This window comes from Zalophus californianus, chromosome X (assembly GCF_009762305.2).
Source record: "Zalophus californianus isolate mZalCal1 chromosome X, mZalCal1.pri.v2, whole genome shotgun sequence".
Taxonomy (NCBI): domain Eukaryota; kingdom Metazoa; phylum Chordata; class Mammalia; order Carnivora; family Otariidae; genus Zalophus; species Zalophus californianus.
The window spans coordinates 18,168,767-18,312,311 of NC_045612.1; the positions used below are offsets into that span (position 1 = coordinate 18,168,767).

Sequence of the window (143,545 nt, forward strand, 5' to 3'; positions counted from 1 at the left end):
TTTGTATTTAAATGAAAGGAGGCTTTGAAGTGGGAGCCGCCTCTGAGCAGGGCTTGGGGTTCCTGTCTTGTGTGGTAAAGTTCAGACTTGTCCAGATCCGTTTCTAGCCAGAGGTTACTGTTTCTGGTGGAAAAGGCTCAAATTTTGGTTAATAATACATGAACAGGAAAAGCAGGAGTAAATGGTGGGGGGGGGGGGCAAGGAATGAGTTCCCCCTGGACTTGTGAAAAGCAGCTTTCGGATTTGGGCTCCATGGTTTGGGAAGATCTTTTTTTCACTCATGGTCACTGGATTTCATTTTGTTATTACTGTTGGTTGCATCTCAGATCATATCATCTTTGGTAAAGAACATCTTTAAGTAAATGCAATCGATCAATGAAAGTTAAAAGTGCTGGGCTAAGCCCTAGCAAGAATTTGAATGGTATCAGTTTGAGAAAAAGGTGGACTATTTGAAAGTCTCTTGAAAATGGCAGAAAATTCACTGGGAGGGGAGTTTGCATATTTAGAAAAACTCCTCTGCTAGTGGCAGGGTTAAATGTTTTGCCAACCCACAGAAATTGTAAGTTTCACTAATAGGTCACAATCTGTTTACCTTGATGATCTCCAAGAGTTAATAAAATGTGGAAGAGTCTGCAGTGGGCTTTCAAAACAACAGCTGACCTAAGTTTCTACAACTCCACAAGCCAACACGTCAACATGGTTTACAAACAGCAGTGGACGAAGTCTCAACAAACCCTATGAGGGTGATAATTGTAATGATGGTTCATATCTTCATCCTATGTAATTTTATGGGAATTGAGAGTCTAGCCAAATAATAAGTTCCAGCCCCTTTTATCTGCCCAGTTCCCAGCACACTCCCGAGGTGTCTGAGGCACTGCTCACCCTAACCTCTTAAAAGCAGATTGTAACAATAACAAGGGTAATGACAAGTTCCCAATCTGCACAGTTCCCTTCATTAAAGGAGCCCTGGGAGCTTCAAAAACACTCATTAATGGAATCTGACAAAGCTAGGAAGGTGGGAAGACTCGCCCATTTCCAGTTTTCTGGTGGCTAAGTGGAGACTGGGTCCCAGAGAGGTGTGAGTCTCTCTCAAGAGGCTCGAGGGCAGAAGGGGATTGGGGGTCTTGGGCTACCTTTACTCCAGGTGACCTGGGAGTGTAGCCCAGCGTTCTGGACCCACACCTCAGCTGCATACTGTTAGCAAGTCGCTCCCCTTCTCTGGGCCTCAGTTTCCCCACATGCACGAGGAGGATTAGGGCCAGGTTTCCGAAGTCTCCGAGGTCATCCCTGACTGTCCCATCGCCTCGTTCTTGGGGTGGGGGGGGAGGGCTCTCTCACTTCAGGGTTTGGTTAGACTTGTAGCAGAACCGGGCGTGGCTGGGGGAAGGCGGGGGAGGAGAATGCCTGCCGGGGTTCCGAACAAGTCGGTGCTCATGGAGCACCGTTGGATGGGAAGCAGGGCAGAGAGGGCCAGGTGAGGGTCTAGGGCCAGCTGGGACTCCGAGGTGCCCTGGTGCCTGCAGCGGAACAGTGCGAGTCAAGTCAGCGCCTTCTCCTCCAGGCGCAGGAGCCAGGCGGTTAGGGGCATCCTCGGGGCTGCGGGGCGGCCGGGAGGGCAGGTATCGAGGCGGGAGGGCTCCGCCCGGCTTTGGCCCACAGTCAGCGAGTCAGGTGGCCGCGCGCGGAAGGCCTTTGACTCGGACGTGGGCTTCGGGACAAGTGCCCAGGCGCGTGGTCCCCCACGACTTGGGCCCTTCACCCCGGAGAAGTTAGCCCTCCCTCTCTGGGTGGGGGGCGGCGGGCATCTCCCGCCTCCCGGGCGGGGGAGAGGAGGGGAGGAGGGGAGGAGGGGAGGAGGGGAAGAGGGGAAGAGGGGAGGAGGGGAGGAGGGAGGAGCCCCGCGGGGCGTGTCGCGCGAGGGAGAGCCGCGCGCCCGGTGCGGCCCCCTAGGAAGTGGATTTGGCCGCTCCGGATCCCAACCCGCTTCCAGGTTTTCTCCCGTCCCGGCCCTGCGTGCTCCCGCCCGTCTCCGGCCCCCCCCCGCCCGCCCGCCGCCCGCCCCCTCCCCCTGAGTGCCGCCCGCTGGGCCAAGTTTGCCGAGCGTCGCCGCGCACGCCGGCCAGTCAATCAGCGGCGGAGCTGAGGAGGGCACAGCCGCGCGGCCGAGGGCAGAGTGAGCCGAGCCGAGCCACGAGAGCGGACCGGCGCCGGGCAGCCCGAGCAGCGAGCAGCGAGCAGCGCGCAGCGAGCGCCCGCCGCCGCCCACGCCCTCCGCGGCCCCGGCGGCGCCTGCCACCTTCCCCTCCTTCCCCGCGCCCCTGTCCCGCTGCCGGCCGGCGCGCCCCGTCCGCCGCCCCGCGCAGCCCGGAACCCACCGGCCAGTGCCTCCGCTCCCGTGGGCCGTAGACCGCTTCCACGCCCTCCTCCTCCTCCTCCCCCGGCTGGGCGCCTGGCACCGGGGACCGTTGCCTGACGCGCGAGGCCCAGCTCCACTTTTCGCCCCGCGTCTCCTCCTCCCGCTGCTCTCCCAACTCCTAACCCAGCTCCCTCGCCCTCTCGCTCCGCTCCGCCCGCGAGCCCCCGGCCCCGCGTCCCTCGGCCCGCGCCCGCCACTCCCCCGGTCCCAGAGGTGGGAGCGCGTCGGCCCCGGCCCGCACCATGGCCCGGTTCGGCTTGCCCGCGCTTCTCTGCACCCTGGCCGTGCTCTGCGCCGCTCTGCTGGCTGCCGAACCCAAGTCGAAAAGTTGTTCGGAAGTGCGACGGCTCTACGTGTCCAAAGGCTTCAACAAGAACGATGCCCCCACGCACGAGATCAACGGTAGGTGGGGGGGCCCCCGGGAGGCGTGCGCGGAGGCAGGCACCCCGGGGAAGGGGCCGCGCGGAGCCACCCCCCCCCCCCCCCGAGCGGCCGCAGGTAGCCCGGGGCAGGGGGAGAGCCATGGGCAGGCGGGAGAGAGCGCGAGAGTGAGCCCCGGCGCAGCGCGGCCCCTCGGGACTGCGAGTGGAGGGGCGCCGCCGACGGGCCGGGTGCCACCGCGCGTCTGCTCCCGCCCCGCCGCGTCTTCCCGGTCCCGGGGAGCCCCGAGGACTCTGGCCCGCAAAGTGCGTGTCACCGGCTCCCTCGCCTGTTCCGGGTTGAACTCCTTACTGGGTTCCCCGCTTTGTTGTGTAGGTGACGAGAGGCCGGGAGGTTGTGAGGGTCGCCGGTGGGGTGTGTGTGTGTGTGTGGGGGGGCAACCTACAGCTTGCCGGCTTCCCGGGGACGCCAAACGTGGAACTCGAATGGAGGTTTCATTGATATTCTTTAAAAACCCTCTCCCCGCCTCTCTTCCACCGCTGACGCGGATTAAGAGTTTTAGTAGCTACAGCGGCTTTAGAAGTCGCCTTTAAAAAAGCAAACGACTCTCCACCCCTCCAAACCCTGACTTTTGGGAACTCTCCTGCTTTCCGGAAGGTGCTGGACGGGAAGGGTACTTCCACTCCCCCCCCCCCCCCCGCTTTCTTTTTTCTCACCTCATTTTCAGGGTTAATTGCACATTCAATTACAAACCTTTCAAAGGACTGACTACAGGAAACCTGAATCGCAGTTTGGAGATGGTTATGCAAATGGAGAAGCCTTAGCCTGTGAAAAAGTTCACCGGATTTCGGCGCTGGGGGTTGCGTGGGGTGTTGGTGAGAGCTCTTCTTGGGGCGCTGGGGAGGCGGCTTTTCGGCGGGCGCCCTTCGCCCTTCCTCGCGAGGCCGGCGGCGGCGGTGGCCGGTCCCCTCCGGCTCGCGGTCTCTCATTCGCGGAGGGCAACTGTTGCGCGCAGCCCCGCGGGCCGCGCTTGGGCCAGCAGCGGCGCAGGTAGCCCGTTCGCCCTGAGGGTTCGGAAAGAACCACGGCTCTGGCTGGCTGCTGGCCAGCGTAACCTAACGGAGGAGAGAGAGCGGTTCGAGCCCCCGGGGGCCAAGCCTCCATTCCGAACCTTTCATGGAAGTGAGGAGAGCGCGCCTTTGCCTCGCGGGGCTGGTCACCCGGGTGGGGCGGGCAGGGGGCCGGCAGCCAGCAAAGGAAATACTGTAATTTTAACCAGGCGCTTCCAGAGGCTTAGGAAGACGCGGGGGTCATTTTTTGGAAGGTCTATTAATAACCTTGGAGATTAAGTGCAGTCATCAATTACATATAAATTACAAAGGTAATTGAGGGAAGTCGCTGGGCACTTTCCCAGTGTATTCGGCATCCGTCTAGAAATAGAACTCAAGAAATTGCTGGAGTAGCCGGGGAGCCCACTGCACCTTGGCAGTTATCAAGTAACTCGGCACACTACTGATTAGAGACTGTTTGCCCTTGAGCTGCCTGTCTTTTGGGGAACTCGAGTATGTCCTCACAGCGGCACGATTTTATTGGTTGTGGAGCCCTGAAAAGCCCTCTTTCTTTCCCCTCTCCCTCCCGCCCCGCCAGAAAAAGTGAAGTGAACCGGCAGCCACTGAAGCTTGGAGGCTCCACAGGTCAGACCCTGGGGTCTTTGTGCCCTGCACGGTTTGGGCCTGAGCCCAGCAGAGATGATTGGCGTGAAGGTTACAGTTGTCATTCCCACATTTTGAAGGCATAGATGCAGCGAAGCCCTTAATGGGAATGTGACAGGTTTTCATCTTCTCCTGCAAACATTATGTGCCTTTGAGAGGGACCAGCGGCATTCAGGGCGTAGTGGGGTGTGCAGTTGCCCGCCCCACTTTCTCCCGCTTGGCTCTGTGCAGGCTCCTCATGGCAGGAACTCTTCCCCAGCCAGCATCTCAGGAAAAAGGAAGTTTGAAGGGTGCTCAAGTACTGCGCTAGGTGTTGCCTTTGATTGCCCTGGTCGTCAGCCAACACCTGAGCGATATTTTTTGCATATATGTCTCTCTGGATATTTTGCCCCCAAAGATAGGAGAGTTATTAGTGACCGGCAGCAGGAAGTGGAAGCTAATGTGCTCACACCCAAAACATTTTATTCTTTTTGTCTTGTCCTTCGGCTCCCTCCCAGAGCTGCTGCTTTTATTTCCCCTTTTGAATGACCTACTGGACTGCATTCTCCTGAGGAACAAAGGAAGTGCCTTTTTAGCTGGAATCCTTGGAAGACCACCAAGGACTTTAGCTCATGCAGTGCAATTTCGCACCACTTTCAACAATAACAAAAATGCATGACTGAATGGCTCAAAAATGTGGAGTGTTAAAGGCATTCATTTGAGTCTAGGACACTGTCACAACACAGACAGACCCAAGTAAATACCTTTAGATGGCCAGTATAGAAACAGGGGGTAATCTTTACCATCACCCTGGCCTGTCCAGATGCATGCATTAGCCTTGTCTTCCCTGGGCTACACTCAGATAATTGTGGTCATTTGGGGGAGCATAGTCCATATAGTGACTGGTATACAGCCCATGTCTGAATGAATTGCCAGGTACTTTCCCTGGCCGGGGGTGGGGGTGGGGTGTGTGTGTGTGTGTGTTGCTGGTGGTGGGGGATGATCTATTTTATTTTATTTTTTATATGCAAAAAGTCCAGGATTGTTTTCCGGGCAAAGGGTCACAACGCCTGGGTGCCTAGCGCCAGGCTTAGCCCAAGTGTAAGGTTTTATTCCCCGACGGCCTTGTACTTGCCTTCTAGAGTTTTGAACAGGCTTTAAGAATACTGTGTTCTTAAGGAGGCTCAGTCTTTTTAGATCATAATTAAGATAATTTGATGTGCTCTCAAGGGTGTCAGGGAGTACATCTCGCTGACAGGGCTTCGGGACCCAGGCGAAGTCCCGCATTGCCTATCCACTTGACCGCCGAACTTACCAAGTAATGGGTCGATCAAAAGGGATCTTTAACACCAAGGATAAGGTTTTTGTTCAGCTTTCAATGGGCATATCTTTTTGGAGCACCTACTATGTGCAGCATTCAGTGCTGGGCATCGTGGAGGCAGCAAGAAGGTTTGGAGGGGCCTCTGCCGCCAGGACCTTTCCCAGGTAGTAGGGAGACAAGCCATGCGCACACGGAATCCGAATGCGACGTGGGATGGGAGAAGTACTGTCCAAGTGGTACAGATGAGGAGGGAGGAGCCACCCACAGGGTTCCAAAGGAGAAGGGATCTGGGACCAGATTATCAACTCAGTAATGCTAGTTCACTAGTAAATTTAAGGAAATTCATTTTTTATTCTTATATATTTTTAAAGGTTTTATTTATTTATTTGACAGAGAGTGACACAGCGAGAGGGAACACAAGCAGGGGGAGTGGGAGTGGGAGAGGGAGAAGCAGCTCCCCGCAGAGCAGGGACTCAATCCCAGGACCCTGGGATCATGACAGGGAGCAGAAGGCAGACGCTTAAGGACTCAGCCACCCAGGCGCCCCAGTTTAAGGAAATTTAACAATCTAACCATTTTCATTGTGCCTCCCTTCCATAAAGACAGGGTTAGAGAGATGCAACAATTGGCATTTAATTTTATTTTTAATTTTTTAAAAAGTGTTTTAAGTAATCTCGACATCCGACATGGGGCTCGAACTCATGACCCTGAGATCAAGAGTCGCGTGCTCTACTGACTAAGCCAGCCAGGAGCCTCAACCATCGGGAGTTTATTACTAATCTAACTTTTGCTGAAATTGTCTTTAAGAGTGAGGCAATTGGTTTAGGGATGTTCCTAAGCCTGCCCTTAGGTCTCTTTCATAGGGACATTGAAGGATACCAAGGAAAACTTTGTGTCATAGTTGTGATTTTGGAAGTTTTTTGTTTTGTTTTTTTTTCCCTGTTCCCATTCATGTTCATGAGCAATGCACTTTCAGGCACACATACACACATATGCACATATGTATGCTTCAAAGGATTCTGGGAATGACGAGCTATGTTAGGATTACGTGGCAAAAAGTATGTGTGTGTTGGAGAGGTAGGCATCCTTTCTGATACTGAGTTGATTATTGTATGTAAGACACAACATATGTCCTCAAGATTTACATTTCCTCTTTCCCACTCTAAGTAGGTGGGTTGGATTTTGCAGAGAACTTGTGATCTTGTATTCTGTTGGAATCCTCAGTTTGGCTCCCTGGGTTTTATATAAAAGGAGGGTCTGATTGAGCCACAGGGCCTGTCAGAATAGAGATTGTCCCAAGTAGTATTGGAACTACTTCCTGGACATGCTCAAAAAAGAACTTAATAAAAGTTCTGGCTTATGCAGCTCAATCTCCAGTTAGAACATACAAATATGAAATGTTTGATTCAGCATAATTACTATTTTCCTTTTTTATTTGACTCACATTGGGTTGCACGCAATTTCAGGATTAGCTGGAGACTAGACTGAGGAATGAAAAGGAAGTTTCTTGTTGTCTCGACAAGGGAAACAACATCAGTGTTAATCTAAATCAGTTGGAAGGGAGTCTCTGGCTCCCCAGTAACATTAACTGTTTTAGCACTGACATTGTTCCTGCATATGTTCACAACAAATGCATTTTGGCCTCAGGGAAAGAGCTTGTAGCTATTGGTTGCTTTCTCTGGACCTGGTCCTAAGCTAAGGGTTTTACATATTCTCTCAGTTAAAATCCACAACAGCCACACGAAGTCAGAAGTATTACTATCTTCATCGTCTTTCCCATTTTATGAGACAAGGAAACTGAGATTCAAAGGGATTTGGAAGTAGATTCACAGGCTCACAGCTAGTGAATGGTAGAAGTGGGACCTGAACCCAGGTCTTCCTTGACCCAGAAGAACAGTCTATGCATTGTTGTACAGGTCGTAAGACAGAGAGTACCTTCCCAACACCCATGGAGGGCTGGCTTTAGAAACAGAAGCTACGAGAGGACCATCAACCAGCAAAAGACCATCCCAGCCCTGTTCTGATGGTGTGGTAGAGAGAAGATCCAGTCCTGTCCTTTGCAGGCAGGGTGTTCATACCCAGACACAGACAACCTGGTGTTACCAGTAGACGGAATGTAAATTGTATTTCTTGGGCCCTGGGGAGCCGGTGATGGTTTCTGAGGAGGGGAGTGTCATTAGTCAAACTGTTTTAGGAAGAGAGCCAGTGTCCCTGGGAGTTAAGGGTCAGTGAGGGCTATCAGGAGGCTGTTTTAAGTATGCAGTTCTCTTTTAAAATTTTTTATTTTAATTCCAGTAGAGCGAACATGCAGTGTTCTGTTTGTTTAGGGTACACAATATAGTGACTCAACAGAAGTATGCAGTTCTTAACTGGTCTGCCTTCCGCTTGGCTTTTTACCCTCTCATTCCATGCTGACCGGCCCCAGCTTCATTTCCTTCGTGCCGTGCTTCGAATGGAGTCCTTCCTTGCTCTGCTTTGAGCTTCAGTGTCTTCACGTATCACAAATGATACTTTCATTAAGTCACCTCTGAACTCCCCAGAGTTATGTGCCAACTCTTCCTCCTAATTCTTTGCCTGAATCAGATCGATGGTCTTTGCACATAACTGTCTCGTGTTATAGTTAATTGTGCGTGCAGGCACCTATGTGCCTTCTCAACTGTAAGCAACTCGAGGACAGAGGTCCAGCTCCTGGTGTTTTGAGTGCTAAGTGGGATAGCTCAAGGCAATATTCGGTAAATGCGCACGGGGTGGGGGCTGGGGGATGACATAGACAATTCTTTCGCATTCTCTGTCAGGATCCCGGTGCCATAATGGGGTTTATGCTGCCTTGTTGATAGATTGTCATCCCATGGTCTCATGCTCTCCTGGGAATCTTTTGGAGCCGAAGTGAAATTAATTTAGAGTAAATCTCCGTGATACATCGATATAGCATATAATAAATGTTTTTATTCCATTTTTGGGGGGCGGTGGAGTACTCGTCTTAACCACTTCATTAATAACCAAGTGCTGTAGGAATTTTTCAGCATGATTCAGAATTGTTTTTCTTGCTCTGAGATTTATTTCTTTAAGGAATAGATAACTGAGACTTCCGTGTTAGACAATTTGGAGCAAATTTAGAAGAGTAATTTAGCACATCAGATTTGGCTGTTGTAGAGCTGTTCGATGCACATTGGTCACCTTTTACAAAATAAAACCTGAAGTTTATTGTCTTTACCAAGCAGAAGAACACAGGCTTAAGGATATCAGAATATTTTATACAAGCAGACCCACTAAAGCACACACAGGTAAGAACTAGCATTTTCAATTCCACTTGGCGAAGCATCTGTTGCTTACTACAGAGAACATGAAAGTGCAGAAAATTCATGAAGCGATTCCATCCTGGAGGTAATTTGAAATGTTATATTTAAGTTCTGATGCATTTAATTCAGCAATCTGGTGGAAGAGAAAAATCAAAGCGATCCATCAGCCAGGTATTCAACTTTTGAAAAAGAAACTCTAACAAATGTTAGAAATTAGGAAAAAAATTGAATGGAAGAGTTACCAAAAAAAAAAAAAAGTCAATAACCTCCAGAAAGCCTGGAAACTATGTAAAAACATCTTATTGGAAGCCCAGATAAATGTGTGCCAGACATCAAAAAGACCAGCTGCTTGGGGGAAGAAAAAAAGAAGCCGGCATGACTAACTGGTAGAGTAAAAGAGGCTGCTGCTTCAGGGGAAAAGGAATCTTTCACAAAATGGAAAGAGCTTCGGCCAGGAGGAGAGGGGGAAGGCCACGAGGGACGGCAGGGCAGGTACAGACTAGAAAGTGAGCGAGCCAAAGGGACTGGAGGTGCACCTTGCAAGTGATTTGAACGAAGGCCCATGTGAGGATAATGGGGAAAAGGGAAAAGGCTAAGTGAGTCCAGGAGGAAAAGCAGGATGGCTTCCTCAAGGGAAAACCGTGTCTGACGAACCTCTCTTGAGTTCTCAGAGAGAAGAGAAGTGGATGCAGGGCAACAGGCAGCCGTATAGGTTTGCGCGAATTATGCAGTGGGCTTCCAAGGCAAAGAATATTCAGAAAATGCATTTCCTTTGGGGTAGGTGGGGGATGTTGGTTTACTGAGGAGAGAAAATGGGAGAAACCCCACTGTCCCTGATGGAGTAGTTTTTGTTTTTAAGGATTTTATTTATTTATTTGACAGAGAGAGACACAGCGAGAGCGGGAACACAAGCAGGGGGAGGGGGAGAGGGAGAAGCAGGCTTCCCGCGGAGCGGGGAGCCCAATGTGGGGCTCGATCCCAGGACCCTGGGATCATGACCTGAGCCGAAGGCAGACGCTTAACGACTGAGCCACCCAGGCGTACCGGTCATGATGATGTTTAAAAGCTCCCCAGTGGTCCCAGTGAGCAGCCATGGTTGAGAACCACTGCCCTAGATTATGTCCCAGTCCCTTCCATCTCTGAGAGTCTACGATTTGAAATTTTCCAATGAAATTCATCAGAAAGTATTGTCTTAGAGGAGAGCTTTAATTTGCACGCAGCGCATGCTCATTGTAATTTTGGCTAACTTGGATTTAAGATTTAAGGTCTGCTGAACTTGGAGAAAAATATTTTTTCATCAGGATGCAAGTGACCCGTAGCCTGTGGTGCTTTGCTGCGGGTAGAGAAGCAAGCCTAGGCCATTGAGAGTACTTTGGAGAGAATTAGAAAGGAATCGTCTTGCTTGTCCTTTATTAAGTGTCAGTGTGCTAGGTGATATTTCTTCCCTTTCTCCTTATTGGTAAAATAAAAAAGATCTCTTTATCCCTTACTTTAATGTCCTCTTTGCCATGTGTTTATTCTCTTCAAGTATCTTATCAAGAAATAGAAGTACAGTAAATCCCTAGGCTTCTGGCCGGCACAGCCCTCCAGAACACAGCTGGGAATGTGGAAGTAAGCAGAAAAGCTGCATGATGGAAACAGCTGTCATAAAGCCCGTGCATTCTACTTGGAGACAAGGCCTTTGGGAATTTATCATCAGCAATCAATGACTGAATAGCTCTTCTATCAAGAGCAAAATGCTAGGTGCTCGGGATTCAAAGAGGTTTAAAATGAGTCAAGCTTTTGAGGTACTTGCGTTCAAATCCGGTGGGCCGTAAGAAGATAGAACGGTTATCCGGCTTCCCAGTCCCTGGCCGATGAGAAGTGGCCAGTAGTGCTGGTTGGGGAGTGGAGGGGTCCCAGGGGGGATAAAGGCAGGCAAGACCTGACATCTGGGAAAAGTGAGAGTGAAACAGGGTGGGGGTGAGGGTGGCCAGAAGCTGAGGCGGGGGACCCAGGACTTGCTGATCTTGGCAGCACCTTTCAGTTCCTTGAGCCCCTCTAGGATGGGGCGAATGCTCAGAGGCAGCTCCCTAACCCCTGAGGGCACTAGAATGTTTCAGGGCAGTATTAAATAATAGTGTTTGGTATCATTAAATAGATAGAGCGTAGAATGTTTCAGGGCAGTATTAAATAATAGTGTTTGGTATCATTAAATAGATAGAGCGTAGACTTTAGAAAGAGTATAATACCTGTTTGAAATGCAAACTTGCTTTTGAAAGGGAGGAAGGTTCAGTTCACTTACACATTCACCCTTGCAGGGTACCTCGTTTACCAGTGCTGGATCGATAAGGAGTCAAATTCTATGTGTCACTTTGTCCTTTTCTTAAAAAACAAAAAAACACAAAAACACAAAAACAAAAAACTAAACTAAGGGCTGTATATTATTAATTCAGTGGCTTATTCACCTCAGAGCTTTTGGTCGGTGATCTTGCTCCTGCACACCTTCTCTTCCAAGTCCTCTAGGACATCCAAGTTCCATTTGGTTCCTTAATGTTACTGCCTGCCATGCTCTGCTTGGGACACAGGCATTCTTACCTGAAGTCACAAGAGGCAGAAGAGCTGGGTTTTGGTTAGAGGGGACAGGTTTAAATATTTGAATATTGATTTCCCTCTTAAACATTTACCAAACTGAGTAAATGGATAATAATTAAAGAAGCATCAGAAGTTAAGGAGTACACACATTGCATGGTCCTTGTCTTTGACCATGTGCCTTATTTGAACCTTAAAAAAAAAAGAAGCCCCTCTTTTTTTTTTTTTTAGATTTTATTTATTTATTAGAGAGAGAATGAGAGATAGCACGAGAGGGAAGAGGGTCAGAGGGAGAAGCAGACTCCCTGCTGAGCAGGGAGCCCGATGCGGACTCGATCCCGGGACTCCAGGATCATGACCTGAGCCGAAGGCAGTCGCTTAACCAACTGAGCCACCCAGGCACCCCAAAGAAGCCCTTCTTTGCCCCATCATGCCTGATCTGAGGTCATGTGTATCCGGTTTCTGTCACACTGCAGGTGTTCGAGCCATGTTTGTGGTTCGAAGATAAGTTCAGGCGTGCTTTTTGACTCTTGTATATTTTGAATATTTCTGTTTGTCCCTTTTCAGTGAACTCATGTGAAGTTATTTGTTTTAAAATTTCTGCATTCAGTTCTCGACGCCTAAATAAGATAGGGCAAAAGGCAGAATCCTCTTTTCAAACCTACAACGGAGCATTACTTCTTGCTTGGAGGTGGGAGCGGAGTACCTCGTGTGGTTTGTTTTAATCTTGGTGGACTAATGGTTGCTTCTTGTGCCATCTATTTCAGACGTTAAGAGGAACTCTGCTGTACCTGCAAACGCGCTTTTAGAAAAGGGAGGCTGGTTTTGCTCCTGTTCCTCGCTTCCAGCTTTCTGCTGGGTGCTCCCTTCCCGCAGCTTCCTCAGGAGGCTGGGGGCAGGCCCCGGGCCGGCTCGGTGTTTTCGTCTAGTCTACCTCAAGGTCACCTGGCCTCACTTCATCCCAGCCATCCTTTCCATTCTAGTTCTTTCTTCTCCCAGCTGCTCTGTCCATTGGCTTTTGCAAGCCTCTTTAAGCCTGGCTTCTTTCTTCTGTGCGGGGCTTCTGGGCTAGACTGGAAAGTGGTGGCTTTTGGACTTCAGAACTTTCCTTCATTCTCCAAAGCCTTGACGTGGGCATCCCAGCGAGCCCTAAGCCTCAGGACTTTTTTTTTTTTCTTCTCTTCAGTTATTGTTTCTATCCTACCACAGAGTTTGTCTCCATTTGCGTTTTCAGCCTGGTGTTTGGTTAGAGACGAAAACAAAGCACCGAGTCCTTGCAGACTGCAGTGTAAAGCGTGTGGGTAACAGTTACTACTTGCAATGGTCCAGTCTGAGTGGGAGTATCATTTTTCTTGGCAGGCACTTCACAGAAAGTCCTGCTTCTTTGGTGCCAGAATAAGCAGTCATTACATTCCTTACAATTTATAGTCAAATTATTATCTGCTATTGTTAAAATTGCCTTAATTATAGAATATTTCCCCATGCTAAGATTCTAAATTGCAAAACAAGACAACTTTGGGTTGTGCTTTGGGAAACCATGCTGCAAAATCACTCCCTGGCCTAGGATGTTGGAGGCTCTGAGGAGGAATGGTGTTTTGTGTTGATGGGGAGAATTTTTTTTTTTTTTTTTTTTTTAAGGGGAGGAGTGTGGGGGGGGCTCGCTTTAGACTGAATTTGAACCGAAGGCCCCCGGTTGGCTGCTTGGTTGCTGTTCTGCCTCGTTTTTCCCCAGTTTGGAACTAATCTTTTCTTTTTCCTGCCCCTTCAGGTCCGATGGGCCTAGGCACTCTGGGAAGAAGGCTCTGCTGATTGATCATTAAGCAGTGTGGCAATCTTAGAAGATGGCCTTGTATCTCTCCAGTTGGAGGACAGATGAGGAAGTCACAGCCTTCCAAAATAAGGGACTGTGTTCTTGTGATGTGAACAGAGTCAGGAGACAGGGTGGAAAGTGGCTTCTGTGGAAACGCTCTTCCATAAGCTCTACGTTTGGGCACTGCTTTCAAGATGTCTCCAGAACCTGTCCTCCTCTGACTGCCTGGGCGGCTACTGTCCTGGCCTCCTTTCCCATCCCCTCTTCCCCTGCCCAGTCTGTCTCAGCATGTCAGCCAGTGCTATCCTTTTCTGTGAACCCTGACTCAGACCATGTCCTTTCTCTGCTCAGAACCCTCCAGGGGCTCCCCTTGCCACCCGGAGTGACAGCCAAAGCTTATGAGGCCTTATGGGGTCTGCCCACGGCCCCTCCCATGACAGCCCACACTCTCTTCTCTTCTGTCATTGCCCCCAGCCCCCCCAGTCCCCCCCCCCCCGCCCCTGCAACATGCTGGTCTCTCTGTTCCTTTGCCCTTATCCTCGGCACCTAGAACACTGCTCCCAGATGGCAGCATGGCTCACTCCCTCAAATGTTTTGGGGCTTTGCTTACCTATTCCCTCAACTGAGAAGCCTTTCCTGATCTCTGTATAAAGTTGAACCCCCCCCCAACACACTTTGTCCCTCTCCCTCTCTGCTTTATTCTTTGCAATTACAGTTATGATAACTATTTCCAAGGAGAAGCCCTTGGTCTTGGGAATGATGATCTCAGGGTGAAGCATAGTTTTCTTCAGTATTTATCCCTGTAGGGCTCTCCTCATCTCCCAGGAGGAGTGCTTTTGGACACCGTCACGAGGGCCCTGCTAGATATGGCCAGGGTCTTGTTTCTGTCATTGGGTCCCGAGGAGAATTCTGGAGTACTTGGTGGAGCAGTGCAGGGGAGATGGTCTAAGTTAGTGAGGCTTACCTGGAGCACTCTTCTCTGGTAATAAATCTCAGCCATCATTTTAGGGATTGGGATTACATGCACCCCAAAATGCAAAGTGAACTCTTACGTCCTTTTTTCCTGTTTTCGGAGTGGTCTGCAGAGGAACCCCCCAGTATTGGGAGTACTAAAGCCTTCAGGTTTCTGGGGGAAAGTTTGGCGTCCACTTTTACGTCCATAGAGACCACAGAAATAATAGGTTTTTTTGAATGATGAGTGGCTCCAAATGAAGCCCTCTGGTCCAGCAGTGATTGTTATAGAACTCTGGTTCAGCAAAGTATGGACCAGATGCGCTCTCCCCAAGCCTGTATTAATGGTGACCAAGTATGCAGAGGTTGTCCAGCGGGGAGGAAGGAGCTGGTTTGGGAAGTAAGTGTCCAGGGAGATAGGATTGTAAGCAAATACAGCCCCAGCAGTAAATTTGAAGAAGGAGCATCCCTGCCATGCACTTCAGCTCTGAGAACAGGGCTTTCTCCATTTCAAGAAAGATGGATTTTCAGATTACTTATTTTTTTTTTTTTTTAAGTAGGCTCCACACCCAGCATGGAGCCCAACGCGGGGCTTGAACTCACGACCCTGAGATCAGGACCTGAGCTGAGATCAAGAGTCGGATGCTTAACCAACTGAGCCAGCCAGGCGCCTCTCAGATTACTTGTTTTTAAAATCGAAATATGATGGATGTTTTTCAGAAGTTTCCGTTATAAGTAATCTCTGTGCCCAGCGTGGGGCTTGAACTCACAACCCTGAGATCAAGAAGCTCATGGTCAAAAAAAAAAAAAAAAAAGCCAAGGGTCTACCCACTGAGCCAGCCAGTTGCCCTGTGATATTTTTCAGAATTTTAGATTAAAACTGTAAATAGAACCCTATTTTTGCTTGTTCAGAAACTTAAAGCCCTAAGGAGGAACTGAGGCTTGGAGTGTATATGGGCTTGACCTGGCAGGTTTACCCAGAGAGCCATGAGGAGTCTTGAAATCCCAGTATTCTCAGTGTTTCCTGGTGACAAGCCAGTGTTTCTAGCCATCTTCTAATTCAGACCCGTCCAGTCCACTGGTGACAAGCCAGTGTTTCTAGCCAGTTTCTAATTCAGACCCGTCCGTTCAGACCCGCACTGTAGTAAATTGGGGGGCATATGTTTGGACATGGAGATTAAAGTTGCCCTATTTTACTTTATTTTTTATTTTTTCATTTTTTCAAGTAGGCTGTGTACGCCCAATGCAGGGCTTGAACTCATGATCCTATGATCGAGGGTTTGCATGCTCTACCAATTGAGCCAGCCAGGTGCCCCTGAAAGTTCTTATTTTTAATATTAATTAATTAATGGAAAGCACACAGGCTGAACAGCAAAGAGAGAAAATAATTTTTTTTTTATTTTTTAAAAGATTTTATTCCTTTGACGGAGCGCACAAGCCAGGGGAGTGGCAGGCAGAGGGAGAAGCAGGCTCCCCAATGACGTGGGGCTCGATCCCAGGTCCCTGGGATGATGACCCGAGCCGAAGGCAGACTCTTAACCGACTGAGCCACCCAGGCGCCCCAGGGAAAATACATTTTTATTTATTTTTTAATTTTTTAAATTAAATTTAATTTTTTTTAAAGATTTTATTTATTTATCTGACAGAGAGAGACAGCGAGAGAGGGAACACAAGCAGGGGGAGTGGGAGAGGGAGAAGCAGGCTCCCCGCGGAGCAGGGAGCCCGATGCAGGGCTCGATCCCAGGACCCTGGGACCATAGACCTGAGCTGAAGGCAGATGCTTAACGACTGAGCCACCCAGGTGCCCCAAGAAAATAGTTATCGAATCTATTTATTTTTATTTTTTAAAGATTTTATTTATTTATTTGACAGAAAATAATTCTTTAAAATGAGGATGGGGCATCTGGCTGGCTCAGTCAGTAGAGCATGTGACTCTTGATGTCCAGGTTGTGAGTTTGAGCCCCATGTTAGGCGTAGAGCTTACTTAAAAAAAAGATGTCAAAAAAATAAAGTTGCCTTATTTTAAATATGAATTTAAACATAAAGATTATGACATGTGCCCTATTTAAAATCCTGTGGAATGCTATCATTATAAGCATAAGTTGCCCGATTAAGGATAAAAATAAGCATTTTGTTTCTTGTGTAATCAATCGAATGGTCTATGTGCTGTGAAGTACTCCTGGTATGGGCTAAGATGTGTGAGTTCATGATAGGGCGAATCAGTCCTTAGCTGTCCAAACACAGCTTTAAGTTTGGGGAGGAGTGATTGTCTCTGCTTTTATTTTTAAAGCAGACACAGCATGCACTGTTTTCACCAATAACCTCTTAGTGTTTCCCTTGGAGCCCTGAGATTTTCTCGGTTGCTTCTAAGCTTAAGAATGAAGTAAACACACCATGAGATTCTGGGATAGTGGAGGCTGAGGCTGAGCTTGTTTATCTCAGCTGGGTCTATAATAAAAGGGTTTGCTAAAAGCACATGAATGGCCTAAATACAGTATTAGGGGATGCTTAACACCTAGAGAGGGGAAGAGAGTATTTCCAAACACCTTAGAAACAACTGGTTTTGATTGAAACCATTGTGTTAGTTATCAATATATCTCTACTTAGGAAAGTAGGTCTATCATATCTCTGCTTATGAAAGTAGGTCTCGTAAGTTGCTTCGGTTGCCCATACTTCTGGGGGAGGGGTCGCTTAGTGTTTGAAAGTGACAAGTGTGCATTTCTTTGCAGAGATATTGTATAGTTGTAGAGATACTGTAAAATATTGTATAATTCAGCCCATATTCCCTTTAGTTAGTCAAATCTATAGAAGGCATTTCTATAATTGACCATATTAACACGAGAGACTAGTGGTACCTCTGCTGTTAGGATAGAGTATTTGTTTTCCTTCTTGAAGTCCCAGCAGCTGTTATATTCTCGTATTTTGCGGAAAGGGAAAACAGCCCCCCAAATTGAGATGTGTTTTTAATGTGAGAGAAATGCAAGCTGATCACTAAGAATCAAGGGAAAGGATTGCATTTGGCACAGTTATTAATTTCAGAAATGTCTTTGAATCTGTGCTATATGCTTGAGCGTTATGCCAGTGCTTTGTGGCTTCCTGGGGTGACATTTAAGAAATGTAGATTTAGATCCTACCTTTCGCCAAATAGAAATTGCCTCAAGTTTTAAGTATTTTTCCTAACAGAAATTGGTCGTAAAGGCATTTTTCACCATTTGCAACAGTTACTTGATGTGTGATCAGGGAGTTATGTCAAACCTTAAATTTGGATAGTGCTGTGTATTTAGTAGTGCTCTTGTGGAAGGAAGTATAACTCCCAACTGCAGATAGTTTCCAGGGGACCATTAAAATGTACTTCAAGTATTTCGATTGTGATTATCATTCTTTGAAATGAAGGGGAATTTTGATCAATTTAAATAAGGAGGAATAGCAAGGCATTTTACTCCAGATAAATGTAAAACGTTGGAAATTTCTTCAATTTCCACATAAGTGTGTTTTTTAGTTGTATTGAATTTTGTCCACTGAGGCTTTGACTTGGTGCTAGTGTTCCTTTTTAAACAATTTATTGTAACCCCGACTGGGCCTTTCTCATCTCTTCTCTTTCTCTCCTCATATTTGTTTTGTTTAATCAGTCAATATTGATCATTTTTTCCCCATTTAACAAAAACGACCAAGAAGAGACTGGCCTGATTTCATCAGCCTTCGAATTGCTTTACTAATGGAAATCTGTTGGTCCTTAAACATCAAGGGTGCAGTTATTTTTTTATTTTTTTGAAGGTTTACTTAATTTAGAGAGAGAGTGCACAGGAACGGGGGCGGGGGGCAGGCGGAGGGAGAAGCAGGCTCCCCGCTGAGCAGGGAGCCTGATGTGGGGCTTGATCCCAGGACCCTGGGATCATGACCCGAGCTGAAGGCAGGTGCTTAACCCACTGAGCCACCCAGGTGCTCTCAAGGGTGCAGGTTTAAAAGGAACTAGTGACCCATTCTTCAACCATATGTCCTTAATATTTAAAAAATCTTGCAGGGCCTGCCACTTTAGGAAGTCATGTCATTTTCTTTCAAGGTTTTTAAATTTTTAATTGTAATATAAACCCTACCTCTTAAAATTATTTAGTCCATATTCAACAAGATTCCTACAATCATGGAGATAAGTGTTGTTAATTATTATCTTAGTAACCATAGATAGCATTCATTCACCGAGCACTCACTGTGGCTCTTTTTTGAATGCATTATGTAGATGAACCTATTTTATATAGACAAAAAATAAGACGCCGCATGGAAGGAAGGTGGAATAAAGAACTTGAAAAGCAAGGCTATCATTACAGTGAATGAGCCATCCGCACTTGACCAGTAGGCTTTGCACCTGGCTGAGGTAAAACAGGACACTAAGCTGGTTCTGCATTTTCTGTTTATCTGATCAAAAGAAACCTTAACAGCTCCTTAGGCGAGACATTTCCTCCTTTTTGCTAAATCTAGAAAGCATTTGTTGCAGAGATCCTTAGGTCCAACAGTAAACAGTGTAATAATCCATGTCATCAGGGATTTCGTTTCTTGTACCGATCTGCCATAAGAGTCCAAAGAAACAACACTTGAGAAGTCCGGTCAGGCTTTCGGGTCCACGGTATTGTCTTCAGTCTAAAGAATCAAACCCTTCTTATCTTTATTGGTAACTGCTTTCTTTTTGTGTATGAATTCATATCTCTTGGTCCCTAAGTCCAGGCTCTCTTGCTGAGTAGCTATTAACCCTACAGTAACCGCAAACACAGCCACCTGGAATGACCAGAAAACCAGAGTCGCACACTAGGGGAAAAGTGACCCCGCGGGCTAAGCCACTTGAGATCTAGGAATTCAAGCCGTTTGGGGGATGTGGACAGTACTTCCTCTGCTCCTTTGGCCATTTCTTCTTCTCCTTGCCCTAACTCTGCTCTCGGGACTTTGAACCTGGCACTGAGTTATTGTAGTTGTCATTTGGCCTCCAGAGATTATGGTTTATGGTAGGTTAAATTTTTTCCAGTTGAGAAGATGGTATGATAACAATAACAAGGAATAACTTCTAGATCCTTTGCATATCGTGGTCTGTTCCCTCCCTACACACGTGTATCTGTTTGCACTTGGTTTAAAGTGTAGTACATACTGCTTGGTAGATCTGTTCTTTTTAATGTAACATGAAAAATGCCTCGATTGTTACAGCTCTGTACAATTACAGTTCAAATGGCTGCATAATATTCCCCAAAGTCAATGTACCATCCTCTATTTTGGGCTCCCCCTACGGACGTTGAGATTATTTCTGGTGGTTTGTAGGTGTTCATGTTTGTGTGTATTTGGTTTTATATTGAACACAACAGTGATGATCTTCATTCCTCCTTGTTTGGCTTCTGTTGCAAACTTCCTTAAGTTCAATTTTATGATGAGTTTCTTGTTTATTTTTTTTAAACTTTCAGAAGGTGTAAGAGCACGCAGCTTTCTCTCGTGCCTAAAGCCTAGCTGAAGGGCAGTGCACGCCAGGCTGCTGCTTTCCAGGTCTGCACGGGGAGGGCAAGGGGAGGAAATCTGAGGCTTAACTCAGGTTGTTGGTCAGCTCTAAGATTTCACTTTTTCCCTAGCATTTCCCAGATGCACCCTCCCTGAGCTCTAGCCAGGAACCTGCACCTACTTTGGTTCCTAAACACTTCGTTCAGCAGTATTCCCAGAAACAGCTAAAATGTTGGCTGGTGGGAGGAGATTCAACCCTGAAGGTGAGTACAAATTAGTTGCTTGAAGGGCAGGGCCTTTATTCTGTGGTTCTTCTGCCCTTTGATTGGAGCAGAATTTCCCACATGTCTGTGTGTCTCACTTTAAACAACAAAACAAAGGGGAAGAAAACCCAAACAAAACCCTTCCTAAAACATTTGTCATCTAAACAGAACTTCCTAGAAAGCAGTGTCATTGTTTCTAAAAGGAGGAGCTCGTAATAACCCTCCATTCTCCCTCCTCTCCCACTTTTTTACAATGAAAAGATTTTATGACTATTAGTTGTGAAATGGCTTAATTCAGCTTCTTATTCTTTATGGAAAATAACTTTGCTATGCCTAATGTCTGCCTCTGGTCAAAGGGCGTTTCCTGTGTCATTGGCTTCCACGGTTTGTCTGCTTGGAGCTTTGTGATCGGGAGGGTACAGTCTCGCCTTTTAAATTGTCTGCTTCGTCTTTTATCTTTCAACAGGTCCTGGAAAGAAATCGTCCAACGGCTTCTTTCCAGTGTTAGTTTTTGAAAGATCCGTGGCTTGCTTTATTTTGACAGGTGGCTGGTGAAAGAGGTGCTTTTAAAGGGCAGGGTGGTGGAGGAGGGGCATGCGGGGGGCCGGCAGGGGGAGAGGACCGAGGGTAGCTGCTGCTTTGGGGGCTGTCTGACAAATGGCGGGTGATTATTGTGCGCTTTTCCCTCAATGGGGCCTTGAAAGAGGAGTTTGCCAATAAGGCCTGCAGTTGGAAGACAGCTGTACGCTTTTTAGGACCATTTCTGGCTTTTCTGCCTTTTATTGGGGTGCCCTCTATGGAAACAATGAGGACCCAGGAGAGGCGACTGGGTGAATGAATTTCCTGTAATGCACAGGAGCGATAAATCATTCACAACCTCGGTATCCTTATCAGGAGGAGCTGTCCCTTTGAGAGTCCAGGCCAGCACGGTGTCCCACTTGGTCCCAGGAACCCCAGTGTACAGGGCTATCTCCCAGTAGTCCTGACTTGGCTTTAGCTTGGCTTTCTTTAGTTGAGACTAGCTACCGGGGATAGCAGATTGGCAAATGAATGGCTCCTGGTTGAGTTACTGCTTCTTTGTCATAAGCGAAAGCACTCACCACCTCTTGTAACCTTTGGTTGTTGGTAGCCTCCTGAGATTGTCATGTCTAGGGTTTGTGGGACTTAATGATGTCGTGAGAATTATAACGATGTAGGTATCCCTTTAAATCTTCCCTCCTGTGCCAGACTCCCCCACCCCCATCCCCCGCCTTTCCTGAGCCATTTATGTTCAATTTATGTCTTGTTTCATGTGCACAGCACAGAATGATACAATAATATTCCAGGTCATTTGAAGAAAGGTGGAATTTTTCTGATTCCCATGTCCTTCCTCTGTACATGAACAATTTTTTTTTTTGGTATTGTCAACTACAGTACATTTAACAGATTAAAGCCTGTTAATAATTAAGAGCAAGACATAGGGTGCGAGCCGAGTTAAAGAGCTAACCAGTAGAAACCACCGAAGCTACACCAGTGTATAATCACTAACAGGATCTGGGATCCAGGCAGTTCTTTTCCAGACCCTCTTTTCTTGCTCCCTCCCAGTCCTGGCTTACCAGTGGCCTCTTGGGAAGAAACGGAATGATCAGTAGGGTAAATGCACTGAGCGAAAGCGGTCCACATTTGCCTTTTTGTGCTAGAACTCTGCTGTAACAATGAGTGGAAAGGGGGCCATCTGCTGAGGCCGAGAAAGCTTTCCGTCCTTGAAGGGAGGCTTGTTGCATGGTGTTGTAGGAATTCACTGTAACTTCTAGAGCCCTGATATTAAGATGTCTCCGTCTCATAAGTGAAAGCAATTGATAGCAGTAACAACAATAAAAATGTGATTGGGGAGGGGTGTCTGGGAACTTGACCACATATATAGAGCTTTTAATTCCTTTTACTGACCTTTGCAGAAGTTCTAAGCTACTGTCTTTGCAGTTTGATGATGAATTTCAGAATTCATTACACTCTAAGCAAGCTGATTTTTGTCTTGTCTTGTCTTGTTTTGCTGTTCTTTAAGTGGACACAAGCTATAACATAAGCACATAAGTGTATCCCTGCCAGGGAGGAGAAAGCCTTGGGCCTGGGGCCAGGAGACCTGGGTGCTGTTCCCTGCCCTGCCACCGACTGGCTGGGTGATGGGCATTCAGGAAGTCCGCGTGTCAGGGCCCCGTTCCTGGTGTTCAGAAAATGAGGGCTTTGAACTTAGCTGGTCACTAAGATCCTGGCCAGCCCTGATATTCTGGGTTTCACTGCAAAGGCGTTGAGAGCTGATGAGATGATCTGGAAAGATAAGAGAAATAGGAGGAAAAGCCCTTTCCTCATTGCATATGTATCCTCGAATACAATAAAACCCTGAAATGAGCAGTTCTGGGTAACTGAGCTTTCTGAATGGTTTTTGTCTCCTTCCTTGCCGTCAGCTGTGAGCAGCTTGCCTGCATTTAGCCACCTCTGTCCCTCCTTCTTGGCTGCTTCCCTTGTGGTCTTAGAAACCGGAGCATTAAGCTCATCAGAACTCTCTGCCAAGTAAGTGCACATAGGTTGTGAGGAAGGGCCTCTACTATGACTCCAGCCCTTGGACTTGGGCTGATCAGAGCCTTTGGGGGCTTATTTTTAGGCTCCAGATAGGCGATGTGTCACTATATCCCCATCTGTCTTAGGCTAGACTTTAGTGTGGTTAATAAGCACATTTCTCCTCTGTGCTAATTAATTAAGAAGGAAGAACAGGTGGATAAGAGGAGGCAAGGGAACAGACCAAGGAGATGGGGCTGGGGAGGGGCCGGGGAGGCAGTCTATCCCCGGGTCCAGCCCTATAGCTAAACCTGCATCAGAAGACATCTTGTTTCATAAAAGATAGAATTAAAAAAAAAAAAAGTTCGAGGTGAAGAGCTAGGCCAAGGAGCTGTTTGAGAAAGCTGGAGGCCCACTTTTGAAGCTTGGATTCTAAAGAGAAAGCTGGCTTGGGTGTGCCTCTCTGCTTAAAGTGGGGTGCTGGGTAGTACAAGCTGCCTCAGCCAGTGTGTTTATGGTTTGCTTATCTGGCTGGTGCCTGGCACTTGCACGCAAACTTCTGAGAGGCCACGGAGACCCCATTCCTCTTGTCTTGGGGCATAGGCCAGAGTGGGAATTTGAACCAAACTCTTCTTCCTTCAGAAAGGTATAAACCACAAGGCATCAACATCCAGATACGTATCCTTACTCTGGAGTTTCTTTAAATTGCTCCTGCACGAAACCTAACTCAAATGATCAACCATTGTGTTCGGAATAGTCTCTCCGGCCATCAGACCAGTAGCGGGATGGACCCACCATCTGTGGTGCTGGCCACGTGTGTATTTTCTGGTCGCAGCCGTCATCTGAGGTGGAGGCCCTTTACGGCTCTGCCCCCCACCCCCGACCTTTCTACCTCCTCAGTTTTATGCCCCCCTCTTCCCACACCTCATACTCTGTCTACGTGTGGCCAAGTCAGACTCCTCATTCCCAGGGAGTAGCTGGGACTGTTGCCTCTTCCTACTTCTGCCAGGGAACCATTTTGCGCATCTCACATAGACCTTTGCATCCCTTTTCTCTGATACCCACGGGTGGACATCTCCCCTTCTTCCCCAGAGCATCCTGCTGTGAATGAGTAAGTGGAGAAATGAATGGACCTCAGGATTGTGAATTCTTCATTTATTCTGCAAACATTTTATTAAACATCTTTGGTGTGCCCTGCTAAGTGTCAGGTACTAGGGATATAAAAACCAATAAGACATGAGCTGTTAGCTAACAAAATTTAAATAAAGTAAAAAAATGAGTAAGACAGACGTAGTCTCAGTTCTTAAGGAAATAATACTTTATATTAAAATTGACTATTGGTTTTATTGCCTCTACAGGGTCATAAGCTCTCTGAAGTTAGGTATCGTGTCTTGTTCTGCTTTATAATCCCATCATGCCTTGCGAACCGTACAGGGGCTCACTGAATGTGTATTAGCTTGATTTGAAAAATACCCAACTTCTTTCCCATGACAACAAAGGGCATACATTCCCAGAAGCCCTTTCCAAAGCGGCATCTTTGGCATAGCACTTTGATCTAATGGTGGGGATGTTAGACTTTGAAGCACACTCTTCCCTCCATATCGAGCGGACTGAAAACACCCAGGGTTCAGACTGCTCACTGCCAGGTACAGGCAGGGTCTTCCTCTCAGTGTGAAGCCTCAGAAGTAAAGGCCTTCTGCCTATTTGTGCTCCTGGATAAGTGCACACTCCAGCCTACCACCTAACTTGTTATGCCCAGAGTTGCTAAAGTGCCTTTAGCTGCAAACCTTTGTTTGTCTGTTGAAAGGATTTGATGCCATCTCCTTAGCTATAGGAGAGCCCAGCTGTAGAATTGTCCCAGGAAGAAAATGGCTTTTAGACCACACACAGGTGTTGGGGGAGACCAGCTTCTGATTGACTAATTCTTGAGCTTGAGTCGAACATGAAGGCGATAGAGCTGGGGATCATTTACACTGAGCATAAGTGGCTGTTCAAAGTTAGAAACGGACGAGCTTGCAGGGGGAAACTCCGTTCACACATATGAGCCATCCTGTATCAGGAAAATGAAGGGCTGCAGCCTCAGAAGTCCGACATACTATGTGATTAATAATCAACAAACATTTCAAAGTACAAATGATAAAATTAAATCCAGCTCGCATTTACAGGAAACCCTGCCTCTAGTACAAATTATAGACTTAATAGGTTTATCTGGCCATGCCTGTCCTTTAAGTGGTGTATAATTATTCCTAAACCTTTCAGGAAAGAATTTGAGAATAACATTTTAAACCCATAAGCCCTAATTCACTAACAAGGTGGAAATCTCATTTAGTCTTCGGTGGACTCATTTATTTATTTACTTGATGTTCAGATATTAACCTTTACTCACCAGCATTGCTTCCACTTCTCTGCTGTTTCTACTCTGGCAGCGATAAACAACAAGGAATTAATATCACTGCAAAATGCTTCAGGAGAATTATTTGCAGCATATAATTGAAACCTACTGCTGTCTTTCATGCAGCATTACTACAATAACAGGAAATACTGGGAGACCAAAGGAGAGACTTTCAGCCTACCCCGGGGTAACTGTAGGCTTTCGTCCATAAAGCCACTTTGCTCTTGTGAACCGAGGCTGATGGTGTTGTGGCCGAGTAAGATTGAGTGGACATTTGTGAAAACGGGCCTGTCGGGATCTGGCTGATCGTAAGTCAGTGCGGATTTAAGCGGCCTGTTCACCAGAGGTGCAGGGACCCCTCCTTTATGTACTGCACGTTCCAACTTCTGCTGCCACCACCATGCCAGATTGCATGAGGAGTCCCTGATTGAGGGGACTGGGGGCTTCTGGCTACTGCCCCCTACCCCCCGGCCTGAGTATTAAGATAGAATCTGGTCTCTAACAGCCATGAGAATGAGCTTGGGCTCCTGAAGCACCGGGTGGATTAACACGTGAGTTATTTTTTTCTAAAATCGAATTCTGCATAAAATTAGCTCTAGTCTCAAAAACAAACTAAGCAGACTAGAAACTGGACGAGGGGGGAGTCCTTTGTACTCACAGAATAGGTACTTTTCCTTCAAGTGTGTCAGGGCGAATTAGGACTATTAATGCTTTAACAACTCTGCCAGTTATTGAGCTGGTCCTTAAAACAAGGGAGGCAAGGGGGGATCTGAATAGACAGATCTCTGACTTAATAGCCACTTCTCAGGTTGTTCTTTAGTCTCTGAGTATATGCACCTGCCTCCCATTTCCATTAATGGCATTAAGAGCTGCATATCGTGTGTAATACAGGATCATCAGGGTCTTTATTGCTGCTCTTTGAAAGGGAATAAAATCATGTCCCTTTCATTCTCTCTGAAACATTACGTGTTAAAATTAAGAGCCCTTGTGCTTTGCCCAATTACTTTCCAGATAAAGTTTCTCGATAATGTGCCTCGAAGTAATTTTAATTTGAACAAGCAAATATGTATTCTTTGTTTAAACATTTTTCAATTCCATTTGTGTCCTTGCTAGAATCTTCTGAAAGAACTGCTTAGATTAAAAAAAGAAAGAAAACAAAAAACCCAAGTAAAATGGACTCCAGTGTCCTCACTGCTGTTTAACAGCCTCCCCTCCCCCCGCAAGGCCCTCACATAGGAGAACGCTGCACAAAAGAGCAGCGTCGACGCCCTCGCCGAAGCCGAAAGCCCGGTCCTATCCCTCTGCCAAACTGGTAGTAGTTAAGGAATGTCCTTTAATTTTAGCCTTAGCTTAATTATACAGACGCATCCATACTCCGTCCACAGATCAGTTAGTTTTGGCCGGGAGGTGGACCGTGGGGCGGCTGGGCAGTTTGCAGGCTTACGTTCTGACTAGTACTGCTGCGCCCACCCTGGGTTAAGCGGGGGCCAGGGACGCCCAGCATTGATCTCTGTGCATCTTCTCCCAACTTCACAAACCTCTCAGAAGAGGATTTTCATCTTCGTTTCTCTGATCGGAAACCGAGCCTCAGTTTCTGTAACTGTAAAATAGGATCGTACCTTCAGAGCTTATGGTAAGGGCAGCATAATATATGTGAAGACGCTTTCAGTACCATATGAATGTGAGACATTCGTGTCGCCATTGTTAAAACAGTTCCTTCTAGGCGTGCCTGGCTGGCTCATTCAGTAGAGCCTGAGACTCTTTTGATCTCAGGATCGTGAGTTCGAGCCTCACGTTGGGCAGAGCCTGTCTTAGAAAAACAAAACAGTTACTTCTGTTCTGATTATAAGTACTTTTAAGGAAAATTCAAAACCAAAGGAGCCCAATTCTTTTGACTGTTCCTGATGTTTAACAACTGAATTCCTTGGTGTTTCCTAAGACCATGGCGATGATAAACATTTTTATGCTCCTTTTCCCCCGCCACCCCATAAAAATTGATTCATACACGTTACTGTAGGCCCCCCAGTTTGCGAGCAGTACTGAGTCCTTGAACTAAGTGCTCTACTACAAAGTCAAAAAGGACGCGTTCCTGTGAGGCAGAGGCTGTGTCACCTATAAACCCATTTACTTTATTCGCCCATAAGTTGGAAAAGTGCTGGAAATTGGTAAGGAAGTAATACTAGGCTCTTGGAGGCATCAATTACCTGTATCAAGATACATTTTAATATTTTTATGCGAGCAGAGGTACATTCAGTATGAGTCTGGGCAGAGGGTTCCAGGCCCTGATATGAGGCCTCTGAGTTCAAAAGGGCTTTGGGGGGGTGAGTCTGAAGGGCAGTGCTTCCCAGCAGGGCTAGAGATTGTACTGAGAAAGCCTTAGTTTGCAAGCGAGTCCAGATACTCTTCCTGTTTTGTTGGGAGCGTGGCGGGTGGGGGGGGTCGGAAAGGAGAGTGCTGGCTAGTGAGAGATGTGAGGGAGTGGGTGGGGTTAGGTGAGCTTGAGAGTTGACATCTGTGCTGGTACCTTCTTAGCGCCCTGGGCTCCTGTTAAGGTCTTTGATGACACCCTTGGGGAGTGATGCCTGACCTTTCAAGGTCCCTGCTTGTACACATAGTTCAACAGCTCAAGGTCTGAAGCCTTCTGAAGCCTTCTGGAAATGCTTTACGTGTGCCAAAGACAATGCCCAGAGTCTGCTTTTGGCTTGGGCTCTCCCTCCTACTCAGGTAATTGTGCATCCTTATGTAACCTTTCAAACCGAAGACAGAGACATTTATAGCAACTTTCAAGTTCCTCTCCTCTCTCTTTCCTCTTTCAAAGTTTGAACTTCGAGATCCTCGGGGCGGGGGGGGGGGGGAACCCTTTCTTTTAAAAGAAATAACTTTAATTCACTGCAGATTTAACAACAGGGTATGGCCCCGGTCTGGTCTTCAGCTGAAGGACATGACTTTGTGTGACAGGGATCCCTGAGACAGACTAACTTTTACAAATTGGCTAGCGCTATTTTTGCCATGAAAAAGAAAATAAAAGATTGCATGGCTTGTTTTTACACAGGAGTCAATATTGTCACAATTAGTTAGGCCTTTTACATTTTATCTTGCACATGGCCATTTGCTCCGGGTAGTGGGTTTGGTTGGACACCTTAAAGTGCAATTCTTTGTGCATTTTTTTTAAAGATTTTTTATTTATTCATTTGAGACAGAGAGATAGAGCATGAACAGGAGGAGAGGCAGAGGGAGAGGGAGAAGCAGGCTTCCCGCTGAGCAGGGAGCCCGATGCGGGGCTCGATCCCAGGACCTTGGGATCATGACCTGAGCCGAAGGCAGACGCTTAACCATCCGAGCCACCCAGGTGCCCTCTTTGTGCATTTTGAGTTCTCTGGAGAAAATTCTGATGTTGCATCGTCACAATAATGAGTGTACATGTTTCTGAAAGGGCTTTTAACTTTGATTTAAGAGCTCTTAATATTTTTAATGGGCATTATTTTTTAGAGAAATTTTAGGCTCATAGCAAATTTGAGCAGAAAGTACAGAGTTCCCATGGACCTCCTGCACAGCCTCCCCTTGCATCAACATCCTGCTCCAGAGTGGGACATCTCTTACAATGGACGGACCCACACTGATATACCCTCATCACCCAAAGTCCATTCTTTACGTCAGAGATCACTCCTGGTGATATACATTCTGTGGGCTTGGACAGTGTACAATGACATGTATCCATCACTATACTATCAGACAGAGGAGCTTCACTGCTCTAAAAAATCACCTGTGCTCTGCCTGTTCATTCCTCCCTCCCTACAACCCCTGGCAACCACTCATCTTTTTATTGTCTCCATAGTTTTGCCTTTTCCAGAACATCATATAGTAGGAATCATCGAGTATGTGACCTTTTCAGTTTGGCTTGTTTCACTGAGTAATACAAATTTAAGCTTCCTCCATGTCTTTTCATGGCTTGATAGCTCACTTCATTTTAGGACCAAATAATATTTCATTGTCTGGGTTGCCACAGAGTATGTCTCCCGTTTTCCTCCTGAAGGCTATGTTGGCTGCTTCCAGGTTTTGGTAATTCTGTAGAGAGCTTCTATAAGCATCTGTGTGCAGGTTTTTGTGTGGAATAAACTTTCAGCACATTTGGATATATACCAAGGAGCCCAAGTATCTTCAGTTTTGTAAGAAACTTCCAAACTGTCTTCCAAAGTGGCTGTACCATTTTGCATTCCCCCCAGTAACGAACGAGAGTTCCTGTTGCTTCACATCCCCAGCACCATTTGGTGGTGTCAGTGTTTTGGATTCTGGCCATTGTCATAGGTGTACAGTGGTATCTCGTTTTCATTTGCAATTCCCCAGTGACCTATGATGTGGAGCATTTTCTTATGTGCCATCTGTAGATCCTTTTTTTTTTTTTTAGATGATTTATTTGACAGAGAAAGCACAAGCAGGGGGAGCAGCAGAGGGAGAGGGAGAAGCAGGCTCCCCACTGAGCAGGGAGCCCAAAGCGGGGCTCAGTCCCCGGACCCTGGGATCGTTACCCAAGCCGAAGGCAGATGCTTCACCGACTGAGCCACCCAGGCGCCCCCATTTGTAGATCTTCTTTTGAGATACCTGCTCAGGTCTTTGCCCCATTTTTAAAATCGGGTTGTTTTCTTATTATTCTTAATACTGTTTCATCCTGTGACAGATGTTAACTTAGTCCCTTCTGGCTGGCAGCTGGAAAGTGATTTTTGGTTACCTCTCCCACTTAGATACGTAGGGTCTCGGGCAGACATTGCCTGGTGTGTGTTCCTCTGGGTTTGTTGAAGGATTCACTTTATTAACCTGAAATTCTGGTGAAAGGGCAAGTAAAAAGTTAGTGGTCAACTAAGTGTGCAGGCGCCACTTAACCTATTGACTTCACAGACCTGGCAGGAAAGTACAGTCGGTCCTGCTGTAACACAACATATTCATTCCTAAAGATCACTGTGCTATGCAAAATCCGGCACTAAAACCACAGGCGTGGGAAGATTGGAGTTAGGGTACAGCACTAAAAAACTTAACTAGGGGCATATTTAAAAACTAAAGAACCTAATAAAAACAATTGCATAGTTCTACACGTGCTAAGTGCTTAGGAAATACATAAATACTACAAATATGGCACAAGAATGCAAATGTGAAATTCACATGTTCATTGTTTCCTAAGAGATCAATCACATTGGAACAAATTCACATTTTCAAAATGAGCGTTATAGCCTAGCCGACTCAAATGAATACCCTTTGATGCATTCTTTTTTTTTTTTTTTTTTTTTTTGAGATTTATTTGAGTGAGCGCGCTCGGGGTAGGGGGCGTGGAGGGAGGGGGGACAGGAACAGAGAGGGAGGGGGCGAGATAGGGGACTCTGTGCGGAACTCAGGGCCCAACATGGGGCTCTGTCCCAGGACCCTGAGATCATGACCTGAGCTCAAACCAAACCAAGAGGGTCAGATGCTTAACCGACCAAGCCACCCCAGGAGCCCCTGCTCTGATACATTCTTGAGCATAGTAGGTCCCTTTCATTCTCCTAGTAGCTTCTCACAAATGACCTCCTTTGTCGGTGTTGCCCGAAGTGCTGCCATCGACACCCCACTGACCAGGGCTTTCATCACCAGTTTGTCCCCTCACCAAGGGCCTCTTGTGCTGCTTGGGAGGGCCAGGTAGCATGCAGAGAGCCGACTTCTGGTTTTATATTGAGGGGTATGCTGGGTTGTTTGACCTCTTGCTTACTCAAAATTGTTGGTGTGGATGAAGCATTGGCCAGCGCCAAATGGCAAGAAGGCTTCTTGGAGGCAGGTGAACTAGGGCTGGCTGCCTATTTGAGCCCTCTGATGAACGGTCTTCACAGAGTCAGTGAAAGCATATTAGAAGCAGGTCTGTCCAGAGCTTGGCATGGATCTTCACAGGCCTGTATTCAGTCGTGTCTGCATCTCTTTTCTGTGCATTTTTCCCCTTATGGATTATAGAAACCATTTCTTCCTAGGGAAGCTTTCGATCATGTTAAAGACTCATTTTCAAAGGGAAAACAACGCCTTAGAGAGGAATTTGTTTTCAAAAATAGACATTCACATTGCATATAAATATATAGACAAGCGCTCTGATGGCAACAACAACAAAATGCTGCCCTTCTGTTCTAGGAAAGAAATACCTTATTTTCTGTTTGGAGGGAAGGATTCTTTACAAACTACAAATGCTCTGTTCTGTGTGTATCATCTCCTATAATCCCCCTCACTAAAGGTGCTTTGGACTCAGAGTGGCTCTATTATTCTTGAAAAGCCTCGGGTTTTTCTGTATATTGGCTGAAATAGATTCTTAGCCTTAAAACTTTTTGCCATCCAGAAGCTACATCAAATTTATGAAGCTGCTGTGCTTGATTGGGAATGGGTCCTCAGAGTTGGGGGTCTGATGTTTTAAAAAGGTTTTGTAGAGAAAATTGTAGATTCTCCAATCTCTAGGTCAGAGCAGTCCTGTTTTCATGGAGCCTCCAATTTCTCTGTTATTTGCTACTTAGGACCACTCTGTTGTCTGCAGAAATGTTGACAGACTTGTCACTGTTTCAGGTAGAGAATAGGAGCTGGTATCTTCGCTCAGAGTGAGGGCAGTGGTTTTGATCCTTGGCTCACCAATGGCTTCTCTTACTCGAACTTTCTGTGTGTCAGTACTGATTTCCATGTGTTCCCTCCTTTAATGCTCACAAAAACATCATCAAATCTATTTTGCACTTAATGGAACTGTGACTTCTGCCACTTGTACAGGATCAAGCAGCATGAGATTTGAACCCAGGATGTAAAAAAAATTTTTTTAAATGAAATCTTTACCCCCAACATGGGGCTTGAACTCACAACCGTGAGATCAAAAGTGTCACACACACCACCAACTGAGCCAGCCAGCTGCCCCAGGATTTTTCCTTTTCCTTTTTTCTTTTTTTCTTTAAAGATTTTATTTATTAGAGAGAGAGCATGAGCAGGGATGGGGGGCAGAGGGAGAGGGAGAAGCAGACTCCTCGCTGACCCGGGGGCTTGACGCAGGGCTCTATTCCAGGACCCTCACATCATGACCCCAGCCGAAGGCAGACAACCACCTGAGCCACCCAGGGGCCCCTGAAGTGTTAGCTTTTTATTTATTTATTTATTTTTAAAGATTTTATTTGTCAGAAGAGAGAGAGAGAGCAGCACAAGCAGGGGGAGAGGGAGAGGGAGAAGCAGGCTCCCTGCTGAGCACGGAGGCCGATGTGGGGCTCGATCCTGGGATCATGACCTGAGCTGAAGACAGATGCTGACTGAGCCACCCAGGCAGGCGCCCAGGATTTTCTTTTGTAACTTTTTTTTTTTTTTAAAGTGTTAGCATCTTTTTTTTCTTTTTAAAGATTAATTATTGATTTTAGAGAGAAAGAGTGTGAGTGAGCACGGGGAGGGGCAGAGGGGAGAGGGAGAGAGAAACTTTAGCAGACTCCTTGCTGAGTTTGGAGCCCAACACAGGGCTTCATCTCATGACCCTGAGATTATGACCTGAGCCGAAACCAGGAGTCAGACGCTTAACCAACTGCACCACCCAGGTGTCCCCTTTTTTAACTCTATCTATTTATTTATTTATTTTATTTTGAGGTAAATTTCACATAACAGAAAATTTACCATTTCAACCATTTTAAAGGGTACAATCCACTGGCATTTAGTATATTTACAAAATTGTGCATCTGTCAACATTCAACACTCTCTAATTCTAGAACATCTTCATCCTCTCAGAAGTAAAATTCTGCACCTATTAAGCAACCACTCCTCATCTCCCAACCCCCAGCCATTGGTAATAATCTCCTTTCTGTCCCTGTGGATTTTGCATATTCCGGATATTTCATGTTAATGGAATCCTACAATATCTGACCTTTTGTGCCTGCCTTCTATCACTCAGCATAATGTTTTCAAGGTTTATCCCCAATTGTTGCATCTTTTGGGACTTGATTTCTGTTTATGACTGAATAATATTCCATTGTGTGGACATACCGCATTTTTTATCCATTTGTCATTTGGCAGACATTGGGTTTCTGCCTTTTGGCTATTGTGGACAGTGCTGCCATGAACATTCACGCACAAATTTGTGGGACTTGATCCCAGCATCCTGGGATCATGAACTGAAGGCAGACGCTTAACTGAGTGAGCCACCCAGGTGCCCCCAACCGTTTGTGTTATCTGTGAGGTTTCTGGTCTGTAGTAGGCCATTAGTAGTTTTCAGGGTATCTTGTTTTAAGCAGAGTTTTGACTGCGTTGGTGGGGGATGGGGGTCAATGCCCCTAACCCCTACGTTGTTCAGGGGTCAACTGTGTATATATACCTAGGAGTGGAGTTGCCAGGTCATATGGTAATTCTACCTTTAACTTTTTGGGGGGCTGCCCGACTGTTTTCCATGGTGGCTGTGCACCATTTTATGTTACCGTCAGCAGTGTGCGAGGTGAACACAGGTCTTTCCCACTCTAGAGGCTGTGCCCATTTCTTGGGCCATGCTGTCTCCTCCTAACTCCCCAAGGGCTCCAGTGTCCCCCTGGCACATCTCACCTCCAGCCACCAACAGAAGCATGTGCACGGTCTCCTGTCTTGGGGGGAAATTGTTGGTTATAATATGGATTTGGCTTGGGGATGGAATGGGGGTTTGAGATTTGTCAGTGGACATCCTCCTCTTCCTCAGTGTCAGGTAGTAGTTAGGAGTATAGGTTCTGAACCACATACTATATGATTCCAGTTCTAAGAAAAGGTCCACAACGGGCACATCCATAGAGTGTGTAGGATCAGTGGCTGCTGGCTAGATGCTTAGGACTTAGGAAGTGATGTGATGACTAAGGTATGGGGTTTCTTTTTGGGGGTAATAATTGATTGTGGTGATGGTCGCACAACTCTAAATGCACTAAAAGCCATTGTGTTGCACACTTTAAATGGGTGAATTATATGGCGTGTGATTTTATCTCACTGAAACATTAAAAAACAGCGTAGGCCCTGGAACCTTACTGCCACTTACTAGCTCTGATCTTAGACAAGTTCCTTATGAACCCTGGAGCAGAGTCACTATGTGTAGAAGGAGGTAAAATAATAGTTATGTACCTACCTCATAGAGTTGTGATGATCAAAGGAGCTAATACAGATAATATAGTGCTTGGCATGGTGCCTGACACATAACAAGTGCTCAATGCATGTTGCTAACTATTAATATTAGCATCATAAAGTATTTTTTGAAGGTCCAACTGATAGATGGTATTCATGATAGGGCAACAAAGGCAGGAAATGGGTAGAATTCCTCTTAAAATTTAAGATCTTGGTTCAGCCCTGCTGCCAAGGGAAATGAACAATACAGGACAATGTAATGAGGCAATAATTCGGATAGTAATGAGAGATGAGGTCATGTGGCAGGGAGTGCTGGGTAGACCTAAGGGCTAGAAAAAGAATATTGGTGGTGATGCGGGAGAGGAAATTGTATTCAAAATGCTTCCCTGCCCTCACTGACAACAGATGTTGGGAGGTCTTGGGCTCTGGGCTCCAGGGCCTGTGACCCCCTTGAAATTCTGTCCAGCTCCTTTGGAGGTCATGATCCCACAGTTGGAGGGCTCCTGGTGTAGATTAGCTTCCTTGGGTATGTTTTCCTCTCTCTTTCTCGAATGCCTCCCTTCCCCAGGCTCTCGGAGGACCTTGGAGGTAGGTGCTCATAATAGTAAAGAAAGCAGCAGCTTTTCAAGGGAAACAGAGGAAAAGAACGGGACGGGGGCCGCCCAGCAGGAGTCTGAGCGACACGGATCTGTGCGTGAAAAGAAAGCAGAACAAAGCAGCCAGTCCAGTCACTCTCCGGTTGGAGGCCCTCCAGAAAGAGCGTGCCCACTGCTGTCCGTGTTCGTCCTCACCCGCTGCAGGCGTGGAGCATCGGCCCGCTACCTCCCAGTCAGTGGCCCCGGGCGGAGACAGACAAAGGCAGAGAGAGTCAGCCTCCCTCCCCCCAGCTCCTCGAGGAGGCAGGCCCAGAGCACACGCGCGAAGGGGATTGAAGAACCCTTGCGGACGACAAGCCGCGAGCGCAAAGCGGACAGGCGGGCCACCAAGTGTGTTGCAGGGCCCAGGCGGTCCGGGTCCTGGGCGGCGCGCAGGTGATGCTGCCTTACGGCCGGGAAACCCGTGCGCCACCAGCACGCCCAGTGACCTGTCACGGGGAGCCAGCGGGCGGCGTGGGTGTCTGCGCCTGCAAGCGTCCTCGCGCCGGGTTTCATCGGGGAGGCTGGAGCCGCACGCGCGCACACGGCGCCCTGACGCGTGCTTGGGCAGTGGTGGCCGGCGCGGGCATTTCGGGGCCGGAAGGCTGGCGAGTGTGAAATGCCATTGGCAAGGGGCGGGGGCCCGAGTGGGCAGCCCTGTGCCTCTGGGGAGGTTTCTCTGCGCCGCAGGGAGAGGGCCCCGGGGTCAGATGTGTGGCTTCTCCCTGCCCCCTCCCGGCCTGCTGTCTGTCCATCAGCTGCAGGGCTGCCGGCCCCAGCACGCGGGCTGCTCCTTGGCTTTGAGCCAGTGGCGAGCTGGGAGCCTGTGACTTTGAGACTTGGCCCTTTTCAGTTCTCTTTGTTCAGAAAAAAGTTTCATCCTGGCTCTCTTCAGTGGCTGCCGAGGATTAGGAGAACCCCGGGGAGACTTGGCTATAGGACAGCTCTCAAAGCTGTGCTGGGAAATTTGAAGAGGGGCCATTTCTCTCTGTCTTAGTTCAAGTTACATTCTTCTCTCCCTTCCTGGACGAGTTTTTACTGTTGCAAACCCTACGGCGTAATCCCCTGCAGCTATGGAGGGGATTAGACCAGTATCTGGACCAATAAAATATTTTAAGGACCGTTATAATGGACAACATGAAGGAAAGTTCAAATCTAGGCACTCGTTTTTAATAGTCGCACCAGTTAGAGCCGCTGCTTGCTTTCCTGGGTTAGCATTTCTCATTCTTGGGGGGGGGTAGTCTGCTTTTCAGTGGCTGGAAAGCAAAAGAAAGAAGGGAGGCTTTGCTCTCCTGAACAGAGCTTGAGAATTGGATTGCTAAAGGGCCAAGGGCTGCGTTATTCTCAAGTACAAGTGGGCCATTTTCAAGAATGTGTAACTACTTGTAGTTTTCTCCAGTTAATATTCTTAAGAAATGGAAATTGCCTCAGCTGTAAAATGGTTTCTTATTAATTCTTTTTTTAGTGTCAGTGGCTTTTACCTTTAAGAAAATGCATTTTGTCTATGATTATGAAGAAATTGTTTTTGAGAATCTGGTTATGACAATAGATGGACAGATTTTTGCATTTTCCTTAAGCTGCCCTTTGATACAAATCTACAAAAATGCCTCTATCCATCTTGTTACCATGCTTCTTTTGGTACTTGGGGAGAACTTTACTGTGAACTGCTTCCATTAAAATTATTTCCTTGAGGACACATTAACAAAGCAGAAAGCTGTGGACTCTACTACATATACACATACCAGGGGTGGGTAGTTCAGTTTCTGTAATCCCACAATATACAAATGTTGGCAGGATTTCAATGATGGTATTAATCCTGTGAGATACTTTGTCATGCATGATAGATGATATTTACAAATTGAGGTCTAAATGGTCAGAAGCTTTGAAGATACTTTATTATGCAGTATGTGGAAGTGGAAGTGTTTATATTACTTGTTTTAGACGATATTGCCAACCAGGCAGCAAAAAATATACAGTCTCGTAATAGGCTGCAACAGTTTCATAACAAACCTGCGGGTTCCTGGGGAGTTTTTACAGCCTAAACCAACAAGGTTTGTCAAAGGTTTTGCCAAGGTCTTAAAACCCTGGGGATACTCGGAGGGTTTTGATATCTCCTGTGAAATGCTAGTCCATTTGTATGCCATCCATATACCTGTTGAGTGACTTTTCTTAGTAAATTTCTGTATTGGGAACTTAGAGTGGAATCTGATAGCCCTGCTATGAAGAGCTCCTGGTTCTTTAAGGGCTCTGCTTGATTAATGAGAAAGGATTTGAGCATAATTAGGAATCACAGTGCATTTGAAGACTGGAAGTGGAAGCCCAAGAAGGGTCACTGATTTGTTCTCAAGGTCCTAGAGGCAGATTGACTTGTTTCCTCCCAACATGTGTAACCAACTGTAGGTTGCTTTCGTTTGCCCTTCTCCCCCCCCCCCCCCCAATTTTGGGTACTTTTAAGCTTTTAAAGGTTTCTGTGATCAAAGAAACTCAGTTCATCCTGGCCATATTTTTTGTGACTTTGTACATTTTCTCTTTTCTTTCCCTGTTTCTCCCACTGGGCTTCTCCCTTCCTGTGACTTTTTCTTTTTTCTTTTCTCTGCGCACCGCCCCCCCCCCCCCCCCCCGCCCCTCCAGAAAGTCTATTACGTAGTGTTCCTGAGCTGTAGAATAACATGGTACTCTGGGCACAATCGAATTACCCTTTTGTATAAAGAGTAGAGCTTTTCTCCTTAGGTGGCTCTGGGGGAGGTTTTGGTCTCTCTTAACCCCTCCCCATGATGCCAGACACTTGCAGCCACAACAGTATGATAGATTGGTGGCTTTTTCTTCCCCAGTTTTATTGAAGTATAAGCCATATACTATAAAACTCACTCCAAGTATACAATTCACTGGTTTTAGGATGTTTCCAGAGTTGTATGGCCATCACCACAGTCTGTTTAGAACATTTTTGTCACCCCAAGAAGAAACTTTGTACCTTTTAGCAGTCTCCCTTCGTCCCCCTTCTCTCAGGCCTATGCAGCCACTAATCTGCTTTCTGGGCAGAGATTGATGTTTTGGGGGCCCAGTCTGCAGTCCTGTCCCTGTGATGAGGGGCATTATTTGGCTGCCTAACTTGCTCACCTTGGCGGTGGCCTTCCTGATTTTTGCCCATTCTCCCTCATTAGCCGGACCTGTCACTGACTACTTTAGAGCCAAGTCAACTTGAAGATGAGTGTATCCTGCACTGCCATTCCTATGCTAGAGATTCCAGAATGGGGCCTTGGAGAACCTCTCTGTGAACTTTCTGTCTGATGTCTGACTTCCTGCAACCTCATTTTTATCAGAGGACCACTTACTCTTTGCCCCTAAGCCCTGGTCACGGGAAGCCCCAGACTGGAAGCTTCCTCAAGGCAGGGACTTTATAACCCGAGCTCCAAGCCTAATGCCTGCCTGCCACATAATAGACACAGTGTTCGGGGTGCCTGGGTGGCTCAGTTGGTTAGGCGACTGCCTTCGGCTCAGGTCATGATCCTGGAGTCCCGGGATCGAGTCCTACATCGGGCTCCCTGCTCGGCGGGGAGTCTGCTTCTCCCTCTGACCCTCCCCCCTCTCATGTGCTCTCTCTCCATTCTCTCTCAAATAAATAAATAAAATCTTAAAAAAAAATAGACACAGTGTTCGTTGAATGAGTGAACTTACACACTGATATTAAAAAAGATTAAATTACCCTAGCTTTTATTTTTTTTAAAGATTTTATTTATTTATTTTAGAGAGCGAGCGTGTAGGGGGGGAGCAGCACAGGGAGAGGGAGAGAGAGTCTTAAGCAGACTCCGTGCTGAGTGTAGAGCCTGACGTGGGGCTCGATCCCATGACCCCAAGATCATGACCTGATCCGAAACCAAGAGCCAGATGCCCCAAAATTACCCTAGCTTTTGGACACATACCTGTCACTGTTTACTAATTGAGCTCATTTGTGCTGTTGTCCTTTTCTTTTTTCATTTTGTATGTGTTTGCTTTTTTGGGTGCTTTTCTTTTATTAACCTGACTGTAGAAATCATTAAAAAAAAACAGCATGTAAAGCGGATATCAGAATAAATTCTGGTTGTATCCCATTTTGGGTGCTGATCAGAAATGTACTTCTTTCTCACTACCTTTTGTTTCTTGTGAGACTGGTTCCTATCCAGGAGCCAACAACATGATGCTCTGTGAAGTGTTAAGGGGAAATAAAAAAAGAAGGTTTAGAGGACCAGTTATGTTTCTTTCGAACTAATGCTATAGAAATCTGTGCGCCAGGTAGCTGCTTTGATTCTTTGTAGCTCTTATCTGCGGATGAGCATCTGGTAAGGAATGCTTTTACTTGCACTCCAGTACATGCCTGTTGCAGTCAGAAAATAAGTGGGAGTGAACAGTTTCTATCTCAGATTCCTCGGATTGCCGTCACTGTGGGCCTGGTGTAGAAGTCGAGAAAGTGTCAGTAAACTGTTGTTAACGGGGCTCCCCCAAGAGCTCAGGGCGATCTGAGGCACAGCACCCGCCCGCCATCCGCTGGCATCTGCCAGAATTCAGAAGTGAAGCCCATTGGGTCATTTGGTTCAATGTTGTCCAACAATAGGGTATTAAAAGCCACACACTCAGGAGCAGAATATTGAAAATTGCTTTGAACTTTCAAAGCTCGCTATCTAAAATATCCCGACAACTTTGAAAAAATGACAAGCAGGCAGTGCAGTGGTCCCTAAGACATGTGCTTGCTCTTAAGCAAACGCCTAAAATGTTCCTAATTTGTACCAGAGACCTTATCAAAGGGCTTTGCAAAACTTCCAGTTCGGCAATTATGCGTATTAGTTGAGCTTAACCTCTTGAGTCGGGGGTGGGGAGGAGGGAATTATCATTTTGTTCTACTTTCAGCTATGGAGGCAGGTGGACCTCTCTCAGAGGAGACCGTGGCCTAGTGGGAAAGGGTTTGATAAGAAAAGAGAGGGAATTTGAGAGGATCCTCTTTTAGAAGTTGGCACTGCTTTCCTCCCGAGGCACTGTTCCAACTGTGCGCTGTAGACTCGCGCGCTCCGAGCAAAAATGTTCAAACCCCAGCAGTGCAAACCACCTCGTGTTAAGCTTTGGATTTTCACTGCTCCCACCCTCAGGCCCCATTTTAGCTATGATCCAACAAGGAAACAAGCCTTTTTTGAAAAACTGCTTCCACTGGTAATTCTTAGTAAAGGATGTTTAACAGTCCAGAAGGCAAAACTGCGTGTTTGGAAAGTAAGTGACATGCACCTTGGTGTCTGTGGCCTCTATGTAATAATAATTCATTGTCCCAGAATTAGGATCTGTGTTTCTTCAGGAGAAGCTTTTAGGTAGATTGTAAAAGAGAGGGTCAGAAAAGTATTTTAGGAGATGCAAGGTATCTCACTTTGTAAAGACAACTGTCAGCAACCAGATTTTTAAGTAATGCAATCTTCCTCAGGAAAGATGAAAGGGTAGTGGTTTCTTTATCAGCAAATGGAGACCACAGCTGTTTTTCTCTGACATGTGGTAATAGAGCAGTAATCTTTTACTGTATTTTGCCATTTAGGAAAACTTATAATTAACTTTTGGGGTGTGTGTGTGTGTATGAGAGAGGGAGAGGGTGAGGGAGAGAAATATGTTCCCCTTTATGTCCTGGGTCTTGATTTTTAATCATTTCCAGAAACTTTTAGAAAGAGCTAGTAAGTAGATGTTATTATTGAACCAGAAACTGCATTTTCTGGTATTCTCTCTGTGAACATCTCAGACTTGTGTTGCCAGGAGCAACCCTGAAGCTGATTGGGGGGGGGTGCTTGGTCACAAGTAGGTGTAGATGGTTGGAGAGCGGGTTCTAAGTGTTAAACTTTAGAGTGGTCAGGAGATTTCTTTCTAGAAAATGAACACCAGCCTGTTATGATTACCCTTAATTATACCCTTGGGTATATATTACAAAACAAAAAGACTTTCTGAAATTTAAAAGCAAAATTTGGGTTTCATGTAACCTCTTTCGAGCTGTGGAGTCCGGGTCTGGGTGGAGTAGCTTGGCGTTTGGGCTCAGTGATGAAGGAATGAATGCGCTCATTTAGGGTAGGAACAGCCGTCATTTCTGTGAAATCACCTGCAGCCCCCCTTGGCTCAATTTTAGAATGACTTCTAGGATGTCCGGGAAAGTAAATTGGTCGTCTTGGGGCCTCAGTTTCTGTTGGGTGAGTTAATTGCCTTTCCCTATGAGAAACATGGTGACTGGTCTAGTGGCCTAAGTTTCCTTGTATTAACCAATTTGGAAAAAGGGAAATCAACTCAAACATAACTCTTTTTCTTATCCAAGAATTGATATACCCATTTGATAGAATTGATATACCCGTTAAGGACAAGCCTCGCCTATGAAGATGGCTTTATTTATATTTAGAAGTGATGGCTGCAGGGTTTTATCTGATCTGCTTGAGATTACAAAATTGGAGCTTGTTACAGCATCGGGGCAGGGGAGGCTGCTGATTTGTCCCAAAAGGCAGCAGTGATTTGGGTAAAGCAGAAGAATTTGTAGGGGGGAGAGAGAGAGAGAGAGAGAGAGAGAGAGAGAGAGAGAGAGAGAGAGAGAGTCTCTGTGTGTGTGTGTGTGTGTGCGGAGTCACAAAGCAGAAGAATTTGTAGAAGTGTGTGTGTGTGTGTGTGTGTGTGTGTGTGTGTGTGTGTGTGTGTGTAGTCCTGAAACTGAAAGTAACCTAAAATCATGAACACTGTGGTTTAAATGACTGCATATTTGCCCTAAGAACGTAACTAAGTCAGAGTCGCTTCTTAGCACTTTGTGGTTATGCCCGTCTTGTTTGTTCCACTGGTCCCTGAGAAGAAGAGATAGTGAGGCCAGTCCAGACCTAAAACTCAAGAATTAAAGTAGGCTTTTAATTAACAGTTTTTAAATTTGCCATAGTTTGCAATTACATTTATATTTGAACAGGAAGAAGGCTTAGGACTTGACTTATTTCCTAATGTGCTCCTGAAACGCTGAATGGGAACTTGCTCTTGAAGACTAATTTCAGACGTGTGTAAGCCCATACATACACGCACATCCAGACACACAGTGGCTACATTGGGATGCCATAGCTTGATGAATTTTTCAAATATTTTAGCAAAGGTTTCAGAGCACTCATGAAACAAAAGCATTAAGGATTGCTTGTCATAGTTAATAAAGTTTGCTTGGATCTCACTTAATTTTTCTGCTTCACTTCACAAAGTAATTGAAACTTCCTTTTTGCTTTGAGAGCCCCCCCTCCCCCCAAGAGCTACAGTCTTAAAAGAACATCTCTTTTGGTTAGCAACTCTGTGGAATTTTTCTGAATGTAGAACTAGGTCCTCAAATACTTATTGAGCTTATGGTCATTCAATCCTTGGAAGGGAAATTAGTTAAATCTGCAAGTGGCTTCTGGAGGCCAAAGAACATCCAAGGAGAAAAAGGGCTTATTACAACTCAAGCATTGAAAGCATCTCTTTGGGTAAGGCTGGAAATGTGATCCAGGATGAAAAGTAGAGATGATGGAACTGTCCCTCTGGAACACAGAAGGTATGAAAAACTAAGCTGCAACTGACAACAAAACTGAAGAACTTTATAGGAGCTATCAATTGATGGAGATGAGCTAAAATGATGAACTTCCCAGTGCTCCATGTCTAGCTATGTGCTGCTTTATTTCAAGTGGTTCTCTAGAAAATTGCTTTTTCCAACAAATACAAACAACCATGGAACTCTTAACTGACTCTTGCAAAATAGCTCCCTCTTCCCTCCCTTCCAGCCGTGTTTTGTTTTGGGTTAGCAGTAAAAGACAAAATAGATTCTTGACTTTACTAGAAAATTTTGGGGACAGATTTTGCTGCTGAGGCTGCCGAGGTGAACAAAAACCTCAGATTGCATATCCCTCTCTTAGGGCAAAAGCTTATTTTTGGAGCATTGTGGGTGGGTTTTGAGGAGCTCTTCTGTTTTTGTTTTAAAGCATTTGGTAAGAAGACACTTGACTTTGAAATTTTATTTTCATATGTACTGGCTTGAGAGACCTGACCTCCCACCTCCACTCAATCTACCTTGTCAACTTTCATTTTTAACTAAGTAATCAACTAGTTGACAGAACTTGCTTATTTTAAAAGCAATCATATGGGAGTAATTTCGCCTTTTTTTTTTATCAAGTTGAGTGTTAATTATTTTGATCTGCCTCTTGAATGGTGGGTTGTTAATAGTAATATTAGTCGCAGCTGGGCTGTGAGTGCTCGACTCCAGATCCTTGGTTGAATCAATTTTCTGTTGAAAATGATTTATTTAAACCCCAGTTCTCAACCTCTGTCTTCCCCCCAATCCCTTAGGATAATTAAATGCCCAGTACTGTACGTCTAACTAGTTACTTGCTGTTCAAGAATCCTCATTTAAATGTTCATATCATATGCAGAAAGAATGATTTATCCTGGGAAGAAAGCTTTGTAAATGCTGGGTTGTTTAGTTCAATTTAAATTCATTTTGAAGAGAATAGCTCCATGCACTGAGCATAGTACTTTTATCATCTAAGAAAATACTGAGAAAATTACTTCAATATAAAGTAACGTAATACTGGGTGATCAACACTTTTTAATACCTTGACATGGCCCCTTTTATTATAAAGAATTTATTTATTTAAATATTTGAGAGCAAGTATGTGTATGCATGTGCACAGATGAGTCGGGGGCAGGTAGAGGGGATGAGAGAGAGAGAGAGAGTCCCAAGCAGACTCTGTGCCGAGCGTGGAGCCTGACTTGGGGCTCGATCTCATGACCCCGAGATCATGGCCTGAGCCCAAACCAAGAGTCAGATGCTCAACCCACCGAGCCACCCAGGTGCCCCTACTTTGACATGGCTTCTTGATTTTGTTCATATATCCAAGTGCAGAATCCTACCTTACACATAGGTGTATAGGTGGAAAGATATCATAAATTACAGTACCTTAAGATATGCAAAACCAGGGAATTAATTGAGTGTGACTGCATTATAAGTCACTGTGCAAGTGAAGCATTTGAAAAATATTTTGACAGTCTTGACTAGGTTTTCATGTCATTTTTTTAATCAACTGCATCATAATATTAGGTTTCATTGCTTAGCTCACACTGTCTAATGGTTATAAATTCAGTATCATTTAAGACAGACTTGAGTTATCTCATGTAAATGATGATAGTTCTGTGAGAACTATAACTTAACAGAAATATAAGAAGAACAGGAACTAGGGTCAAAAGCCCCACAGGGTATAAAAGGGTCATAACCTTTCTCTGAGGAGGCAAACTTAACTGATGTAATAGTTTTTCAAGAGCACTTGATTGTGTGAAGGAATATGGTAACAGGATTGAAAGCAAACCTAAAGCACCAATAAGGATTAAATTAATTGTACATCCTACTTCTTGGGGAGGGATTAAGGCTGTGGTTTTCTATGAAATTATTTAATTGCAAGTGGAATAACATTCCCTGGCTTTGCATGTCATAAGGTATTGTAATTTATGACATCTTCCACATATATACCCATGTGTAAGGTCGGATCTGCTCTTGGATATATGAACAAAATCAAGAAGCACATCCGAGTATAAAAACATGTTACCCGGGGTGCCTGGGTGGCCCGGTTGGTTAAGCATCTGCCTTTGGCTCTGGTCATGATCCCGGGGTCCTGGGATTGAGCCCCGCATCGGGCTCCCTGCGCAGTGGGGAGTCTGCTTTTCCATCTCCCTCTGCCCCTCCCCTCCCCTGCTCTTTCTCTCTCTCTCTCAAATAAATAAAATCTTGAAAATATGTGTTACCTAATATATTACTTTATATTGAAGTAATGTTCTTTTTTTTTTTGAAGTAGTGTCCTTAATGTTTTCTTAGATGATAAGATTACTGTGCTCTTAAAAATATTAAGAGGGAAGCTGTAAATGAATCAACAAAACCTCTTAGATGATGAGTATAAAACACGCTGAAAGACAGCTGATTTTGTTTTAAAGGTTTTATTTATTTATTTGAGAGAGAGAGCATGAGCAGGGGAAAGGGGCAGAGGGAAGTGGGGAGAGGGAGAAGCAGAAGCAGACTCCTGGCTGAGCAGGGAGCCAGATGAAGGGCTCGGTCCCAGGACCCCAGGGTCATGACCTGAGCCAAAGGCAGATGCTTCACCCACTGAACCACCCAGGCGGCCCTGAAAGATGGCTGATTTTATTAACAGCCCTTTCATGAATCAAAAAACATCCCTTTAGACTTTGGTGTGGAGGATAGAAGGAATGAGGTCTATAGTCAGTTTGAATGTTGGGAGTACTGGAAAATGTGCCATATTGCTGTCTCCATAGTGTCTTGTTCAGGGAGACCTGCATCTTCATTGAAGGGCCTACATTGGCCATCCAGATAATTGAGATGGAATTAAGACTTCGTATGCTGTCAGGAAAACAAGCACATCCAGTTCATCTCCAGCACTGTTTCAAGATGATTCACAGTTGGAAGAGAATGGCAAGGAGTTTAACAGTTATGTGGTTTTTTTTTTGTTTGGTTTGGTTTTACCCTTTTTATTTGAAAGAATCTCAGCAGAAGATACTGTACTTGAAAGATTATAGGTAAGAGAGGAGCTCATTGTTCTGGTTTGCCTAGAGCAGCTCAGGCTCACACCTGTTGTCCCAGTGTGATGGTTAAAATAGGGCCCCCTTTAACTCTCAGAGGTGTCCTGGTGTGGACAGACTATCATTTATGGTCACCGTGAGGACAGGAAATGGGATGTTCACGAAAAGAACTTGAGAGTTAAAAATGATTTGAGATAGTTTTGCTTCAAAAAAAAAAAAGGCTAAGTGAACTTCAAATTCTTTTCTAGATGTAAGTTAGCCTAAGGTTGTGGAATGAAGCGCCATCAGGTTGATCTCCTGGCTGAGCAGGTTCTGCTTATGTTGGGAGAGTGGGTCTCAAAGAGGCAAGAAAGCCCTATGTACCGATGTCTAAAAAAATCCTACAGAACAGAATCGAGTCTGATTCTGATGGCACGCCAGGGCCGTCGTTATGAACACCCCTTCTCGTCACCCTCGGCACGCACGCAGATAACAAGTCAGAGTTGGGGCTCACGCCATAGGAGAAGCTGTGTGGACTAACTCACAAATAGCTGCCTCCCTCCACGGAGCTTGTGTGTGAAAGTTGACGGCACAGTATGCAACTGCGTTCCTCCAGGGCCTGCCAACGTTTTGTTTTTGAAACGACCAATAAAGCATATCTTTTATTCTTTATGCACCTCTTCCCGGGGAGTAAGAGGGAGTAGCAGCGAAGCACTCTTTTCTGTTTTATTTGTGCATTTTTTTTTTAACCTGGTTACAGTGCTGTAGGCTAAAGTATGAATTATGGTTTTGTGCCCAGTGATCAAATATCATCAGCCTAGGGAACACCGTAAGACCCGAGCTGTGCAGAAATGTCCAAATAGTGTAGAATAGGTGTTTTGGAATCAGATTTATGTGTTTATTGTTATGGCATATGGTTTAGTGGCCTTGGAGCTAGGAGACTGATTCCTGGGCTGTAGTAGATGACCTTGGATAAGTCACTTAATCCCTCTGTGCCTTCGGTCCCTTTTCTACTTTCTGAAGCTTAACAGGGATACAGAAATCCTCTTCTGGGGTTAAAGAAGTGAGTTGCTTGCTTGCAGGAGATGGATGCACTCGCTCAGCCTCGGGTCTCACTTGCTAACACAGGGGAGGTCATGGAGGGCTTTCTGAGTGCCTTCAGCTCCAACCCTTGCCCTGAGCGAGCATAACGTGCTTCAGGATGTGGAGGGTCCCTGGACAAGAATGTGTCCCCCAAGTGTAGTGGGAGGTGGGAAGGCCTGCAGGATTAGGTTTAGTTCTGGGAACACAGGGGTAGGTCAGCCCTTTCCAGTAAACTGGAGCCTTGAGTGGCAGCCCCCCGTGGTGAAGCAGAAGTCGGGCCAGGGTGGGGTCCCAGTCGAGCCCTTGCTGATGACAGGAAAACTTCGTTATTTGGGCAGCAGTGGGTTAAGACAGTTAAGATACTTGCCAGCGAATATCTCATGAAAATCACTGGATTACCCTGTAGCAGTTGTTAAGTGCCCCCAGAGCAGTCCGGTTCAGAGGGGAGGCGGCCCAAGATGCAAGGATGGAGCCACAGATCTCCAGGTTTTGAAAGTACCTTAGCTCATAATGTCCAGACTCATTACCTGGAAGTTTCGGGAACCCTCTCAGCGTGCTCTCCATGGAGCCGCCTGGCCTTGCAGTTCATGGTCGAGGGCTTCAAGTGTGGACCGTTATGGTGGTGTGAACAGGTTAAGTTAGTCTTGCTGACTTCTGGTTTCGGGGGCTATTAGAACACTTATTCCTTAGGATTTTATTTCAATCAATTGCAAGTGATTTCCCCTGGATTTCTTTTTACTGAAGTCTAGTTGACATACAGGGTTCTGTTAGTTTCAGGTGTACAGCAGAGTGATGTGACAATTGTGTACATTAAGCAGTGCTCATCACAACAGCTGTACTCCCCATCTGTCACCAGGCAACAGTATTACAATATTGTTGACTATGTTCCCCATATGACACATTTATTTATTTTATAACCGGAAGTTTGTGCCTCTTTGCCCCCTTCACCTGTTTGGCCCATCCTGCTGCACCCTGCCTTCCACAGCCACCAGTTTGCCTTCTGTACTTGTGAGTCTGCTTTTGTTTGGTTTGTTCTTTAGATTCCACATCTAAGGGAAATCGTTTGGTATTTGTCTTTCTCTGTCTGACTTCATTTCACTTAGCACAGTGCCCTCTAGGTCCATCCATATTGCTGTGAATTAGCAAGATTTCACTCTTCTTTATGCCTGAGTAATAGTCCAGTGTGTGCGTGCGTGCATGCGTGTGTGTGTGTCTTCTTTATCCATTCATCTTCTTTATCCATTCACCTATGGATGGGCACTTAGGTTGCTCCCATATCTTGGCTGTTGTAAATAATGCCACAATAAACATCAGGGTGCATATATCTTTTCCAATTAGTGTTTTCAGTTTCTTTGGGCAGATACCCAGTACTGGAATTACTGGATTATATGGTATTTCTATTTTTGATTTTTTAAGAAACCTCCCTGCTTTCTCCACAGTGGCTGTACCAGTTTACATTCCCACCAACAGTGCGAGAGAGTTCCTTATTCTTTTTTTTTTTTAAGATTTTATTTATTTATTTAGCAAGGAGGTAAGCAGGGGGAGGGGCATAGGGAAGGGGAGAGAGAATCTCAAGCAGACTCTGCACTGAGTGTGGAGCCTGACACAGGGTTTGATCTCATGACCTGAGCCAAAACCAAGAGCCGGATGTTCAGTTGACTGAGCCACCCAGGTGCCCTGATGGTTCCCTATTCTTTACATCCTTGCCAACACCTGCTATTTCTTGTCGTTTTGAGTCTAGCCATTTTGACAGGTGTGAGGTGATAGTTCATTGTGGTTCTGATTTGCATTTCCCTGATGATTAGTGCTGTTTTGCGTCTTTTCATGTCCTCTTGGCATTCTGTATGTCTTCTTTGGAAAAAAAAAGAAGTCTATTCAGGTCCCCGGCCTATTTTAATCAGATTATGATGTTTTCTTTGGGTGCTGAGTTTTATGAGGTCCTTATATATTTTGGATATTAAGCCCCTATCAGATATATCATTTGCAAATCTCTTCTCCCATTCAGTAGGTTGGGGGTTCCTTTTGTTGATGGTTTCCTGGGCTGTGCAAAAGCTTATTCACTTGACGTAATCCCAATACTTTGTTTTCTCCTGGATTCTTTTAATTGAAAAATTACATAGACGAAGACCAGAGTACACTAGAACTGGAAGTAGCCTACAGGGCATCCAGTGTGAAAGGGGAAACTGAGACCCTGAAAGCTAAGTGCTTTGCTTGGATACAGTTTATGAAATTGGTCTTATGGCCCTATCTCCATCCTGCCAGACTTGCACTGAGGGTAGGTTAGTCTGTCATTGGCCACAGGAAGAATGTTTTGCTCTAATTCATTGCTGCTTTTCAGTCCTTCACCCTTGACAGAATGGGAATCATATTCTGTTTGTCAGTGGTGTAAGTTTAAATTGGCTTCTAAAGCAAAAGTCTGCAAAGGGGCCCGTTTATTATCTCTAGAAATGTCCCCCCATTAGCTCTGGCAGGCTTCCAGCCCTGCAGACGTAATGGACTGAAACCTCTGCTGGTTCTCAGCTTTTGGCGTTCAGAGATTGGAATGTATAAACTGAACCACCCCGCAGAGGTAGATACAACTTTAGTCTCATAATCTGTTAAAATACAGCTACCCTATTTGCCCTGCTACTAAATGCAGAATGTAGAAATTGCCATTGAACTTGGAGAGGCAGGATTAGGGAAGAGAAAGTATGCTCACTGCAGAAGGAATCAGAAATTACCAGATTTCCCTATGAGTCTCTAAGGACCTCAGTTGACTGAGAAATGAGAGATTTGGTCTACATCTGTGGTTCTGAAGCCCTTTCCAGCCCTCACCTTCATCCAAAACAAGTATTTATTGAGGGCAACTCAGCTAGCTCCTGTTGCTCTCGGGGTGCCCAGGTGAATAACATAAACCCTTGGCTACTGGAGAAGCGCTCAGTGGAGGAGCTCATTTGGGGGCTGATGTTCGTCAGCTCTTCTGCCCTCCACGGGAGGCCCCTGGGTGCCCCTGAGCAACAGAATCATGGGAACATAAGATCTTAGAGCTCTTATTTATGAATGTTGGAGCCAGACAGGAGGTCAGAAGTCATTTTACAGAATGAAGTCTTTGAAAGCCAGAAAGGGGGGGATTCTTGCCTCCGAAGCACCCAGCCACTTTGTGGCAGTCAGTTTGAGGACCACGGTTTCTCATTGCTTCCTCATGGCTCCTTAAATGATACTGTGCTGTGTTGAACTCTCCCTTTTTGGCTCCCAACAGAATGTGGTTTGATGTCATCTTTGGTGGCCGTTTGCTGAGTACCTAAGTGAGAAGAGTTCACCGTCCTTTTTTCTAAACCATTTTGATAATTTGTCTTAAGTGCACCCAGCTCATTGAATTTTTACCTACAACTTTTTCTACCCACAGTCTCATGAACTGGCTACGTTCTAGTCCCTGATGATTTCCCTGCATGGTAGTGCTGAGTGTTGGCTGCAGTGGATCTCCACCTTTTGTAGTCTGAGAAAACCATAGTGTGTTCTGTAAGTGAGACCGTGTTCAGTGTGGAGAGGGTCCTTGGCAGACCTTTAAGTCCGTAGACTTTGGAAAATACCTCTAAGACCCACAGGTTGGGAACCACTGAACAGAACCATTGAAAACATATGTGTATGGGCGCCTGGGTGGCTCAGATGGTTAAGCGACTGCCTTCGGCTCAGGTCATGATCCTGGAGTCCCGGGATCGAGGCCCGCATTGGGATCCCTGCTCAGCAGGGAGTCTGCTTCTCCCTCTGACCCTCCCCCCTCTCATGCTCTCTAGCTCTCATTCTCTCTCAAATAAATAAAATCTTAAAAAAAAAAGAAAACATATGTGTATGATTTATGTAATGATAACATTTGGAGCTTGGGTCTTGGAACTTGATATTATGAACTGAAATGCTTTTAAACTTGAATCATCTCCATGCATACCTGATTCGTGCCTTCATTACATTTGACCTGAAATCCATGAAGCTGATAAGAGCTTGAGAAGGCTGCCCTGATAGCATGTAAACACTTGGAGAGCCGATGAATGACCTGCTACAGTATTCTGTCCTTCCTGCACAGCTCCTGAGGGATTGCTTATGAACATTTCACCATCCAGCCGTTTGCCATTTCTGATCTTATTGTCTAAAACGTATGCCCTCTAACCTAACATCCAGGGTAGGACGCTGCTCCATCTTTTTGCAGAGAAAAGCTTGCGAAACAGCTGCAACTATTTAGGAAAGATGAGTGATGCAGAAAATAGTGCATATTTGCAGGTTTTAATTGGCTTGTTTCCTTTTTCTACCAAAAAATAAAAACCTACAGACTGTGATTTAAAAAAAAAAACAAAACAACTTTGAAAATAAAATCATTCTAGCTTTAGCTTATTAAAATAAGGGTGGAGATTCTTAAGATTCTCATGTTCAGAAGAGATTTCCCTATCAATGTCCGTATCCTGTCGCAGAGGATCTCCTGGGAAGAGGGAACATCAAGATAGCCAGGTCTCAAACTCAGCAGGCTCTCAAATAGGTAGTTTTAACATGGACACTTGGTAGGATGTTGTCATAACTGGGAGGAAAATGGAAATGGGAAGGAGGGTGCACTGCTGGAATAATCTGTCCTAGACTCTGAGCTCCTTTAGGGCAGAGAGTGTGCTCATTTCTTATCCTCAGAATTTGGCACCATGCCTGACATATATGGGGTAGCCAATAAATGTCCATTGACTAGAGAAAGAAAGGATAGCTTGTGGGAACATAGATAGAACAAGCATGGGAGTGATGAAAGGTTAATGAAATTGGGATGAAAAGGTGAAGTTTTAAAAATTAGGTGGGAACCCTGGGGATGTGCTTTCCCGGCAGCCGCCAAAACTATAGTTGAAATGGAGTAAAATATTAAGAAACAAGAAATCGGGGAGGTAAAAAATTACTTATTTGGCTTTGGGGCTAAAATTCTGCAGCTGTGATCAGGGAAAATGCTCTGCACAACAGCCTGAATAATGAATAAAAATAATTTTCAGAATGAAAAGGAATCAACAAGCTCTGTGACTCAACATAGAAAGGCCCATTGCTGGTCCCCCCCCATCTTTGACGAGAATGACCTTTTACCCACCCAGGCTGTCCTCCTAAAATGAGTTGACAAGGTTTGCATTAGTAGGGTCTCTTAATAGAGAATGGGACTGTCTTAAATGTCTTAGTTACTCTAGGAAGCATAGTTTTTTTTAGCTGTGTCAGGAACAATGGATATTCTTAGATTTTCAGCAGCTTTCATAGCTAGATCTCTTTGAGATAATTTGTTGTGTTCCGATCCAGAAAGTTATGTATTCCTTTTACCATTCCTGAAAGATGTAATTCATATGGGAGTTATTAAAGAAAGGTGGGTATCTGATTCTTATTTACCATTTCATTCCACTTTTACAATTATGCATGCATATTGAAGTTCAGAATGCCTTGTCTAAATTTTCGGATGAAAACAGGAAGTAGTGACTAAATTTAAGCGTGTTTTCTTATTTGAGAGATCAAAACCCATGTTTTGGACTTTGTTTTGTTTTGGTCATCACTCCCAATTTAAATGTCATCGTTGTTTCTGGTGGCCAGAGCAACTAGCTTGTGGAGACCAGTAACTTGTGTTAAGCTCCTATCTGAGGCCAGTCCAGATGGAATTCTTAACTCCAAAAGGTCGATGGGTGGCAGATTCCCGAGAAGTTCAGCATAGACTTTTTGGCCTATGTGACCCAGCGCTTCCACTATATATACATATATGTATATATATATACCTAAAAGAATTTGAAACCCTTTGGGCAAAAAAAGAAAGAAAAGAAAAAAACAGAACTAAGTTTGGGTATTACTAAGATTTTAGTGTTGCTGAGAGAGTGTCCTGTCAATGTCTGTATCCAATGTCAAAATAAAAATCAAATAATGTAATTTAAGGATGTTTGTGGCAGCATTATTCATGGTTGTGAAAAGGTAGAAACAATCAATATTCATCAACTGATAAATGGATAAACAAAACATGGTATAGTCCACACAGTGGAATAACATTTAGCCATAGGAGGAAGGAAGTACTGAGACACGCTACAACGGATGAACCTTAACAACCTGATGCTTCATGAAAAAAAGTCAGTACAGAAGGACTCCATGTTGTACATTTCCTTTTATATAAGACGTCCAGAATAGGCAAGCCCACAGAGACAGAAAAGAGATTAGTGGTTGCCTAGACCTGAAGTGTGTGGGTGCGTGGAGGGGAGGGAGTGGCAGTGACTGCTAATAGGTATGAAATTTCTTTTTGGGGTGATGCAAAAGTTCTGGAAGTAGATAGTAGTGATTGTGGAACTCAGTGAATAAACTAAATCCCAATGAATTGTACATGTTAAATGCATGAATTGGATGGTATGTGATTTATATTTTGATTAAAGAATAGTTGGGGGAAGATACTAAAAAATAGTTGGGGCTGGGGGATAAGCTATGGGTCTAGCACCACGTTGGACTCGTGAATTTCCCATTTGCTTTTCCCTAATGGCTAAATGTCAGGGTTCACTTGATTGATAAAGGGATACAAAAATCCCAACCTGGATGACAGGAGACCCCCGGTAACTTAGTGCCATGCCGCCTTGGACAGTTTTACCCATATTTGCAGGGAACTTCATCTTTTCTTCCATAGACTGAGGGACTCAGATCTCAGGGCCATGGGTTCCTTCCAGTTCTTAGTGGTTGGAAACTTTGATAGCCTTTACTTAACATAGAACCTTATTTCACCGTTTTCCATCCTCCAGAGAACGCAGGCAATGTTGGCAGGTGAGGAGTGGGTAAATGGCATCTTTTCATAATAAAAGGCTTGAGGGTATTTGGGGAAGGGTGAGAGAAAAAACTAGCTTGTCTTAGACTGTTTTGGCTCCTATAACAAAATCACCAAGACTCTGTGTCTTAAACAACAGAAGTGTATTTCTCAGGGTTCCAGTGACTGGGAAGTCCCAAGATCAAGGTGCCCCGGAGATTCAGGGTCTGCTGTGAGGGCCCCTGGGGTCCCTTTTATAAGGGCATTAATCCCATTGCTGGGGGATCCACCCTCATGACCTAACTACTTCCAAAGTACCACCTCCAACTACCCTCACGTGCTTGGTTTCCACATGTGAAATTGGGGGCAAGACAAGCATATTCAGTCTATAGCAAAGCTGTGGGTTTAAAGACAAACCTTATTTGTCAGCTCATTGGCTGAGGGCTTGCATGTGTGGTTCATTCCTGCTACAGAACCATTAATGCTTGACAACCCTGACCCAGGCGCCTCTTGACGTCTCTGCCATGGCGTTCCCAGCTCGCTGTCACACCCTGGCTTTCTGTCAGACGAGCAAACCGTCACCAGCATTTGTCTTACTTGCTGAAAGGCCCGTCCTCCCCTCCCCCTTCCTACCCTTAGCCAGGCTTTCCTGACTCGACTTACCTGTTTCTCGTAGTGGGAGAGAACAGTGTGGTGGAAGGAGCTCGAGGGGGTCCAGGCTCACAGCAGCACTCATTCAGCTTTCTGAGAGGAAACCAGGAGTGGACAAGCTTTCACTGAAAAGTCACCATTGTGTAGGTTTTCATGAAATAAAGATTGTGTGCGCCACCACAGAGGGCTGTTTTCAGGACAGCCCTTACAGAGGATGTTTGTTTCTCTCGGAAATGCTGGCAATCTTGTAAGCTTTTCATCCCTTCTTTAGCAAGGCATTACCCTAGCGCTTTTAGTGCCCTATCCTGCTAAGAAGTAGGAAATGTTAAGAGGCCATTGTTCTAAAGACACGATCTCCGAATATCAGTGCTAAGTGCCATCTGTGACCACACACACGTTCATTTATAAAACGGCCTGCGAGAGACTGGGAGCAGTGATGGGTTTAGATCAGAGTTCAGTCTCCAGACCAAGGCTATTTAAAACTGTAAAACCGTTCTTACCTCGTTCTTTCAGATGTAGACCATTTGTACTGTGTTATATGCAGGTTACAGATAGGGCACGTGACATTTTATACACTGGCGTTTGTAGGATGAAAATGAGTGAGCCGCCGTTTCCCCCCGCCCCTTTTCTGTCCATTTTATTTTCTCAATGTCTTTGTTTCCATTATTGTATTTGATTTGTTCGGGGGTCTTTTCCTTACTCAGAATCCTGCCTTGTCACTTTCTCTTTTCTGTGAGAGATGAGAACTTTTGCATTTGGGTCTCTGATAGAAAGGAGAAGGAACGATAGAATTTCTGCAATCTAGTTTTCCAGAAAACATTGCTATTTTGGCCTTCCATGCTGTTACCCAGGGTTTGTTCCATTTCATTTCCCTGGAGCACTTAATAGACATTATGACAAAGACCAGAAATGGTGCTTTTCTGGTGTGCACAGTGGCCTGTCCTGAGGCACGTGGTTTGAGAGTTGGCTTTCCTTGAGCATCTGATTTTCGTTTCCTTCTCAGATACGTTGGATCTTTTTCCTTCACCAAGCCCAAGTTGTCTTGAGAGAAAGAAAGAATGGTGTGAAGTACAGTTAGCAGAGTCTCTCTTCCCAAAGGGGAAAATGTGTGTTTGAAGAAATAAATAAGCCCATTCTAAGAAATAAACCTTATTTTCATGTTTACTTAACTCTTTTCTTCTAAGTCTTCTGGGATTAATGTTTTTGGTAATATGAATCAGCTGTTTGATGTCTTTTGAAAGGAAAAACAGCTTTGCCACCTGGGTCCATTCTCTGGTCAGTTGTGTCTCTGGCAAGGACACCATGGTCAGGTGGAAGGAAAATGAATGTTCTTTTTTGGAACACAAATTCAAAGCACCTAAATATATACAACACAAGTGAATTTTCCTTAATAAATCACCCTGTTGATCTGCTCTCTGAATACATCTAGAACTTTTGTGAAGCTTTTGAGTTGCATCCTGTTCCTACTGTTGACCTTAATGCTTGTGGCTTTAAAATAACATTTTTGTTATCTTGCTTCATCTGAAAAGGAAATATTTTGAGTACGAGATTTTTCCAGATAATTACGCTTTCACATATCAAACAGTTCTAAAAAATGTTCTAAACATTTCAGCGAAAATATTTCTGGAATATTTATTCCTCTGGCTTATAAACAGAAGGATTAAAAACTGTAATTAATTAAGGAAGACCCACGGTCATCATCATGAAAATCATATAAGAAAGGGTACGCTAATGCAGTCATGTCCTCGGGGCTCTTTTTAATCCAGGGCAGAACTGAATGTCTAGAAATCAGACAGAGTTGGTTAAATATGCAACTGAAATATTGGTGTGTAAAATAAAAGACTATGTCTCAGAGGGCGGCTCCAATATTCTACAGTAAATTTCACAGACTTTGAATGATTTTTTCTTATACTTCCTTTTTTTTTTTTTGGTTAGACCAAGGCTTCCCTGGCTTTTTGGATTGTTCCAAAAGTTGGAGCAATGTGTGAGTGAGCTGTTGCTCTACTTCTAGGGTTGCTGATTGAATAAGTTCAGTATATCAGGAGGCTATAAAAAGAACACTTTTAAAGCCTCTCCATATGCTTGATTAAAAGAAATAACATTCCCATCTTTCCACACCAAACCTTAATTTATTTTCCTTTGTCTCTCCCACATCCCTTAAAGAATTGCCCCAGTCTTTTCATCTAGCCTCCAAATTTTGCCGATCTCTCCTCTGTACCTGTTAAGATTCAATGCCAGGACATAGGGGCATAGGTACAGCGTAATCTTTTCTGTTGTGTTTTTAGCACCCCTGTACATTTTATCTTCAGGGTCCCCTTTATCTAACCGCACGTTTTTCTTGCACTGCCCACCCCAGGAGCTCTGGTTTATTAGATGAACTTGATTTGTCTCCTTCACCAAAATATTTGATTTTCTCTTCCTCCCTCCCCATAGGCTTTATTTTTGTAAATGTGCAGTGACTGCACCTTTGTTGTCAAGTTTGCCAGCCTGCTTGATATGGAAATGAGTCTTACTAGTTTCTACTTCCCAGGGTCCCTTCTGGAACCCTTCTTATGAATAGGAATCGCATTGACAAGCACCAGTCTCTCGGGCACAGTGGCTGTTTGTAAAGACGGCCTACACATGTTGGCCAAAACAATTTCACCCTTGACTTACTTCAAAACTGGCTGGTGGATACCATCTGGTCACAGTGATTTATCTACTCCTGGTTTGTTGATTAGATGCAGAGCATCATGTTTACCACTATTTGATCTAGTACCTCTGACCTGCCGAGTTCAGTGTTCTGGTTTGGGAATGCGAATCTCCTTAGAAGACAAAGAATTCATTCAGTCTATCGACCATCTCCTTTTTAGTCCGGTGACTGTGATTAAGTGGGTCTGTCGATGCTCTAAATGGCTTCCTCCCTTTGATAGAGCGAAAACAGTCTCTTACTCTCTTGGCTTTGCAATCTCTTGCAAGTTGCTCCTGGCCTGGTTTTTAGTTTGTGTCTAATCTGCAATGCCTTATGGGCTTTTCTCTCTTCTCTGTTTGGACTAGCTCTTTATCTCATCAAAGATACCTTCACTTCTTTTCACTCTGCCTTTTAGCCACACTAAAGGATCCTTTCTCTCTGCAGCCCTCTTGAAATCTTAAGGACTTGGGGAGCACTTATTCTGAGGTAACAATAGGTAAGGCTTTTCTATTTTTAAACCAGTCTCCAGGCATCTTGCCTGTTGTTTACTCATGGAACTCTTTCTTTCTCCCTCAATAATAATGCTTGGTTTTGCCAGAGCTTCTTAGCCTTAAATAGGAAAAAGACATTGAATGAGTTTGGAACTTTTCTTTTCCTCATCACGCTGTTGGATGTAATTGTGCTGCCCTCGCATGCTTGTTGATCCCGTTACTTGGTGCCCTCCGTCCTATATACTACTCAGGACCAAGGCCAGGGTATCTCCCGGCGCACCTGTTCCTCCCTCCCTCCCTTCCTGCACGCTCCGCCCACACACGCTTCTAGAAACACTTGTTCAGGAAGCCCTCATTTTTCATCTCCAAACCTTGCCTACACATCTTGGCAGGTTAAACGTTATGTTGATGAATTTTCTTTTTCTTATTCATGTCTGTGAATCTTCTGCATAATTGTAAGGGGGTAATGGAGGGAAATCTATGGTACCCGTCTAAAACCTAGCAGAGGAAGATGTATTTGACAGAAATATTTAAGAAATAGAGTATGAGGAGGTGATCAGGTGCTAAACTGACAGACAATCTGAGGTCGATACACTCTCATCAGAAACATCAAAAAAAAAATCGGCACTTAAATGCATCACAATTGTGCGGGGAGCTGTCATTTCCATCTTTGTTCTCCCTTCCTTTGATGTGACAGGGAACAAACTCCCTTCATCTCAGGGTGGGTTCATTGGTTTTTTTTTTCTTTTTTCTTTTCTTTTCTTTCTTTCATTTTTTTTTTTCCTGACATACGTTTATCCTTAGGTATTCCAAATTTCTGAATCATCTACCTTTATTTGATAGAGCTTTCAGCAAAGCGATTGCCACAATGGAGGAGCCGATCATTAGTCAGGACAGTGCAGTGACATAGTGCACGCCCTAGACACACACATTTTATTTTTAAAGATTTTATTTATTTGACAGAGAGAGAGAGAGAGCACAAGAGAGCATGCACAATCAGGGGGAGTGGCAGACAGAGGGAGAAGCAGGGAGCCTGATGTGGGCCTTGATCCCAGGACCCCGGATCAGGACCTGAGCTGAAGGCAGATGCTTAACCAACTGAGCCACCTAGGTGTCCCGACACACACATTTTTTAAAAAGCAAGATGCACGTTTAAGGAAGTAAATATTACTGTCTTTCACTCTTCTGAATCGTATTCGCGAGTGCCGGAGTTCTAGAATGCAAACGGTTCATAGTTGATATGTAGAGATATTTGGATGTTGAAACAAAGTTGATTCCTCAAAATCATCAGGCCAGGCTATATAAAATTGCTGATACTTGACCTTTTTGACCTAAAACAATGGCAGTTTCATATGAATCAAACTTTACTTTGTTTTTCATTAATTTCCAAGGTTGTAACAGGCATTCTAGAGCTAAAGAAAAGATTGTCTAGCCTGTAATCCCAGAGTGGTATTGCTGTAGCCTGGATTTTTACCAACAGACCGTTTATATTTGGCTAAATAAAGCTAAATTGCTCTTTGGTGGGTAAATTTTAAAAATAAATGCCTCCAAAGATGATGGCGACAACTACTCCTAGTAGTAGTAACAGTAATAGGAAAACAACACTCTTCCTTTCAATATAGCCAAACCCAGAGCATGGAGAGGATCCCCCTTCTGAGGAATACAGAGTTCTCTTCTGATGGCAGTTTATATAATAATAGCTACTATTGAGTGAGGCACCATATACATTTAATGCTTTCTGTGAGGTAGGTTCTGGTTTTGTCCCTATTTTCTAGAAGACGAACTAGTTTCCGAAGCGAAGAGACTGACGCAGTTACACAGAACTGAGTTCAAATTCAGTCCTGTGTAACTCAGAAGTCCTTACATTCTCCGAATCACGGGGAGCCTGCCTGCCTTAGAGACCTAGAACAGGTACTGTGTGTAGAAAACTTTTCTAGTCCCTTTATTTTGTGAGTCTCCTACTTGTTGTGACTTTCTTCATTTGTTTTGTACCGGAAAAGCAGCTTGGCTTCTGGCCGCTCTCCCAGGGCCACCAAATTTGTCAGTGCTATTATAAGAGTTTTAACCAAGAAGCAAAATGTGTCATGACCTTTTTTTTTTTTTCTTTTGAACACAGGCTCATTTCATAATAATCTCTGGCATAATTTGTGTTTCTCTTTGCTCCCACAAATCATGAAATCATGAAAGTTCATCTCACAAGAATGAAACCATGCCTTTTTAAAAAAGATTTATTTATTTGAGAGAGAGCTTGAGTGCGTGCACATGAGTGTGAGTGGGGGGGAGGGGTAGAGGGGGAGGAAGAGGGAGAGAAACTGAAGCGGACTCCCACCGAGCACAGAGCCCAAAGCAGGGCTTGATCTCCCCATCCATGAGATCATGAGCTGAGCCAAAACCAAGAGTTGAACACTTAACTGACTGAGCCACCCAGGCTCCCCAAAACCATGCCTTTTTATAAGGATGCCCTACACTTAACCATACCCATCTGGTCATTTAGGCAAAATGAAAGCTCAGACTTGTGCTATCAAGCACCTCCTCAAATGTTTGTGAAACCTGAGATCAAACTGTGCCTCTTCTCCAAGCTTATTGTAGTATTATCATTCTGTATGATTGACTTTATCTCAGTAGGGTTACCCTTGAGTTAGGTTAGTTGATGTTTTTGTATTAGGCTAGGATGATATATTAACAATAGAGATACCCATGGACAGAAGCCTAAGTATTTTTCCCCGTAGCCTGGTCAGACTCATTCTAACTTAAGGCCGCTCATTTGCAAAAAGCAGGGCTTATGATGCTGGACAATTGCTTTCGCTTCAGCTTTTGAAGTGGCTCCTTTCCCTCACATTGAAACTGATTTCCAGAATATGATTCAAAATCTTTCACTGTGGTAATGTATGTGCTCCTTTAACATTGGCAAGACTAGGGATTATGATTTAGTTTCAGCCTAAGATTAGGTAGATTAAGAAAAGAATTAAAATGGGACCTTGCATGGTTTGTGATTCTATAAAAGACAAAGAGAACAAAGCGAGCTCTTTTCTTTCATATTTCTAGTTACGAATATCCATCTAAGTACATGAAAATATGTACTAATTCCAACAGATAAGCACAGCACCACCAAGTGTTACCTTTAAACCAAGACTGGACATTTGTCTGTTGCCATTTGTTTTCATCCTTAAAGACTTATTTTTATTATTTGTTTTGAGTTCTTTCAAAGTAATCTCTACACCCAACATGGGGCTTGAACCCACAACCCCGAGATCAAGAGCCACACATTCCACTTACTGAGCCAGCCAGGCACCCCATGACCGTTTTTAAAATGACCTCTTGTTGGTTACTGTGGGAGCAGGACAAACTAGGAGCTTGTGCAAATCACACGTGTGTCTGCAAGGAGAAGTTTACTCTTTTATTTTCCTTTGAAGTACCCTCAAGTGTACTCTTAAAATATATCATGAACCACATACCATTATTCGTTTTCCACACGGGATAAAACATCTTGAAGGGGAGAAGCTGAAAACAAGTATATTAATCTGATGACCTCTTTTCTGGCAGAAGGTCCTGGTAAGAAATTGGTCCTTGAATTTTGCAAAGGAGGCTATATTTATTGCCCTTCTTTTTCTATGAAGGGCCATTTTAATAATTTTTGCTCTCACATCAAAGACTTTTCATAATTATAGCCAATAATTGCAGTAGTAATGGTGTGCCATCTGCAGGCTCTGTATAATGGAAACTAGAGAGAAAAACATCTCCCTCTGCTTGCTAAGAGTTACCGTGGAACCTGAGCGCCAGATTGCCACTACTCAGCCCCTGGTCGTACACCATCTTCCTTGTCTTCCTCACCCACTTCTCGTCCGTTCTTTCTCTCTCACTCCTGTGGCTTTGATGATGGATCACATTCTGCAACTGGGGGCAGTGATTGGAACTTACTTGGGATCAGATATTTGGCCAAATTAATTGCCTTTCAAGTGAACAGTTGACCCATGATCCCAAAGATTTATGGAAGGCAAGTTGGATATTGACATAATGAAACAAGCACCCACTTATCCAGTTGGTCCAGCCCATAGCAAGCTGTCTGACGCCGGACTATGAACATCCATCTCAAGCTTGACTCTTGCCCGGGTTTTGAAGCTCTGCTGTCTTTCTTAGGTCCTATGATGGCACCGTTCTACAGTGACTCCGATGCCAGCCCTCTGACAGCAACTTCCATTTCTTCTTAGAGGCTCAAACTAGAATGGCCTCTTTCCTTTCATCCCCACCCAAAGCAAAAAATGGTCACAGGCAGCCCTTCATTCTTGGTTATCTGACAGCTCGGCACTAATGAGGGCCAGGCTACCTCCAATGCATTAGGTTGTGGTTTTTTTTTTTTTTTTTTTTGAACATTCACATCTATGTGGCCCTGGGGTAACTATAAGGCCTCTTATCTGGCAGGCCTGCATCTGAGGATGGAATTGAATAGGCCTGTAGGGACTTGAATGCAGAGCAAACCACTGGTTTCTTTTCCTTGTCACTTGCTGGCAAAGCGGCAAACACTGTTCCATGATCTACTGTAAGGAAGTAAATTTTTTCATGTCATCAATAAATAATCACACTAATACTTCAGTTTAGTGCTCAAGATCTGCCTTTACTTTTCCCTCTCTGTGACACTTAAGAAGTAAGAGTAAAATGGTAGGTGGTTGGCATGGCGGCAGCCCAGCTGAAGAATTCCCTGATACCTTACATTTTGCTTCAAGCACCTTTTTATCAGAGTTTCAGAGCCCAGAACAAACAGGGATAATTCCCAGTGTGGCACAGAGGAGTTGTGTAGTATCTCAGCTCCTTTGCTGTCTGGTGTGTCTGTCACTTGAAGGCATAAAAGCTCTTCTCCTGAGACCTTACTTGCAAAAATTGAATGGGACCATGTCAGTGATTTATTGCCTGTTGGAATATAAGTTTAGGGAAGCTCAGCCTTAAATGACCAGAGTTTCATACTTGTAAAAATCAAAGCATTAACATCCTCTTAGAGGTGGGAGGTTTTAAAATAAATTTGGATGTTTAGTGACGTGACGTGTCAAGCCAAATAACTAAAAATAGCATTTGTGTGAGAAGTTTTTTTTTTGCTTTGCCGATTTTTCTTCGTTGACCAAGAAAGGTAGCAGTACCAGATCCCCAAGGAGTTTGCTTACTCCCTTCATTACAGGATTCTGCTTTGAGTCCAAACGAACATCTGCTGTTTTGGATGACTCAAAAAATGTGTGTGACTCTTGCTCCCAGTTTGTCCAAAGGCACCTCCAAAAGCACCTCTGCTGAAGCCCCAGTGTGAGAAGCATGGGTTGGATGGCTTTGCCCGGGGTAGTGTCAACTCGCTCGCCTTTTGAACTTGAGTTGTTCTGAGAGAAGATCAGAGGACCTCAGAGATTCTGGGGGATAGGGGCTGGAGGAATTCAGATTATAGAGTAAGAGGGAGAAAGAAAAAGCCGGTAGAGCAACAATAAAATCCATGTCTGCGCATCTTGTAATTTTCAAGAGGAGAGACCACGCCTTTTGTATTTTCTGCACTGATGGATGGCATCTGGTGCATGAGAGGCACTTGATAAATACCGCATTACTGTTTTTGTGTTGCCAAATTGGGTCAAAGGTTAGTTTGGGTAAAGTGAACAGTTGATTTAGGCTTGGGGAAAAATTTAAAGCAGCATTCTCTTCCCAGATAATCTCTTGGCGGTGGACTGGTGGAAGTAACTAGTTCAAGAAGTGATAAAGATACTGGATTTTCTAATCCTAAGGAACAAATTCAGTGTAATTAATCGACAGGTCTGATCCTGAAAGGTAAGATTGGGGGATCAAGTGGTGCCAAGGAGCTAGTAGATTGCCATTAGGATAAATCCCAATCAGATGTGGGCTTCCTCACCTATGCAGGTAAGCTGGGAGAATCTCAATGAAGAGTGGGAACACTGAAAACTTAAGCAAAGTCAATCTTCTGGGAAAGGCAACATCATTTCTAAAACGGGAATCTATGCTTGGCTAATGAATGACCTTGTGGTTTTCAAGCAACTAAAGCATATGTGGACCAAGGGAAATCAGGGCAGATGATCTACCTAGGCCTTCAAAAAGCTGTTTGTGAGTTTGCACACCAAGCCAAGGAAACTTGAAATCCTTGGCATCGCCACAGAAATGTGGGACTGTTCGATCAAACATTATAACGGTTGACTTCGAGGAAGGAAGCAAAGGGTATGGATAGATAATTCTCTGGATAGCAACATTAATGGTGGCATGCTCTGCAAAATTAGGACCCAGACCGATTTTACTTAGAGCTCCAAAAAATGCCTCACAAGAGGAAGTCAACTTTTGTTGACAAAAGTGTAGCAAAGAGCCCACTAAAAGGGAATAAATTCTAGGGTATATGCCCCAAAGGCAACGGGCCCAGGTGTTAGGGTATTTGATAATGGTGAGGAGAGGAGCTTTTTTGAGGGCTGGAGAGACTCAGCCTGGCAAAAGGAGGACCCTGCCCCTCCTCCATCTGCCTATGCTAAGGTGCAGAATTTTTCCTCTCATGTTATAGAAATTAACTCCTCTTCAGCTGTGGCTCATGTCCATGTGCGTGGAATGGAGACTAATTGAGAGTCCTTCAGTGCAGATCTGTATTAGAGTGAGCTGTAACTCACTGTGACCTTGAACAAGAATTTTGTGGGAAGTGGATTGTAAGGGATGTCATTAAGTAGAAACACTGAAAATGTAAATGTTTCTTTCTTCTTTGCCATTTCATTGACGCTTGGCTAGAATTTTAAAAGAACGGTTCCTGTGGCATGAAATCTGATGTCAGAGAATCATTTTTCTTTATGTGAGCTAGCAGACTTTGCTATCACTTAGTGTAAAAGCTTTCTAGATAACCATTTGGAGAAATATCTTTGGGAGGATTCATGATTAATGAATATGTTGTTCTTTAGGTGTATTTTTCCTAGAAAGTAGGTTTACTGAAAACCTATTCTCACACTTTTGGAGGGAGGAATTTTAGGTGTATCATGAAGGAGTAAAAAAAAGTTGAGGGTTTTTATTTTCTTAAGCACCCAAGCTGAAAACAATTATGAAAAAAAGAGAAGCTACTTTTAAAAATGTTCATGACCTGCACAACCCATGTAGTGTATATGAAATGGAAGGTATTGATATTTATATTAGAGCAAGTGTCTGTGAACTTCTCCATCCACCAGCTGCATTTTCTTCTACACCAGTGATAAGCTCGGGACTCAGCCGCCCAATCTTTCTGATCTTGCCAATTAACCTAAATGGCTTTGGCAGGTTGGTTATCTGACGCCGGGGCTCCTGGGGGTTCCTGGAGAGATTATTTAGGAATAATAAGGAAAATCACTCCTGTTTTTTTCTGAGGACACTTTGCCTTATCCACTTTCTCTGTAGTCTTGATTGCCCACAGGAGACTGCTTACAGGGGCAACCATTAAGACTTCTGTACACTAGGGGGTGTGCAGAGAAAGAAGTGAGAAGCCGGTGGCCAGCATTCCCCAACCCTGGGAATCCCTGTGGCCCTCCAAGCCTGGCCCTGAGTAGCTGTCTTAGAGATGACCCTACCAAGGCCTCTGTCTGCCAGGGATTGTGATCCAGAAGTACTGTTGGGCGCCAGAGAATAGAATGTTCTAGCCAATGAATGGTATTTTGTCTCGAGGCTACTTTTTTATGGGTCGCTGAATATGTAACTGAAGCGTTCGGAATTCTTTACCTCCAGGCATTCTGTTAAATTAAGAGCCCAGTGAAGATTATAAATTGGTATTGGAGAGAAACTCTGAATTGGTGCTACCAGGCTGCGTGCACCTGAAGCTCGGACAGGAAAGCTCTCTTACGTTAGTGGTAAAGCGCGAGAGCGCCGACTTTTCCTGCCTGCCCCTAGCCAGCCCCCCAGGAGTCCCTAACACAGTCCCGTGAGCCTTCATTAGCACCCACTGCTTAGGGTAGTATGCATTGGAGCCTCCAAATTATTGAAGAGTTTTGGGTTAATCATCAGTATTACTAATCCTGTTTAGAGTCGTGGGCCCGTAGTAACTGCAAAATTGATGCAGGTGACGGTAACCTAGGTCGGAGTGCGCATTTCCCGCCCCTTGCTCACTTGGGCTGATACTGCCTTCCTTCAGGAAACCTTTGGTTTACTACCACCACAAGGGGGTTCCAAGATTGCCAGATAGAAACTTAGGTTCATAATTTCTTATCATTTAAAGAGCAATAAAAACCCTGCTTGATTTCTATCTGGAGTGGATTTGAAAGCTGTTGCCAGCTCACTGGAATGGCGCACGGAGTTTGAAAATAGCAACCCTAACTCTTCCAACTACATTTACAGGAAGGTATTCTTAGAAAAATACAATGCAACTGATTTTCAAAATGTATGTGTTTCTGATTGGCTTTCCCTAGCCTACCTTGCAGGATTAGTGGACCTAAAAATAATTGGCAGTCTTAAGCCCTCCAGAGCTGTATTTTGGCAAGGTTTTGCAAAATACTAACTAGCTGCATTTCTCCTACTGATTGATTGGTAGGTGATCTCAAATGCTACATCTGCATAATAACTATAATTTATGTGCTTTCTTACTAAGGCTTAGGTCAAATGACTTAAGGCTTTCGATGTGCATCGCACATCCTATGTGGTAATTCAACTCCTTTTCGCAAAGGGGCGGGTGGATTAATGTATATGCTCCCCTAGCCCCCCTGGGAATATTAAAACCCTTTAGAGATTTTCTTTCTTTGTTCCCGTGAAGCAGAACATTGTGTATTCCTCCTGTGGTTCTTGGGTAGCTTGGAGGCACTGGAGTTAGACAGCAGCCTGCTTTTTAGCTCACTTTGTGGCTGCATGGATTTAGGTCTAGAAAGTGAGCAGAAACCATTTTGGTAACTCTTGACCAACGGCAAGAATTGTTTTACTTTTGGAACAAATAAAAATTAGAAAAAGAGTAAAGTAGCAATTGAGGGATTAGGGAAACCACCTCCAGCAAATAATAGCTTAGTGTAGCTCCGATTAGTAAAATTACACCAAGCATTGATATTTTTTAAAAGCCTGATGAAAGCTCCCCCCCAACACACATATTTACCCCTTTTTCCTTTGAAAACGGAAGTTTGCTTTTTAAAAAAATAACAAGCTTTTTATCCAGAAGAGTTTCAGATTTACAGAAGTTGGGAGGATAGCACAGATGGTTTTCCTGTCATTAGCACCTTACCTTAGTGTGGTACATTGTCACAATTGATAAGCCAATGTGGATGCATTATTATTTGAAGTCGCCATCTAGTTCTGATATTCTGATATTCTTAGTTTTTTTTTATTTTGCTAATGCTTTTATTGAGATATAATTCATATCCTAAATGATTTGCCCATTTAAAGTGTACAAGGGCTTTTAATGTAATATTCACAGAATTGTGGATTCATCACCAAAATCAATTTTAGAACATTTTCATCATCCCAGAAAGAAATCCCCTACCTTTTAGCTGCAACCTCCCCTTACGCCCCATTCCCCTAGGCAACCCACCAACCTGCTTTCTGTCTCTGTAAATTGACCTATGCTGAACCTTTCATATAAATGGAATCATACAATGTGTGGACTTTGATGGCTGGCTCTTTCACTGAGCATAGTTTTTGGGTGTTTGTTTTGTTTTTGTTTTTGAGATTCAGCCATGTTGTAACACGTATCAGAAGTTCATTCCTCCTTCTGGCGGAATGATCCATCATACAGATATACCACATTTTGCTTATCCCCGCCGATGCACAGTTGGCTATTAGGAATGATACTGCTGTAAACATTCACATACAAGTCTTTGTGTGTTTTCCCCCAGTGTCATTTTTCTGTTCCAGGGACCCATCCAGGATACCATATCTTAGTCCATCATCGTGTCTCCTTAAGCTCCCGGAGCTTTGCTTTTGATAGCCCTTGAGAGGTCTGTGTTTCGTTTTCATCAGTTCGCTCTCACTCACGCAGGCCGCTCAGCACCTCTTGTCTGGCTGTCTTGAATTCTCTCAAATCCACGCCGGAACAAGAAAGTTTCCTGAACTAGCGAGGGGAGAGAAGGTGCTGGCCCTCCCGGCCCCTTTCCTTCAGCTAGTACAAGTTGTCGGAAAAGTCTCTTCTTGGATGACTTCAGTAGCTTATCGGGGTAGAATAGATGTTCTTTCTTTCTGTGTTTCCTCATTGCACTTTTTACATTTACAGAAGGCTTCCTTGTTTACAAAGGGCTTTGTAAGGCTCTAGTGGGTAAGCGACTTTCCCCAGAGCCTGCAGTGAATCATGTCCAGCTGGGACTCAAACCCAGGGCCTGACTTCCCACATCAGTCTTCTTATCCCGAGACTACCATTAGCCTTGCAGAATGAAAGATCCAAATCGTGTTAAGTATTTGGAAGCTTCTAAACTCACTTCCTGAACACCCTTGTAACGAGCTAAGTTTTCTTCAAAACCCAAGTGAGGCACTCCATTTCGGCAAGAACGAGCAATGTGAAATTACAGTCTTCTTACGTTTGCAATTTACAAAGTGCTTTCCAGTCTCTTCTCAAATGTTCCTCACTGCAGCCCTTACCCTTAGGGTGCAATTTGTGTCTCTATTAGTTACCAATGGCACTTGGTCGTTTTATTGGTAGAAGTCAGTTGGGGTGCAGAGAATGTCCTACAGAAGTTGGGAGGATAGCACAGATGGTTTTCCTGTCATTAGCATCTTACCTTAGTGTGGTACACATGCTGGTGCAGGTGAGCCTGGGTTCTCTACCACTGTGTCCCGGAAAGGTTTCTGGCTGCTGTTCGCCCCATTTAGAACTCGGGGGGGACTAATGACTAGCATCTCCTAGTGTCTCCTACAGATACAGAAGCTAACACCTTAGTGGTGACTACGAGTATTCTTTTATCACCATTCCCCCCAAATGTGTCAGAAGTGGAGAGACGTTTTCTTGGCATCTAGTCAGACTTCAAAATGAATTTTCTGAGAAAGCCCTAGAAAGTGGTTGTAAGATACAGGTAAAAATAGTCGAGTTGATAGTACATAGCAGAGAGCTGGCCTGAGAACTGCTCACCATTTGTAGCACTTTCTAGGGGGAAGTGAGAACGAGCAACCGAAAATCCACAGACATTCGCTGCACCCCATTTGTACCTCAGAGCCAGCCTTTGGTAAGAGGAAGTGAACAAGATAAAACGAGAACGCACATTTCCACAGATTGTTTTCCACCGAGTCCTGATAAAGGATCGAATAGATTTCTCATCCTCAGTGCCTACTTCTTTAGCCATTGATTTGAAGAGCTTCCAAAAAGGGACCAGTACACACTCGGCAGGATCGAGTAGTCATTTATTGTGATTGTCTTTGTTCAGCTTTGAAAACTAGGGCATATATCAAGACTAAAGAGAAATTACATAGAGCTGGTGTGATTGAAAAAAGTTTGGCTCTTTCGAGTGATTTTTTTTTGTTTGTTTTTAATGACATAGCTTTAAAAGCACGCTTCATTGAATCTCATCCAAGCCTCCGAGGACAGGGCTAGGGGACCTTTTTTCTTTAGAAGGCCACTGACCCACAAAGAAAAAAACGAATCAAGGGCCATGTACAAAAAAAGCAACTTAATTTAGGTGCTTCCTTAGAAAACCATAAAGCATTCAACTTACCTGCTTTTCAAATGAAGATCAGGGAACTCTAAATAAGTACAACAAATTAAAAAAAAAAAAAAAGCCTCCAGGTTCCTATTCGGTGCAGTCCGAAGCTGTGGAGGAGGGTGATGAAGAACAGTCGGGGGGAGGAAAGGCGTGAAAGTAGCCAGGAGGAGATACACGGAGAGAAGCCTGCACCCAGCAAGGGTCATTGGAAGGAGAAGGTTGAGCTGGGGAGAGAGAGGAAGCAGAGAATAGTCGTAGATCATGACCTGCTGTTCACCTGAGCCATTGGACTAACTGGTTCACGACTATTCCCAGCTCTTCTGTCGGTCCACTAAAGCGTTTCAAGTACTAATTCTTATGGAAGTGTATGTAGCAGAATTACCTAGGGTCCTTAAAAAAAAAAAAAAAAAAGGCACATGCCTAGTACTTAGCCCTGCACTGTCTGCCCACCTGTCCCCGTATCAGGTCCTCTTGTTCCAGTGCTTGCTCACTCAGGCCGAAGGAGACATTGCTCCTTCTTTCCTAAATGAGAAAGGATCACCAGGTTTAGAAAGGAGATCTCCAGAAAGAAAAGGCATTTCTCATTCAGACACAGTATTTTAGGAGCAGTCGCAAAGAGAATGTCTTTCAAATAATACGTGTGCCCTTTTAATATAAACCATTTTGGGTACTTAAAGTAGAAATATGCAAGTTCAAGATCAAGAGTGCTCTTCTGACTGAGCCAGCCAGGTGCCCTAGAAATAGTCAAATTTTATTTATTTATTTCTTTTAGAGTGAACTAGTATTTGGGGGGGTGGGTAAGGGCAGAGGGAGAGAGAGAGAATCTCAAGCAGACTCTGAGCATGAAGCCTGAGACGGGGCTTGATCCCACAACCTCAAGATCACAACCCGAGCTGAAACCAAGAGTGGGATGCTTAACCGACTGTGCTACCCAGACACTTCTAAGTTTTAAAAACCAAATGAGTTGTTCGAGTTCTTACCAGAATGCTAAGCTCTGATTCCATTTTCAAACGCACCAAGACTGCCCCCCCCATATTTCCCATCAGCCGAAACTGGTTACGGCACTGAGCCCCCCAGTAGCGTATGCATGTCTTGGGATTTACTTCACAAGTGTGTCTTGGACTGCGTGTGTCTCAGGCAGGGCTTTGGGCAAGGATGTCAGATTATGTTTTCAAGTAATGCCTTTTAGAAATGCGGACAGAATAAGTGGTGCATTCCAGGCTACGTGGGCAAAGTGGCCTGTTGGAGTAGGCTTCTTGGAACAGAGAGGAAGACGACTTTGACGGCAGAAGCATTAGCCAAGTGTCTACCCTGTTGTTGTCCTTTACACAAGGTGAGCCTTTTACCATCAGACAAAGTCTTCCTGGAAAGACCTCTCTAAAATGAAAGTGGACTCTCTTTTATTAGGTATTGCCAAAACAAATATGTACTCCAGTGTTCTGGTATAAGCTGGTCTCCAGAAGGCCCTGCTAAGGGTCCCTGATGGCCATGAAACGGGCAGAGTACACTGGCTGTGCTGGACTATTTATTTTTTATTTATTTAAAGATTTTTATTATTTTGTGAGAGAGAGCATGCGCACAAGTGGGGAGAGGGAGAGGGACAAGCAGACACTGTGCGGAGCGCAGAGCCTGATGTGGGGCTTAATCCCATGGGCCCGAGATGATGATGTGAGCTGAAATCAAGAGTCGGCCGCCCAACCAACTGAGCCACGCAGGCGTCCTGACACACTGGGCCTTTTAGATGCTCTAGTGTATATGTATGTGAGTGGAAATGGCACTCTCTGCATTTGGCAGGTTACTGGTAACTTTTATTGCCGTTACCCATTTTTGAAAGGTGTCTCCTTAGTGTAAAATTCCTGTGGGTCATTTTATACCCCTCAATGTCTAGCACCTTCTTAAGTACAGAAAATTACTCTTTCCTGCTGTCTCAGAATTTTCTGGCTTCAGGTTGTGTGTGTGTGTGTGTGTGTATGCATTGGGGGTGGGAAAAAGGTGTGTTTTTCCTTGAATTTAGAAACTTATTTTGATAGCATCCATTAAGTGGCCCCTTGGTTTATTATATGTGTGAACCCTGTTAAGATTTGGTGAATGTAGATTATCTTCCAAACTCATGCATTGTTTGGCCTTGGAAATTCAGTGCATACCCCAGTGGAATCTTAGCAGGCATTTGAAAACCAGCATGTGATGAATTTTAGCCTGTGACGATCTTAAAAAGTAGCTGCTCCCGTCTTATAATTCATTTAAATAGCCCTGCATGTCTTAAGCTCTTACTCTGAGCATTCCAATTAATTTTCTATGTGGGGTGTGAGTGTGATGGATTATTTAATACAGTACAGCAAGTACTGTCCTAGTTGGGGTTCTTCGTATCATTTCATATGTTAAGACCATATTGGGGGAAATCCTCAACCCTGAAACCTGGAGACTACTGGATATCTCTCCGTTAATTATGTGTCTCAGTACCAAAGGCCTGCTGTGAACTTGTTAAGCCAGTGAAGAGGGAGTTTTGTTTTTGGTTGTAACAAAGGTGTTTGCAGAAAATTGAGCCTTAGCAACCTTCTTTGGCTAATGAGATCTAAGATACTCTGCAGCTTCACAGCTCCTAAATTCTTAGACACAGTCTTACCCTCCCCTCCACCTTTTTTTTTTTTTCTTTTTTGGTTAGATTGATCTGTTGACCAAGGGTTTCAAAGATGCCAAAAGAAACGTTTAGCAGTTTCTGGATGAGGAAGTCGTTTGAAGATTTTTCCCCTCCCCCCTTTCCTAAATAGTCCTTGATTACTGTACCCCCCCCCCTTTTGTGTGGCAGTAACATTCTCCCTACTTTTCAATTGCTGGGAAGGAAGAATGATCGGGCATTCATATGATTATGTAATATTTGTGTACATGCTGTGGACGATCCAGTTTAGTCAAATTAAGTTGCTTAAGTCCATTTTATCTGCAGTACCCCACCTCTCCAAGGCCACTGCAGTATCTATCTTAGGTCAAGATTATTCTTCTACTAAGCACACTCAGCCAAGAAGCAGCAATGGCCGGCTCATGGCCCAGCCAGTTCATTTCCTGTAATTGGTGGTGTTTGACTGGCTCATCATTCTCCAACCCTTTATTTATTGTTTACACTTATGGTTGACAGGTGCATATGTCTTCAACATACTTAATTCCTGAGTTCCCGAGATCCTTGATTTGTTTTTAGACCCCTCGTCTTATGTGGAACATGGATGGTAATAGCAGAAGGAAAAGTGGCAGTGAATCCTTGTAAACATCTGTAAAAATCGGATCACACCAGTTAATAGTGGTGTGACTCAAGGGGTAATAACTTTTGGGGTGCAGTTTTCAGTGGCACCACATCTCTTGGTCATTATGAGGGAGAGGTATGGTCTCTGCAAACGCAGTTGTGTTCTGTGCCAGGAGGAACAAGGTGTGGGTGAACTTTGGGACCTAGTAAAAAAAAAAAAAAAAAAAAAAAAGGCTCTCCAGGGGTGCCTGGGTGGCTCAGTCCTTAAGCGTCTGCCTTCAGCTCAGGTCATGATCCCAGCGTCCTGGGATCAAGCCCTGCATCAGGCTCCCTGCTCCACGGGAAGCCTGCTTCTCCCTCTCCCACTCCCCCTGCTTGTGTTCCCTCTCTCGCTGTGTCTCTCTCTGTCAAATAAATAAATAAAATCTTAAAAACAAAACAAAACAAAACTCTCCAAACCTTCCTGTCCTAACCACAAGCAGAATATAGTCGGTGTAGAGGGAGGGAGATACCTTGTGGGTAGAGCGGCTGTGGAGTGATGCATCTTATGGCACTTCTCTTGACTCCTAGGACTACATCACTGCCTGAAGATGACATTTATTGGAAGCCATTAGTCTATATTGGGATCAGTGGCTACATATCCTGGTATTATGAGGTCAAATAGTGTCTGACAACTGCACAGGAGATGCTGGATGAGAAAATCTGAAATTTGAGGATCATTTTCCATTACGCTTTGTGACTTCTCATAGCCTGAAATTATCCAGCGTGAACTCCCATTGTTTCCCCTTGGCCAGCAACCCCTTGAAATCCACTTACCCCTTTGCTTCCCCACAGTAAAACTACTGCTGGTGTGTTTGCTCAGTCTTTGGCTGTCATGTATTTTATTTTATTTTCTATTTTATTAGAGGGGAGGGGAAGCACAGAGGGAGAGTGGGAGGGAGAAGCAGACTCCTAAAGCAGGGAGCTCGATCTGAGGACCCCGAGATGATGACCTGAGCTGAAGGCAGACCCTTAACCAACTGAGCCACCCAGGCGTCCCTGTCCTGTATTTTATAAATCATTCTTCATTAAGCGTACCTTCTCTTGGAATGTAAACTCCCAAAAGCTAGAAAAACTTATGTCTCACTTATATGACTTGTACAGTATTAAGCATAGAACCTGGAATAATTTATTTAAAAAGAAAAAAAAAAAAAAGCCTTGGGTTGATCTTAAATGATTCTGTTTATTGGCCACACCGATTTCCTGTGCTGTAACAATCTTCTTGGTTCGAACGTCCTTTTGTATTTTGTAAGTGGCTTTCTTAGTTTAGCTGTCCCATAAGGGAATGGATGTTTTTGGTTTACATATCCCCGCCACATGGGGCTCGAACGCACGACCCTGAGATCAGGAGTTGCATGCTCTACCCAACTGAGCCTGCCCGCTGCCTTGATGTTTTTAGTTTTAGTAAAACACTTCAGATACACACGATGTCTAGGCTTTTGCGGGAACCTTGCCGGTGGAAATGCAGCAGAGTGTGTGCACTTAAGCCAAACTCTTCCCTCTTGGACTTGATGAATGATGATGGAGATTGATGGTCCTACAATTTTATCTTCCAGGTGATCATTTGAAGATCTGTCCCCAGGGCTATACCTGCTGCTCTCAGGAGATGGAGGAGAAATATAGCCTGCAAAGTAAAGATGATTTCAAAAGTGTGGTCAGCGAACAGTGCAATCACTTGCAGGCCATCTTTGCTTCCCGTTATAAGAAGTTTGACGGTAGGTATGGGAACTTTGGTCCAAGTAAGCGTCATTATGTGCTTTGTTCTTGAATTTGTTTGACACCTTTTATGCAAGTCCTGTTTTAGAGGTGGGGACAGTTCAGTTTCTACGATTGCTTTTTCAGAGCTCCTCTGTCTCTTCCCAACACATTCTCCTTGTTGGAACCTAAGGGCAAGTTTGCCTTCCAGCTTCATTGCTGGGATCCTTCTGGATGCACTAGAATCTGTATGGTAGGCATTATGGAAATATGGTCGCAAGAAGCCAAAAAAGAGATTGAAGTAGTTTAATTTAAAGGCTTTCATTTATTTTCTTGGGTGAACACAAAATAGTGTTGTTGACGTAAGTCACTTAAAAAAAAATCTCCCTAATAAAAAGCAGGCATCTGAAAACTTAGCATAAGCATAGAGATTCTGCAGATGCTGGACTTCATATTAAATTTCAAACTGGATTTCCCAGAGACAACTAGAATTCCTAGAAGCCTTGTAGAACATAGATAGGATTAAAACTCAGCTCTTGAGTTTGCATGCAGCAATGACCCAGAAGTAGCTACTATATTTATAATTGTTGTTAAGCTGGGCTTCATCCCTTAGCTGGCACTTTGGCGTCATCTGTCCGTGTGAAGCCACGACCAAACTCATTTCAGTCCCCTGTGCCAAACATGAATTCTCATATGCACGCTGTCTTTTAATAGTGAAGAAATAGCCAATATGAGCCGAACGAGAGGCACTTCAATCATATCTGAAGCAATGTTACAGATAATAGACTTTAAAAACTATAGACTATGGGGTCCAAAACACCTCAGGATTCTCTTCTCTGGTGCTCTTCACTCAGTTTGAAGATTGTTATGAAGTAGATTTAATTTTAATAGGAATGATTTCCTTTGTGCCTGTTTTAAAGGCCATTCTAATTACATAGTACCTTTGAAGCATGCTTTTCTTGACATTATGTGTGGTGAAGAAGTACAAGGCAAATTTTCAAGATGTGAAATGTCTTTGAGTATTTCTGCAAAGGGCTTGTTACCATGGTGAGAAGTTGGACTAAATTAGATTTATATAGCTGATAAGGCAGTCCCCAGCTAAAGAACAGGTTGTATTTCGAATGTTGGCTTTTGAGATTTGGTATTTGAAACTTATAACTGATTTAATAAGTGTTAGGTTCCCAGGTTAGACCATGAGAGCATATTTAATTTGTAATGAGTTGAATTAAAGTTTTCTCTATGTAGCATGTCATTTATCATACCCATTTTGCCACCAGTTACTGTGCAAAATTGTGTTCTGTCTTGATTTTATCTCCTCCTTTTCCTGGATGGATGAAAATGTTTTATATATCCATATATCCTGTTTATTAGTCCACACACACCCCCACACACATGCTGTAACTATAAAGAGTACTTAACAACATGTTAACACCTTGTGAAGATGGGTGTTATTGTCAAAAGACATCATTAGGCCACCTCTGTCTCTCTTGGTCCCTAAACTGTTAGGGTGATTATTGAAAAGACTGGTATTCACTTCACTCTGGCATTTCTCATTCAAGACTGTAATCTTAGCATTTTCTTTTGCTTTGAGTAGAATACTTAGATAATCAGATGGCCATCTTTGGAAACTTGAGATGCTGATCCATAAAATTGACCCCTTGGGGTTTAATAAGGGCATTTAGAAGGGGAAAAGTCCTGCTCTTTACAAAAGGCTAGCCTGTTGGTAGCATGACAGAGTGGCGATAAAGCTGTTTTCAAGTTCTGCCACCTCCACGTCGCCCCATTTCCTGTTGGACATGCCTCCTTCTGGTTTGGGGCCCACGGACATTAGGGACCTCGTGCCTACAGGCCTGCCGCTTTAGCCATTCTTTCCCCTTCTCACTCCCCATGGTTTTATAGCATTACTCGTATGATTCCAGTGTGTAATTTTTAAAAAGCCATACAGAGAAACACTATCAGTAAGTGTTAACATATGTTTTTTTTTTAAAAGGACGGAAAAACAGTTTCTCTGACCTTTTCCTACCAGGTTGCACATTCAATAAATGTGTTAACACTGTTTCTTTATCAATTTCAAAACTGGTGATGAAAAATGATTATGAAACTTTAGTTTGTTTCTTCTGACTTCAAATTAAAATATGGCATAGTCAATAAAGGTAGTGAGCACAGATTAAATTTCCTTTGAAGGAGTAGTAGTTGAAATGTGTTTGGTCTGGAGATCAAAACAGAGCTGGGATACGTTGCCTATTTCCTCCAGACTAGGTTTTCTGAGAGAATTAAATGCTTTTGTATGGTAAAACCTCAGTTGACTGGTATCCAGCAAACCACAGTCCTCAAGTGGGTGCTGCGTTTGTTGACTGATTTTTAAGGATGGCAGGACCCGCTAGCTCTCCTCAGGCCTAAAGAGAAAGTTGAGTGAAATTGTATAGGGGCTGTCTTGATGCTCGGAAATCCAAGGGCAGGGTGCTTGGTCAAAGAATTTTCCAGGCCATTATAAAGGACAAGCTCGAGCTAATTGATGTGAATGAAAGGAGGTTGGGCCGAGCAGCAAGATGGCCACTGGCCAACCAAGCTGGGGCGGCCAGGTAGCAGGAGGAAGGCTGACAAGTCATGAGGAAATAGGAGAGGGACACGTGGAAGCCCACAAGGTCAGGCAACTTCAAAGGAGCATCTTTTGCCATCTTTAAGCTTACGGTATAAATTTAAAGTGGTGACCCTGAGCCCAGGCATCTGCCTGTACCATCAAAACTTAAGTTCTGTTTATGAGATAGTGCCTCTTTCTAAGGCCAGAACAACTAACTTGTTATAAATTTTTTTTAAGATTTTATTTATTTGACAGAGAGAGACCGCGAGAGAGGGAGCACAAGCAGGGGGAGTGGGAGAGGGAGAAGCAGGCTTCCCGCCGGGCAGGGAGCCCGATGCGGGGCTCCATCCCAGGACCCTGGAATCATGACCTGAGCTGAAGGCAGACGCCCAACGACTGAGCCACCCAGGCGCCCCTAAAATTATTTTTTTAAAGATTATTTATTTATTAGAGCACGCACACACAAGCGGTGGGGGAGGGGAGGGGCAGAGGGAGAGGGAGAAGCCGCTGGATCCCAGGACCCTGAGGTCGTGACCTGAGCCGAAGGCAGACACTTAACCTAACCGACCGAGCCACCTAGGTGCCCCTCTTAGAAACTTTCCAACAAAAATAAGGTTCATAGGCTTTTAGTGGGTCAGCCTTCTTTAACTAGAAACCATCCCATTGCCTCGAATTTCTCTCCTTCCTCCTCGAGGAGCTCCAGAGTTCAAGTGCCAGTTGTGGCGTTTCGGGGCCAGTTCCCTTATCTCTAAAGGCTTTTTTTTTTGCTCTACCTGTTTAATTTTTGCACACGTTTAATTTTTTACTGTTTGCCCATCTAAAGAGATTATACAGTCTGTAAATCCATTTTTAAGTTGTGAACTGTGTGCATGTGTGTGTTTTTCAGACCTGGGTAAAGTACAGAAGTACACTTCCTTAGGCAGTACCCCTCCCCACCAAAATTCTCAGGGTTCTCCTATTTTAAACTTGTATGTCTGAGTGTAAGGTCTCACTTCTTTATTTTTCTACACTGTAGTCTCCCTTATCCACTCTCTAACTGGGGATGCTCCAAACCAGAAATGCCCTGCCCTAGGCTGGAGACCTAGAGCCAGGAAGTGAGAGTGGTAGAGCTAGCTGCTCCCCCTCTTGGTGAGTTCTGGGGGGAGCAACAAATTTTTTTTTTTTTTTTTTTTTTGAAGTAGAACTGCTAATTAACATAGCTGAATCGGTTGTCTCATGAATATGCTAATCAGATGCTCAGTTCAGGGGGCTTTGAAAGAATCGCCAGGCAAAGGAATAGAAATAATAGAAGTGGGGCATAATCCGTGTTTTGGGACCACAACATAAAGGCCCACCCCAAAACGTCGCATTTTGTGAGAGACTAGTTGTTTTTAAAAGAAGCATGGTTCAATCAAACAACCCAAATAGATTAAGAAGATTAGAGCTGCCACGTTAAATATATCTCTGAATCACATAGTAAAAATGATGTAACAAGTATGAAAATACATTTTTGCTTAACTTCCCGAATCAAACGGTTTGCATGTTAAAGAAATCTTAAGGAAATAGAGCTGTCTGAGGCTAGTCCATTGCAAAAACTCTGTGTTAATTCCTCGTGTTAGGGAACAAATGTAGTAACTTCAGGGGCAGAGCGCATTGAATTGTCAGCCTGGTTCTGTTGTGAACCCACTGTGACCTGGGGCAATTAACTGGGTCTCAGTTTTCCCATCCATAAAATGAGGGGGTTGAGCTAGATGCTCTCTAAAGACCCTTTCAGTTCTAAAAATTCTGTGAATCTTCTAAACATGTGACTAGACCAGCTGCTTTAGTGAAAGGTCTTACAAGATGTTAATTAGCCGCCTGTCTGGTACCCTCTATTTTCCTGCTATCATTTCTTAACTCCACTACTTTCCCCAGGTCTTTGAAAACCCTCCCATGAGCCTGAAGCTTGTTAACTCGAATAATAGTAGAAATTTTCTGAATTAGCTTAAAACGCACATAAAAGAAATAATTGTCCCGTCTATCTGCACAGGCCAAGTGTAAATCAAAGTGGCCACCCTTCCCTTAAGCCCTCAAGCCCCCTTGTTTTCTATCATTTCACAAAGGCAGGACGCGTCGCACTCTACAGATTTAGCCAGATCTGTGTTTTAATCACTGACTGGAAATTTCCCAGAGTTCACACGGGCCATCCCTTCATTAGGCCAGTCGGAAAACCCGCGTAGAGGCGCGGGGAGTTGACAGCATTTGCATTCACAGGCCCATGAAAGCAGTGACCTCAGTGGGAGGAAGCTGGCCACTCACCTTAAAAGGCAAATGCGTCTGACTAGGCTTCATGGCCATTAGCTAAGCTGAAATTTCTGGAATTTTCCTGACCTCTGACCTCCACTATTTTTTCAACTACATGGTCTTATCCTTCGCACGTCCATATTGACTGACTCAAGACCCCCCTGGGGAGGTTTTTACGTTTATAAAAAAAAAAAAAAGTCTTAAATATCCTCCAAAATGAACATGTGGTAGAATGTAGAACATCCTAGGGCTTGCTTTTTTAATCTTCACCTCAGATTTGATCCATTCAGACGTTTAAAAAAAATGTGTTGCTTTCTTAAACCTTTGCTGTAGTGCAGTCAGTGGACAGCATTTCACGGGATGCTTAGCTCGGAACTGGATAGAGAGGTGAGGCCTTCTGGCCATCCTGTGAATGTCACACTCTTTCCAGATCCTTATGCTAAGGGTCTTTGATTTCGTTGGAAGGCACTACTCCTCTTTTCTTTCCAATTCTATTTTCTTTTCCTTCCATGTGAAGGGGACTAAAATGCCGGGCATTTTTGCTAACTCTTTCATAATCTCTCTGTGAACCTTGATGAAAAAAAGCCACTGGCAGCTTTACTGTAATCAAATCAAGAGCTCAGACAAAACACATGCATTTCTGTATTGACAAAGGTTTTCTGCCTTTTGAGTTGTTATCCGAAGTGTGACCAATCGTGGCTCTAGCATTGGCTATCTCGTCGGATTGGAAATGCTTGTGCAACTTGCAGGGCGCCCCGAGCCCGGAGCACCAGCGCTGTGGGCCTCTGCTGTTAGCTTTGACTTCTTAAGAAGTCACGGCATCAGCAAGAAGCAGCTGATCTGTTTGGAGGCAAATAAATAAAATGGAAGAGCTTCAGCTGAACGGCTTTTATCTACTTTGTTGGTTCATTGCACTTTGAGCCTGGGAGTGGAGAACACTGTTGTTCCTCTCTGCCCAGCCTCCTTCTATGTGTCTGTCTGTCCAGGCAAAGAAAAGGGCGTATTTGATCTAGCACTGCCTCCCAACTGATTGACTGGGGGAATTCTCAAGCCAGCCAGGCCTTTTCTTGTTTATTGTCCCTGCCCAGCTCCATCCCCTCTCCCCTTGAAAGAATTGGCAAAGCCATTGAAACTCTTGTAAAAAATATGACTCAGAGAGAGTGTTACGTGGGCACACCTTTTCTAGAGGTCAGTGTGTCAGAAGTCTTGAAAACATTCATACCCTTTGATTTAGTCATTCTACTTTTAGGTATTTCAAGGAAAGAAAGATGTCTGTACAAGGGTGTTCATCACAGCATTACGTACAATAATGACAAATAGGAAAATGGTCTAAATGTCCCACGATGACTCTGGTCTGTCCACATGGTGTCCTATATATGCAGTTGTTACCGTTGAGGTTTCTGAAGGATCTTTAATCACATAGGAAAGGCTAAACATACCCAAGAACAGGGTACAGATATGTTACGATCTCAAGCCTGTAACAATACGTATCTTCATAGGAAGAAGAGAATTTGATAAACCATTGTTGCTGTCTTTTAGAAGTGGGGTTATCGGCAACTTGTTTCTATTTTCTTCATATCTTGTCATACTTTTTAAGTTGCTACAATTTGAAGGGGATACTTGATAGGAAAAAAATTGTATTTTTTCATGAAAAATGCTTTGGTGGCATTTTAAGAAAATATTTGGGTTTTTTCCCCTTAAAGTATCACAGTGGTCACTATAGACCATTTGTAGACAGAAAAATGCATGGAAACCTCCAGCAATTAAATGAGTAGAATAAGGGAAATAAAGTACTCTTTGAATATGTGAAGGTACAGTATTTTTCTGGTTATAAAATGTCACTGAAAAATTTGGGCGAACAAAATTGAGAAACATCTATTGAAAAAGATTACCCCAGGTCCCTAACACCCATTGTATTTACATCAACACTGTATTTGCCTCATCTTTTTTTGTGCAGGTAGATGCGAATTGGAACATAACAGATTATTTTTACTTTGTGTCCTGATTTTTCTCTTGATAATAGGTTGTGAGCACCTAGACCATATTACAAGGTTTGTATGTGAGGCCATAGAGTAGATCCACCTACAGGTTAGTATATGGAACCCTTGGGTGGCTTCTCCAGCCTCCTGGCTTCCCCAAACATCCCCTCAGCCTCCTCTGAGCACTTGAATGAGAAGGAATGTGTGTGTTAAAGGGAATTGGCTTAGCTGGTACTGGGTGTTACCCTTCGTATGGATGGAATGGGGTCTAGTAGAAGGCTTACAGTCTTTAGCCCATGTCTCTAGCTACAGTAGCACGAGGCAGGGGCCATGAGAGATAACATAAGGAGCTTTAGCTTTCAAAATGGATTAACTAAGAAAATTAACCTTGCAGAAAAAGAGCCATGCCTACTTTGGCAAGCTCCCTAGCACCGTTTCGTATGTTCACAGCTCCTAGTAAGGGCTGCAGTTGGCCGTTGCCCCGTCATCCTAGGGGAGGTCTGTTGATGTGCTGTCAGTTGATGAACATTCATCAAGTACGTGTCCTTTCAGTACATCGTGCCATAGCAGGCACTTTTAAGAAGTAAGATTATGCCGAGATGGAGGAAAGTGCCTGCTGAAAACTCAAGCAGACGTTACTGAAAAAGCAAGACAGAGGGAGGAGATCGTCAGAGACCAAAGTTTCCGTTTCGTTTTTCCTTTTTCTCTTCCATTCACAGGTGCTTATGTTAGCCGTTCTTGATTAAATGCGTTGATCTCTGGTGAAGGGGTGAATAGAACTCTTCGAATTTTCTTAACAGTGAGAAAAGTATGATTTGTAGCACTTAGAAGGAGGCTTCTTTTCTCAGGAGTTTTGTTGAGGTGGTAACTTACTGTTCGCACACCATGCCAGGGCTGCGAAGTTCAGCCTTTACAGTAAAGAGGAAATTAATCCTTCAGCGTAAAAGGCAGCTTCCTAATAATATGAAGACAAGGTGGTAATTTATAACACGCAGCCAAGTGGATTGAATAGAAAGGGCTTCCAGTCTCTCAGGGTCGTGGGTTAGTTCTAGAATGTTTTCTGGCTCATTCGTCGATAGCCAGTCGATTGTTTATAATGGAGTAACTAATGGCGTTTAATAGCAGAACTGGGGCCTTTTGACCTGTTTCAAGAATTTTGAATGTTTATTTGATGCGAGACAAGTGGCTGGGGATAGAAGAACATGATGTTCTTCTTCGTTCTTTTAAAAGACAGGATATTTGCATAGAAAACTTTTATATGGAAAAGGCGACCTCTCATTCTAGCTGTTCCCATGTTAAACTGATACTCCTGACTTCCGCATAATCCATTTTAGAGCTGGCAGATACTTTCAGTCCCCTAGCTCAGCCCTCGGACTGAGCGGTGAAATGCGTGGGGAGGGTTGGGGGTTGACCTGCCGCTTCATTCTTAATTTTCCTTTCCCCGATTCTTTGCTTAATCCCTGATCTGTGTTTATATATGCGTGAGGTGTGTGATACACCTCTTCCATGGGTTGAGGTTTCTCCATTCGGTGTCTTTCACTCAGTGGTCGCTCCCACCCTTGTAGATGTCTGGGACATTTCACAGCATTGGAAGCCAGAGCCATTAAGCATTTCCTTTGACTAAATTGCTCCCAGTTTTATAAGGCCTTGGGTCTTCTTAACTGACCTCCATCAGCTTTGGCTTCATTTATGTTCCCCGAGCTGGATAATATTCGACTCTGCCAGGAAAGATAAAAACAAGCCTTAAGAGATTTTTAAAGTGACTGTAGATAGGAAGAAACCCTAAAGGTGACCATAAGAACCCTTCACCAATTACAAGTAGTGTCCATTTATTGAGCATCTCTGGCGTGCTGGGCATTATCCATATGAGGTGAGCAGTAACAGCATCATGTTATGGATGAGGCCAAAGAAAATCAGGTGAGATCTTCTCTCCATTCAAGGTCACACTGCTCATAAGTGAGGGATCCCGTGCTTTCCCCACTGTATCACTCCAGTTTAGGTACGTAGCATGTTACAGTGCTTGTTTCCACCCCTGTGTTCCGTGCTCATCCACGAGCACTGGGAGTAGCAGTTGCTTGATCCTTAGAACGTAAACACTTAAACCTCCAAATTGAAAGCTGAAGGAGAAATAAACCCTGATCACCTCTTTGACTCTTTCAGACACCTGTAGCATCACTTGAAACAGACTCCCTGCCCAGCATTTTCCATGAGTACAAGCAATTGTCACAAGGGAGATCTAATTTCCCCATTAACTTAAGCTTCTGATCGCTGCGGAATCCTGGGTTACACTGCTCTGGCTGGTCCTCTCTTAGCCACCGAGTGTCTTATAATTGGCTTCAGGCATAATGATTAAGGAGGAATGATTGCCAGCTGTCTCGGGCCTGTACAGTTTCTCTTTAGCAGTTAAGATCAGACCCTGATCCTGGATTCTGAATAATGGGGGAGAAAGTGAAGATGAACATTACAGTGATGAGTGAAGTTGCTACTGAGGGCCGGGGACCAGGACTGGGGCCCGAATGTCTAATTTTGCTCTATTCCTCATTGAGAAGGAAGTGTCCTAGGAAGAAAGGGAGGAGTGGGGATGCAAAAGAGTTACACATGCACGTGTGAAAGCTGCTAGTTTGATAGGAGGAGCAGACGTAAGAGCTCCCCCCCTTCTCCTTTTTTCTCCTTACAGCAAATTGTTATGCTTTGGTTGATATTGGACCTAACTGGTATGGATTTTGGAATTTAAATTATGTCTGCCATCCTTACAAGGTCTCTGAGGCAAAAGGCATAGTTCGAATGGTCCCATTTAACAGGGTCAGTAAGAATAAGTCTAAAGAGAAGGGAGTTTGGGTCCTCCAGGTCCCTTGGCTTTTGTTCTCTTGACTTCCATAGGCGAAGGAGATGAATATTTTAGAACTTGCTATATGAAATGAAGGATTAAGGATTTTATAGGTGCTTTAAAAATCTCTGGTAAACATAAAGCCATGTGTGGGGCGTTGGCGGTATAGTAAAGGTGAATTGGATGAAGGAAATTTGTCTTCTCGGGAACGTTGATTACAGTCTGGGCAAGAAGGTTAAGATGCATGGTAAAACTGTGGGCTTTGCTTTGAGCCCATAATAGCCACTCAGTACATACTTGTCAAATTGCATAGCCATTAGGAGGGATTCAGTGATCAGATTTTAACTTGTTATATCAGTTTTATAGAATTTCTGTATATAGCCCACTCGGTCTTTATATTTGCGACTTACATGGCCATACTAAAGAGTCTTTTGAAGTGTGTCAGAAGGGAAATCGATTTTCTGAACAATCAAAGGAATTAGAATTGAGTATGTATGTAGCACCAAGCTAATCTCTTAAAGTTTAAATTAACATCACACACAGCATGCACGCACACACCCTTCCTAGACAGTATTTGAGTCATGGGAAACAAAGTAAGGTCCATGGTGGTATTGGACAGAGGGCATGCTGGTTTGAAATCATTTCTCTTTAATTATACTCCAAAGCAGCTACATTATAATACAGAGCAGCACCAACCCATAGGTTCTTGATCTGAAGGAGGAACTCTAAGACTTTTATTTTTTTTCCCATAAAATGTTCAGTGTCTTAGCATTTCTTTGACCTGGAGCACTTTGAAGCTTAAACGGTGAACTCTGACATTGTATAGCTGTTTTAAATTAAAACACCTCTGAAATGCCTCTCTGCCCCCACCCTTAAAACCTATACAACTGTAGGTGCCATTCACTAGAAATGCAAGAAAGTATTCAGTTATTTATTAAATGAGTCATCAAAGCACAAGTCAAATAGTTTCCAACATCCTACTTTTACACTAAACGATGTGTGCCAATTTTATGAGCAATATAATAAAAGTCCAATATTAGGGAAGGACCTGTGGTTGCCTTTGGAATCTTCTCTTTTGGATCGTGAACTAGCAATAGCAGTGGATTGACACAAGGCTTTGCGTATTGATCTCAATTGCCAGGCTTTAGTTTCCCAGCATGTGAGAGCTACGTGTGCAACCTGCGGGACACATACTAACGCAGCTCAGCATACCTTCTTCATTATGTCCCAGACGAACCAGCAGCACCTGGCTGGGCTGCTAGGGTTTCGAGCAAGGTATGGGAAGTGGACCAGATGGCATTTCCAGGTCACTTCATACCCCAACACTCCCCAGCTTTGATTTCTAGAAAAGTGTTACCTGCATCTGGACACTCAGTTGAGAGACTTCCACACAAGAAAATTTATCCCCCCCCCCCCCAAAAAAAAATCATAAATCACACCCAAGAATGCAAGGGAAAAAATGGAAAAAAACCCAAGTCACTGGAAAGACATTTTTCCTCTAATTAAAACGCTTAACCCGTATGCTTCATATTTAGCACAGCCCCGAGCTGGTGTTGATTGCTATTGAGGAGTGAAATGGGACACGTTTCCTTGGCGAGAGCAGCAGTTCTGAAACCTTAGGGGAAGCAGAGTCGCAGATGGCTAGGCTCCATGCCCAGGATCTCTGATCCGGTGGGTTTAGGGTGGGGCCCAAGAACTTGCATTTCTAACAAGTGCCCTGGTGATGTGGTGTTGATGTTGGCCTGTTGTGGGACCACACTTGAGAATCACTTGGGATTTTAGAATTAGAGGCCTCTCAGGTACCTGATTTGAGTAATGCTTTTCATATGGTTCCCCTAGCTCCTTGTGTACTTTCTGGTCTTCTTCCGGGGAAGAGAACTTGGGTAAAAACGCCAGGCTGTGCACTTGTAATGGAGGTGAGGAGTTGACTTGTGTCCCCGTTCTTCTGGGGACACAAGTTTTTAGCTTTTTAGCTCTTCAGAGGGAATCCATTTCCCTTTGTCTCCTTCTTCAGGAGGGCCCAGGAAATATAAAACAAGCGAAACTCAATCAAAGTAAAAAGAAAGAGCTCCTCTCCCCACAAAAATACCCCGCAAACAAAACACACATAGTTTGAAAAGCTGGAACCCAGAAGACTCTGGGCTTTGAGGCTCAAGCCACCGTGTGGTTGACGAGTTGGGGGCGTAGGTATGGAATCTCTCGGAAGTAAGCAGTCACACGCATCCCCTCCAAAAGGCTTCAGCGTTTCCAGGGCAGGTTTTGAGAAACTATTGGAAGTAGTTTTCAGCCTCTCATTTGCCCGCCCAACATGAGAAGATAATGGCTTTGTTGCGCTATTGCATTTTGAGAAGATTGCTAATGTTCTTCTGGCTTCAAAGGAGGCACCAGATTTTTTTCTTCTGCTCCATGTTCACTTGGAGGCACTTTCTTAATTGATGTGGTCCTTATATTTTGCTTTAGTATTTATTACATTTCCTGCTTGAAAACTTAATATCGTGAAGTATTTTATTTTTATACCAGCCATAGGTTCATTAAGAATGATTGTTACGGATACACCATTAGCTCTTCTCTTCTTTGAACTGCCTAACAAAAGCTTCGGGAGAAACTAATTTGCCCTTTGTACTTAAGAGATTAAAATCTTTTAACACTCAGGCCAGAAAGTAAAGGTGGAATAACCAGGTATTCTTACATATTTTTCTGTTATTTTCCCTGTTGTCTGGTTAAATATACCAAATCTGTGGTTGAGTCTGCTAGGCATTGCACGTCTCTCTACCCCCTCTGCCCCCTTCCCCCTTCTTTCCCTCTCTCCCCACCTCCACCCCCAAAGAATCTCATGATGTTACCATATGAATCCTTTAAGAACCCAAGGTCAACTTGGATACCCCACTTTTTCACAGGGAACACCTGAGAACTTATTTTCAGAAAACCTCAGTGCTAGCTTTTGTGGTATTTCATTATGTTTCTTGGCCTCCAGCATGTCCCAAGCAGTGTTCTTGCATGTCACGTAGATGTAAGGAGAAAAGAAAAAAAAACTGTGTCCAAGTAAAACAACATGTTTTGAAAATACCTGTCCTGGTGTCAGGTTTCAGTTAGGAGGCATCGTTAGCTTTGGTTTAGATTCTTGCAGTAGAAAGTTCTGGCAAACCTCATGTTTTAGACTTCATGTACCCATTTTTATCAAGTTCTTTATTTTCCTTGTGACTGAATGAGAGAAGTGTCTGTGTTTGTGTGTGTGTGCGTGTATGCGCATACAAGCATGTTTTATATTGACGCCTGAGAAGTTGTTGGTCTAAAATAATCATTTTCCCCCTTTCTTAGGTGTAGACACGTGTAGGTGACTGTGACTCGTGACCTAGATTTCCTTTCATTGACACGAAAAGGAATCCACCTTATATACGAGTGTGTTTTCCAAATTCATTTTGTCATATTTTTTCCTGTTTTCAAACTGACCTGAAAAATGCTTTGTTACTTAATTACTGAAAACCCTTTCTTCCTTTTTTTTCTTTTTTTGTTTTGTGTTTAGAATTCTTCAAAGAACTACTGGAAAATGCAGAGAAATCCCTGAATGACATGTTTGTGAAGACTTATGGCCGCTTATACATGCAAAATTCTGAGCTATTTAAAGATCTCTTTGGAGAGCTGAAGCGCTACTACGTGGCAGGAAGCGTGAACCTGGAAGAAATGCTAAGTGACTTCTGGGCTCGCCTTCTGGAGCGGATGTTCCGCCTGGTGAACTCCCAGTACCACTTCACGGATGAGTATCTGGAATGCGTGAGCAAGTACACCGAGCAGCTGAAGCCCTTCGGAGACGTCCCTCGGAAACTGAAGCTGCAGGTTACACGTGCATTTGTAGCTGCCCGTACTTTTGCTCAAGGCTTAGCGGTCGCAAGAGATGTAGTGAGCAAAGTCTCTGTGGTGAGTGCTCTTTACATCCCGTGTGTTTGTTTTTGTTGTTTCATTTTAAAAGAAAGTTTGGGGGGGCGCGCAGTCGGTTGGGCATCAGACTCTTGATTTCGATTCAGGTCGTGATCTTAGGGTCATGGGATAGAGCCCTGGGGCAGGCTCCATGCTCAGCAGGGAGTCTGCTTGGGGTTCTCTCTCTCCAGCTCTCCCCCACTTGCTTGTGTGTGCGCACTCTCTCTCTCTCTCAAATAAATACAGTTAAACAAAGAAAATTTGGGAGGTAGAAAAATCAGTAGAATTCCATGGACACGATAACCATTTCCTTCTACTCTCTTCTTTCTCTCAGCCTTTCCCTCACACACTTTATTCTGATACAGATACGCCCTATAGTTAGAGACCATGCTGTGATGAACATCATCCTATAACATCGTTCTTTGCAGTGGTTTCTTGGGTAGCTATTCTTGGAAGCAGAATGTACGCTCACTTTGGAACCTGGTTTAGTGTCGCCATGCTCTTTTCAGCTCCTGTTCTACTTCCCCTCCAGAGAAAGCAGCAGACAGGCTCCATATTTGGTTGCTTTGAGTGACTAGGTTTGGGCCTGCTAGTTACAGTCTAGAGCAGTATTGAACATGCATTAGTACGTGGTTCCTTGTTTTCAGGTACACTCAGAGCTCTTTAGAAGGCAGAGCTTTTTATGACAGTTAGTGGGGGCCACGTGCTCTTGACTTACGGCTTTGTTTATAGGGTTACCGATAGAGAGAATGAAATTGTAATATGTAGGCAAGAGCAGATTGAAATGAAGCACATTTCCCTCATTTGTAAGCTAAAGGAATTGGACAGTGTTCTTTGAAGCCAGCTTAAGGGGGTATTTCAGGGGCCTCCTTGAGGAGAGGCAAGGGAGACGTGGGGAGTCTGCCAGTAAGCGAGACTCTGCGTCCGTGACTTTACCTCCTGGCTATACCAGAGAAACTTTGCTTTTCTCTCTTTTCAAAGGAGAGGGTTTTTGTTTTTTTTTTAAGATTTAATTTATCTATTTTGAGAGCAAGCAGGGGGAGGAAGAGGGAGAGAGAATCTGGAGCAGACTCCCCGCTGAGCACGGAGCCCGGCGCAGGGCTCGATCTCACGACTCTGAGATCGTGACCTGAGCCAAAATCAAGAATCGGACACTTAAACTGACTGAGCCACCCAGGTGCCCCTCAAAGTAGAGTTTTGAACAAGATTTCAAGGGGGAAAAGGTTCTATGGCTCCTTCGCTCCCTGCTCCCCCAGAAAAAAAAGAAATTTGAAAACTTCTGGAAGGTCTTTCTGCCTCTACCCTTCCATGACTTAATACCGGCAAAGAAACAGTAATTTGGGACAAGTTACCTTTGGAAGACTCATCTTGGTGCTGTTACATTTCAGCCCTCAAAGGAAAAGCCAAATTGTAGTCCATTCACTAAAAAGTATTGCAGACAGAAGGACAGCAGCTCCTACTGAGGCCATCTGGTGGTTTTGAGGACTGGAGGGCGTGGTCAAAACGAAAACTGAATAGCGATACAAACATCTGGGGTATCAGTCTGATTGCCTGTCAGTTCATTTAGAGTTTGGGTGACCACATAATTTATTGTCCAAACCAGGATGCTTATTGTCTAAACCAAGAGATGCTTCTTATGAAGTCTTACCCAGATGGCGTGTGCCGCTAAGTTTGAAGAAGCAAGCAGGCTTGTCCTGAGCAGGCCAGGCTTCGTGGTTACCCTAGTTAGAGAGGAAGCCTAGATGTTACCCCAGTGAAGGTAAGATTCTAAAGAATCATGTACCATAAAAATTAGGTGTTTCTAAGATGTTTCATCCTAGGATTGGGTGATAGGAGGCTTAGTTGATTTGTCGTCGTCACTATTGCAGGTTTGTATGTTCTCTCTCATCTTCAGGCACATAAACTTTCAGGGAACAACAGTTCTTTCCAGCATGTTTTTGTTGACTCCTTTTCCTCCTGGTAATTCTTATAATTTGCAAAAATTTGTTGGGGCATAGGAGAGTGGGTGGGAGCAAGTAGGGAGGGTGATGGTTATAATTAAAGGAATAGTCTGATTCCTGAACTTCTGCCAACCTCAGCAACCATTATGAATCTTGCAGATGCTCACGTCAGAGTCCTGAAACAAGGCACAGTTATTCCACACCACGGTTATTTACATGGTAGCTCACCTAAAACATCTGCCCTCCTTCATCGAGTCCTTGCATTCATCCTCAACTGAATAGGCGGAAAGGCGCTGCTGTGTGGTTTGAATGAGTGTGTGTGTGTGTGTGTGTGTGTGCGCGTGCACACTCGTGTGGAAGAGAAAGGCAAGAAGTAGAAAGACCTTTGCAAGCATCTGAAAAATGGTTGTTTTCCATTAGCCATCTTCCTTTCAGTTCTTGGGAAGAGGGACCAGGCCGGCAGAAGTCTGGTTAGCCTCACTTTGCTAAGTTGGAAACCCCCTTCGAGAACTGAGATTCCAGAACCTCCAACTCACAGTGGAAGGCAGTAGATGAAATAAGGAAGTGCTTTAGAGACCCTTCATTGCAGATTTAGAAGATCAAGGGCTAGAAGAAGGCTTGCTGTTGTCCAATCTCCCCCGCCTCCCAGGGTAGGGAGAAGGAAGCAGTTATGGCTTCCCCGTGTCACATTCTTCTTGACATGGTTCTCAGAATTCATGGTGGGAAACCCATAAGATTGGCTTTTGTATAAACGATTCAAACACCCTTAACTATACAATAAAGAGTATGTGACTCAAAAGAGTCACAATTTCTGGTGTTTCTTCTGGTATGAATTTTTTTTCCAGCAAGAGATTTCCTGTGTACCTTAGTATTGTTAGGTTGTTTGAGAAAGTTCCTTTCTAAATATAACCCTAAATTTGCTTCAGAATTGATCTGTATTCTACGTTCATTGTATTTTCTCATATCTGTGTAAGAGATGTTTGCGTAGTTAAATGAGAATACAATGAATACAAGGTATAAGGCTTAATTTGAGCAAACATTGCTTGCCAATTGGTTAGTTAAAAATACTCTTTTATGTCTACTTAAAAGTTGAATTTGTAACTGGAAGCTTTTTAATAATGTTTTGCTTCCCTACTGAGCTTCTTCTAGACTTAAGGACTGATTTGAAATCAAACCCTTCAACTAAGTTGGGTCATGTTATCTAAATAACACAATGACAAGATACTCAGGTATCAGGTCAATTTCTAAAGGAGTTAAAACACAAATTACTGAAAAATCTCTCATCTATATAATGTTTCTGCCTAGAATTATCTAAAGAATACTTGGATATTTGAGAAAATACTTAGTACGTTAATTTCTGGAGTATGACTCCTAAATAAACCAATTTTAATTTAAGATACAGTGGTATGGGGAAGACAGTAAATGATCTGACTATGAAAACCTTATTTCAGGGGGCGTCTGGGTGGCTGTCGTTAGGCGTCTGCCTTCGGCTCAGGTCATGATCCCAGGGTCCTGGGATCGAGCCCTGTGTCGGGCCCCCTGCTCTGAGGGAAGCCTGCTTTTCCCTCTCCCACTCTCCCTGCTTGTGTTCCCTCTCTCGCTGTGTCTGTCTGTCAAATAAATAAATAAATAAAATCTTTTGGGCATGTTGGAAACAAAGTCTACAGTTGCTGTCCAAGGGTTGTCTGCAGGTGGGACTAGAGCAACTCAAGAAATAGACACTCTTTTTGGTGTCCAGTGGAATGAATTACCTTGGGCTTGGAAAAGACCATTCAGAGTGGAGACTATATTTCCTAATTAAAGAGAGTCACCTCACCCACCTCATCTACAAAGAGGTCTCTGAAAGTCAAATATGAGAAGCATTGGGGTCTTGGGGGTAGGTACTGCATACTTAACTCAAACACGTTCCCGCTTTCTCTTCATAAGTGGATGCCCTGTTTTTCCAGCTTGCTTTTGCCACACAACGGTTGTAGTTAAATGCTGAGCAATGATTTGATTATCACTAAGCCTTTTAAAGGCCATTAGCACCAGTAAGCTTAACTTACTTCAAGAGAAAGTCACCTCTTAGGCCAAGTATACTTGCCTTGCTTCAGATTTTTGGGCCTAAACCTGCAGTGATTGCAGCTTACTCCACTGAGCTTTACAATTCCAACTGCAGAAAAGTCCCTTTAATTGGTAACAAATGGTCCAAGAGCACCCTGGCACTACACATCTCTGTATGACTTAGTCCTTCGTTCCATGTCATGGTTCATGATGCATTTCTTACTGACCTGCTCTAGCAGCAGTTTTGCCTGGAAGGGTGAAGTCTGTTGTGGTCTTTCAGAAATGCACGAGTGGTTACATGCACCATGAAAATGAATAGCTCCCATGCCAGAGAGAGTTGCATTCTCGTGGTTTCAATTAACACTGACATAATGGGACTATGTCTGTACCCCCACCCCAAACTCCAGGGGCTATAATTAGAAAGCAGTGCCTCACCATTGTGATGTCTAAGTGATTGTCCTGCCTCGAGAACAATTTCCATTGCCCCCCCCCCCTTCAATTTCGTCTGTTCACAACGCCCTGACACCTGCAAGAGTACTGCACAAATGATCTTGCCATTTCCTGCATCATTATAAATGTAAAATCTAATAAAGGTCTATCCATAAAGCTTTTAAGAAGCTAGGTGTAGACATTTGTTCAAACCTGAATATTTGTGTACACTCACCATCTTCAACAACTCGGATTGTGAAGAGGAAGGTGGGACTGTAGCCGATCGTGGCGGACGACGTGGGCCAGCAGGAGCGTGGAAAGTGTTAAGGACTTGAGACAGCGTGCTCTCGGAACAAAAATCGAGCCCTCTGCAAGGAGCTTAACACAACGATGCTTCAGTTTTATCGACAGCACATCAACAAATACTCCTGAACGGGCCCTGGTTTGTTCCACGTATTTTGTTATGTCTTGAAAATTCTGTTCTCTGGAATAGGAACATCTCATCCTTCTTTCTTTTTGTGTGTGCGGTGAATTCAGACTAGGAAGTTGTTGTGGTGCCTGGGCGGCTCAGTCGGTGAAGCGTCTGCCTTCGGCTCAGGTCGTGATCCCAGGGTGCTGGGATCGAGCCCCGCATCGGGCTCCCTGATCAGTGGGGAGCCTGCTTCTCCCTTTCCCTCTGCCCCGCCCCCCTGCCATCCCCGGCTCGTGTTCGCTCGCACGCGCTCTCTCTCAATCTCTCTCTCAAATAAATAAAATCTTAAAAAAAAAAAAAAAAAAACCCTAGGAAGTTGTTGAATAAACTCATCACATCTCACAACATGTTTGGGTTTCCTATCTTTTTTTAATCATAATTTTGGGAAATATTTCCCCTTATTTTTATTGGGTGCTTATGTTACCAAGCAACAGATAAAAATCTAGGTCTTTTTTGTTTGTTTGGTGCAGTTAGCTTTGCAGACCAAAAAAAATGTTGCAGCAAATGTATGTTAGGGACTGGAATAAACTAAAAGGAAATGTGTTTTTAACTTGAGTGCAGCATGTTGACTGCCATCACTACGTAGTGTGGCTTAAGGTTTCTTCAGAATCACCGAAATGAAATCCAGGCTGCATGAAGAGTTCTTATCCAGCAGTTTTCTTTTTTCAGGCTGCTTGCAGTAGTTTTCAATGTGGTGTTTGGAAAATGCAGGTTATTGAGTAGAAAGTCTCAATCTATATTAAAAGAGTCTTTGCAGAGAAGGGGCCTTTTCTGCAAAGGCTTTTTATGGCAGAAATGGCGTGCAGATGTCGATGTCAGATGTATATTGGGTGGCAGGAATGAGTATCCTACAAAAGGGAAATGAGGATTCCCCCCCCCACACACTGACTTTTACCATGAAACACAGACAGCCTCCTGAAATCCTAAGGCACTTCAATGTTTAGAAAGACCCTTGTCAGTCTTGAAGGATTTTATAAGACTTGGAAGTTGGCTATTAATATCTTGTCATTATGGGTCGGTAACTCAGATTTTGATTTGAGGGCAAACAGAAGTATTGAGTCCAGATGATGTCCCTTTTCTACCATACTGTCCCCCAAAACTAAACAAGTCAGACCACCTCATTCTCACATAAATGATGTCAAACCCTTTTTCTTACAAAATATCCCACTTCCTAGTAGAAATTGATCATCTCTGCTACATTTAGCCATAATTCTTTAAAAATGTTAAAACTTGGGTAAAACATGTGTATTGTTTTCTGGTGTTCGTTTGTTTAAGTGGGCTCTTTTTTCCTCCATGTGCAGCAGTGTTTACCGGAGCTTTTGAGTTCTTTGTGAGCAAGGGCCGGTGGGTGGTGTATGTATATGTATATATATATAATTTTCCTTCGCCCCTGTGCCATCTCGACCTATTGTGAAGATTTGGCAATGGCTGAGGAAGTCCTTGTTGTTCATTAAACAGTATGTCATTTCATCGAAGGGTCTAGTCAAGCACATCCACCACGTGGATGGAATCCTAACTTGCCCTCCAACGTAAAAAATGGTTTCATTTGGTCACTACACTTGAAAACCGCAAATTCGCACCAGAAAACCATCCAGCCTCATCGCTGAGCGTTTGCTGTGTGTGGATCCCCTGTGCTAGGTCTGGGGCGCTGTGGGGAAAGGACCAAGCTTCCTGTGCTCCCCTCAAGTTTCTTTTACTGTTCTGTTCCTCAAAAGAAGCCATTCTGATACACATCGAGGAAGTTGAGTGTACCTGCTCTAGAACCAAAATTCCCACTTTCAAATCTTGGCCATTCCCTCGAAGATCTTGTCTGAGTCCCTTAATCTCTTTTGACCTCTGCTTTTGCACGTGTGAAATGAATGGATAATATGCCTCATATGATTATGGGGAGGCTTAAAATGAGTTTAATACATGCAAAGTAGAAGAGAACCTGGCACATAGTAAGTACCTTGTAACTGTATCTTATATATCAATAAAATCCATTAAAAGCTATCAGTAGACAGGTAATTCTGACATAGAACAGAATATTCTTCTCTTCGGTTTTGACATCAAGACCCTGCATGATCATGAAACCACAGAAGCTAAATAAGCATTTTTTCCTGAGACCATTGATCCATTCTTTGTGTTAGTGCTTCAAAGGGGGAAGGGAGGAGTGGACAGTTTTCCCTCCTCTGCTTCTAAATGTCATTTTGAGAAAGAACTAATCTCTAAGAGAGGTTTGAAAAATGTGCCTTTTATCAAAGCAATCGTAACCCCCCTACTCCTGTGCCCCAAGGATTCCAGCATCGGGGCTCAACAGACCCTTCTAAACAAAAGGAAGACCTCAAATGTTAGTCAAGAGCTGTGACCCAAAGGAGCAATTATGTTGAACATTTTAAGTGGTATGTCATGCCATAGAGCATCAGTATAGAATTGAGGATTAAAAGACAACCTTGGAGTATAGTTGCCCCTTGTGTTAATCCCCACGGGGCAGGATCTGCCACTTGGACTTGGGTCCCCACGTAAATGTACTTTAGTAAGTAAGTTATTTAGGGACTCAAGAAGCAATTGATTTTGAGGATTATGAGGGAGTAGAATGTGAATGAACTTGAATTTTTAAAAAAATTTTTTTTAAAGATTTTTATTTGAGAAAGAGAGCACTTGCACACGAGTGGGGAGAGAGGCAGAGGGAGAAGCAGAGTTCCCGCTGAGCAGGGAGCCTGACATGGGGTTCGATCCCAGGACCCCGGGATCATGGCCTGAGCGGAAGGCAGACGCTCAACTGCCTGAGCCAGCCAGGCGCCCCTGAACTTGAATTTGTATTCAAAATAAATAAAGCCCCTGAAAATTCCAAAAGCTAGTCAACCATTTTGTTTCTCCACTGGGTACTCCAGAGCCAAAATGGAGAAGTGGGCCTTGGCACCCTGGGTTCACCATCCTGAGCTTGGTTGGGTCTGTGAGAGTGGGGACCGAAGGCCTGGGGGACGGTCACGTTATTGGTACTTCCTCTGGGGGGCTGAGCATTGCAGGGGACGCCTGTTTCTTTCCGTTCCCTGACTGTGTTAAAACCCTTCTCTAGGGGCGCCTGGGTGGCTCAGTTAGTTAAGTGTCTGCCTTCAGTTCGGGTCATGATCTTGGGGTCCTGGGATAGAGCCCCGTGGCGGGCTCCCTGCTCAGAGGGGGAGCCCGCTTCTCTCTCTCCCTCTGCCCCTCCTCCTTCTCTGTCCCAGGGCCTCATCCCCACGCAGGGGTTTTGTTTCCCAAGTCTGAATAATGTGACGTTGCGCGTAGCGGTCTCAGTAGTGGTCCTGAGACCACAAAGACTGCGTTTGATTTTCTACAGCCTGGGTATTGCTCATGTCCTTGCCCATCGTGGTTTTCTTAGAACTTGGCCATCTCTCTTCTCGGTTCTGGTATTTAGTATTTCCATAGCATGTTATAGCTGAGTTCGTGGTGATCCTTTTTAGTAGTTAGACAACCAGTCACGTGTAGAGCATGAGCCAGTACTTAGCCAGAGAACGAAGTGGAAAAAGTCAGCCAAACCCAGCTTCATAATCTTCCTTTAATAAAACTCCGTGTCATTTTGTTCGGTCCCAGTCTTTAAAACTGGAGCTGACATCTCCCTGTGTAGTAGACCAGGTCTGCTGCATCACAGATTTGACCTACGATGGAACAAAGAATGGAGCGGACCTTGGAGAGAGTTAAGAAAACAAATGGAAGGGTCTTTTTTGGGGCGGGGGGGGAAAGTTTGTCAAATAGATCTGTTGTGTTTTAGATTTTGGCTTATTTCCTAAAGGCCCATACCATTTTGGAATGTGTTTGTGCTTTTGAGAACAGTTTCCCTACTCTAATACAGAGATTCCTACTTGCTACCTAATCACAAGTACATTCCAGAATAATCCCCAACACGAGATAGGTGCTCAGTAACTATTTGTTGACACTTGAGCTTTGTACATGTTTCCGTAGTAGGGCATGGTTTCCGCTGAAGCATAATATTTAACAAATGCCACAGGCTGTAATCCGATTTCTCATAGGCATTTGCGTACTAACCCTTCGCCTCTCTGCAATACAGCCAGTTAGGGGTATCATCAACCTGGAGCCGAACTATAGCAATACAGAGGAAAACAACAAGTGTGCCTAAGATGAGGGTCCATGGCCCGTGTTGGAGAAGGCCAGGAACCGGGAGCTCTCTGGGCAATGTTTGATAAGGTGCAGTGCTCGAATCCAGTGTAGCGGGGGCACCACATCAGCAAGTCAGTTCATCTGTGTGGCCTTGCTTTTCTTGTCTCTTAAATGCGAGAGCCGGACGATGTGACCTCTGAGGCCCGTTCCAGCTCTGACTAATGTGATCCTGGGATTCTCCAGCCACCTCCTCTCTCCAGGCTTGCGTGCTCACCTGTAAAGTGAGGGGGTGGGGTAGACAGGTCTTGAAGTCCTAACTATCGGTGACTTTAAAAGAATGGACTTTTAGCTATCCAGAAAATCTAGCCCTCCAGACTGGCCATCCCCCCAGGATAGTGGGTAGCCAAGATTTCACTGCCCATTAAAGCACAGTGAAAAGGACTAATCTGGGCTCGGTTAAAACTGCGGCAGGTCCTAATTCTTGGGAGGGGCTGTTGACTTCGACATACACAATGACCAGCTTGTTGGAGGCCAGAGTCCTGGTGGGGATAAGAGGTGGGGTGTGTGTGTACATCAGATAGGAGCCCAGGGGTGTTAAGTTTTCCTCCTGACAGTTCTAATCCCTCGTTCCTGTTCCTAAGGCTACTGTTGATAAGCGGTCTCCACAGTCACACTCCGGAGCAGGTGAAGTGCATCCCAGCATCTGTTCCCTGCCCCGGTATCTTGGAAAGTTTGCTCAGAACACTGGTTGGGTACTGACAGAGGGGAACACACTAATCCTCTGATAGCGACTCGGAAAGCAGAGGGCGGGGCAGAGAGAACAAGAAGACAGAAACCTTGGGTTAGCTGCCCATGAGTGATGGCTGGCCATGATCCTTTCTAAGCATTGATGAAGATGCAGGGCAGGTGGCACCCGCTCTTGTGTGCCTAAGACACTGTCACTGGAGAAGCGGAAAGAGGACACAACGCCTCATTTCTCCACCGAGGACAGCCAGTACCACGTTTATCCTTGCTGCTTCCCTTCCTCGTGAACTTTTCATAGCCCCCCGTGGCCTGCCAAATGGTATCTGTTTCTGCCTGGTCTTCACGTGCCTTTCAGTTCTGGCTACGCACACGCTCCTTCCTGGGCAGCCAGCCAGCCGTCTTTCCCACAATTCCTCAACCCCAGGCACCCGGCGTTCTCCCTGGTGGGGGTGTTCTCCCTTCAGTGGGCCAGTTAAATCCAACCCTTTCTCCCCAGTGTAACCGAAGTCTCCTGTCTTCCATCGAGTGTTCCCTGGGCGCTCTGCTTTACTGTTCCCAGGCCTTGGAAGGCCTTCACCTCACCCCAGGTTTAAATGTATTCACATTCTTGCCTGTAGGATACATTGAGTTTGGCCTTCAGCACAGCTCCTGGCACAGAAGGGAGTACACACTAGGTACCCCACTACACCTCGATGGGGGGCTAAGTGTCCGAGGCAGACCCAGTGATGGTAGAGGCCACAGCAGGCCATGCACGGTGGGCAGGAGAAGGTCATCTCTACTCCTGTGTCTCCTGGCCGATCCTGGAACTGTGTGTGTACGAGGACTTTGGAACAATTGAGCCACATAAAACGAGTGAGAGTGTGTGTGTGTGGGGGGGGGGCAGGGAGCGGGATGGAGGAAGCATGGGAGTCTACAGGGTGGGAAGTATGTGCACCTGGGTTATTTACGGTCAAGCGGTGTTCTTGCCTCGACCCCCACCCACCCACCTTCTTCCTTTTATCTAATCTTCCTCTAGAAGCAGCAGGCCAGGCCTGCTCAGTGTGATCCATCACAACTCATTCTTAAGTTGAATTCATGGCCAAACCTTCAAGGTCAACTGGATGCACTTGGAATGTCTGTGTTATCACTGCCCCACATTGTCTTTGTCTTCTCCCAAACTAGGTCAGTCCCACAGCGCAGTGTGCCGAGGCCTTGCTGAAGATGCTTTACTGCTCCCACTGCCAGGGGCTCGTGAGTGTGAAGCCGTGTTACAACTACTGCTCGAACATCATGAGAGGCTGTCTGGCCAACCAAGGGGATCTCGAGTTTGAATGGAACAATTTCATAGGTGAGTGAGCGAGGCAGGGGTTTGTGTCGCCGGAGAATGCTCAGCTTCCGGCCACAGGGAATATCGTAATTATCGTCCGTGGAAGTTCTCCTGTTTCTTATTTCTTGTTGGCCAGGGTTCCCACTATACTCAAAGTTCACACCGGTCTACAAGTAAATGTTCCTTGAACAAGTGGGTGGCGTTACGGAAGACCTCAGACACGGTGAATTGCAAGTTGTCATAAGGAGAATATGACTTCTTGGCACTTCCACCCCACAAGGTCCGTTTTAGTTTACACATCATAGGCTGTGTCCCTGTAAATGCTGGAGTACGGCCATCACTGACTGAGCTTTGAAATCGTTGTCTGTCACACTGTGACCGAGACTTCCACACACCGGCCGGATGCCCGTTGGGTATTTGAATCAAGTGAAACCGGATTGGAGGGACTTTAGGGGTTCTCTTTCTATAGAGAATTTAACAGTAACCGACTGCTCCGGTGAGCACGGAGGCCCTTTTGCTCTAGTCATCTTAGAGGTAAGCATTGTCACAGGTCCCTGGCACCCAGAATCCAGACAGCAATGTGAGTGGGGTACCCACTTTCCGAGAGGAGTCATCAGCATCAGTGGGAAAGGACAAGTTAAGGATCATTTAAATGTCCGGCCATTGACTTCGTTGATGTGCCCTTCATGCACACCTTAGTCCTGAAACCTCCATGACTGGTACGGAAGCTCCTGGTCCCCCATGCTAGTGGCACCTTGCACACGCGCGCGCACACACGCACACACGCATGCGCGCGCGCTAATGGCTCACAAAACAGACTCCGCTCTTCCCCCATCCCCGTCAGGTTTGTGTAATTGCAGAACATAAGTGGCTTTAGAAGCACCTGTTTTTCACTTGTTCACATCATGGGAACATGTATGCAATTTGCTGGCACCTTTGGGGCGGGGGATTGGAGTTGGAGAGAAGGCTTTTTAGTCTGCGTGAGAGCTAATTACCATATTAACTCTGTTTGAAAATGCATCACTAAATTGGCTCCAACAGATTCTTGAGAACACTGACACAGGAATAAAAAAAGATGTGAATATTAAGCACTTCAGCACAATTGTAGCCTAAATAGCTCAAAGCGAGAAGACCCGAGAAAATCTACACGCAGGAGAGCCGAGTCCCGGGAAAGGGAAGGCAGGGGCAGTGGAGGCCCATTGTGCCCAGAAGGAAGCCATGGGAGAAATTGTTGCTTTAAAATATTTCCCCCGGGAAAGAAAAGCTAGTGGCATTTCCAGATCTGAAGTTGATGTTTTTGCTCTTTTTTCAGTCTTACCCTCACCCCCACACCCACATGCCAAATTTGCAGTTCGCTTCTGCTAAATTCATTTTTGTAAATGTTGGTTAGCCTTTTTATTTTATAGCATCTAATGTACTCGTTCTCCGGGCAAAGGAGAATTCACTGTACAGCACAGACTGCACTATTAGTGTAGGGTGACAGCCCTCGAGTTTTGCCAACTTTTCTATGGATCGATCAAGAGTAAGGTGCAGAGGGCCGTGTCCCTCGCGCTATTATCTTATTCGAACATATCTGGCAGAAACGGTAACTCATTGTATTAAGATACAAATTCTCTTGTGCGCTTTTTTTTTTCATAATTTTCTGAAGAGTTTGCAGCTCCACATCAAATCAAAACCACACTGTGGCCTGCTTAATTAATGTTTTCAAGCAGGTACTCTAAAGCAAGGAGGAGTGAGTTGCTGTTGTTCTTGTTGAGAGTTTTAAAACCTACATTTGCTCTCTTTCAAGAAACAAAATTAAACCCAAGTGGAAATTGATCGGATTTCCCAATCCATTTTCTTCAGTTTTTGAAATGATCCTTTTTGGAGGGATGAGGTATATAATTGTATCTAAACTTAATTTTTAATGGGTATTTTATTCTTTATGTCCCATAAACTGATCTAACAGGCCAGGAGTAATAGACATTGTTAATCCCCAGTGCTTTTTTATGAATTTTCACGAGGGTTTAATTTGCTCTGTGGTTATAGAATTCAGTCCCAATTTACATGCCTCTGCTCGAAGTTCCTTTTTTTTTTTTTTCTTTGCAAAGAATATTTCTTACCCCTTTAAATGACTGCAGTTAATGAACGGCGAAGAGCTTTTCCCCCCCACTTCTTTAAATCAGATCTTGGGGTTAAGTCGGGAAACTGCCTTTTGCTTTCCCGGTGGGTCGAGAGGCTGAAGATGGGGGTTTGTGATTATTGGTGGCATAGTGCAAAAGGATTCTCTTTGCCTGGTGCGAGGGAGGGATGCTCTGTGGCTGGGTGGGGGTGACCCAGTGCCCATAGCCTGAGCGCTGAGAGCCCGAGGTTGGACCAGGCCCTTGAAGAGACTCAAGCTAAGTTTTCCACATCTGCCTTCTTGCTGCCATGGCCTCCTTTTCCCCCCCTCTCTCGAATTGTCGTCAGCCTTGATCCAGATGGATCCAAACAGTTGAAACACCCTGGACTTGGTTTTGTAAGAGGTTGCCTCAAAAGGTCGACCAAATACTCCCCACTGCCACCCCCAAAACAGTTTCTAGAGAGCCATACATTCTGCTTGGTGGCACCTTGTTTTCCATCACGTACTGTGGTTGCCTGAACATTCACCTGACGCCAACCTTACTCAGGTCGCAGGACTTTTGTGTTGGGGTGTCGGGGTGTCGGGGCTGCTGGGAGGAGGCAGTGACCCGTCAGATATCCTGGAAATGAGAGACCTTTAGCCTAGACCCACCAGAAGAAAAACAACCCCACAGCCACCGTCTTTGGATCTCCCTCGGGGCTGGCTGCTTCTAGGGAAGGGCCTCGTTGAGAGCCAACCAGGACTCCCCCCAGGGGCGGGAGGCCGCTCTGCGCATTCCTCAGCCGCCCCGCGCAGGACGCCATGGCACCGGCCCCAACAAAGGCCCGGCTTCCCTCCATTCCCAGAGTTGACAAAGACGCCAAACAGCCAGAAGAATCGGGTTTATGTTTCCTTTGAGCCTTTCACAAACACATTAGTGATCCAGCCTTTCCTCGCCACTAGGGGAATGAGTAGTTTCAAAATGCTCTGTTTTCTTTTCTTTTCTTTTTTTTTCTTGTTTAAACCTCTGCATTTTGGATGTTGATTATCTGTCTATTCATAATATTTTTATTTGGAGCAAGCGACTTCTTCTACAAAGAATGTGCTTTCTGTACGTGGCAGCCCTGATGCTTTGACAATGATGAACACATTGACGTTGTGCTCCACTTGTTTACAAAAGTCTCCTTTTGCTAGCACATCAAAAGCATTTTTCCCCCTCTAGTACAATGCTATATTCATGCTGGCAGTCTTTACTTAGAGGCTGGAAGCGTCACTTTATTGGTGCTTACCACAATGCAATCTGAAACTTTATTTAAAAAAAAAAAGTGCATTTCACGGAAATCTATTTGTGGTTTGTGACATTGGAATTGCAGCTTAGAGAAATGACCCCCATGCCTTCAAATGCTGTGTTGCGTCTCTTCTAGGTGGAAGGTGAAAGGTTGATGAGCAGATTGGGTTTCATTGACAGGCTGATGCCCAAACTCCTTTGCACCAGAAAGCTGAGGTAGAAGATGGTGGTGGCCTGCAGTCTTCTCAGAGAAGGGCCTATAGTCTTCTGGAAACTAGCCCTCCTTGCTGGGGAGCTGTCCTTGGCCTACCTGGAGGCTGTAGATAACGTGGGCCTAACGACCCTTTCCCTGCCGGGCCTTAAGCACCAGAGTGGAAAGGAGAGCAAACAAGCTGAAGAGTTCAGTGCTTGTCAGGAGGGCAGCAGCCTTTCCTCATTGCCAGTTTCCTCCAATTTTGACCAGGATAATCAGGCAAAAACACTAAGCCTCACAACCCCCACAAACACCTACGGCAGAAAAACAAGTACCGCATATTTTTGTTTAAGAGATGCGATGTGTACTAAAACATTCTAGACTCCTCCAGAAGGCCAAGGTGATTCGCAGAGTAATCCGTGAAGACTCACACTGTGAGCACAGGCTTTTTGTGTACTGTGTCTTGTGTTGTCTTTTCACCCGAATGAAAAGAGGCACATGTTTTGCTTTAACTTGAGGCCCTTGTGTTTGAAATGGGAAGTTTATCTTAATACAAAATTACATCTTTCAAATTTGCATTATTTGAAAAGTCATTAGAATTCCTAGGAACACTGTCATTTGTACTTTCCAACTGTGCGCTCAAGTTGCTGAAAGGGTTTCATTTAAAAAATGAAAGAAAGGAAATGATATGCCAGGATTTTAACGGATTTATGTTTTTGAGTCTTGTAAATGGAACCTAAATGAAAAGATCCTAGAAAGTCACTGGGAGAAGTGGCATGCTGTTCTGCCCCCAACCTTAGGTTTGTCAGCAGGGGCTAGCTCGGAGCCTTACATTGACAGCCACCGACACACGAGGAATGAATAATCAGTATAATAGAACGTTCCCGAGTGGGTTTCCTTGCTGTGGAATAAAGCATTCACCTGGCCATTTCACACTTTAGAGAGCTAGCAATACACGGGGACTAAATGCAGCCTGTGTAATAGAAACAGACGTAAAAACATGAATTGATTATGACGCATGCCTTCTTCCCTACCCCGCACCGGAAACAAAGGCAGTAAGGTAATCAGACTGATGACCCAAGGCTGAACTAACGGTTTACTTTTTCCTGCTGTATTGTTTTTTCTCCAAACGTCCTATTAGATGCGATGCTGATGGTGGCGGAGAGGCTCGAGGGTCCTTTCAACATCGAATCGGTCATGGATCCCATCGATGTGAAGATTTCCGATGCTATAATGAATATGCAGGAGAATAGTGTGCAAGTGTCTCAGAAGGTAATGAAGGCAGGATAACTGGCAAGGAGCAGCAGAGCCCTCCCTCCCCCACCGCCCATCTCCCCATCTTCCCACCTCCCCCTGCCCCCTCCGCCAGGGCTTGGGACCCAGCTTCCCTAATGGGACTGTGTTCGCTTTAATGCAGGTCTTCCAGGGATGTGGACCCCCCAAACCCCTCCCGGCCGGCCGGATTTCCCGATCCATCTCCGAGGGGGCTTTCAGTGCCCGCTTCAGACCGTATCACCCCGAGGAACGCCCGACCACGGCAGCTGGCACGAGTTTGGACCGACTGGTGAGCACTTTGGCGCAGGAACGGCCGCGTTTAATGACAAAGAACCGAAAACAGTTGCTCCGAATGCATCTTCCGTTGGAAGGCTTTCAAGTGCGGGTCTTTCAGGTGAAACTTTCCAAGCAGATTGCATGTGGATGTCCATAAATCTGCCTCTCATTTTCTAGCTCATAAAGTTCGTACGTCGTCAGGAAACACGACGCATCTCCTGTGAGCGCATCACTGTGCCCATTATAGGGAGCACAGAGCGATGAGACTCCTCCTCGTTCAGCGGGGCTTCACTAGCAAAGGGGATGAATAGGAAGCGCCGGGGCGGGGGGCGGGGGGTTGGAAGCGAGCCGCTTTGCCCTCGGCAGCGAGCTTCACGCGCCGTGGCCAGAGGGGGTGCCGTGGCAAGGCGGTATAGACACAGCAGCCGGAGGAGGAAAGCCTCGCGGGAGGAGACGGTGGCTTCTCCTTGTACCCACGGGGCCCGGAGGCCGGTGGGCCTCAGGTGGTAGCTGTAAATACAGAGGGAGAGTGGCCGGTGGATCGGGGCCACTCCTTCGGGGCCTGCGTTCCAACCGTTAGTTCACTTGAGCGAGTTTGTTCTTTTCCGTATAAATTTGATCTGCATTTTTGTCTTGTGACTCAAGTTGAAAATGAATCGCATAGCGCTCTGGAGCTACTTTAGAAATGATCAAAAGACACATCTGTAGGCAGTTGTGTGTTTTTACAGAGGTCTTTCTTCCCCCTCCCTCCCCCCCCCGCCCCCGGCCCTGCTAATGAGGTTACTGATGTCAAGGAGAAGCTGAAACAGGCCAAGAAGTTCTGGTCCTCTCTGCCCAGCAACGTGTGCAGCGATGGGAGGATGGCCGCCGGGAACGGGAACGAGGACGACTGCTGGGACGGGAAGGGCAAGAGCAGGTGAGGTGCGGGCAGGCGGGCCCCCTTCCCGCCTGCCCCCCGGGGGGTCACATGGGGGTTGCTCAGTAGTCACTCGAGGGAGGCATCACAAAGCACCGGACGGTAGGTAGCAACAGCGTGGATGGCTTCTAGACGTTCTAAGGCACGGGCTTTGTCCCGCAAGCCTTGGGAAGGCACCCGGCAGCCCCGTCTTTGCAGGATTTGATGCCTGTGCTCCTCGGCCCACCGGCCTGGCCCTCCTGAAGCTGCAGTTCCCCCAAGGCCTCGCTCCCTTCTTGGCTGATACCGTGTGTCACTGCCCTCCACACCCAAGTAACTTTGCTAAGGCCCCACTGTATCGGCCCTTGACTCTGACCCAGCAACCTCCGTAAAAGGGGTAGCGTTCCAAAAGGTGCCCGGCGAAGCGGAGAAACAAGAAATGGGAGAACTTGCCCCGGAATTGCACTCAGCGGGACTGCCAGGATCACGGCAGGATTCTCTGACCTTCGGCCACTCTGAGCTTTACCGACCCTCTTAGCGGAGTCATTTCTCATTTCAGATACCTGTTCGCAGTGACGGGAAACGGCTTAGCCAACCAGGGCAACAATCCGGAGGTCCAGGTGGACACCAGCAAACCGGACATCCTGATCCTTCGCCAGATCATGGCTCTCCGGGTTATGACCAGTAAAATGAAGAATGCTTACAATGGGAACGATGTGGACTTCTTTGACATCAGTAAGCATTTGTGGTTGGAAACTTACACATTGCTCTCGTACGCCGTGTGACGAGAACGGGCGGGATGAAATCTCTCTTCCATTTATTTTTTCTTTTTTTTTTTTAATAGGTGATGAGAGCAGTGGAGAGGGAAGCGGTAGCGGTTGCGAGTACCAGCAGTGCCCCTCGGAGTTGGAGCACAACGCCACTGAGCCCTCCGGGAAGAGCGCCAACGATCAGGCCGGCAGCGCCGGTGGCCTCGTGCGGGCACGGCCCTCCCTCCTGGCTGCCTTCTGCATCTTGCTCCTGGTCATGCAGAGAGAGTGGAGATAATTCTGAATCTTAGAAAGTTTTCTTCACAAAGTTAAAAAGGCACCGGTTATCACTTTTATACCATCCTAGTGACTTTGCTTTTTAAATGAATGGACAACGATGTACAGTTTTTACTATGTGGCCACTGGTTTAAAAAAAATGCTGACTTTGTGTTTTCATTCAGTTTTGCGGGGGGGGGGAGGGACTTGGATGTATAAAGGCGGTTCCTGGCGCCCCCCCCCGCCCCCCCCCCGAATCATGTTAAACGTGGCTGACAGTGTAGGTACAGAACTGTAGTTAGTTGTGCATTTGTGATTTTATCACTCTTGTTTGTTTTGTTTTTTTTTCTTTTTGTTTGTGGGTTTTTTTTTTTTCCCCTTCAATTATGATCTTACCTTGTTTCTTACAAGAAAACCAGGGTCCTTTCTTGGCATGTAACATGTACGTATTTCTGAAATATTAAATAGCTGTACAGAAGCAGGTTTTATTTATCATGTTATCTTATTAAAAGAAAAAGCCCAACAAGCAGTAAAATTTCCATTTATCCCTGTTGTTTTAGTTGCCTTATCTGGAGAGGAGCGGATGTGATTTTGTTTCTTCTTCTTCTTAAGTTAGGACAGAAGGTGAAGGCACAGGGAGGCTTCTGAGCCACTTGGTAGGTTGGGTTCAGGCATCGATACAAGAAGGCAGCTCTACTTCACTGATAGCCAGGGACTGGAAGAGACTGCAGATTATACCCGTCTTGGATGAATTGAATCACAGAAACTAAGGTCACAGGTCCATTTCTCGAACCCACTTATACTTAGAGCGGCGCCCATTTAGAAGAAGGCATTCAGGGTGTCTAAGTTATCACACGTTCACACTTAGTTTGGGGGTGGGTTTTTGTCTTTTTCTGTCTTAACCAGGCAGGTTAGCTAGCCGCTGTGTGCTGGTCTTCATGTCCACACTGACCTGCTTTGAATTCCTATCCCGATGGCAGAAATAAGTGCCCAAGAAGTTCATTTGGTCCCCCTTGTTACAGCATACCAGATTTCACACCCCACCATATAGAATAGAGAACTGTCTGGGGGCTAGCCAGAACCAGGGTACAGTCTGGGCTCACCACATAGCTGTCCACACTCCTCCAGCAAAGTTTCCGCCTTTGCATTTGGTTTTGGATCCCAGTTTTTGTAAAACAAGATTGCTAAAGTGTCCTACTTGAGTCGTCTTGCCCGGGGCCCCTCTGATCAGAAAGGCAAAGGGCTTGCTGTGGTTCACAGCCATGTGCTACCCTATCAGCCAAGAAGTCCGCCTGGGCGGGGGGGGGGTCTGGGTGTCCAGACTTTTTTTCACGTGTTCTTGTTGTTTGGAGGGGGACGGGAGGGAGTAGAGAGCCCAGAAGGCAATAGCTTAGCTGTGACCCTTAGCCACAATTCCGGGGTCGGGGGTGGGGGTGGGCACGGGGATCTGGCAAAGGCCATAACTGTTGTCCCAGGCCAAAGACAACTGCCTTGGCCCCTTAGGACCCCGTTCCTTGTATCCTTACCAAATGACAGCTTCCAAAACCATGAGAAGGTAACAGCTCCCTTTAAAAAGGAGTTCCCAAAAAGTCTTCAAAAAGAGAAAACCCCGCAAGTCTCTTCCTGCTTTAGACAGCCATTAAGATCTCCGATTCCACAGAAGCTAACACCCACAGAGAGGTGGTTTGTGTTCCTGTTCAATCTTCGGTTGTAAGACTAATTCTCTATTTTTATATTGAAACGTAATTACTTGATAGCTCAGGGTCTACATTTCATTCAACTTTTTTCACACCAAATTCTGCGAGAATGGTCAACATGGAATATTGGGGGCTGTTGTAAACAGAGGCTTAATATTATTAGAAGTAGCCAGTTATTTATTAAAGCATGATGTTAATAAAATAGGCATATTCTGGCTGGTGTGTATAAGTGTTTCTTTTTTTTTTTTTTTAAACGAATCACAGAAGACCTAAAGTTGAAAAGGTGCTCCATTTATGTATGAGGAAAAATGGATTGTAAATAGCTAAGCTGCCTTGTGAGAACTTGGAAAATGTGCTGATACTTAGTAACTACCTCAGTTGTGAGGAATTTCCTTTTTAGCTTAGACTGCTATTACTTTGACTTGGTAGAAATGAATCTGGTCTCCAAAATGTGGCTCAAAGAGTTATCCCCGTAGACCTTGTGAGATTGTTTTTAATTTAAAACCTTGAACTCTGCCCAGCTGTTTTCTTTCAGTCAGCTTCTCTACACCAATAACATTTTCCGAATTAAATATTCTTGAAGGTTCTTCTGGACTCTCACTGATTTGTTTTCTTTCTTTGCATTTTTTCCTGTTACCCTTTTATTATTTAAATTGTCTCTTGCTTTTGAACTTGAACTATGAAATAAACAAATCATAGATTTTTCCATTCAGATCTGACTGGGTAACTCTTGGCTTCTAAGCAGCCGGCAGGCTCACCATTGCACCCCGTCCCCTCCCCGCAAAAAAGAATAAAGGCAAGTTGAATATTCTAAAATCTTAAGAGTTCAGAGTATGAGGTAGAATAAAAAAGCTTTGTTGGTAGACCGGACTTTTCCAAAGTCTCAGTTAATAGCATGTGACTTTGTGTTTTACAAAGTCATTTGGAAATTATTTTTTCTTTCCAACACTTCACCGCCCTGTACCTTAAGAAAAAAACATTTTAACGACTCTTAGATTTACATTTTATTTCAAAAACAGTCCGTAATTAGCACCTACTACTTGATAAAAGACAAAGTACAAAGCATTGACATGCATTTTAAAACTTTCGTTCCTGCGTGTTAGAAACCTAACAGCTTACGTGAAGAAGAATTTGTCATTTGTGATTCTAGAGCCGGCATGAAAATAGATGTTGGTGATGCTATGCACAATTCTGCTTGCCCTTTGGTGTCTGCAGAATCCGTCCACTTGCCAGAGCTAAAGGGTGGCAAGTCAGTGACCGGATCTGCGAGAGGAGGCCTGCACGTGCACCTTCTCACTCTCGAGCAAATGCCCGACTACCAAATACCACTTTCTCTCTTCCTTGAAATAAGGGAACAAGGACTGAGAACTATTTTGTCAACTTAGAACCTCGCGGGGAAAATATAGCTGTGCGTTCTGCGATACACTTTATTGTAGAAGTTCGGTTTCTACTTTTAACCTCTTCTAGTTATTTTCTTCTGGAAGCCCTTAACAGAGGTGAAAAATCTCTGAAAGATAACCTGTGGTAATCTAGGAATACCAGCCCATCAGTAAGGCCAATCCATGTAGTGTTTACTTGTCTAATTTAGCTTTTCATTAGGTAATGTTATGACAGGGTTTAAAAACCAAAAGCTACATAAAGGTATAGAGTGAAAGTTTCCCTCCTGTTCCCCCATCCAACCGGTCCAGTTACCCCACACTCTAAATTCACTAAATTATTAGTTGATTATAAACACACACACACACACACACACACACACACACACACACACACACACACACACTCTGGCTTCTTCCAAAGTTTCCTTATGCATATGGAAGCAAATAAGAATAGAGATATCCCCCCCTTTTTTTGGTCAATTACATTATTGAGGGATCCCTAAAGATGTGGAGTCCCATTCTAAAGGCATGGTTGCTCAGTGGTGCCCCACTTGGGATTTTTACTGTATTTTGGCCCAGTTGAATCGAGGTGATTTTGTTTGTTTTCAAGAAACCAATCTTGAATGAGGAGCGGTTGGCGTTAGAGGGCTATAATCCCGGAGTGCATCACTAGGACACCGTCTGTTCACATTAAGATTCGTTCCCGGTAGTTTGTCTCCATATCCTCATCAGTGAAGAAGATACTGACTGGCCAAAGCAATCGGGAAGATCCTCTTAGAACACAGCACATGAACACCACTGTTAACGATTGGAAATGGTTCAAAGGAAATGTACCCCGGAAATGACTCCTATTAGAATAATGTACTCCATTTTTTTTAAGGTTTATTTGAGAGAGTGAGAGTATGTGGTGGGAGGGGCAGAGGGAGAGGGAGAGAGAATCTTAAGCAGACTCCACACCCAGCGTGGAGCCCGATGCTGGGCTCGATTTCACGACCCTGAGATCACAACTTGAGGCGAAGCCAAGAGTCGGATGCTTAACCCACTGTGCCACCCAGGCGCCCTAGAATAATGTACTCTTAATGTTTCCTCAAGCCCAGAGGCCTTGAAGCTGCAGCTGTATCACGCAGGGTGGAGATGAGAATAGTGGGAAATGCATACCTGGATCTTCTCAGTTGCCATATGAATTATCTGTCTGATGGCCAGCGAGCCATTAGAATACGTAAATGATTGTCAGAGTTCAGTTGTCATGTAAGGTTGAATTTTTATTCATCAGTGTTTGGAGACACTTTAGTCCATAAAATCTAGAGGAATCCATTTCTCAGCAAGAGTGTCCACGTGTGGCATTAAATGGACATTTTACTTTTGACAGTTCTTAAAGATAGGCGAGGAATCCTGGGAAAAGGCAAGATTGTTGGAAAGCAAAAAGTTTTCATGCATCAATCCTGCCGGCTAAAAGCTGATGAGAGTTGACCGGTCTGGTTAAAGAATGAAGAGAAAGCGTGTGTGAAGCCCGCGATGCTTTTCTAAGGGGTTTTAAGGTATTGTTCTCCGGTGTTTGGGGAAGAGTTTTTTTTTTAGAGATTTTATTTATTTATTTGAGAGAGGCAGAGAGAGCACATGAGAGAGGGGAGGGTCAGAGGGAGAAGCAGACTCCCCGCCGAGCAGGGAGCCCGATGCGGGACTCGATACCGGGACTCCAGGATCGTGACCTGAGCCAAAGGCAGTCAGTCGCTCAACCAACTGAGCCACCCAGGTGCCCCTGGGGAAGTTTTGCAGTAACTCTGTGTTACTCTGTTTCTTACCTGCGGCAGAGTTAGAAGTCTGTGTGTGTGTGTGCGCGCGCGCGCGCGCGTGCACGCGCGCGCATACACCTACATACCTACATACAGGTTTGTGTCTTTTCAAACACTTAATCCCAGGCAGACCTTACCCTGTCGCTGCCTTCCCCCTGCTGTCAGTGCTGTGTGCTTGGGGAATGCAGACTGATTTTAATAATAGCCGAAGGGAAACATAATTAAGAAGGTAAGCCTCCTGCCAAGAAAAAAATACACACACGCACATATAAAATGCATTCCAGATAGAGTTGCTTAGGTTTACCATGGCCTGGGACTTGGTTTTCTACACCAACATTGATAACCCAAAGCTGACTGTAACCCACTGTTCTGGGGGACACCCCCGGCAGGGAAGTTGGTGCCAGGCCGGCCACAAAGAACCCTGGTTGGTGGGTGATTTTCCGGACCCTGGCATCGGGCTCTGAACCCGTTCGCTGCACTTGTCTTTATAGGTCTTGAGTGTCCCTGCCCTCACCTGGCTCTTAAAATGTAATGAAAAACTTGTTTCAGTTCTGAATAATTTGCAACGAGCTCTGGCCGCAGCAACTGAAAGTTACTTGAATGTATGGACTGTAAAAAGAAAGTTCCTTGCTGTTTATTCCCCTGCACCATCCCGACTGAGCAGTGAGGCAGGACGAACCCGGGTCCGGGCCACTAAGCCAGGCCACGTCCGTGGTCACAAGTAGAAGTCGCTCCATTTTGCACACGAGGGTAAGGACTCGGAGATGTTAGGTAACTTTCCCAAGGGTGACCTACAGGTAAGAAATGCAAGAACCAGATTTGAAATCGAGGTTGGTTGGCCAGCAGAGCCTGTTTTTGTTTTTTTTTTTCCCCAAGTGCCCCTTTTCCTTCTATTACCCTTTCCCCCTTACTCTGCTGTCTCAATCATCAGGAAGCGACAGGCCTGTCGGGCTTGCTGCAATGAGCACCATCCTGGCCGTGCAGAAGACCAAGTTAAAGGTCATGGCAGACTCTGGCTGACCCGAGTACAGGTGAAGGCGTCAAGGGCCACCTGGAGACAAATCTTTCTTTTCTTTTTTTTTTTGAATTCTTTGTTTATTTGATTTTTGTTTTTTTTTAATTTTTAATTTGTTATTTTTTTATTTTTGGAGACAAATGTTGTCGAAAAGTTTTTCTAACTTCACACGGTGGCTCCTCGCTCGGTGAACTTCAAAACAGGAAGAGCTCGGTTGATAGTGTGTCGGCACCATGTGGCCTCTGTGCTAGTTCTAGTCCTCTCCAGGCCATGTGACCCTGTGTGTGGCAGGGCTCTGTGGTCGCCCTGGCAGCTGCATTGTTGGGAAGGGGCCACTCGCTGAACACTTAAGCAAACACAATCTGTTCAGAAAAATACCATGGTTTACATACGGAAAATTCATACCCGCTTAATCAGCTGGAGCTTCGAGAGGAGGTAAATATATCTTGGGATGAATGGGGCCCAGTGAATAAAATCTGGGCTTCTTAAAGAACCCTCCATAGGGGCGCCTGGGTGGCTCAGTTGGTTAAGCGCCTGCCTTTGGCTCAGGTCATGGTCCCAGGGACCTGGGATCGAGTCCCGCATCGGGATCCCCGCTCAGTGGGGAGTCTGCTTCTCCCTCTCCCGCTCCCCCTGCTTGTGTTCCCTCTCTCACTGTGTCTCTCTCTGTCAAATAAATAAATAAAATCTTAAAAAAAAAAACCCTCAACAGGATTTCACCTTAAAAATTACACGTGGGTCAGAAATTGGACACAGAGAACCAAGATCATAGGCAGTGTAGCAATAGGTGTGTTTCTCCTGGACTGGTCTCAGTGCACATTAGAAAAGACCACATCCAACGCCAAAACCTGTGCGTGAGGGACAAGAGAATTTGACTTGCCATTTCCTACCCGGAGAGGGAAGCCGGTGGCTTTTGTTTGTTGTCCCCTGAACGCCTGTACTGGCATGCCCATCAGGTGGTATGTGCTGAAAACAGTTCGGAAAGGTGCTGACCTAGGGGTGCTCAGACTCTAGTGTTTGACCTCAGCCTTGATCCAAGGTCCAGAGCGAAACCTGTGAGCCCAGCAGGGACTGTGGACTCAGCCTCCAAATGAAAGCCAAAGGATGTCTCACTCGTCTGCAACCACGTCATACACACCTAGTGACTTAGAAAATTAGTTCAACCACAGACGCTGAAGGCTGATGGTGAACAAAATCCCTGGACTCCAGAGGTGGGTCAAGGTGGTATGGGTGAGGCAGGTAGCCTCTGAGGTGGCCATCAGAGATGGTGTTACTCTTCTTCAACCTGCCCCTTGGGCCATTGGCCCACACAATCAGGGCTGGGTGGGACCTTATGTGCCCCACATTGCATAATTTGTCCAAGTTCCCTTTTGGAGAACTGTAATTTATGTCCAAAGAATTTGACGGTCCCTGTTGTATTGAAACACGCTCCAAAGAAGAAGTACCAGAAGAGGCCAGCCCTTGGTTAGCAGAGATTGCTAACAGCGATCACTCTGGCTCTGGGGGTGTGTGTGGGGGGTGCCAAAAACCACATGGGATTTGAGGCAGTAATAGGATTTATTTATTTATTCATTTATTTAGAAATTTATAATTATTAAAGAATTGTTTAAATTCCATATAGATAATGTATGGTGGGTTATAGGAGTTTCAGGCGTACAATATAGTGATTCAACGATTCTATACACTACTCTGTGCTCATCATGGTAAGTGTCCTCTCGGCAGTAATGTGATTTATGACACATCTGGCTTTGGTCTCTGTGTGGGAGGATGAGTGAGGATGTAAATGGGGTCCTCATTCTCAGGAAGCCCGTCATTCCACTGGGGAGACGAGGGTCACCCAGGAAACCATACCATACCATACTAGTGAATACAGCTGCCCTACTGATCAAGGGAGAACAGCGCAGAGCGCAGGGGGCAGGGTGACTTCCGGGGGGGGCGGGGCTCTAGCTGGACTTGAAAGGAAGCGAGGAGAGGGAATGCTCCTGGGAGCTCCTTGTGGTTCTTCGTACTCTTTGGATGCTACAGGTTGCCTCCCGGTAAGGTGCTGGCTGCTCTGGAATTGAAGGGGTAAGGGCAGACAGGTGGTCTGAAGATGGTGGTGGGATAGATGTGGGTTGACAAGCGGCAGGAAAACGATGTGTCTAAAGAATGGAGGTGAAGGGGCGCCCGGCTGGCTCAGTCAGTAGAACATGCGACTCTTGATCTTGGGTCGTGAGTTTGAGCCCCATGTTGGGTGTAGAGATTACTTAAATAAATAAAACTTAAAAAAAAAAAAAAAACAAAAATAAAGAACGGAGGAGGGGTGCCCGGGTGGCTCAGTGGGTTAAGCGTCTGCCTTCAGCTCAGGTCATGGTCCTGGGGTCGGGCCCCGTGTCAGGCTCCCTGCTCAAGTGGGGAGTCTGGCTTCTCCCTCTGCCTCTGCCCAGCCCCCGACCCCGCTCGCGCGTGCTCTCTCTCTCTCTCTCAGATAAAGAAATAAAATCTTTTTAAAAAAATAAGAAATAAATAAAGAATGGAGGTGAAGATTTGTTAGTACAGGGCTAGAGAAGAGTCTGAAGCCCTCAAAAGCCAGGCAAGGCAATTTAAAATTCAAGTGGGCACCATCGAATGGAAATTCTTGCATAGGCCTTGACATGCTGACCAGGGTGTATAAAGATGAACTAAGAAGCATGTGGCGTGAATCCCATGGGGTTGACCTTGGGCTTGACGGTGCTCAGCACTCTACTGTACATCCCGAAGGGGCTCAGCATCCCCTCACACCCCCTCTGCTCTAGCCTGCCCCAAACCGTCTCGATTGGGAGCTTTGTGGTAAAGGCAATCCAGTTCCATACAGGAGGTACTTGTTGGATGTCCAGGCTCACAGTGCAGTCAGACGCGTTACAAGTGGTCCCCGTGGCCCCCCATCCCATCACACCCTTGGACGTCACACACCTGCGGCCAGCCACCTGGCCCTGTTCTCTCCATTTCTTCCAGCACTGCTTCTGGCTCACCCACAGAGCCCCAACCCCGCAGGCATCCCAGACTTGCCAGGCATCTTAGGCTACTGTCTTTGGCTCTGGCCTCTTGGTTCTGGAGAGGAACACAGAGAAGCATCTCTGGAGTCTGGTTCCTCAGACACCATCCCGCAGGGACTTGGGATTTCAGGGAAGATGGGAAACTTTTTCAAGCGTCAGGCAGCTAGCCCGCAGGATGAACGGGCCAAATATATATCAGATTAAAGAGGGGATCCTCTAATGGGGTAAGAGGGGCAGGGCTGTCCCAGGTGGCTTCTGTCACATTACCCCTTGGGTGACCTGGCTTACGGTTTAAAAACTACGAAGCAGCTGCTTGACTTCTTTCTGGGGTCTTCTCTGAAATGGGGTCTCTCCACACCCTGTCTATGGCACAGGGTGGCCATGAGGAACTGCTAGGAAGATGCACCCGCTGGGACTTTGGGAGCTGGAGAACACTGTGGCGTTCCAAGGGAAGACGTGCCCTTCTGGGGGCCTAGGGTGCCGGGAGCAGCTCCAGGACAGGGCTTGGCCCAGAGCACACGAGATCCCTGCATGAGAGGTGACTGCACTTCTGAGACCGGGCCGCTGAGCCCCACCCCCGGCAGTGGGCGCAGGTTGGAGCCTGGGCAGGAAGGAGCTCCCGCTGAGGACTCTGAGATGGATCGTGGCCCCGTCTGCACTCTTGGCGCCCCCTCTGTGGGCTACACACCACATGCATTTGGAAGGGAGCTACCCCATCCACCTGCCGTTGCCAAGAGGTAGCAGGGAGGCTGCATTTAGATCAAAGCCTTATGGTTGGGGTTTTACAGAAAATGAGCACATGGGAGCGTGAAGCCTGGTTCTTCCTGACAAGAGAAGATTCTAGGTCTCTAATAATGACATATTTTGATTTAAGTGTTCAAAACACAATCAGCTTCAAATGGTCCCTTTCCATGGCCCACGCACTGTCTTCCGTCCTCAGAACACACCGTGCAGCTAGGGGAGAGGAGTCCCACACCCTGAGCTTCCTTCCTAGGAGGCCGGCAGGCAGGACGCTCAGGAGAGCACCCCTCGGTCCTCTTGATTGCGCACCCCCCACCCCACGCCACCCCACCGCTGTCCCCAATTTCCCGCCAGACTCTGAGTCGCCGGGGGGCTGCCATCTCCTTTGTGAACCCAGGCTCTTCTCTCCTGGTCATATAGTGAAGTTACATCAGCTCCCCTGATTCTGGAGTTGACAGCGAGGAGGGAGAAGGCTATGCAGAAGTGTTTCCCAGCATCCGATTCCCATCCGTACTTTCCAGAAAAACCAAGATGGTCTAGGAAGGGCCAGGAGTGAATAGGGTTTGGGCTGGTACCAACATAAAGCCCTGTCGGGCCTTCTGGGCATTTTGCATGTTTCCTCTTACACTGGCCCTGGGGCCTTTGGTGTTCTGAGGGCCAAGGCTTCTGGGGTGGGGGGTGGAAGGAACAGAGGAATATGGACTTCCATGCACATCCTGTAACAAACAGTAGCCAATATCCATGGCTCTTTAGTGCGACAGCCTGCTGAGTGGAAGTCACTTTCTAGAGGAATTTGACGGTGTCTTCATTGCTTCCAGTCGGGCAAACGTGAAAGCCAATTTACCAGTTGCGCCCAGCTTAGAGAGAAAACATTGTACAGGGTGAACAGCTTAGCTAGATACGACCGTGAGAATCTGCTGAATTCAGTATGGAGCAAAACACGCCACCCGGGAGCTTATGTGGCCCGTGGGGGGCCCTTCTTCACCCATATTCCACAGATGTTGACAGAGTACGTGCCATGGGCCAGGCATTGTTCTAGACACTGGGGATGCCGTCCTGAAGCAAAATAGACCCGGTGACCATTCTGGCAGAGCTCGCCACGAGAGAGGGAGATAGACGACCAAATAGTCACAGGGAAGAAAGCATAATTACAGAGTGAAATGGGCCCCTTGCAGTAGGAAAGAATCACGTTAGAGCCCTGGGAAACTGCCACACCCACAGTTACCAGTCAGGCAGCAGCCAAGGTCTAGGGCAGTGGTTCTCCAACTTGAGCGTGCATCAGCATCTCCTGGAGGGATCCATAAACTACAAATGGCCGGGGGCCATCCCCAGAGTTTCTAATTCAGTAGATCTGAGACGGGGCCCAAGAGTTTGCAGTTCTACCAAGTTCCCGGGTGTTGTTGCTTCCGCGGCTCTGGAGGCTACGCCTTGAGGCTTGTTGGCCCAAGCAAAGCAGGCTTGTTTTTTAAGATTTTACTTATTTATTTGAGAGAGAGCGAGAGCGAGAGAGAGCACAAGCAGAGCGGCAGGCAGAGGGACGGGGAGAAGCAGGCTCCCCGCGGAGCTGGGAGCCCGATGCGGGGCTGGATCCCAGGACCCTGGGATCACGACCTGAGCCGAAGGCAGACGCTTCACCGACTGAGCCACCCAGGCGCCCCCAGCAAAGCAGTCTCGGGGCATGGCCTTTGATACAGGGCACACAGCCCTGTTGGGCAGTCAGTCAGAGGCAACTCCAAAGAAACACCGGGAAGAAAGGAATCAGGTAAATTGCCCGAGATGGCAATCATCTTGCCACACTGACAGGTTAGGCTTTAATATTCCCAAATGGAGCCCACGTTCTGTCCGCCACACCTCAGGCTCCGGAAAAGGCCAGGCAAGTGGGGGTGGGGGTAGTGAGCAGGACCCACGAGAGGTCTAATTTCATCGGGGATTAAGGAGTTGCCTGCGCATGATCACACCACAAGGGAAGCTTGAGTAAGGTATGGGGTTGCTTCTAGAGCAGTCATAGAGGGCAAGGATGATTTGGAGCACTTGCCTTGTCTGTCTTCCCTGTAGTCTTCTGGCCCAGGCCACATGGATTAGAAGAGTGGCTTCACCACATCTCTCTGCCGTGTTGAGAGGACAAGATCCCATCAAAGCCTGTGGTATTCATTAAGATGCTCTTGGCTACAAGTGAGGATAAGTCCGACTCAAAATGAGTGAAACAATAAGGGGTTTATCATCTCCTGTAACAAGAAGCCACGATGTAAGGAAGCTCCAGGGATAGTTATTTCTCAATGTTATTATCGAGGATCCAGATTCTTTCCATCTTTCAACTTGCCAACCTCAGCAGGTTGCATAGCTTCCCTCATGACTGAGAGTTGGCTGGGAAGCCTCCATAAAGCTGAAAAACATGGCTGTCACGGTTACAGTAAGAATACATCTTGGCACACCACTTTCTGTTGGTAGCAATAAGAGACTTCTTTTTTTTTCCTCAAGTTTCTTTTGAAGAGCTAAGAAATCTTTCCTAGACGGTACCCTCTTCCAGCAAGCATCCCCTCACCTCTCGTCTCGAACTGGCTCACCGGCCCCAAGTTGTTGAGTAGAAAGGCTAACCAAGATTCATGCCCTGGGCTGAGGCCAGTCCTCTCTGAAAGACGTGGCTTCAGCGGGGAGGAGAGGCACTGAACAAATCAGGGGCTGACTGACAAGCAAGAAGGGAGGAATGGCTATTGGGTTGGCCAACGACTGGGTGGGCCACACCTGTGTACTACTAGAGGGTAACACTAGTAGGAGTATAGGGTGCTCTCGCTGCATCCAGGATGGAGAAGCGCAGCATTACATCAGCGCATTAGCCATCAGCAGCTTTGGCAGGGACAGGAAACTTCACGTTGATTCAGGGATTCTGGAATGTATGCAGAGCTACACGGAGATCAATTTGTCATCTTCTAGACCTACACCAGCTCAACTCAATTTCCCCCAGTCCCTTAAAGGTCAGCCAGGTCAATCTCGAATCCTTGATGATTGATTGTCCTCTACAATAGTCCTGCCACGTGGTTGCCCAACCACTTGTGCTTTCCGGTGATGGGGATCTCACTACTTACCATTGCGTTCTATCTCTAGGCAGCTCTAAATGTTAGAAAAGGTTTTCTGCTGGCTCTAAAATGTACACACCCGTACTGGTTGCTCAGTGACTAGGTGACACAGCCTTTGAAGTCGCTGTCAGTGTTTCCATTGTAAATGGGAGTTTTCAGATGCTCCTAACTAAATTTTCCTTGCAGATCCGTACATGTTACCAAGAGATACTTTAAAAAATAAACAACCAAATAACTGGGAAAATTTTAGCTTGTCTGCATTAAGATCTTTAGATATTTTTCATAATTCAAACCCATTTTTTGTTTGATTGGTTTAAATTTTAACGAGAGATTAGACCATAGCATCACCTAATAACTTAACATTTGGCGGGGGGAAATGTTTTAAGGAAATGCCTTGCGGTATCAGCTTTAAAAGTAGTTGTTGTGGGGCACCTGGGTGGCTCAGTCGGTTAAGCGTCTGCCTTTGGCTCAGCTCATGATCTCCAGGGTCCTGGGATCGAGTCCCGCCTCAGGATCCCAGCTCAGCAGGGAGTCTGCTTCTCCCTCTGCCTCTGCCCGCACCCCCCCCACACTGGCGTGTGCGCGCATGCACTCTCTCTCTCTCTCTCTCTCAAATGAATAAATAAAATCTTTGAAGAAAAAAGTAGTTGTTGTACGTAGGACCCACGGTGCTCCTTGCCCAGTTAGATCGGTGATGGCTAGCGGAACTCCTGGTTGACCCCCTGGGAGGAGGGGATCATTTCCCTCGGTGTCCCCTCAGAGCGAGAGTATGATGGTGTATTTGGTGGGTCCCCATGAATCCAGATGAATGCGGAAAAGCAACAGCTTTCACCTTGGCCTAGACAGATCAGCGGGGGTTAGGGGCAGAGCCCCAGGCAGGGCCAAGGGACCATTTGTGCCCCAGGGACTCTGTTCTTCTCAGACTACATGGGTCACCACTGCCTGGCCAGACCAAAGGGAGTTGCCCAGGTTCACCAGAGTCCTGGATTGTGGTCAGTTGTTTTCAAATGTCAGTATGATGCTGTGGAAAGACTTGTTTTCTATTTCCAGCAGGGAAGGGTGCCCGTAAGTAGGTCTGCATTGTCAAAAATGCAGAAACTTTTTATTTCAAGGTTGATTCCATCTCTGATGCTATCCCCTCTTTCCGCCACCCTCCTGATTCGCCTTCCTTTCCTCCCCCACCAACTCTGAAGCCACTATCCTCGAAGCGGCCTCTCCCCCTCTCCCCCTCCCTTCTTTGCCCCCCCCCCCCCCCGCCCAGCCAAGTCCAGACATGGCTTTGGATTTGGTTTTGCTTTTGTCAAAATAGGGTTAATGCAGACTCATACTTCTCTAGCAGTGGCCGAGGGCTTGACGCGGCCTGTGGAATCGACCTTGGGAAAACTGCTCCCACTTTCCAATAGTTACACTTGACCTTTCTTCTTTAACAAGTGTGCCTTCATTTTTCCAAAGGCATGTGTTTAGGTTGACTCCTCAGAATGTTAACCAGTGCTCCTGCAACCCCACAGAGATCGCCTTCCCAGCTTGCAGCACACTTGGAGTTGCCCCCATTTGGGGGCATCTCTCTCCTGTCACTGATGAGGGATATAGTTTTTTTAATTAGCCAGAAGTTAATAAAGGCCATGCCTGGAGCACTGGTCAAAGGGTTCCATCACTAACTAGATCCGTTGGCATGTAATATAGATGCCAAGAAAGCCAAGTTCTCATGGGGTTCCCTCAGCCTCAAGGTCAATAATTTTGCTCAGGGGGCACCTGGGTGGCTCAGTCGGTTGTGTGCCCTATTCTTGGTTTTGGCTCAGGGCATGATCTCGGGGTCGAGGGATCCAGGCCCTGGGGGGGGGGGGGAGTCTGCTTGAGATTCTTTCCCCCTCTTCCTCTGCCCCTCCCCCCTGCTCATGCTCTCTCTCTCTCTCAAATAAACAAAACCTTTAAAAAAATAATTTCGCTCAGAAATGAGATGTGGTTATGAAAGGAGGAGAGGGATTTTCTCACATGGCTTAGAAATGCTGCAGAAGGCAGGTCACATGAACAGTGTTCCACGTCACCTGAGTGTCACAATATGGCTGGAGCTAGTCAACATCCTCCCAAGGCACCTCTGCACTTGGAAGGAGCCAGCACTTCCTGGACGTGCAAGCTCTGCTCTTTTGTGAAAAGTCATCAGTTTGGTGAATGTACGGACGTATTTCGATGGATGGGAGGATGTCTTATGGGCTTGGTGGTAAGCTTCCTCATGAGCTCCTACCCAGCCTCCTTAAACGTTGGGCCCTGTCATCTTGTCCTCTGTGACATCCTTCTCTGGCAGTCACCTCTGGCCTGGTCAGACCAAGCAGAGATGCCATCTGTGTGATCTCCCACCGACAGATTCTGAGACTCTGGGAAGAAATGTGAGGAAAAGCAAGCTTTGTCCCAGGTGCCCCCAGCCTCTCAGCTATCAGCCTTTTCCGACCAACCCCCACCCCCACCCCCCAAGACCCAGAGGCTCGGAGGGCCCCGCTTTCTCTCCTGGAGCATCTGCATTTTGACGGGGAACAAAGTGTTCAGCTGAGGCAAGGACACTGTCATTTAGGGATTTGAGGCCAAGGTGGACAGGAAGGTCAGGGCTCGGGAGGTTCCTTCCAAGTTTCCCAAATCACTCATTAGCTCCGAAAAAACCCCAGCCGCTGGACCATTTCACGTCCTCAAGAGATCGTGCTACCAAGGTCTCCAGAATCTTGTCATGACCAGCCAAAAGAAGATGGTTTCCATGTAGTCTCTACTTTTCGGCTGTTTCCTGGAGGGAAGGCACAGCTCGTCCCCATTCACTGCTTTAATAACAGGCGGGACCCTGTCTGGTGACGTGGCCAGACTTGTCGGGTGGCTCTGTGGAGTGCGCACTCAGGGTTGAGGGCACCATGAGTGGATGCCAGCCAGACCACCATGGCCCAGGAAAGCTGATTATACAGGCGGATCCCTGCTCTGGGGAGGGCTGGGCTGGTGGGGGATTGGAGGCTGGTTTAGCATTCGACCTAATTTGAGGCCTAAGTAAAAATGTGTGTTCGGTAATGGAGGCAGTCATATTGAAAACAGGTGGTGTTTGGGCTTTTGCCTAGTCTCTGAAATGGTTTGTCTGAGGTCCACATGCTTTTCTGGTTCCAAAGTCTCAGCCTGCTGTGGGTTTGGATTTCCACTAAGGATAAGGCCTACTTGAGCCTCTATTCTGAAGGGGCTCCTTGAAGGTCACCAAGGATGTGGAATTATGGTCAAGTCGCAGGCCTTGCCTAACAGGGAAGAGCAGGAAGAGAAATGGGGGCTGCCTGTATGAGCAGCAAGAAGCTCACGTTCTGCCCTGTCGGCCAATATGGGCGCCCCGAGATTGTTGGGGGCAAATTGGTGAAGCGGCTGCAAAAGTTGAGCCCCAGCTCTATGCTGGGTGCCGTGTGGAGATGTGGGACAGAGAAAGCTGGGCTTACCTGCTAATGGAAGACAGAAGGTGTCCAGAGAATGATACCAGTAGAAGGTGACAGAGTTACCAACCAAATAGTACTGAGTAGGGCTTTTTAGACTCTTCTCTAGAAGGTTGCTCTAGTTAAATGGGGCTGTTTTATAAGTGGAACTGATTCACCTGTGCATTTCTTGATACATTGATTCATTTGTTCCGTAAACTCTTCTTCCATGGAGAAAGATGTCAATCAGAGAGGAAAACAGGTTTTTTGTGTGTGGGTGTTTTGTTTTTTTTTTTTCCAGTGAGGGCTGGTTATTATTTAAATAATGCATTCCAGGGCGCCTGGGTGGCTCAGACAGTTAAGCGTCTCCCTTCGGCTCAGGTTGTGATCCCGGGGTTCTGGGATCGAGCCCCACCTCGGGCTCCCTGCTCGGCGGGAAGCCTGCTTCTCCCTCTGCCTGCTGCTCCCCCTGCTTGTGCTCTCTCTCACTCTAATAACAAATAAAAAGTCTTTAAAACAATAAAAAATAAGTAATGCATTCCTTTCTTTTCTGTGCAAACCATCGTCTCATCTTTACCCTGTAATGTGTTTATTGTCAAGTGCAGTCAAGAACAAGAGCGTGATCTGTCCCAGTCTATTCCATTTGTATGCCCAGTAAGCCCCACTCCCCCTATGCTAGCTGACGTGGCCTAGTCATTTTTAATATTTTATCATTTCTTAAAAAGAGAAAAAACACTCATCATTGTAGATTGGTTACAACTGGTCGGTGGAGGGCTTCATCGGAGTTTTTGTAGGTTGGTGCAGTCGACGTGCTAGTTCCGTGGATGAGGGCACAGGGCACAGATGGGTTGAAAGAGGGAGTGCGGGAACTTGGGCACCACCAGCCCACCCTGAAAACCTCATTTGGATCTAAAAGGACCATTAGGTTTAGCTAATACTCGGGCGTTTGAAGGTGATGTCGAAAGTTTCTACCTGCTCTCAATTTTGGTGATTTGAAGACAACTCAGTGGATTACACTGAGCTCTACACAGTTGGGAGAGAGTAGCCAGGGGCTTAAGACGAGCCCGTATTTGTTGGCATCACTTTTGAGAGTGGCTTATTTTTGAAGGCTTTGAATACAATGAAGAAAATAAATTCCTCGTGACATTTTCCAATGTGTTGGGCCACAGCTGGCTATCTGTTGGGATGAATGGAATTACTGGGAAAATTACCTGCAAGACTTGACATAGTTTTGGTCTCAAGTGCTTCCTGGAATGCACCGAATACAGAATCCCTGCCTCGTACAAAATCCTCATGAATCTGCAGGTGGGTATCTGCAGCGAGCTAGGCAAGTCTCTGCATTCAGTTCCCACTGGGTAGCGAGGAAGTTTTGTTTCATGTAAAACGAGGAGCAAGCTTGGTGTGGCTTTCTGGTTCCCATCAAAATGCCCTGCAGCCTCTCTGCCTCTCTACAGCCTGTGGCTCTGAGCCTGCAGTTGGAGAGCAGAGCTGTGTAGCCCGAGGGGATCTGAGATTGGAGGCCATTTCGTTTATGACCATTTGGGAGTCTTAAACCCTCCTGGAACTGAATGCGTCTTTTTAATTTTGTTGCTGAGTTAGTTGGGGAATTGCTTCAAATTCTATTTTGTTCGGCCCGGGGACTCCTGCTCTTGTTTTTGTTTCTTGACGACTGTACTCAATTTTCTCACTCGAATCCTATAAAGGTGCTCTCCCCAGTGTCTCCCAGGGGCCCCTTCTTGGGCCATGTTCTCTGATACCTGATAAACCACTGCAGAATCCCGGTCCTCGTCCGTGACTGATGGAGGGCTAATTTTGGTCCTGGTCATGAGTTTTTCAATGAAGCCTACTCAAACTGGCTCCTGGAGGACACTTCCTCATCAAGGGAGGACCAAGGGTCTGAAGGTAGTCTATGCCATATGTGAGCAGAGGGAGGAAAAATGGGGTGAGAGGTGCTTCATCTAAGTGTTGGGAAGATTTTTCTCTGCAAATATGTGTGTGTAAAAATACGCATTGTGGATTTGCCTTCTCTCGCATGAATTCACCGAAGTCACCTAAGTAACGAACGACATAGGGAATATTTGAGACCTTGTCTGATTTCTTTATGCTTTGTAGAAATTCCCATATCGTTAGCCACTCATTTCTAGATCCAGGAGAAATTAGTCATATTTGTAGAAATAAAGAGTAGGGACGCCTGGGTGGCTCAGTCGGTTAAGCACGTCTGCCTTCGGCTCAGGTCATGGTCCCAGGGTCCTGGGATCGAGTCCCACATCGGGCTCCCCGCTCGGTGGGGAGTCTGCTTCTCCCTCTGCCTGCCACTCCCCCTGCTTGTGCTCTCTTTCTCTGACAAATAAATAAATAAAATCTTAAAAAAGAAAGAAGGAGTAAAGGGAAAAGGTAGAAAAAGATCAGGTACAGGAACAGTACACGTACTTCCACTTATTTTTCCTGAGACCCTGAAAAGAGAAATGAAGTTTTGCATTTTCCAAGTTTATTAGGTTTTCTGATTTCAGAACAAGATAAACTGGGTTTTTTCCTTCCCAGTTGTAAGCTAGAATTTAAATTGAGGCCAACCTCATCTTCTTGGACTTAGAAACTATTTTCCGGGCAGAGTATTTTAAAAGCACGACTTTCCTTGTAACTGATCAGTATATACAAAAAAGGTCTGAACAAATGCCTTCTTCATTCCATGGCAAATAAGGTGCTGATAAGATACAGGGATAAAAATATAACCACCTGTTCAATAAGGAGTTCCAGAGGGAAGAGAGAGGGGAGGAGAACGTGTGTGTTCCTGCACGCCCTACCCAAGGGCCTTCCTGGCCCTAATGACCTAAGTCACCAAAAGAAAAGTTGGCGAGTCCCATGCAGTATATTCGTAAAGTTCGCGGCTTTCTTAGCAGGAGGTTGCAACCAGACAGTGGGCAATTCTCCTTGGCTTGGGTGGGCATCTATCATGGATTCCTTGGCAAAAGAAAAGTGAATGAATAGCTTGAATGTTCTTTGAAGAGTGCTGGGCAGGCCACAGCTTCAAGGAGATTGATCCAAGTCCTCGCCGTTGCTTCTGAAACAAAGGAGGAGGGGTGTAATGTCTAAACTGTGTAAACCTAGGGCAACTGGGCTGGAAGGCAGCTGAAGGGGAGGCCGTTTTCGAGAAGCCAACATTCTGCATTCACAGTCCCCCTGCTCCTCCTTCGCCTACCTTCTCGGGAATAGATTTGACAATGACAGGATTGACCTAAAGAATTTCCCGAGAGCAAGGCCTTGTTATTGGACAAATAATGATCGTTAAGAACGTGAAGATTGGTGCTCACGTTGTATTTGGTTACACCGACTCCCTTCAGACCCAGAATCAGGACGGTAGGTACAGCTTTAACATGAAACGATCTCTACGAAGAATTTCCTTTTCCCAGGATCTTTGAATGAAATGGATACCTACCCACTATTGTTTTCTCCCGGGGCTGACCTGGAGGGAGAACAGAGGCACTATAGAAGCGTGCGCTCTTTCTTTGGAGGAGAGATGAAGCAGATAAGAGCAATGGATCTTCAACCAGCAGGGAGGGACTGCACTTCAGAGCAGGAATGTGAGTCGGGTCAATGAATTCTTCCAGCTCTTGACACCCCAAAGTCTCGAGTTTGCGCGTATGCCCATGTATAGAATCGGACAAGCTAGCCCCCTCCGCTTGGGGTCGTGAACAAATTTGATCAAGAGACTCTTTTTTGTTTGCATCTTGCCTTGACGAATCACGTTCATCAGCACGGGGCTGGCGTTCTGGGGTGCCCACTCCTCCCTCCAGCCTGACACTGCCATTAATCAGTTCCCTGGGTAGAGTTAGCCGACCGGGAGCAACCCTCCTGAAACACTATCAGCCGGCCCACACCGCACCATTTTATTGACGAGATTATCGTCAAAGACAACACACAGAAGATCAGCAGAATTTAGACTATACCAGTCAGGGGCTCAGTCAGTAGAGCCTGTGACTCTTGATCTCGGGGTGGGGGTGTTCAAGCCCCACGTTGGGCGTAGGGCTTACTTTAAAAAAAAAAATCTATATAAGTTACAAAAAGGATACTTACGGGACCAGAAAACCTGGAGAGGGGAGTTCATGGTTTTATAAGGGAGGAAGGAATTACAAGTCGGTATCAGAAGCCGCCTATAAACTATTCTAGGTTGTTTGTAGTTTTGTTTACATATGTTTGTAGCGAAATGTAACCCATGCCATAGGTTCAGTCATGCTCAGTGCTTGCTCCCCCTTATCTTCGCGACGCCCTGTATTTACAGCCTCCTCCAGGTGTTGTCATAGAAACGGCCCCACCATGGCCCTTCCTGCCTCCCATCATCAGGCATCGCTCCTTGACTGGAGCTGCTCGGAGGTCTCCTCTTTAACCTTTTCAAGCCCAGTAGTGTGTGGGCTCTGCATTCTTTTCCAAATACGCAAAAGCCACCTGTTTGATAATGTGGTCCAGAATCTTGCTGGGGCTCAGTGTCAAGTTCCCCACTCTGTACTTGCTGGAATCCACCCATATGTGCGTCTATATTTAGTTGCCACCATCAACATTTTCCATCTCTTACATGTTTCGCCAACTTTCGCGTGGGCTGTTGCTTTGACCTTGCAGTGAGGTTCTAAGCATGCAGGGGACCCAAAATAAATAATTCAAAGATCCCCTGTTCACCACAGTCGTTAACCTCCCCAACCTATTTCATCTCAGCTGTGGCTGGGACCCGAGCCGGGCATGCCGGGGAGAGAAAAGGCTCTTCTCCCAAATGTCTGGTGGGCAGCAAGGTAGCCAAGTGGCTTTTGGGTGGCCGAGGGGCTTACACCTGCCCCTCGGCAGAACCGGCCCCCTGCAGAGACACAGCGGCGCCCATTCTCACGAGGCTGTGGGATGGGGACTGGTCACAGATGCCAGGGCCACAGCATTCTAGAGGAGCCCCACTCTTTAGCTGCTTGAGTGGGACAGATTGGTGACAGGGGCTATTCCTGGGAGATCCAAAAGAGGGAGGAAATGACACGGTGTAGACACCTCCTGGTCGATAATTTCCTCCATAACATCTGCTTAAAGTGAATCTCAAGGGCAGATGAGCAGGGAGAGAGGATGTTACAAAAGGTGAGCCTTCAGGGGCAGGGGAGCGTGGCGAGAAGGGCCTGAGGATAACCTGGTGACAATGGCATTCTTGGCGTATGTACGGAGCTCTGGATATGGACGGTCACACGTTTGCGTCTGGTGCAACATCCCCTCTTGAGGTAGTTGGGTAGGAGAGTGTGCGGGGCAGCCAGCCTGGGCTTGCGAACCGCGGGGGGGGGCTAGGGCCCAGGTGGGTCTTATCCTCAGTTGTAGTCCCAGGGCCTAGAACCACGCCTGACACACAGCAGGAGACCAAAAAGTATTTGTTTAATCCATGACAATAAATAGGGTAATGTTGCTTAAAGAACAAAGCAAGAACAAGACAATAAAGTCGTTGATCCCCTTTGAAGATGTGAGGTAATGAACTCATTTGGGAAGTGGTGCATGAAAAGAAAGAATCGAGCCTTTATCTTCCCTCCCTACATAAACCCTACCCCAGAGTGGAACAAAAAACGTTATGAGGGGAAGATTCATTTTATAGAAAGCATTCCAGCTAATAAATGAAGAGCGAGTGACAGGGTTGGGACGTCAACCGCTTGCATCCACTCATCAATCAGCGGGTCTAGGCACTGGTTACCAATTGGATCAGCGTCCCAGGCAGAGTGACAAGCAGACGATGTGTGCTTCCTGACGACCCACGCGACACCACCTCTGAAGGACCTCGGCCCAAATAATCGAACCTGAACCTGATCGAGCTTCTTGTTCTAACTTCCAATTGACAAGAAATCTAGGAACAAAGGAATGCGTCGCAGTTAGTAAAACCCAACCTGGGTGAGACTGGGCAAGACAAACACAAGAGGGAAAAGGGGAGAAAGAGGAAACGGGGACCTCATCGATTTTAAAAGTCTTAAGAAACATATTAAGTAATTGCAATGAATGAATTTGAGTTTGATCCTGCTTCGAACAGGCACCTTCTTTTATTTTTTTATTTATTTATTTTTTAAATTTTTTTAAATTTTATTTATTTATTTCAGAGAGAGAGAGAATGAGAGATAGAAAGCACGAGAGGGAAGAGGGTCAGAGGGAGAAGCAGACTCCCCGCCAAGCAGGGAGCCCGATGCGGGACTCGATCCCGGGACTCCAGGATCATGACCTGAGCCGAAGGCAGTCGCTTAACCAACTGAGCCACCCAGGCGCCCAGGCACCTTCTTTTAAAATGTAAAAAACCCCCCAAAACACAAAGAAGTATTTGCTGACGAGTGAATGGTGGGAAGGTGAAGGGGAGAGCTGTAGCTTGACGTGCTCGGGGACTGGCCCAAGCCACAGGACGGCCGGACTAATTTTAGTTCCCACCTGCTGGTGGAAACAGGGCTCCGAATATTCCGCCAGGCTTGATTGGAATTAGTATCTGCTCCATTTCAAAGCTGCGAAAAACTGGATGGGAATCTTCGAGCGAGCGAGCAGAGACCACATCTGTCTTCCTCGCTGCTGTCTTCCCAGTGCCTAGGAAAAAAACATGAGGCGCATAGTAGGTGCCCTAAAATACTCGTGGAACCGGGAGAGCTGGATTCTCGCCCTGCCCATGCCACGACTTTGCTCTGAGACAGGCAGCTGATTGCGGCTTCTCTGGGCTTCATTTCTTCACCCAAGCAATGAAGGCACTGGTACCGTGGCCGGCAAAAACTTCCAGTTCACATGGTCTGTGATGAGAGAGGGAGCACTGCACTTCCCAGAAGTCTGACCAGGCTTAACCCTGGATCGGTCCGTGGGAATTAGTTAAGTGACAGAAACACCATGACGCTTCCCGCCTCACACCGTTAAACGCCCTCCTGGCCCGCAGGAGAAGGACAACTGCCTTTGTCCAATCATCGGGCACTGATGGGCCCCGGGTTTTCTTGGGGATTTCAAGTTTGCTTTCTGTTAACAGGAAAGGGACCACACTGACCCAGAGGCATTTCGGTTTGTTTCCCCCCTAGGGAGCCAGCTGAGTGAATGTGGAACTCCCACCTGCCAGGGCAGCGTAAGCTGGCTGGAGCTCATTAAGACAAGGGGCGAACCTTTGGAGTTTCCCGAACTTCTCAACAGTTCTGGCCCAGGGAGCATGCTCACGGGGGTTTCCTTAGCTGAGCCTCAAGGCAGGTCCGACGCTGTATCCAGAAGCAGCTCCCCGGGTCTCCGATCAGAGGAACTCCCAAGGAAGAGGGAGGATCACAAAGCCCTGGGCCGTAGGCAGGGCAAGCAGTCCTGGTTTCCCCATTTGCGGAAACACCTATAAGCCTCCCACCCTGCCCCCCGGCCAGGCACCAGCCCCCTGTTTATTCGTGGGCTGGGAATGGGAGGAGGGCACAGTGATCTCAGCAGATCCCTTGAGGGAACAAGGACACCCTTTGGGGATGGTGGTTTAACTACAGTCCACCAACAGGCTTATTTCAAGGCCAGTCATCGGGTCACCCAGAAAAAAACCTTTGTAGCTTCCATGGGTTCCGTTTGAGGATGTGTTGTGGGATCGATCCCCCTACACCAGACTTAGGGAGGCTGCAGCCTGACGAGTGGCCCAGAGCTGGACCCAGGAGGCATCTTCGAGAGTCAAGGGCAGCTCGAATCGATAGTCCAAAAGGGAATATTAAAATGGAAGAAGGTGTCAAGATGAAGCGGCCAAGTTCATTGGAAAGCTCAGACAGGGTTAGGAGAGAGAAAATGTGAAATTTGCCCAGCAAGTGATCGGTCCTGACTTACCCCACTAATTGGAGCGGAACTTTCGTTAAGGGTTACCTTCTAGTTCGGTGATGGAGCATCACGTGATTGTCTGAATTGTGCTGGTTCCAAATTGATTTCTTATTCCTTTTGCTTATTTATCATTTGGTTTTGACCCCATCTGCTTCCCCCAAAGGATTGGAGGCGGCTTTCTTCGCTAGTTAATTTTCAAAGCAGAACCATTTAGAAAGACCTTTTCACACTGCTGGCGGCGTCAGGAGCCGGGCCCCAGCTCTGGTTACTAACTATTCAACACAACGCGTATTTATGGGGCACCTGTGTGCAGAGCTCTGTGGGGCTACCAAAGAAAGAGAAAGGCTGTCTCTGTCCTTTCTACTTGGCCCAATCTACTCCCGGGGCCTCGGGAACATTAAGGGGTGGGGAGCAAAGGTGAGAACCTCAGAACAAAAGGGGATATGTGGCAATTAGGAACTCAGGAGTCTCCTATAGAAACTGAACGATGGAGGGGCCCTTTTAGAGATCACCACCTGTGTTTCCCAAACCGAGGTCAGCCGACCCCCAGGACTCCCAGACAGTGTGCTGGGGTGGGGTGGGGCTTGCAACCCCAGGAGAAACATTATGTCTTCTTTACTTAAAGATATTGATTGGCGGCAAGTGGAGGCAGGGAGAGAACTCTTTTTTGTTGTTGTTGTTTTCTTTTAGACCTGTCGTTATATTAAAACAAGCACATACACGCATTTTAAAAAACTGAAAAGAGGAGATTTTAAAGAAACCCCCTGCTTTTAGCAGACTGTTTCATATTATGCTCAGAGCCTGCCTCCCCCCCACCCCCACCGCCCTCCGCACTTGTATAAGCTTTTGGTGATATCTCAATGGGAAAATTTAAGAAGCTTTAAGACGATTGTGCAACCCAGCACCGTCCAATAGAAATACAACAGGTGCCACATGCACAATTAACATTTTCTGGGAGCCACATTAAAAAGACAAAAAAAGCCAGGTGAACTGAATTTTTGTAATACATTTGCTTTAACCTGATATAACCAAAATATTATCATTTCAACACATAATCAGTATTTAAAAAACTTACTAATGAGATCGTTTACATTCTTTCTCTCATGCTAAGTGTCTGAAATCCAGTGTCTATTTTCCACTTTCCCCACAGCCCAATGCAGGCTGGCCACATTTCCGTGCTCCACGACCACACGGGGCCAGTGACACCTCCCCTGGACAGGGCTGGCCTCGCCCGTTCATTTTACGGAGGAGGACATGAGGCCCCAAGGTTCCAGTTTCTGGTCTACCTTATTTTCCCTGCAAACCTTTGAATTCTTACCCCAGCCCTTTTCTCTTCCTTTACGGTGTGACTGTTCTCTTGGAGAAGCAGGAGGACAAACAGACGCGCGCGTGCACGCCGCACAGGCAATATTGGCTCGTACGCTCTGCCTTTTACTTTCCACGCTCCGTACAGCACCACCTTTCCAGCCCCACACAATCCAGAATGCTCTGCGCTGTGGCCTGGTGCCGCAGGTGCAGGCTTCTAGGCTTCCAAACCAGACATTCCCAGCCCTGGTTCGAAAGGAACAGGTGCCCACGGGTTCACGCGTGAAGCCCGCTCCCCCTGCACCCCCGCCCCTCGCTCCACACACACGCTCATGCATTTTAAAAGAAGCCTTCTGGAAATCGGAGCCTCATCCCGGCCCTCGATCGCAGGAAGCCTTCCACACTAGGACTTTAAAGGTGGAGTTTGGTAAATGCTATGGCACTCGCCTGTGCGTCATTGTGAAAAGAAATGAGAAAATACAGTGACTATAAGGGAGGAAAGGAAACTCACCCACAATCCCCCTCCCCAAACATAATCACAGCTCGTAGTATTTCCTTTCTGCAGGAGGCCTTTGGATGGACCTCAGACACTTCCAAGGAGGCCCAGCTGTGACCGGGACCGTGGAGGCAGTCGGGCTCCCTCGGTGCCTTGCCCACAGCATGGGCTGCCGGCCAGGGCTTCCTAAGAAAGCGGAAGCCTCCCAGCCCCTTTCCACAGGACTCCCCTCCTTCGATTCATGAAATCGAATTGAGACTCTCCCACTCTGCTTCCTTGCGGGCTCCAGTGGTGGCTGAGGCCGGCTGGGTCCTCTGCAGGCCCGGAGCCCCTCGCCCTGGGCGCTTGTGCGCGGGCGAGCCCCAGCCGCTGAAGCAGGAAGCCCTTTGGTGGAGGCGTGCATTGTCCGCCTCCTCCAGGCAGCGGTGGCCTGCGGAGGTTCCTTGACCTCAGTGGCCCCAGGCTGACCCCCTGCCAGAGGAGAGGAGCCCGACTGCCAAGAATGCAGTGGAATCCCGCTGAGGTTGGAGCCGTGGCCGAGAAAATGTGCGGAATGCCATTTGTTAAGACACACTGGCCTTTGCACAGAAAAGCTCTTTGGGCTTCAACAAAGGTAGGACGCATTGTTTCGGGACTAAGGGTCTGATCCAAGTTCACTTTGGTCTGTCTCAAAAGAAGGACGCCAGCTCATTAAAAACAGCAAAGTAGCGGAGCTGCCGAGATGACTTGAACTTGACAAAGTTCCCACCCTGTCTCCATTTGGAGCCCCATGTCAAATCTCCTGTTCAAAAAAAAAAAAAAAAAAAAAAAAAACCACAACAAAAAACCCTTGGGCTGTTCACAAAAGGGGTTATTCTTTTAAGGATCAGTCCACTGATAGACAGTGTAAGGAAGATTTTGAAATTACTATTATTTAGAAAATTATTATTTTAGAAATGATCATTATTATTAATTTTCACTAACTTGAGGAGTTCCCATTTTGGCAATGGGGGAGAGGCACCTGGTGGAATAAAATCATAACTAGACTGGAACTGCCTAACATTTGCCTAATCCTTTCCAGTTGACACACTGTTCAATAAAGTCACTTTTTCATATATTCAAATAAAGTGAAAATAAACAAAAACAACAACAAAAAAATAAAGTGTAACCCTGGGAATAAGCAGAGAAGTATGGGCTATTATTTTGGTGAAATAGGAAACTGAGGCCACTAGGAGGTAAAGAGATAGGCCTCTGCTGAGCAGGCTTAGGGAGTAAAGATACCGTTAATAACACACCCACCACCACCACCATCATCATCATCATCATCATCATCCTTTCAATAATAGCTGGCCCATATAGTGCCTCCTTTGTGTAGGATAGTGGGGTTTTTTTAAACATTTTTAAAATTTAAATTCAATTAATTGACATATAATGTATTATTGGTTTCAGAGGTAGAGGTTAGGGATTCATCAGTCTTACGTAACACCCAGTGCTCATTCCATCGCGTGCCCTCCTTCATGCCCATCTCCCGGTTAGCCCGTCCCTCCACCCCAGCCCCTCCAGCAACCCTCAGTTTGTTTCCTAGAGTTAAGAGTCTCTTATGGTCTGTCTCCCTCTCGGGTTTCATCTTGTTCCATTTTTTCCTCTCTTCCCCTATGACCCTCTGTTTTGTTTCTTAAATCCACGAATCAGCGAGATCATATGATACTTGCCTTTCTCTGATTGACTTCTTTCGTGTTCTAAGGGCTTGGAATGCATTCGCTCATCCCACTAACCACGATCCTGTGAAGGAAGGTATCATTACCCTTCCCATTTCATAAATGAGGAAACAACAGCATAGGGATGTTGGGTACCTTGCCCGAAGTCACACAGCTAATATGAGTCCGGACGTGGATTTGAACCTGGGACCTCTGCAACCCCTGATTCTGGTTCCCCTCACCCTTTCTCCTCAGCAGAATGGACAGAGCATCCAAGCATGGACTCTGGTCCATGGTGGCACTGTCATGTGCGGCCCCGGCGCATGTTCCTTCGTGCAGCATTTCCCGAGGGACTACTGTATGTATCGTCTGTGTGCATGTGGGGGGGTGGGTGGTGGTGAGAAGTGAAAGAGAAGAGAGCTTCAGGAAACGTGCTTATTTTCTTATGGTGAGTGTATTTATTTATTGCTCCTGTCCTTACTGTGTTTATGCTCTAGGGTGATAGACAAATGTGTGAACATCTAACGAGGTGGAATGCGAAAGGCTCAAGGGAGGTTTTGGTGATCTGCTCGGGGGGCCGGCGCCTCAGCTGGATGCACGAAGGGGAGAAGGGCCAGAGGTTTGAATGGGATGCCGAGGAAGTTAACTTTTACCTGTAGGTGATGAGGAACTGTTGAACGGTTTTGAGGAGAATGACAGAAGGACGTGATGTGCCCTGCTTTTTAAGGAAAGGATAGGAGAGACAGGGCTGCATTCCTTCTGGAAGCTTCTGTGGAGAATCTGTTTCCTTCCCTTTGCCAGCTTCTAGAGGCTGCCTGCATGTCTTCTTAGTAAATGGCCCCTTCCTCCACCTCCCGAACCACAAGTACAACGTTTTCGAGAATCTCTCTCTGACCTCTGCTTCCTTTGTCATATCCGCTTCTCTGACTCTGATCCTCCTGCCTCCCTCTTAGAAGGACCTTGTGATGACATTGGGCCCATCAGGATAATCCAGGATAACCTCCCCAATTCAGATCCCTAACATAATCACATCTGCAGAGTCCCTTTTGCCATGGAAGGTCACAGGCTCTGGGGATTGGAACCTGGGCATCTTTGGTGGGGGGGCATGACTTACCCTGCCATGCCTAGGATCCCTGAAACCACCTATTTCTCAAGTAACTTACAGACGAAGGGGTGCCCACCAGCTGCAATGATTTAGGTTTTCTTCCTGGCACTTGGTGAAACTGTGGCAGAGACACCATATGGGACAAGAGTGGTCTCTCCACGACTCTCCCCTGCCACTCACAGGGGTTTCTGACAATGAGACATGTCACTGACCTCAAAAATGAGCCACTCGGGGCCGCTGGCTGGACCACTGCTGAGCTCAGAGGGAAAAATTTAAGAATTGGGGGAACCTCAAAAGAGCTTAATTCGAAGACTTTCACTGAGCTGCTTTTTTTTTTCTTTTCTTTTCTTTTCTTGGCCAGGGACTTTGCCAGCTGCTAGAGATATAACCATGAATAAAACCTGGCCCGGCTCTCAAGATGCTCACGGCCTAGTGGGGAAGGCAGATAAACAATGCTGTACCGTGTGACAAGTGTCCCCACAGCTGCATAGCCTCCAGAAAGTTGAAGCCTCCGTGAGGCCTTCAGGGACATCTGTAGGGGCCAAGCTGACCCGATGGAAGGAGGAACCAATAAAGAGCCAACATATATCGAGAGCTTTACGATTAACCTAAGCACTTTACATATGTGAGCTCATTCGTGCTTCATAACTCTCATTATGCCCACTTTACAGATGTGGCACAGAGAACTTAAGTGACTTGTCCAAGGTCACACAACCGGCAAGTGGCAGAGCTGCGATCCAGGCCGACCGGCTTCAAAGACCGTCTTTTTAGCCACCATGTGATACTCGGCCTGCTGGAAGATGTTATGCTTGGGTTGGCTCCCTGAGGGGCTGGGATGACTGAGGTAGATCTCCAGACTAAAGCAGAACGACCCCTGACTTCAGAGTCTCTGAAAAATTTGTTCTTGGAAATAACCAGCTGACAATTCTATCTGTGACTCTAGCCCTTGAGGAACTGTGGGAGTGCAAGCAGGTTTTCCTGTTTCACCAGAAGAAAACAAAACAGGAGAGGCAAATACGGTGGTGAAAAGAAAAATCCCCTCTGCTATTGCCCCTGAAAGAAAGCAACGTGCTTTCAGAGCTCTGTGCACACACTTCTCTCCTTACGGGGTTAACGAAGAGTTGACTAGATAAATATCTGGATTCTACGCTGGACCCTCTAATTTAAACCCCATCCATTTGGCTTTTAGACAAGGGTTGAGTTAAAGCTTCTTTTGCTCTGGCTATGAATAAATGGTTTGCTGAGCAAATGAATGGTGTAAACCCAAATGCCTGGATGAATTAAAGAGAACAAATGTCTCAATTCCCCTCAAGCTCTGCCGACGTGTACACTTACATAAAGAAATAATATGTTGATTAAAATCATTCTTCATCATTCAGCAGACCCTCCGAGGACTTCTATGTAATCGTCGTGTTAAGCTCAACCTAATGACTGTATGAAAATAACCTTGGAAGGAGCTCGTGGGGTCTGGCGCAGTCAACCTCTGCTTTCGATCACTTCGAGTATACATATAATAAGCTTTAGGGCTTTAGCATTCCTTGACGTTTAGTTTAGTTATTTTATCACCTGTCTCCAAAGGGGTCTTTAAAAGACATCTTCCCCCTACGTCATACTTCGTGGCATTATTTGAGTTCAGTGTGTTTTGAATATATTGCAGCTGAGCTTCTGGAAATAAAGTGGAAGGTTCTGAGTGGTGTAGTCTCTGGGGACTAGATGGGCCTTCTGCCCAACAAATACCTGTCTTTGGAGTCAGCACCAGTGGCCACTCCTTCTGTGATTCCCAGGCAGAACGGGCTGCCCGCCCGCATGCCGGCTGCACCTGGCGCGGACCCTGTCACAGCACCGAGCCCACCGCCCAGCACATGCCATGTGTGCACGTCCGGCTCCTTCACTCAACTCTTAATGCCTCCAGGGCAAGGGCCCTTTCGAAGTTTATTCTAATGATTTTTTTTTTTTTAATGAAGTAATCTCTATACCCAATGTGGGGCTTGAACTCATCACCCCGAGATCAAGAGTTGCATGCTCCTCTGACTGAGCCAGCCAGGCGTCCCTTCCAAAGTTTTTTTAAATTGAAGTATAATTGACATACAATATCCTATTAGTTTCAGGGGGTACATCTTAGTGATTTGATATTTTTACACATTACGAAATGATCCCCACGATAAGTCTAGTTACCATGTGTCACCATAAAAAGTTGTGACAATATTTCTGACTATATTCCCTATGCTGTACTTTTCATCCCTGTGTCTCATTTATTTTAGAACTGGAAGTTTGTACCTCTTAATTCCCTTCATCTATGTTGCCCACCCCCACCCCATAACCATCAGTTTGTTCTCGGTATCTCTGAGTCTGTTTGTTTCATTTTGTTTCTAAGATTCCACATATAAGTGAAATCATATGATATTTGTCTTTGTCTTATTTCTCTTAGCATAATAGCTTCTAGGTCCATCCATGTTGTTGCAAATGGCAAGATTTCATTATTTTTACGGCTGAGCAATATTCCATTGTGTATATATACCACCTCTTCTTTATCCATTCATTTGTTGATGGGCACTTATGTTGCCAAAAGGTTTTTTTTTTTAAGATTTTATTTATTTATTTGAGTGAGAGAGAGAGAGAGAGAAAACACACAAGCAGGGGGAGCGGCAGGCAGAGGGAGAGGGAGAAGCAGGCTCCCCACTGAGTAGAGAGTCCGATGCGGGGCTCGATCCCAGGACCCTGGGATCGTGACCTGAGCTGAAGGCAGATGCTTAACTGACTGAGCCACCCAGGCGCCCCTATTGCCTAAAGCTTTTAACAACTCTTTTCATTATGCAAGTAATACCTGAAAACAACTTCCTTGTAACAAGAATAAAGATAAAACAACACCTCTTCTTCGTTCTCCTATTCCTATTCCCTCCATATTAATTAATTAATTAATCATTAATTAATATGGTAAATGTACTTAACCAGGTACAGTTGACCTTTGAACAACACAGGGGTTAGGAGCACCGACCTTCCGTGTGGTCAAAAATATGCATGTAATTTTTGATTTCCCCCAAACTTTACTAACAGCCTACTGTTCACTGGAAGCCTACGGATAACATAAGCAATCGATGAGCATATATTTTGTATGCTGTATCTATTATATACTGTATTGCAATAAAGTAAGCTAGAGAAAAGAGAATGTTAAGAAAATCATAAGGAAAAGAAAATACATTTACAGTACTGCACTGCATTTATCGAAACATATTCGCAACTAAGGGGACCTGCGCAGTTCAAACCTGTGTTGTGCAAGGGTCGACTGTATACAGTGCAGTAAGTACATTCATTGTTGTGCAACAGATCTCTAGAACGTGTTGTTCTTGCAAAACTGAAAACTCTATGCCCATTAAACACTGTCCCCCCACCTCCCCTCCCCCTGGCAACCACCTTTCTACTTGCTGTCTCGGTGACTTTCACTACTCTACCTCATCAATACAACCGTACAATATTTATCCTTTTGTGACTGCCTTATTTCACTTAGCATAATGACTTCAAGGTGGCTCCATGGTGTAGCACGTGTCAGAATTTCATTCTTTCTTAAAGTTGAATAGCAGTCCGCATTTTGTTTACCCCTTCGTCTGTCAGGGGACTTTGGGGTTGCTTCCATTTCTTGGTTGCTGTGACTGATGCAGCAATGAACACGGGTGTGCAAATTACCTTTTTTGAAATCCTGCATTAAAGTCTTTTGTGTATCTACCCAGAAGTGGAATTACTGGCTCATAGGTGATTCTATTTTTAATTTTTTGAGGACCCACCGGACTGTTTTCCAGAGCAGTTGCCCAGGTCTGCATTCTGACTGACAAGGCACGAGGGCTCTGATTTCGCTGCACCCCTGCCAACACTCGCTGTTTTCTGTTCTGTTGATAGTGGCCATCCCAATGGGTGTGAGGGGATAGCTCATTGTGGTCTTGATTTGCGTTTCTCCAGTGACTACTGATGCGGGGCATCTTTGCATATGCTTGTTGGCTATTTGTATGTCTTCTTTAGAGAACTGGGTGTTGCAGTCCTTTGCTTATTCTTTTAAATTTTAAAAAAAATTTTAGAGGGGGGAGGGGCAGAGGAGAGAAAGAGAGAGAGAGAGAGGGAGAGAATCTTAAGCAGGCTCCATGCCCAGCACGTTGGAGCCCCTTGCAGGGCTGGATCTCACATCCTTGAGATCAAGACCTGAGCTGAATCAAGAGTTGGATGCTCAACTGACTGAGCCGCCCAGGCGCCCCTCCTTTTCTTGTTTATTTTTTGAAGATTTATTCATTTATTCGAGAGAGAGAGCATGAGCAGGAGGGGCTGAGGGAGAGGGAGAGAGAATCCCAAGCAGACTCCACACTGAGCACAGAGCCTGCCTTGGGGCTCGATCCCAGGCCCCTGAGATCATGACCTGGGCCAAAACCAAGAGTCAGACACCCAACTGACTGTGCCACCCAGGGGCCCCTCCTTTGCCTTTTTTTTTTTTTTAAGTTTTATTTATTTGACAGACAGAGACAGCGAGCGAGGGAACACAAGCAGGGGGAGTGGGAGAGGGAGAAGCAGGCTTCCCGTGGTGCAGGGAGCCCCATGTGGGGCTCGATCCCAGGACGCTGAGGTCATGACCTGAGCCAAAGGCAGATGCCTAACGATGGAGCCATCCAGGCGCCCCTCCTTTGCTTATTTTTAATCAGCTTATTTACTTTTGTTGTTGCTGAGTTGTATCAGATACGTGATTTGCAAATAAGTTCTCCCATCACACAGGTTTCTTTTTTATTCTGTTGATTATTTCCTTGGATGCACAAAGGTTTTTGAGTTTGATGTAGTCCCGTTTATCTATTTTTGCTTTTGTTGCCTGTGCTTTTGGTGTCCAAACAATATCCAATATCCAAACAATCATTGCCCAATCCAATGTGCTGAGGCTTTTTCTCTATGTGTTCTTCTGGGCATTTAGCATTTTAGGTCTTAAGTTTAGGTCTTTAATCCATTTTAAGGGCAGGGTCAACATCATTCTTTTGTATGTGGATATTGAGTTTTCTCTACACCATTTGTCGAAGGAACTATCCTCTCCTCATTGTGTGGTCTTGGCACCCTTGTTGAAGATCATTTGACCACATACGCAAGGGTTTATTTCTGGGCTCTCTATTCTGTTCCATTGGTCTGCATGTCTTGCCTTTATGCTGATAATGCACTATTTTAATTACTATTACTTTATAGTAGGTTTTGAAATCTGAAGTGTGAAACCTCCAACTTTGTCCTTTTTTTTAAGTTTTGGTTGTTAGAGATCCCTTGCGATTCCCTATGAGTTGTACCATTTTTTTCTAATTCTATAAAAAATGCCATTGGCATTCGGATGAGGACTGCCTTGAATCTGTAGATCCCTTTGGGTAGTATGGACATTGTAACGTTATGTCTTCCAATCCACATACATAGGATGTCTTCCATTTATTTGTATCTTTTTAAAATTTCTTTTAGAAAAAAATTTTTTTAGTTTCTAGTGTACAAGTCTCTTACCTCTTTGATTAAGTTTATTCCTAAGTATTTTATTCTTTTTGATGCTAATGCAAATGAGATTGTCTTCCTAATTTTTCATTTTCAGATTGGTTATTTTTTAGCTTATAGAAATGCAATTGACTTTTATGTGATAACTTTGTGTCCTGCAACTTTGCTGAAATTGTTCATTAGTTAATGTGGAATCTTTAGGGTCTTTTTCATGTAAAATCATGTCATCTGTGAGCAGATAATTTCACCTCTTTCTTTCTAGTTTGGATGCCTTCCATTTCTTTTTCTTGCTTAATTTCTCTGACTAGAACTTCCAGTACTATGTTGAATAGAAGTGGCAAGAGTGGGCATCCTTGCCTTTTTCCTGATCTTAGAGGAAAAGTGTTCAGTTTTCCACTGTTGAATATGATGTTAGCTATAGCCTTTATTATATTGAAGTAGTTTCCTTCTGTTTCTAGATTGTTGATTGTTTTTCTATCATGAAAGGGGGCTGAATTTTGTCGAATGCTTTTTCTGCTTCAACTGAGATGATCTGGCAGTTTTTTGGTCCTTCATTCTGTGAATGTGGCGGATTAGATTGATTGATTTTCATCTGCTGAACCTATCCTTGCATTCTAAGTATCAATCCAATTTAGCCATAGGGTATAATCCTTTTAATGTGTGGCTGAATTCAGTTTGCTAGTATTTTGTCGAGGACTTTTGCATCAGCATTCATCAGGGATATCGGTCAGGAGGGTTTTTGTGGTGTCCTTGTCTGGCTTGGGTATCAGGGTAACGCTGCCCTCATGGGATGAGTTTACAAGGGTTCCCTCTTCTGTGTCTAGATCCTTTTCAGGCACTTACAGAGGTGTATATATGTGCAGAAATCTGTAGTTTTGTTTAGAATGTTTTCTTAAAACTTACATGATATCAGACCAGGCAGATTTATTTTGTTCAGTTGGTTTTCATGCAAGAGTCGGCTTGGAGAGCTTTTCGTGGTGGCACATATCAAGTCCTCCCCATTCTTTTAAGCGGCTACACAGTCTTCAGTTGGTCTGTAATTGTCTCCTATGTCTCAGGTGCTGTGCTAACCATTAGGTGTCAGAGGGGGAAACAGTGTTGCGACATACCTGTGAACAAGACAAGCAAGACCTCTGCCCTCAGGGAGCTTACATTCTAGTTGGAAGAGAAAGACTATAACCCACTTTGTAAGTCAATTTCTGATTATGGTAAATGCTATGATGAAAATAAAAGGGTCATGTAATGACATGGCCTGGAGATTGGAGGGTTCGTGAGTTGGTCAGGGAAGGCTTTGAGGAGCCATCCATGTGACATGTAAATGTTTGTTGAGTGAATGAATGAGTATGTCAATAAAATATTGACAGAATGAATAAATAGAAGTGAGTTGGTTTTCGGTAGGAACATGTTTATCATTCCATAATGTATACAGCTATGGTCTTCTATAGAGAGCTAACTGTCTGCCCTGCCAGGCCATGGGACGGGTAAGACCAGATGTCCCAAGGTTCGATGACGTTCTAACTCAAGAAGGGGCCACGTGAGTCAACTTTGGAGACCAGGATTTTTGCTACTGGGTAATTTGAAGCTCTGAAGTTCACGAGCAGATGGTCTTCTCCTAAGGAGAGGGTTTAAGACATGAGTTTCCATGAGTCTAGTGTGGCTGAAGTCACCTGCTCACCACCACCTGGCAGAGGCAATTACAGGATGTGTACCAGCAGGGAAGGCTGAACTGAGAAAGGTACAGGAAAAAGTGTAGAGTAGCTAAGTGGCATCAGACCTTCCCAGAACAGGGCCATCGCTGGAGATCATGGTATCAGCTCCCTCTTTTTATCTAAGGCTGACAAAGAGTGAGAAAGCCCCTGTTAAGCCTCCATTTCCTCCCTCACTGAGAGGGACACAGATAGGAGTAGCTCTGTCGGGAAGTTGGGAAAGCTATGGGAGCCACGGAGACAGAGCTGATGTCAGAGCCAGAGACACCATTCTAAGTGACACTGTGGCCTTTTGGCACTGGGCAGATAGGAGTGGCTATGGACCGAGTGGCCAGCCCAGAGAATATCCTGTGGCTTTACCCCTAGGAGTGTGACAGTAGCCAGAGATGAGACTTCTCACTTGTCCAGGACTTGTGTAACAGCACCCATGGGGATTTGGCTGGATTTTCATGAATCACTAACCTGATGGGGAGTTCTGATGTTTCTCTTTGGATCTCCGAAGGAAGTTACATATCCATGGAGATAGATATATCTTTTCTCTGAAAAGTCACTGCATGACTGTGGCCCGTTAAACATATTCCCCCATAATCAGGCATGGATTCAAACCACTTGAAGTATGGCGCCATTCAAAAACCTGCAGTGGGGGCGCCTGGGTGGCTCAGTTGGTTAAGCGTCTCACTTGCACTCAGGTTATGATCTCAGGGTCCTGGGATCAAGCCCCTGCATCGGGTTCTGCACTCAGCAGGGAGTCTGCTTCTCCCTCTCCCTCTGCCCCTCCCTCTGCTCCTGCTCTCTAGCTTGCTCTCTCTTTCTCTAAAGAAAAAAAACAAAAACAAAAACAAACAAACCTGGAATGGGACCTGGGAGTCCTGCCTCCCAGCCTGTGACATTTCGCATACCTCCCAACCTCTCTGGACAGCAACTTCCTCACCTATAACGTGATGAGGCCAGCCTAGATGATTTCAACTGCTCCTTCCAGCGTGAGATTCAATGATTAGATGACTTTCGAAAATGTAGATAGAGTCCCCTGGGGCCCGTGGCAATTTCATGAAAACCACAGAGGTCAAACAGGTCCCAGCCTCTGGGGTTCCGAGGAGGAAATGTAGGACATTATTTACAAGATTTGCTAGATCCTGAAGCAGTCGGGTTTGTCAAATATGCAGTGAAGAAGGAAATGAGAAACCCAAGATTAAACATGAAGGGACAAGAAGAAAAGATCAAAGCCTTGGTGCTTTCTTCCCCAGTTGCAAAGTGCAGCTGTCAGGACTTCCCCCCAAAGCTCCGCCCCGCCCCCGCCCCCCACTCCCCTCGGGCTAGTGGGGGCCGGCGCTTGAATGCAGTGGCCAAATGAAGGCCAGAGAGCCGGGCCCTATTCAGTGGCATTTCTCTACCCTTGAGGGACTGTGCTAGCAGCCAGTTGGATCCTGAATCTATGACAGCCTCTCATCTTATCGCCCCTTTTCCTTTGCTTCTGGAGGATCAGGCTTCATTCCAGGCAGAGTCCCACAGAATAGGTGGGTGGGTGACTCTGGTGGTCAACATTTGGGTTATCTCGAGTTTTTCCAGTTTGGGACTAATCTGCTCCCAATGATGTAGAAATCTACTTTCAAGGAATTTTTCCCGAATGTTTGGTAGTAGGAAGAGATGACTGCAGAGTTGGATCTAGTTCTCGCCACTCCAGATGAAGCTATGGTAACATTAAATTAAACTATTTTGTCAATGCAATGGAGCCCAGAACCTAAAGGGAACTATATCTCTCACCCCTGCCACGGAAGTTAAGTGCAGGGAGCAGAAGTTTGGGAAATTGGGCTTTAATCTTTGCAATGATTTTTTTTTTTTTTTGCAGTAATTAAAGAAAAAGAATACCAGTTTGGAATATTCTGCTTTTTATTTTGATGTCACTTAGCCTAGAATAAGCAGCCAATGGTGGGGCCCTCAGTAAGGACCCACATTCCATATAGGCCATGGAGTCTACACTGTGAAATTGAAGAAGGGGTGCCAAAAGTTCTGGGTTGTGGAGTTGCAAAACTTGCTCCTGCCAAAGTGGGAGGCTGGGACCACCCAGACGACACCATGACTCAAAAGATTGGGTCCTGCCAAAGCCACCTGCACTCACCGGGGTCAGCTCTCCTTAGGGGAGGACTTGCAGTCTGGGGCATGGTGGCCACAGGAAAGTTGAGGCCAAGGGGAGGGATGTGAGTACAGTTATACTTCAGAGATAGTGCAAGTTCAGGTCCAGACAATCACAATAAAGTGAGTCAGATGAATTTTTCGGCTTCCCAAGTGCATATAAAAATGATCTTTACACTATGCTGTAGTCTCTTAAGTATGCAAATAGCATTATGTCTAAAATAACAGTGTACATACCTTAATTTAAAAAGGATTTGTAGCTGGAAATGCGTGAGCTTCCAGCGAGTCATAATCTTTTTGCTGGTGGAGGGTCCTACCTTGATGTTGATCACTGCTGGCTGATCAGGGTGGTGGTTGCTGAAGGCTGGGGAGGCTGTGGCCGTTTCCCCAAATAAGACAACAATGAAGTATGCTGCATCGATTGGCTCTTCCTTTCACAAATGATTTCTCTATAGTTTGTGGTGCTGGCTGCTAGCATTTTACCCACAGCAGAACTTTCAGAATTGGCATCCATCTTTTCAAACCCTGCTGCTGTCTTACCAA

General features: G+C 45.6%; 1 protein-coding gene across 2 annotated transcripts; it reads left to right on the top strand.

The window, feature by feature from the left end:
• Positions 1 to 2,135: 2,135 nt before the first annotated feature.
• Positions 2,136 to 107,583, top strand: GPC4 (glypican 4). Of its 2 annotated transcripts, none has more exons than XM_027609320.2 (9): positions 2,136 to 2,818; positions 73,405 to 73,563; positions 86,716 to 87,107; positions 97,998 to 98,163; positions 102,845 to 102,975; positions 103,121 to 103,267; positions 104,034 to 104,170; positions 104,709 to 104,884; positions 104,994 to 107,583. In XM_027609320.2, the coding sequence occupies exons 1-9, from the start codon at positions 2,659 to 2,661 to the stop codon at positions 105,194 to 105,196; spliced, it is 1,671 nt and encodes a 556-aa protein (XP_027465121.1). In that variant the 5' UTR covers positions 2,136 to 2,658; the 3' UTR covers positions 105,197 to 107,583. The 2 variants fall into 2 exon arrangements, with proteins under 2 accessions (XP_027465121.1, XP_027465122.1); XM_027609321.2 differs by having other exon boundaries at positions 104,049 to 104,170.
• The last annotated feature ends 35,962 nt before the right edge of the window (positions 107,584 to 143,545 follow it).

Coding starts and splice junctions, on each gene's coding strand:
- GPC4 (XM_027609320.2), top strand. CDS start 2,659: ATGGCCCGGTTCGGCTTGCCCGCGCTTCTCTGCACCCTGGCCGTGCTC. Junction 87,108..97,997: donor TAGTGAGCAAAGTCTCTGTG/GTGAGTGCTCTT, acceptor CTCCCAAACTAG/GTCAGTCCCACAGCGCAGTG. Junction 102,976..103,120: donor GTGTGCAAGTGTCTCAGAAG/GTAATGAAGGCA, acceptor GCTTTAATGCAG/GTCTTCCAGGGATGTGGACC.